We start from the raw sequence: 144,179 nt of genomic DNA, 5'->3' as shown, positions 1-144,179 counted from the left end.
ACCAAAAAGAGATTGTGTCCGGAACCTTATGCGATATCAGAGTGTGATAGCCAGACTTTGGGGTGTATACTCTGTTCTTCGAATGATACCATACTAGCTCGTCCTGCCCTTGTTTGATCCTTATATGCGATTCTGATAATGCATTGATATATGCCAACCATCTTGATGCCAGAGTGGTGGTATATAGATCTGATTTGCATTTTTCCAGTGCTGTTCAAAAATGGAAGTGTTTTGAGGATCAACAATGTCAGCCAGAACTTTAATCCCCTGTGAGTGAAGATGCCAGATGAGTGCTTCAGGAAGAATGTGCCTACCGCCGCTACCATTCCAAGGATCCAGACCAATACGGACCTGTGTTCCATCATTGCTTTTCCATACCAGATTATCCCTGATAAGAGTCATAGAGTTAAGAAGCGCTTTGCAAACTGGTGATATACCAGATTTTGGCCAGGTAGGGAGGCGAATCCAATCCAAGATATTGATGGACTAGATATATTTGTAATATGAAATATATGTCCAGAGGTTGTTTCCAGTGAGTAAGGTCCACCCCATTTTAGCCGCAAGGGCTTGAGCGAAAGTAGGGAGATCTTTAAGACCCCATCCACCCCATTTCTTTGGAGTGGCGATCTTCTTCCATCCAACCCAAGCAAATATGCGCTTTTCCTGATTCCCATTCCACAGGTATCTATTGCAAGTTTGTTGTAGCCTGGCCAAGATGCTGCGCGGGATCCAGGCTAATGCCATCCAAAAGACCAGGGTAGCTTCCAGGACAGCCTTTACCAGAACGAGTCTGCTTTCTCTTGAGAGGTGTCGATGGCTCCAGATATTGAGGCGCTTCTCCAATTTTGCGATTAGCCAGACCCAGTCCGCAATCTTTGAGCTGAGAGGCTTGATCCTGAACCCCATATATTTGAGGCCGAGGTCTAAGGGATGGATGCTATAAGGAAACAGCTGCAGGGCCAGATGGGATTCATGGATAGAAGCTCTGGAGAGAATAATGGAGGATTTTGAATGGTTGGCAAGCATCCCAGTGGCGGATGAGAAAAGAGTGATAATGTTCGAGAAAGAATAGGAGTCTCGAATGCTGCCATCAAGGAAGATCATTACGTCATCCACAAAGAGAAGGTGGGTGAGGAAGCAGTTGTCAGTTATCTTGAGTCCACTAAAATCCCCATTTCTCTTAGCATAGTCTATAAGGCGGCTCAGGCCATCCATGACAATAAGAAAAAGAAGGGGAGACAGAGGACAGCCCTGTCTGAGACCACGTTCAGAATGAAAAAAATGGGATGCAGATCCATTAATCAGAACACTGAAGGTGGGAGTGGTAATGCAAGCCATAATCCAGGTGATGAAATTATGAGGGAACTCCAAGTGGATGAGAAGCATCTTGAGATAGAGCCAACTAACCCGGTAAAATGCCTTGGCTAAATCAATCTTTAAGATAATGGCTTTGTGATACTTGGTCCAGATAGTATGAAAGGCTTCTTGTCCAGCACCAATGGCTTCATGAATCTGACGATGTTCCAGGAAAGAAAATTGCTGAGGAGGGATATGTCGAGATAGAGTAGGATGGATGCGATTTGCAATGATTTTGGAAATGATCTTGTAGAGCACGTTGCAGAGGGAAATGGGGCGATAATCATCAAAGGAGGAAGGAGTATCAGATTTGGGGATCAGAGCTATGAAAGTTGAATTGATGGCATTATACAGGGACCCAGACACCCGACATTCCTCTACAACCCTAAGAAGATCATTGCTGATCAGCTCATAGAAGGCAATGTAAAATTCGATGGTCCATCCGTCCGGCCCCGGGCTACGGTCCTTCTTGAACCACTTTATGGTGTTTTCAAGTTCCTCAGGAGTCACTGGATCAAAAAGGTTCTCCGCTTCTTCTTCATTTACAAACCTGGGGAAATGTCCTGCTATGTTGATGATATCTGCAATAGTGGAGCCCAGGGGTTGCTTGTAGAGGTTCCTGAAGTGGGATGATCCTAGCTGTGAGAGCTTGGAGAAAGTGTCTACCACACCACCGTCTGGCAGAGGGAGGTTCCATATAGTAACTTTAACCTTCCTGCCTTTAGCGTAATTGTGAAAGAAGTGAGTGTTGTCATCTCCGGCCTTTAGCCATGTAGCTCTGTTGTGAAGTCGAATAGATTCTTCTCGCTCCCTCAATATCTTTTGCTTCTGGTTTTCAAGTTCCACCAAGTGGGCTTTATCTTCAGCCGTGGTAAAGCCCAGGCCTCTTTCATCTGAAAGAGTGGATAGTTCAGATTCTATGAGCATAAGAGCTGAGTTCTCCTTTTGGTGTTTCTCTCTGGCCCATTCGATAGAGAGATGTTTGAGCTGCGATAGGTTCATGCAGAAGCCTTTTGCCAGAGTTTCTGTTCTATCAATCGGATTGTGGATCCAAAAGTCTTTAACTAGCTTGATGTAGGAGGGATCCTGTAACTAGCCATGATTGAACTTGAAGGGGGCTTTTGGTTTTTTGTATGGCCCCGAAATCTCCAGATAGATAGGATTGTGATCTGATATACCCTCGGTACCAACCCATTGTTTGTAGTGATGAAGCTGTTGTAACAGAGTGCCTTTCATAATGAATCTATCGATTATGCGCACCAGGGCAGCTTCACCTATTCTTCTGTTCCTCCAGGTTGGGAGAGGATTATTCATGGGAACATCGATCAGGTCATGACGTTCCAGGAGGTCGGTCATAAACCCGGTGATCAATTCAATTTGTGTCGTGGATCCCCAAGATTCGCTATACCCCAGGGAGAAATTTAGGTCGCCCCCAAGGATGGTATTCTCAGCTGAGAGGATAGATTGGCTCAGAAGGTTATTCCAGAAGGATTCTCTTTGATGGCAGGGTCCATATATATTGATAACCCTAAGATTGATACCCAGACCAGCCGAGAAAAGGTCAAGTCCTAAGAATCCAGATCCCCCCCAAGTGCCATGAGCCCTTATAGAAGCAGGGTTATAACCAATCGCAAGGCCCCCCGATCTACCCGAGGAGTCCATCGTTGTGAAGATCCATCCGGAGGTGATGGAGGATAGGGAGGCAGATATGGAGTCCGCAAGGCCAAGGGTCTCCTGGAGGAGAATAATATCAACAGGAGATGATTCAATCAGTCTTTTCAGGGCTAGTTTCTTGGATGCACTAGCCAAGCCTTTGCAGTTGAAAGAGAGGCACTTCATGGAGGAAGATTGCATGGGGTTTTCTTCGCTCTAAGTACCCCAACAATGGTGGATTTTCGCCTAGAAGCTACCTCAGCTTCCGCTCTCCTGATAACTTTTGTAAGATCAGATTTTCTCCCTTGAGCAGACAAGGGAGTCAACCCGGATGATGTGATACCCAGACCGACGATTTTCAGATGAGTTCCCAGGGTGTGAGTACGAGGACGCAGATTATAGGAGTGTTTAGAACCCCGGGATGATGAGGGAGAAGATGATGGCGATGGGAGCTTTTGAGATGATGGAGCGGAAGGAGCAATAATCGGGGAGGAGGGCATAGTGCAGAATGCAATAGACAATGAGGGAGAGAGTGTAGATGTAGTAGATGTGAAAATAGAAAAAGGAGGGAAAAGTGAATTACTCAGAGTGGATGTAGATGCTAAGGCTGCCCGAGATTTGGTGACCGGAGTAGATGCATGGCAATCAACAGTGCCCGGTGCCTGAAGTGGAGTGCTGAGGGGAGCGCCCGAGACCGGAAAGCACTGAGAGGTCGGTGATATAGTCTTCGATGGAATGGTAGAATGCACAGGTGCTTCATCTGTTCTCTTGTTGAGAGGGCAATCCTTGAATATATGACCCACCCTATGACAGTGGCGGCATCTGAAAGGTACCCCTTCGTAGTCTAGGATTTGTACCCGAGTGAATCTGCCCCAGTGTAGAGTGTTCTTTTCCTCCAAGACTTCACGAGTGTCTAGGTGTACAAGGATGCGAGAAAACATTCTGTTCCTGGATTCCACGAAAGTACGATCATGGTCGAGGTATGTTCCCAGGGCATTCTCGATGCGAATGAAGACTTCTTCACTCCAGTATTAGAGGGGAAGCCCAAGTAGACGAACCCACAAAGGCCCAGCCCCAATCTGTTCTCGTTCAGGGTCGAAGAGAGGGCTCCATCTTTTTAACAGCACCGACGCCATCTCGATATGCCAGAATCTAGCTAATACCAGGTCCGTGTAATTTTCCTTAGCAAAGTGAAGGGTGAACCAGCCTCGGTGAAGAACTTGTACTTCAGGGAGTTCTTTCAAAACCCCTCCCCAAATCTCCTTCACCCAAAGGGTAAGCCTGGTCGTTGAATAAGCACGCCCGCAAACCTGTCCAACAAGAATGGTATTTGCCATTTTGGCTGCCTCCCCAATAGTCGATGTCTCTCCAAATTGAATAGAAATGTCCCTGGATGTAGCTTTGACACACTTAGTTCGCTTCTTACCTATGCGCGGAGCTGAAGGGTGATCCACCAAGGGATCTGCGGAGCGTTCCAGGGGAGTTGCCTTCGAAGAACTGACTCTCACTGCAGTGGTCTCAAAGAAACCCGAGGGTGAGAGGAGGAGAGCAGAGGGCCCGACCATCGACGATAGAGACAGTCCAGCAGATGCTGTAGCAGGGTACGAAAAATTCGGAGGGTGCGAATCAAAGGGGGGCGACGGTGGGATGACAGTCGATAGGAAACGAAGGGTCCTCGGAGACAGAGGAGGGAGGTCCAAGCCAGGGGGCTCGAGTGGGGGGGTACCTTCAGGCAGGAAAGAGGGGGGGGTGTCGGGATAGTAACCACCGGAGAGGGATGCGGCACTGAAAGCGGAGAATGGCTAGGGCCAGCAGACGACGAAATGAAAGAAGGGCGATCAAAAATTACCTGTGTAGAAAGCGGGTCTTCTAAGTAGTCAACCTCCTCCTCCGTTTCCATTACATCATCGACAGAATCTGGGGCCATGTTGAAAATGATAGATGGGTCCTGAAAAGTCGGGCCAGCTAACAGGCCGATCAGGTGCGCGGTTAGTCTTTAGTTGGTAGAGGGAGGGTTTTCAGAAAACCCTAACCGAAGCCCTCGCGGGCAGCTGTAGAGCCACACATTTTGCTGAACCTATCCACAACAACATATAAATAGTCATGACCTTTCCTAGATTTAGGCAGTCCTCCAACAAATTCCATGGAAAAACTTTCCCAAGGATGAGAAGGAACTGGTAGTGGAGTGTACAAGCCTAGTTTTCTATTACTGGGCTTGCTTTTAGTACACATGGTACACCCTCTTACATATCTAGAAACAGTCTCATTCATTTTTGGCCAATAACAAAATCTATGCAGCTGTGGAACTATTTTACATACCCCAAAGTGACTTGATATTAGAGAAGTGTGTGCTTCTCGAATTATCTTTACTCTTTTAGTTTGTGGAATGCATAGCTTCCCACAATGATACAAGAGTTGGTCCTTAGTATGATAATCCAATTCTTCTACTTGTTTGCCTTGACTTAAAGTTGCATATACATATTTAAAATCTATATCTTGAGCATATTGTTTAATGTAGCTCTCATGCAATACTGAATTATGCTTAAGTATAGTAGATGCATTTATAATTGGTCTAGATAACATATATGCAACTTTATTGTGTATGCCCTTTTTATATCTGATGACTAAATGAAACTGTTGTAGAAAACCCATCCATTTATAGTGTCTTGATTGCTGCAACTTAGTTTGGGAGTGTAGATATTGAATTGGTTGATGATCAATATGTATAACTGTCTCTTTTCCCATTAAGTAATGTTTCCACTTTTTCACACTCTATACTAATTCATACAATTCTTTATCATATGTGGGATAGTTAACTACTGAAAAATTAAATGTCTCAGAATGATAACATATGGGTTTACCATGCTGCATCAACAATGCTCCCATGGCATAGTCATTGGCATCTATTTCAATCTCAAATGGTATTTGAAGATCAGGTAGTGCTAGTACTCGTGTTGTACTAATCTTTTCTTTCAAGGTGTTGAAGGCTTTCTGCTATTTTCCTTCCCACTGAAACACCTCGTTGAATCCTACTAAAGCATGTAAGCGAGAAGCAATTAAGGAAAAGTTAGAAATAAACTTTCTTCAATATTGTGCTGCTCCTAAGAAGCTTCTAACTTCTGTAGAATATTTGGGTTTAGGATAGTTTACAATGACTGCAACCTTAGATGGATCTATATTCAATTCACCACCCCCTACTATATGTCCCAAATAGTTCAAAGATGTTTTGCCAAATTCACATTTTGATAGTTTAACATAAAGATTTTCTCTTTTCAAAACATCTAGTGCTTGCTTAACATGATTTAAATGTTCTTCCCACGTTTTGCTAAATATAAGAATGTCATCCAGATATATGATAAAAAAATCATCAAGAAAAGGTTTGAGTACATCATTCATTACTCTCATGAAAGTAGCAGGAGCATTAGTTAAGGCAAAAGGCATAACCAACCACTCATATAATCCCTTCTTTGTCTTTCTCTCTTTCCTTTTTTGTTTTCTTTTCTCCTTATTTTTGCTTGGAGTGGGTTGGGATGATCCCCCAACTTGTGGGTTCCCATTCTTACCTCTAGGTTCTAGATGCATAGCCTAAACGAATACCTCATCTATGCTAGTGGGATTAAACATGAGGATAGTGTACCTCATGTAGCTGTGTAGACCACCTATATACTTCAACAGAGTCCTAGGTGAGTCTAAAGAAATTCCTAGAATCAAAGCTCTTTTCTTAAATTATTGGGTGTAACCTTCTACGCTTTACCCTTTTAGTTATCGAAGAGTTTGCCAGCTCATCATGGCTTGCTGCATGTAGGCTAGTCGATAGAATTTCTTTTTAAATGTAGAAACAAATTCACTCCAGACAGAAAGAATATTACCATGTTTCTTCATGTCAGCTTGTGTCCTTCCTTCCCACCATACCAAGGCAGTGCCTCCAAGGCGTAGGCTGGCCTACTAAATATTACTCTTCTCTGAGTCAATTCTCTGCAATGTGCAATAAATGTCAATCTATCTTATCCAATTATCCAGCTTCTCTACATTCAACTCTCCATCATATATTGGTAAATCAAATTTAACATCTAATTTAATCAAATATGTCTTATTTTTATTTTCAAGGCTATTAGGAGGCGTGATAATTTTTTCTTCTTTCCCTTTGCCTTTAGAGTGGTCATGGAGGAGAGATTCTTCTACTCCTTTGTCTTGTTTCGAGCTTGATGAATCTTCATCTCTATGTTTATTAAAGTCCCTATGCATTTCCTCCACCATGGATCTCAGGGCCATAAAACTATCCATGAACTGGGGGTCTAATTCCAAGGGATTCTCTTCTGACATTTTCCTCTTAGAATCGACTCTTCAAATTTCCTGGTTAGTTTCAGCCAATTCCCGTTCTCCTAATTTAAGATTTGACCTAGTTAGCATTCAACAACAAAATCCAGCACAAGCTTGTCTAACCTTAGTAACCCTAATGCTCTGATACCACTTGATCTAGAATTTATCCAGGACAAAGAATGAAAGGTATTACAGACTCATATGCATGGATGTGCTTATGTTACTTATGAAATGGATCGATAAGATTGCTAGAATACATAGAAACTGAGGCAATTAGAGAAAACATAACAGTTAAACATGTAAACAAAACAATTTTAATAAGGAGTTCACCGAATGCTCCTGGGCTATGTCTCCTGGTCTAGCCTTTCAGTGGTGGCGTCTCTATTATGTTTTCAAGCAGAGTTTTTACAATAATGAGCTCGATTCGAGACTCACTAAACAAAATGAAGTCAGTAGGAATGGAGTGCATGGACTCTCCTTACTGAAAGTCAACCTCTGAGGGTCACAGTGGTATGACAGGCGTATGCTGAGGAGTTTTCTTGAACCTCTCAAGCCTTCAGGTCAGCTTGGCTTCTACTCTCTATTCTCTGCTATTAGCCTTCTTCGTCTCTTCGTTGTCTACCTCTGTGTTTTCTTTTCCTCTGCTTCTATCAGTTCATGGCTTTAAAGCCAGTCTGTTCTTTGACTACTCGTTTCCGCTTCCTGGCCTTCTAGTTTCCTTTCCTCTGTCTGTTCGAATTCCTCTGCTCTGCATCATCATCACTGGGTAATGCCTTACAGCGACGTGGCCACTTTTTTGCTAACGAACTGGGTGTTAGATTCCCTAAATCATATTCAAATGGTTGTTAAATCTGTTTGCTTCAAGATCGCCCAAAGACACGAATAGTTTGAAAACTCATCATCCACGTTGGACTTCAAATCCCCTATCATCTTGCTTTTTGACTTGTCAAATCTAGTCAGTCATCAGGATGTATTTCTGCCATCGATCTGGACCCCCCAGATCCTACGGTCATCCTTCATATCGGGCGGACAAGTCGCACGACATTTACCTGTCTGATGCGGGCAGTTTTGTTTCTCTTCTGCCAAACGTGTGTCGCTCGATGTGTGGCATTGGGCATGACTTAGTCAAAATTTCTTACCACCTCAAAGCCTTCTGATATCCTACCGGTGTTGGGGAATCCCTCACTACGGAACCGAAACCATTACTTTTCCAAATTTTATAGCGATTTTAGGTTCAAGTGCTTCGGGGCTTTCCTTTACTGAGGGGGATGCCCTGCGATACGCGATTAGAGCTTATCAGAATCCACCTCTGTTTCCCGAATTAGCCTCTGGTTTTGCCAGTTTTGTGCCATTGTGCTTTACCATGGGCCAACAGTTTGTGTGCTCAAACAAGGGTCCTCGTTGCTCTGCTCTGGCCACAACTGCAATTGTTATGAGGATTCTTTCTGATAGCTTCGATATTTTCTAAGATTTCAATCTTTTAGCATAATTTGAAACAGTCATGAAAAATTAGAGAGTTTTTAGGATCCAATTTGAATCAATAAAGGAATTATATCGAGCCTTATCAAATTTCAAAATAATCATAGCTCCCTCTAAACATGAAAGTGATCTTTGTTGTTACATAAACATCAAATTATCTTCTGACACTGCTACCTTTGAATTCCAAGATGAGGATGTTCACTTCATAATATTTAAATATTTCCAACCATTCACTCAATCCATGTGTTCTTTGAATCGACTTCAGAACCCACAGTTGAACTTGCCTCAAGTTCCATCATGTTATCCTAGAATATATTTCTAGGTATCAAAAGAATATGTTAACTATATAGCCAAATAAAAATATTAATAGTATAGTTACCTTATCATGATGGCCTTCTCATAAAATCATCATCTTTCTCGAGTTCTTTGATATCAACATCCTTTTGCATGTTCTATCTCCATATAAATATTTCTCCATGCATTCATTTTAATCAGAGTGCCCATGGATTGAACTTTCTCACTAGGCTTAATATCTTCCTTGGAGTTGTCATTATTAATGCCCTTTCTTTCTTCTCGAGACTATACTTGATGTTGATCAACATTGTCATATTCCATGAAATTTTGTTGGAGTGCATTGATCTCCATTCATTCTAAAGAATGTCAAATTTCTTCATTCGAGCATCCTGCAGCCATATGGAAGAATTACCAAGCACATTCATAACTAATTCTCCCTATGTGATTCCTGTAGATGTTAACCATGATGCAAGGAAGAATAAATTTGAGTATGCATACCTTTTCTCTCATATAATCATATAGTCATCCTTTGATAGAGCTTACTTCGTATACCTATCAAATATAGGTTTCCTTTACAAAGAAGAAAAAAGCTTTCGATATTCCTTTCATATTTTAACTTGACCATTAGCATTCCTACATCCTTTAGAGATATTAATTCCATACCATATGAAATATATACTAGTCATAATGTTTCCTTAAAGAGTCTTCAATAATGATGATTCTTATAGGATATTGATCCTTCTTTGAAAAATGACTACCTATAACATGATATTAGAAAAAGTCTTGGATGAGCTATAATATGCAACATGGTTCCAAACATCTCATTCTCTATAAACTATATGATAATTCCAAAAGAAAGTTAAAATAGGAGATTCTAATCTTTCTACTGTCACGTACTTCTATCTATGATGTCATGTATTTCACAAAACCACAACTCTTCTAGAGTAATAATGCATTGTTGTGCTACTTTCTACTTAATAAAAGAAAGAAAAATATTCATAAATAACGGATAGAGATGTGTCTCCCTTCAATAATAGAGATTCTTGGGATCTTCTCCTTTCGACTTCTTCTTAAATTCTCCCCTTTCCTCAGTTATGTGAGATTCACTTCTTTCCTTCCTTTTGTTTTTCACTTTAATTTTTGGACAATCCCTTTTATTGTTTACATACTCATTGCATCAAAAGCAATGAATCTTGGACATGTTTGTCTTCTTCTTGGACTTTCCAAACATCCCTTTCCACAACTTCTTGGACCTTGCAATGAAGGCTTGAGATATTTCATTTGACTTAATATCATCCTTTTCCTTGATCCTAGATTCTTCCAAGATACGTTGAGCCAACAATTCATCAAAATGTGTGGTATCTTTCTTTGAGTAGATTTTAGTTGCAAAACTACTCTAATGAGGCAGAAAAGTATTCAGTGCACATATAGTCATCTCAAAATATATAACAATCTCTCAAAGCCCTTGTAACCGATCTCTTATTTGTGAGATATTCATTAGATATGTTTACATATTTTTTATTTCCTTATTCTATATAGTTGATTCCTTAAGGAAATATTTTGAACTTGTGTACTTATAGAGTACAACTTTACCAACTTACCATATATAGCCTTTGATGTCTTCAAGTCAACAACAAAGGGAACAAGATGATCTTTAATGGGTTCAATAATGATCCTTTATGCTCTTAATTCTGCCTTCTTTTACATTCCTAAATGTTGACTCTTCTCTTTTCCTAGTACGACTACTTCTCCATGGACATACATCATGACTTCATTCTCTGTGAGTGCCCAGTCAATCCTCTTATTCCATGTTAGGAAGTTTTCCTATCCAATGATCTTATTACTTTCCTTACAAAATGTATCCATTTTGTGTATAGATTGAGACATAGAAGTTAATATACTACTTACTTTCCATCCATGAGTCCTCCTTCTTGATGATGCCTTCAACTATCTTGATGCTTTCAAGATATCTAAGGGGACTTCAAATATGTCCTAGAAAGATGTTTTATAGGATGACTTCAACAATGATGTCTTCAAACAACTTAAAATAGTAAATGATGATATCAATATCCCTTCATTCTTCCTCTACTTCGAGATGATGTACTACAGAATATTCAATAAGACCTTCTCCTTCCTTCCTTTAATGAGACCTTGATGATGAGGTCTTCTTTAACAAAATCTTGATGTGGAAACCCTCCTTCTAGATAAACATGTCTTCTTCTTCTTTCCTTGTGTCGTTCTGCAAATGATTTCCAATAATCCATCCTCTTATTGTAGAATCTACTTCAAATGAGAAAACGAGGACCCAAACCATAGACCAAGTCCTCCCCCAAGCACCAGGATGGACCTCCAATAAGACCTCCCAGGTCGAGGTCAGTCCAACCAAATAAGAATCAGTTATGTCTTAACCAACGTCATGCTTCAACTTCGACCTGTAGCTTTGACCTAGAACTTCGAATTACAACTTCATGTTTGTAGTAACTATAGAAATCCTAATTATGTCACATTTCAGCCTTTTAAGAAGACTTCCATCAACCAAGTCTAGGTCTCCAAAGTCAAACGAGATCAAAATAGAGTATTCGGCTCTCATACAACTTGGGTTTCGAATTCGACCTCCTAGAACTTGTTGATAGGAGAGATAAAATTGGTGATAAAGTGATTCCTATGCTTCTTTTATTTATACACATATGAGGGGTTTAAATTTGTTCTTTTAGTCCAACTTGTCATTTCCTAGGCCGACTTGTGCTTGGAGGCTTCCATGACTTTGTAGGCTCAAAATAACTATCTTTTACATCTTACAACTTGCCCGAAAGGGTCTTATATAAATGATAAAGATTTTTTTTACTCAAGAAAAATATTCTTTTGACGTGAAAAACCATACAAGCCTGAAGAACATGCATTACCTAGATAATCGTCAAAATGTGGCATGATATCGTTCTAGAAATCATATTTGTCTTTCTTATTTTCTTTGTAAAATAAACTATACATAATTATTTGAATACATTGACAATTATGAAGACTGAAACTAGTTACATTTTCCAACAAAATGTCCTAGCTCCAGTGAGACGTGTTCCTTGGAAGGCATCACTTTTAATTTTGTTTGTAGTCTCTGGTCCTATATTTTGGTTTATGAGATGTGATTTCGTGTTTGGTTTTACATTTGTTGGGCTATCCATTGTTGGTGATAAGGCCATGGATAATGATAATTTTGGTGCTTATATGTATAGTGCCTCTCTGCAGACCTGCAGGATTGGTATACAAGCCAATCTATGTAGTTTGGTTAGATTGATGTGGTTTGGGAAAGGACCTAGGGTATTTATGAAAACTTTTGTAAAGCCACATAAATCTTTTTTGACCAATATAAATGCCTTAATTCACAATTTAAAAAAATAAAAATTTAAATAAAAAATCATAACTTATTATTTTATTAAATAACATTAATAATAGTATGATGATTTAAGTATTGGGGGTTTTCGGAGTGCATTATATTATATATCAATTTTGGTGATTCAACTACGTTAAGTAAGTCATTCATATATGACCATTTCCATGAGAGATTATATATCATTTTTTGGGATTCAACTGCATTAAGTCAATCTTCTTCTATGACCATTTCCATGAGAAGTAGTCGTAACTGACTAATTTGTCATGATTTTTTAATTGTCCACTTAGCACAAATCGGGTGATGCCCATAGGGATGAAGAAGTGGGATTGAAACTAGTGAAATGAATCACATAGCATTAATGATCACATCTCGGGCTTGCACTCGGTAACTAGGACTTCCCGGGAGGTCATCCATCCGAGATCGACTCTGGCTCAAGCGCGATTAACTATGGAGTTTCCTCACAGTCAAGCCCACTTAGCTTGCTACCCCATTTGCAAAACCTTAGCAAGTATTGTCCCTCATGAACCATTCAAGTAAAGTTCCATTCACTCTTTTGAATTAAGTATTGGGGGTTTTTGCAATGGATTATATTAGATATACTAGATATTGATATTTTGAAGCTCTCTTAATATTTTTCCAATAAAATTTTATCTTTTTAAGATTTCATACACTATTCCCACTTAATAAATATAAGTCAGGATCACTATATAAAAGAAAATATTACCAAAAAAAACCCTAAATAATAAACCACTATATTGTATATTTTATATTCATAATAAAAAACCAAAACCATTACAAATATATATTGATTATAAATTTAATAGAAGTCTATATCCTTAAATAATAACAACATTGTTCTAAAAATACATTTAATTAACGTAAAAAATAAACATATATATATAAATAATTTTAATGCATTTTAAAATTATATAGCAAATAAAATTGACATTAAATTTGATTTTATTTAAGTAAATTATGTTAATTTATTAAACGCCAATTATGTTATGACGTAAGTGGTACCTAGAAATCATCATATTATATAGCTTGAATTTAATTCTTTATTAAAATATATGCAGTAGGTTTAAATTTAAATGGGAAGCATCATTTAACCATTCGAAGTGGTGGTCAAGGTTTTGTAGATCTAGATCACGAATATAATATAATAATTAAATTATTTAGATATTGTTACAAATTAAACCGTGGGATGATTATAAGAACTGTATCAAAGGGTTCTGACTGACAACCGTTGGAGGATAAATAACTTTTATTTGGACAGATTATAACTATCTCCCAACCTGACGAGGCTCCATCGTTCTAGCGGAAATTATATGGGGACAGATGCCACACATATATAGTTGGAGTTTGAAAATCACAATATGTGACTTTATGACCTATTGAGTAGAAGAAATTGGTCGAAGAATGAAGTGGAAATTGGTCGAAGAATGAAGTGGAAAGGCTTTAGGTTTTCCCTTACACCAAAATTTGTAAGTGTGGGAAGTTCTAAACTCATAACTAGGATTTTAAAGTGGAAATTACGGATTTCATAGAGGTGCGGTGATTCTTCCTTCTTCCAATATCCCTTCAAACACAATTTGGGGGAATCGAACCTGGGTCCAAGATGAAGAGGGTGATTCTTCCTTCTTCGAATACCCCCTTCAAACACAATTTGGGGGAATCGAACCTGGGTCCAAGATGAAGAGGCTTTCCGTTACACCAAAATCCGCAGGTGTTAGTAAACGTTACAAACCAGTAACTAGGATCCCCAGGGTGAAAATTAGGGATTCCATAAAGGTGCAGTAATTCTTCCAACACTATGTTGTGTGTTGTCTCTCTTCATACAAGTGTATTTTATGGTTGAATCTGTTATATCCGTGAAAGAGGGTAGAAGAGACTGGTTAGTGTATTTTATGTTTGGCCATTTGCATGTCCTCTTGACTGCGCAAACTGGTTAGTTTTGGTTCAGTTAAAGAATGCTGTTCAAAACTAGCTACGAGCCGGCCTGTATTTGTCAGCTATTCACCATCAACGATATTTGTCTAGCATTTTCTTAAAATTAGGTTTATGATGAGAAATAGAATAGTTCAGATTTTGGTTTCCTTTAGATATATGATAAAAAAAATTATGCCAGGTTTTTGTGCTTTATAGAAAATTTAAAAGCAGGTAGGTTTTCCTTCCTTTTTGCTTAAATTCTTGAAATAATTTTCTGCCTTTAACTCTTTCTTTTATAACGAGAAGAGACTAGAGAGTGCAGATTTTCCTCCTCTTTAATTTAATTTTTTTAATATTGATAAGAATTTAATATTTTAATAGCTGCGTTTAGAGGTTTATTGAATTTAATAGCGTTGTATTGGTTTAATGATAAATGCGCAATCTCAACAGCTCTCGTGAACAAGAAGATGCCTGATTTATAAATGTGTTCTATTACATCAGGCAGGGCTTGAAATAAGTACGTATATAATCACTTTTTAATGTGAATATCGGTTAAATTAGTTCTCCAGATGCTATCTAAAGGGTTTCATAAGATAGAAATCTAAATATCACCCTTGTTCTTCATTTCTGAAACACAGACTCTGCTTCTGCTTTGAATATTAGCATGCAATTATCTACAAACTGGTCATAAAAAAGACATAGAGTGCGCTTCTGCTCTTAATCTACAAACTGGTCATAAAAAAGCACGCTGCATTGTAGTCCTTGATTCCTTGCAACGCTGGTTATGGTGGTTTTCAAATAAGCAGATTGGTTTTGAGGGTTTCATTGTCTTCCGTCCCTGGCAGGTATCTTATTACAATTACCATGAATTTTTAATGGAGGTCTCATGTCCATTTTAACTTGAATTCTTGAAAATGATCATACCTGCTTTTTCAAAAGAGCAGCCTAAACTTGTATATTACGCGGCTAAGCTTATGCGCCTTCTATCTCATCCTGAATTTCTCTACTCTACGCAACAGGTGGCCTCTTCCGCAGACCATTGCGGCGGCGCGATGCTCAATAATTACATGAAGAAGAGGGGAGCCGCAATTCTGCCGTCGCCGGAGTTGGACGGAAACTTGCCATTACAGAAGAAGCCGTTATCTCCCGAGTCATGCGAATTATAACGCCGGTTATCAATAGATACGCGAATTTTCATTCGATGTGCGAGTTATCACCATTTTAAAAACGATTTGTCAAATGATACGCGAGGTATCAACAATTGCGATGTATTTTGTCAGCCGATACGCTGATTATCACTGAAGGATAAGCGCGCGGTTACGCTGATATGCCATCGTTTCCATATGATATGCGAGCGTTTACGCGAGGTCTCTGCCGTTTATCCGAGCGATGTCATATGAATATGCGAGTAACAACCGTCGAATATGCACTATCCCACCCGTTATGCGAGCTATAACGGCCATTATGCGAATTATCATAAGGGTTACGCCACATATCACTGAATACGCGAGTTATCAGGAGATACACGAATTGTGAGCTGATAGTCTAATTATCACCACCTGATATACGAATTATTACTAAATACGCGAGATATCACGGACGATATGCAGATCATTATCGTCATAGCCAGAGTTTTCTCGGATTTTACAGAAATTAATTTATATATATATTTAAATTGAGAACGTTACGACTTACCCAAGTTCGATTCTCATCGCGTTCTGGTTCGGGTGCCGTAAAATCATTTTCGGAAATTGCTGAACCGCCACATACCAGGAGATCTGCCCATTCCCGGCGTTAAAAAACAATGGTGAGTGTTTGTTTGACTCGTAGCTAAATAACAACAACATCCTTCACAGTTACTGTGACTGCGAGCCTGATAGTCTCTCTCGGGATTTCGAGATCACTGAAGGACCGTTTAGAGGAAAAAGTATGAATGGAGCCATGGGGTTTGAGCTTTTAGGCCAGCAATTTTGGTCTCCGAGGAAAAAGAATTTTGGTCTCTGATGAAAAAGATTTTTCCTCTGTCATGGCGAAATTTATGATCCCAATTATAATTCCTCCGTGAGGAAGAGGAATTTACATCAATACTTTTTTTATGACTATGGAGTGGGAGCAAGTTGCCAAGTCGTCTGTGATCACTGGTATAGTCCAAAATATTATGGCAAACTATACCAAAATATTATGGCACAGCCAAATTTTTCCTTTTTAAGGAAATTGATGAGCACAGCCAATTTTTGCGATCAAGGGATTTGAAACTCCGGCCGAGGTGGGCAGTTGGCTGGCTCTAATGTCTGTGGCAGCAGTTAATGTTCATTGGATTATAGGATGGGTATAAATTTTTCATTACTGTTAATCTTAATTAATTTTTGCGATAAGGATGTATTTCATTTCGAAAAATAATTAGTTAATTGATTGATTATGATTGATTACAAAGATTTGAATTTATATAATGTTCTCATAGTTTTATTATGCCTTTTAAAAGGGTCTTTAAATTATGTTTTCATGACTCAGATTTAAGATCTTCTATGAAAATAAGCTAAGGATACTTTTCATGAGCTATCATTCTGCAATGAAAAAGAACCTAAACGGAGACACCGCCATAATTATACAATAAATTTCCCACTACAAGATTTTCACGAAGACTCAATCACCAGATTTTCGCAGAGAAACAGCGTGTGATGTGTTCCTACTGTCGTTCCAACTGGGCACCATAGGCGTGCTGGGCAATAGCATGAAGGCCGTAGCCGTAGTTGGAGAATCAGGTGGACGGAAACTTGCGGTCACGGATGAAGCATATGTGTGATTATCTCCCGAGTTCATAGCATATGTGGGCTATAACGCAGGATTTGCGTACTTTTCGGCCGGCTATGCAGATTACCACTGCGGGATACGCGATTTTTCACAGTCGACATTACCGAAATTATTTTACATATATTATTTTTAAACTGGGAACGCTCCGATTGTTCGAAAAACTTCGATTCTCATCCCGTTCTGGGGCACCGTGAAATCATTTTCGGAAATTGCTGAAGCGCCACATAGCAGGAGATCGGCCCATTCCAGGGTTTGAAAAGACAATGGGGTGTCTCAGCAAATATAGCTTTGCCCACACTCTATGTTGTGAATGCCGCGAAATGTTTTATTGCTTGGAATGGGCTGCCACCTCTTAATCACCACCCAACTCATCTCATGGAAGATGCATGAAAATCCATGGAATCAAATTACCTATTATTCACAAACAAATTACAGAAGCCGAAAGTTTTGATGTGGCCTCAATAGCTTACTTAAACAAATCACCCCTTCCTATACGTATTATAGCTTGTTATTTTCCTAGTTTAGAAATACTATATTTCCATTTATAACAAATTTATTTAAATTGGTGGGGTTATTTTCATAGTCTAGAAATAGTTTATTTGGGTCTTTTAATATTTATTCTATATTAAAAAAAAATTGTAATAATATGTTATATTTTTGATATACTTAATTTTGTGTTTAAATTTTTTTATATCTAAAAGATTTATTTTAGTTAATTCTTCACTATTAATGATTTTTATAGTTATATCATTTTTTTTAAGGATTAAACGTTTAACGGGTGGTTTAGTTTGGAATGTTTTGGTTTAGTATTAATTTTTTTAGTGGTTTTCACTTTAATTATTTCTCATATGTATCATTACAATTATAGCTTTACATATAGTGTTATGGGTTGAATTTCTTTTAACAATGTAATATATGTTTCAATATTCAAGTTAAGAATCTATATTAAAGGTGTTTTGTGGAGACTGAATCTGATTTCACATGACTAACAGTAAAATAATAGACCTTCATTTTTAACTTAAAATCAAACACTTTTTAAAAAAGTCATAAAATATTATTCCTAATTTTGAAATGCAATTTACTAATTTAGTATCTTTAATATTTTAACATAATAATAAAATTACATTTTGGGAGAACATATTAAGCAAATACAAATATCCAATTATGTGTATTCTTAAAATGGTTGAATATGCCCCCGTTGCCCTACACACACACACATATACATATTAAAATGGTTGTGGAGACTGAATCTGATTTCACATGACCAACAATCAAATAATAAACCTTCATTTTTAACTTAAAATCAAACGTTTTTTTAATAAAATCACAAAATATTATTCTTCTTTTTGAAATGAAATTTACTAATTTAGTCTCTTTAGTATCTTTAGTATTTTAACATAATAATAAAAGTACATTTTGGGAGAACATACTAAGAAAATACAAATATCCAATTATGTGTATTCTTAAAATGGTTGAATATGGCCCCCCTTCCCACCCACATCCCCCTACACACACATATATACATATTAAACATTCAAAGTATCTTTATCAAATAATACACCAAATTTTAATTAACACTAATTTGAATGACATCATTATTAATATTATATTAAATATTATTAATTGTTATGCATTTAATATTATAACTAAAATCACATTGGTCCCACATGTTTTTTTTGTTTATCATTCTCTCTCATGAGGCTTTTATAAGATAAGCTACTATTAATGAACACTTTATTTTTATTCGCTAGAGCATACAAATAATTGAAGTTAATATATTTTGGAAGGAAATGAACAGAAATAAAAATAATAGTCCCAAATGAGTGTGAAATCCTTACACTGTGCACCATAGTGGAACTACACCCTAACATTGCTCCCCTTGAGTAGTGCCTCATAAAACTCAAACACATTGATTAAAATGGATGAACCTCTCGCCATCATAATGAAGTTACCAAGAAATTATACAAAGCCTCGAACTGCACTATAGCCCCCACTCATTCCATAAGAGAGATATAGTATTATGTTATGATGTCTCTAATGAAGCTTAGGGTTAAGGAATCTTGAAACGTTATGGAAGGGACGCTATATATTCCAGAATTGTCTCCTCAAAGGAGTATACAACTTGAGTGATCTTGATGGAAAATGTCTCAAAGACCTTGTTAATCAGCTCTATCTCAAAAAATTTTGCTCATAATGAATCACCCTATATCTCCCTACATTACCGTGTTGTACATATTTTACACTATTTGTATGTTGATAACCTCTTTATCATGTATTCTAATCTCTGCTCATTTAATTGTATGACAGATGGACTAATCACTAACTTACTTCATTGAATTTTTTGGTGGCACTTCTCGGTGGTTGCAAAACATAACTTTGGTAGCGTAGGGCATTTACATCCTCGATTAAACCCCTCTCCATAGAAATAGAGTTTTTTTCTAGTCATATATCAGTAACCAAGATGAATACAATGCTAACATTGGGCTCTTGGCTGATGCCACTCACCTTTGCATTTCCCACACACATTCATTCATTGATTCCCAGCATGTCATTGCACAACTACATAAGACATTCCAAATTGGTGATCCTCACTCATTTTGTAAGTACCATCATGTTAAATTGTTAGTATGGATATTTAATCATTTTACTTTCTCACACATGCCAAGACATAAGAACCATGACATCAATAAAATAGAAAATCACATTCCAAACTAGCAAGCATAACATTAACCATATAAGCCTCATTTAGAAGCATGTTAAACATACATAGTATAATAAATATCCATCACATCACACATATCATCACATAAATAAGACACATTATGAGAGGTCAAAATATCATATGTGTGCGTGTGTGTGTCAAATATATAATTTACATACATTAAGGTGCTCTTAGCACTTAAAAATAGGCCATAGTGAAAAAGTGGGGAAAATCCTCATAATGGGTGTTGCCCCTAGTACATATGCCAATATGACATCTAGGGAGGAGCTAGTGTTGGAGAAAAACCCCATTTCCCTCTACCACCAACAAGAGACTCATGTGACTCCTCACAGTTAGAAACTAGTATCAGTCAAGTTGTCACTTTTGCCACTACTACCCTTTCCAATATTGACTACTAATCATTATGCATGTCACCTATGTCCTCATATAGCATGGCCCATCCAACCTCTAGGATCCCCATAAAAATCATCGCCATCCATTGATGCACATCAATGTCCCTCACCTCAAGGAAAAATACTTCATCCTTCATATCACATTTCTCCTCACGAAGCCATGCTTAGGCCCCCTTTTCCTGAGGGTGGGAACAAACCCTACATGAAATTCATCATGTTGTTGTGGTATCTGGTGCCACTTTATTTCCCCCTTAGCAATTCGAACCTACCCAATATGCAATGTTGCCCGTGTATGATCATCACCATGAGGGTGATCTCATATAGTTAATATTTCTCAACCGCGAGGTCCCATATCTACAAACACTAAGAAAACTACTATCAGTTTCATCACATAAAAATATAATGAAAAAGGTACCAAAGAACATAAATAACATAACAAATTAAACAAAATACATACGTAAGGGACCCCATCTACCACCTAAGGGATGACCCGTGTCTCGGTCATCATGAAAATCCATGCCGACAGAGAGGAAATATACTATGCTTTGTGGCATCAATAACAACCATGACCAAGCCATCTTCATCAAGTATCTCAAAACCTCTCCCCTCCCTCTCAAATCATGAGCTACCCCCATCTTAGGATCTGAGGTAAACTAGGAGTCATTAGTGCCATGTTGATGGGTTGGATTAGAATGACTCAGTCAAAAAAGGAATATAGAGGAGAGTAGGAAATTTGAACTATTGGTGTTGACCACCCACCACCCCCATAAACTATGCTAATAGGATATATCTTGCATCAAATGAGCCAAATTGTAGAAGCTTCCCCTATCGACTCGGTCTAATAATTTGATATGTTATTCGATAATATGGTGTGTGGTTACCTCTCTAAAAATATGAAAATTTATGGTGGTGGTAAAATAGAGTGCCACATCCTTGATCAATGTGATGTGTATAGTCCCATCCTCAATATCTGAAACACTACACCACCACTCAACCCATTCCTCCAAAGTTATCATTAACTGTGAAGGATCGGTGAGCACCTCCTTCCACTGTAGGTGTAGCCCTCCCAAGAAGTAAATATACACCTCATTAAATATGGAAACTTCATTCCTTCACACATTGAAAACCTCATGGTGTGGCTACCATAAACCTATCGAAAAATACAAGATCTCTTCCTACGAACAAATTAACAGGAAGTCAAAGTACTAGAGTATAACCCACCTCACTAGGTTAGTTGAAGCCTGTGGGTTGTCAGCCACAACATCACTAATGTTTTTGTATGTTAAATATCACTAATGAACCACCATTTTCATCTAAGGAGGGTCATGTAAAAAACACATCTAACTTATTGGATCATTGTGACTATTTCTTGTGCAAATGTGGAAATTTTCACATTTATGCCAATTACAATTGTGTGGGTGACAACATAGTTATTCCTCAAACAATTTTCTAATTACAATAGTTGTTCAATACCCTAGGAGGGGGATATCATCCCAGTTATTCAAGCCACAGTTGCGACAATTTCCACAAATTTTCACCATTTAGGTGCACCACACTATGAACAAAAATCACTCATAGTTGCACGCATCTATGCAATCATGCATCCATTTCTTGTGTGGTTTATTCACTACACATTTCATAGTAATGAACATTTCCATGACTATTACTTCCTTACTGTGAGGGTCTTGCGACTCACACTAAGACACCTATGTGGATGTGGGTCCCAGACACTAATGTAGGTTAAACAACAACATACTATATGGCCCACCACCCCTAACTTAAATCATGACAATTGTCAAACAGTTGGCACTCACTTAGCTCCAATTGCAACTAAAATAGCTACTCCAATGAATTTGAAATAATTATAGAAATTTGTATCAGCTCACTCACTCACCACCTCACTAGATTACAAATGAGGTGGCCTTATGGGCCTCACCACCTTGTATGTGCCCCACCTTAACATATTCCAGTCACTTGTACTTGAACCCATGAACTTTATTTTCAAAACAATTTGCATGATTGGCATATATCACAACATACTTTGCTATTGAATCTTCAATTGAATGTACCATCTTTTTTTTTTGGCCCTTACCATGCCTGAAATCATTGTTATTTCACTGATTCAAATATTCGTATTTTTTTTTATCGATTATATATATGTCTTATATTCATGTGGGGTACTTGTGTAATGACCATAGGATATTTCCTCCACTTGACATAACAACTAGACATTTGGTTTGAAAATTAAGGTACAATTTCTCACTACCATGATAGATTCCCCCCCATAAAAATTGCATAGCACAATACAAACCCCTAAGTTAAACATTGGGCCCTCATCTCTTACCACATTTACCATCACCTTGTACTTACACATGATAAATTCTTACCAAAGTCATTAAGTTTTTATTGCCATGGATCGACCAACATAATAGTCCCCATTACATTACAAAAATCCATTACCATCACCTTCCACCCAGGAACCATTCATTTGAATTACTAGAAAGATGTCCACAATTCTTCTTCTCACTTAATTAGTGACCACCCTTCCTAGGCACTCATTTGATTGATCACAAGAAATGCACCAATACATTTTCACTTGGCCTCTCACACCACCGCATTCTAGTAAAACATTTGCACAGTCAATCCGTTTCATTTTCCTCACATCAATACTAACCAAATGTGCCCTCGTCCCTTGTATTAACTCCCTTAGACCATCACATAGGTCACCACACATTTGGCACACCTGTCTCTATGTCTGTACATTCCAAACCACTATTACATTATTTTTGCAAGTGTACAAAGATTCCTTTTGGCAACAAGAACATGACCCAATTTTATATTTGTTACCCTTCAAAATTCCTTTGTCACCCTTCATTGCAGAACAAATTTCATATAGCCTCTAGTCAATATTGATTTCATGTCTCCCACTAGGCCTTGGATTAACGACGAATGGGTGCATTGTTAAGGAATTCCATGCAAAAAGGTCATCAGTTCAAATTCCCATGGGTGCTTATCCCAAACACACACACACACACATATATTCATTTCATGTGATCTACTTCAAGATATGGCAAATATGCTCTTCGACATCTTTTGACAAGACTTGTCTTGTGTATTCGTAATCATGTTAGTTAAAGTTATTGTTTGCATCCACTTTTGTCATATTTTTTAATAGATTAATCATTAGACATTTTCTTGTATTTTTGCTAAAAATGCACCATAAACCTCCATTATCTACTGCGATTCATTGTTATACATTCTTCGTGGTTAATGAATAAATTTTCCATATCTTTAGTGTTTAAAACGACAAATATATGATGTTTTATAATTTATTTGGACTCTAGTTGGCATTCACATGAATGTAAATAAACATATTTTAAAAATAAGAGAATTCATTTTGGCACCAACTATATATTTTTGTACCTACCTTTGGTGGTTGACATACCTCCATGAATCCGTTACTAGTACTGCCACGTTGGTTTTGAAGAGGATAGGTTCAAGATTGTTGATATCTATAAACAATTTTGGATCACAATCTATAGTTAGTTTCTCTATTGTGATCATGCGATTTACAAAGTATACACTATTCGACTACTAGATCAATCCAAATTGGCGTGAGGATCCTCTATTGGTTGTAGTGCTTCTTTGTTTACATATATGATCCAAGGAAATAGGGCATGATTCATTTATATCATCCATGAGAACAAGGTTTCAAAGAACTCAAGAAATTTGATGATGTTTGAGGTGTTGTAGAATTTTTTGATTTTGATAAGATAGAATAAAATAGTCAAAAAATAAAAAATATTTTGAAAAAATGTTAGGTTAGGATATGGACATAACAATAGTGAATGAATATGTTAGTGAAATGAATCTTGATGATGATGTACATATCAAAGAAAATGTTAGGTTAGATGTCCTAAAAAATAAAGAAAAAGAGAAAATGTCAGGTTAGAAAGAAACGAAAATAAATAAACTCTGAAAGTGAGCAAGTCTAAATGCCACTACTATTTTTCTACAAAATAATGCTTGTGTGCAGCTTGTTTCAAATGCCACAACTCATGACAATCAAACTATTTAATCTTGACTGCTTCATGCTTTAAATTTGATGTTACAGATAGAGAATAAATATCTGGCCAAACTGTTTAATCTTGGCAGATCAGTAGTTAGGTAGAGAATAATAAGGTGCTCATCAGTTTAATTTGAGCACTTGGAGGTTATAAGGGTAGATTTAGATAGTTTGCTTTTGTAAAAATAAAAAGAAAGGAAAATGGTTTGCTAACCTAAATGCACCCATTAAGTGAAGAAACAATGATAGGATAAGCAAAGGGTAAGTGGAAAAAGGTTGCAAAAGTTTGATTATTCATTGGACTAAATATACATTTATCATGTTTCACCATATGTTTCTATGTCCATGATGCAATTACACAAAGAAAATGAAGGTCTACTAGATCAATTTATTAACTTTCCATTCATCCTCTTTCATCCCTATATTCACTAATTTCCCCTCCCTACCTTCATACATTCATATTCATTCATTTTCCACAAAAAAAACCCCTTTTCTTAAGGTCAAAATCTTTTTTGCCTAGGAAAAGTGAAAAACCCATGCAAAATCCCTTTTTTACCATGTAAAATCTATTTTACCTGAAAAACCCACAAAAGGTGTTTTAGCCTAAGTATTGATATATATATATATATGAAAAAGCATAATACTTAGTGAATTTCCCTTTTCCACCTATATTTCCCTTTTCTGCCTATAATTCCCCTTTTGGCACATATTTATCCTTTTCTGCTCATATTTTCATATTAACATTAACTATAGTATTAAACCCCTAAAATTAATTTTCCCATATATTATTAACTCTTTTAATAAAATATCCTGAAAAACTTAGTGTTATAATAAAACTATGTATTTTCATATCACATTGCAATATTAGCAGACTGCAAACCTTTCAACATGCATCCACTTTCCCCGATTGTGAAATGCGATCAACGATGGGCCCGGACCTGATGCTATATATTATTACTTATTTCCATATCACATCCGCCTTTACCACAAGCCTTGGCTAAAGCACATACCCTTTGCCATGGCGATCTCCGATTGCGATTGGAACCCGGACTTTATCATATATCATATATGGTTTATTTCCACATCGATTCTGGCGCCTATCGCATTCCTTGCGATGGCACATCCTTTTCTAAACTTTGATTACGAAATGCGATATTAGCCTGGACCTGATATAATTATCTACCCGAGTTAATAAAATTTAAAGTCTGCCATGGATGTTTGTTTTGCGAAGGTTTTCTTTGTTAAATCATTTTTACGATTTAAATGAAGAATTAACCTTAAACCTCCATTTCACCGATAATCTGGGTTTTAAGCCATAATAAAGCCATTACTATTATATTTGATTGTTCATACCCTTCGTACTATTCCTTCACTCCACCACCGTCCGATCCAATGCATTCATGTCCAACAACCCTAGGCGATTTTGGGTTAGCTCTCTCTATGAGTGTTACCCACCCGAAAAGTGGTATTCCACTATCCTCCATTGTTATGTGTCAAGCTCAAGTTATTTCAGGTGACCCCCTCCTAAAACCACCCACACCTTATAAGCGGTGCGATGAAAACCGCCTTCCGCAAAATGAAAAAATGGTTACTATTCACTATTGTGCCGTATTTCAAAAGAAAACTATTTTTCCCATTGAAATGCCAAAATGACCATTTTGCTCTATTTTTCCTGTTTTACATAGCGAAGCCTCCATAATGCCTCTGTGACCAATTAAACCATTGTTTCACCTTTTGATACACTATGGAATCCTTCCAATGTCCTTCCAAGCTCTATAAAGCCATTGAATACCTTTTGTCACCCTTGTTTTTCTTAATAGTTTTTGTGTTTTGCAAGTAAAGACTCAATGTTCCAGGCTTACAGAGAAAAAGCATGCGTACAGTTGGAAGACAAATATGAAGATCATATCAATTTAATTTACCTGTAACATAAAATCTTAAGTTATTTACTATGGAAAAACACAGTAAAAACCTGGATTGCACAGTAAAGGTAAAAAGAAACAGTAAAGGTTACTCAACAGGGTTAAAGGAGATTCATAGAGTTTCAAGAGTATCATATAAAAGATCAAAATGAAGGAATCAACTAGAGCAAAGGATTCAAACAATTTAGCAACTTAAAGGGAGAAATATCAGACAAACAAAGCTAGCACAACCTAAATAAAAGGGACAACAAGAAGTAGTTAAATTGTTGCCCATGTCTTCTTGCATGAAGATCTTTTCCTTTCCTAGAATAAATCTTAATCAGTTTTAGGATACTTCTTAGTTTTATTATTGTATAAAAAACTCTCTTCTCCAGATGTTATAGGTTTGAGGTTCAAGCTTCATTGTTCATTGCTTGTTAAGTCTTGACTGTTAATTCTACTTTGAACCTGGAAGAAACCTTTGAAGGAAGATTTTCTAGACACTTGATGTACTCAGTATTTCTGGAACCTTAATATAAAGAAGAGGATTTTGAATTTGGTTTTGAAAAATTTGTGTTATCCTGTAAATTTTTCCAATTATCAATCATTATGTTTTTCTTCATATGCTGATGACTTATAGAGATATCTAGGTAGGAAGGATTGGGTCTCAATTTATTCCTATAAGCTCTTCAAGTGATCATCTATTAAGAGAATGGACTAATGAACTGTCTGTTTAGCTAATCCCCTCTAATCAATAAATCATCAACACCTTATGTAAGCTTAAGTATACTACCTTGAACCTTTGGGATGTAGTTTAGAAGGTTTTCCAACTTATGATTGTTCTGTTTTATATTCTGGAAACTGTGATAATCATATTATTTGTTGTCTTCTTCTCATCACTATTTTGACCTATATCACTACCTAAAGATTTATAGTAGCCCTGTGCTGAGATATTAATATAACCGAAAGGATTAATTACTTCAATTCTACATATGTCTTCATTCATTGGTTTTCCGAAAACTAAAACCAAAAACGCCGAAACAATTATTTTAGAAGCTCTAGCATTGGTAGCTGACCTTCTACTATCTCAGAGGTACAACATGAGGCACGATTTTTCCATGTATAAATGGAATTATATAAATGGAATTATTGTAAGAGCATATCATCATCATGTAGATATAAATTCTACTATTATATTGTTGAAGAGCTAAAGTTTTAGTTTTAAATGAAAAATTCATTGTTGCTACAATTTTGTCTATAACTCTATGTGTTCACTACTATGAACTGAATTAATCTCTCTATGAGTTTCATCTAGGTTAGAAAGGGCAATGTCACATACCCCCTAGGCATAATACTACAATTTCCTTCTATGCTCTATTGGATCCACAATGTGGAATTTTAGATTTAATTAATAGACTTACATTCCAGATCAACCCTTAACTATAAATTACAACTTCGAGAACATAATAAATCATGGAATTCAATCAATATCGAAGTATCCATACATCATTTCTATGAGGATTCAAAAAAAGCATTAATGGAATGTTATCATGAATATACCGTAATTAGCATTACCATAATCATGATCATATCCCTACTAGCATAGTCAAAAGTATTACTTATGCAATATGAATAATTATATAAATGAGCCTCGATGGATCCAATTCACATATGAAGCCTAATTCATATCATAAACAACCTGAACCCCAGACTATATAGTTTAACACCTTAAACACAGAATTACTCGTCGTACGTAGTTGTCTCATGCATAATTATTCACCATTATCCCATCATCTCAAGAACCAAGATTATTCATGCATCATACACTCACAAATTTGATAACATCAAGAGTAATGAATCATAAGATGGCACATCCAATTGTACTCATAAGTTTAAATATGAGACAAGAAGAAGAGTAAGGGGTCACATACAGTACATCCCAAGAAATCAAAGTAAACTAGCTTAGCTGAAGAGAGTCACTTGGCAAGCCGAGCACTGCCACCAAACCTAGAACTGACTTTCTCTAGGTCACCCCCAAGTCAAGAGTTATTTCCATGGATCAACTAACTCCTATTGATTTCTTCAATGGGTATTTAATACCCTCTTTCATGATATGATTTCCATTAGCGACATCCCTCTTTTATGGATCTTTTATATCCATTTTCCTAGGCTTTTCCCATAAAAGCTCGTCTTTCTCTCCCACGAGGTTTTTCATCATAAAAGCTTGCCTTTCTCTCCCACAAGGCTTTTATGTTTTTCTTAACTTAGCATATTTCTCCAGCTAAGTATCTTAATGGATATTTATCTCCAATCCATTAAGCTTATCTAGAATTGGATCTAGAAGTCTTATCATGAAAGAATTATCCCTTCGCATTCAGCAATGGGATTTGGCAAGAATATCATCTCTTGGTGTCTTGCTTTTCCAAGTGATTAAATTATTTTATTTATTTAATAATCAAGTATTTACTTTTCTTGTTACACATCAGACCTAGTTTTTCTTAGCTTACGTTAGCCACGTTTTACATACAACGGAGGTGTGTTACATGCTCCCCCTCTTAAATTTACACTTTCCTCAGTGTATTACTTCTTCTTGCACTATTATCTCCTCATTCACATGTAGTTTTTTTTATGAATTTATAGGCTCCCACGACCTTACTTTCTGATTTAGATCTTCTGATATATATCGGTTACAAAGGAGTTCTACCATCACATATCCTTCCATAGATACCTGTAACATTTTGTTTCAAATAATTTTGTGGGAGATTTTAGATGTAGAAACTCATCTTTGTCTATCACAGTTAATACCATATATTGATATAAAATACTATTATTTGAGTAACTATGGGTAATGTTTCATGTCATGAAATAAATGCATGTTCTTCCAATGCCTTTGTTTTCTTACTAAACATTTGCTTCCTGTAGTTTCCCTGCATTAGTTAGAACACATTAAACTAGCACATCTGGCTAATTAACATGTATACAATATCATGTCAGGTTAGCTCAACATAACCATCATAAAGAATAAACATATGTATGCTAAGATTGAATAAAAATATGGATACTTGTCCTTAGTTTCCAACACCAACTCTTAGTTTCCACTTTTGTCTTACCTCAGTATGCACTCTGGATCGGTTGCCTCTACAGGAAATCACCCACTGCCTTTTCTTCTACCATGTGCACCTGCACATAGTGTGCATTACACACACACACACATCTTTACATGTCACATATTATCATGCAATACATACATCCATACCAGTACCATATGTATTGTTTGTATATATTACCAGTTGTACGTGTGTACCCCATATTAATGTCCATAACATCACATGCATGACATATAGTTCATCCACATGATTCCAACCATGTTAGTATTATGCCAAAAATTACTTTATTTGTTTATATTACCTTTAGGGAAGTTTGATCCAACCATTCTCAGTTTACTGATTGGAGAATAAGGAATTTTTTGGACCTGTTCAACTTCCGCAACATGTGAATAATTTGATGTCAAAGTATTCAAGTGCTTTTTTTTAGAAAAATATTTTCATGTGTCTTGTGGTTGTAGTATAATGTCAGCAAAATAGTACCATAGAGGTAATGATGCATACTACAACTTTATCATACTCATAACTTTTAGTTTTGGAGGTTAATCGGTCACTAGACTGGGTCTTAAGAGAATATGACCTCTGCTTAATCATAATGCAGACTATTGACTATGATAGTTAGTCTAGAATGGACTTCAATGTTATATTAGAAGTCTAATAACAACCTTAACATTGTGTTTAACCAAGAATAATTGTTTGGTACTCAAAATTCCTCCACACTTAAACAAATCATGTCATATGATTTAGTGTTTCTCCTACCAATTTGAACGATCACTATACAAATACATACATCCCTCATGCATGCATTATAATTCAAAGTTACCTTATTATCCATTTAACACCTATTAAGGTTGTAGGCACTATGTATACCAAGGTTTGAACCTAGGTCATTAGTATGTTAATACCCCACTTATAGTTCATAAATTGTTCATGTAATTGTTATGTTGCCATATTCAAGACCAGACAATACTATAAATGGAATCTGGCATGTAGACTTATCTAAGATTATTTGATAGATAATAGTGGTACCAAGTATGCATCTCAGATTGTACCATTATCAATTGATTTGGAAAGATTGATAGCTATCATTTTATTTAAAGTAATTATCTGTGTACGCAACAATCTCACTTACCAGTACCACTTAACCATTCAATATGGTTAAAGAATCATATCGATTCAACAACAAGCTATTGTTTGGCTTATTATTCTCTCTTTTAGATCCTTTTATATGTCACTCCTTTGGTGCATGTATGATTTTATTACTAGCATAAGATCCCTAGATTCTCCTAAGATGTTTTAATGCGTTACCTTTTGGTTTTATTAATAATTTGTTAATAAATTCAGACAAGTTATGCTCTGAATCTAGTGTACTTGTTACTAGCCATTAGGCTACATTTGAATATCTCTACCACTATATCCAACATTTTTGTCTTTTATATTTTCCTAAATTTTATATATACACCAGATCATTTTAATATTATCACTTCCCATATGAAGTGCCTTTGCAAGATCTACAATCCTTCTACTAAAAGGATCTTTTTCTTGCTTTAGATTTGAAAGATTCATATTATTAAGATAGTACTAAATGCAAGTTCAAGGACACACTGTTAAGTTTACTCGAACTCCAATGTGTTAATGCAAAGCATGAAACTCAAACCTCACAACCTTAACATGCACATTCATCCAGGTATAGATTAATCACAAGCCTTATCAGCTTCTTTTATACGTCCATTATGTATTTTTACTTTTGAGTGCCAGTCCCATTGACCTATTTATGAAGGTCATAAAATTATTAATGTATGATGTCTTCATGCATATAGTAAGTTGTATTGCATGTGTGCATACTCTTCATAACTCTGACCCTAGCTCAGTATAGATTGAACATATAATTTATGCTTCTTATTTATTACAATTATCTAGACATTGTGTTCCTCAAAGACACATGTAGATCCAACATATGCATACTTAATTTGGTGTGCATGTTGCTACCTAATGTCTGAATAATGACTTGCTAAGGTTTAGTTTCCTTCAACAATGTACATTTGGAGCATTTTCCTTTAATGATTCAACTGATGGAAATACCACATCCAGAATGAACTGTATCATTCCATACAAATGTATTAATTAAAATATTAAATTGAAAGACAATTTTTAAAATACATAGTCTCCTACCACACACGGAGACATGTCTTTCATGAGTTTAATATTTTTTCATAGGAATTTCTTAAAGTGATACTCATTCAATTTTAGGTTATGATAGAATGTTATGAACTTGTTTCAAATTATTTATATGCATTCCATCTATCTTTTTTTGATAAGGGTTCAACATTTCTACCCTTCATATTTCAAGATCTCACCTATGCATAAACTTTATCTCATTAAGTTATGCCCTTGACTGGACTATCTCTAGTGGCATTAGTTTGTATTTTATCAACCTATGTTCTTTATTAGAAATCAAACCATTCATAATTTGACTTTACTATGAGTAGAATAATATGATAACCATATCAAAATTTTAATCCAATAACCATACTTTAAAATCACTTATTCAACTTTGATAAAATATCAATTATTCTTCCCACTCTATTATGAACATCTAATTCTATGTCAATTTTAACTCATGGTTTCAATTAGTTGTGCCCTCACAAGAGCATTCAACCATAGCTTAGATTATGGGGAAACTTTTTCATATAACATAGAAATTTAATCTCCACATGCACAATAAGTAGGAACAATAAAAAATAACCAATTGATGGTTGCCCATTTCTTCTTATAAAAAATAATCAACATGTTAGTTGTTTGTTGTTCCTTTGCATTATTCTTTATTCCACCACAATTCAACATTGCAAAATTATTTGTTCCAGTGTATTCTTCTCATAATGCTACTATTGTTATCCAAGACTTGAGAAATTCAATACAAGTGCAAGGGTTCAATTCAACCTTGTTCATTTATATAGATACTCAGAAATTTAATTAATGACTTATAATATAAATATAGTTTAATGTTTGATTTTTATTGTATCTATCAAGAATCAAATACACCACATATTTTGACTCTCTAAATATATTGTAAATCTCCACTTTGTTTACTCCTCAAGCTCGATTATGAATATCTAACATCTTAAATAAGTTTTTAACTCATGTTAATTTGTGAGAACTTTGATCCATCCACACATGTAAGCATATTAATGCATCTCATTGTAACCACGAAAATGAGCCCTACATGCAAGCCATACATATATGTAAGCATAGGCATGCAATCACATCATCGATATCCCCTTCAAACAATATGTAAATTTGCAACTCAAGTATTCATATTCTTCTGTTTTATGCATAAAACAAACTATTCATATAAACTATACAAACTCTTTTGTGTAGTTCATTTATACCCAAAGTGCCCCCAAGTATTACAATCTTGTTTGTAGTGTTTAAATAAGTATGTAGACTACTCTGACAATAGTATCATTGTCTTCAAGGAAATCATGGCATATCTATCAACATTTGTTTGATTTTTTTCACACATTAAGGTGTACCAAATAAAATATACTATACCTACTGCCATGTTTTTTTTAACTCCATTATTTAGTCTACATAAAAGTCATTTACTTAGAAAAATTTCAACTCATGCAAATCTGTAATCTTAACTTCATACTAATAATTTCAAAGCTATTTTTAATGAAAATATTTCCTGATATTTTTTCATACAATCTTCCTCTCCTTGATTGCCTTCACTTGTGATAAAAGCAAGCGATGCCATTTAAATTAAATTTGGAACTAGGGCATGAACATATAAATATTTACTCTAAAAGAAAACATGATTAGTATTCTTACCCAATATTTGGTCCTTGAGTACAAGGCCACTTGATTCCAAGGATAACATAGGGAAAAAGGTTGTCGAAATAGCTCCAAGGCTTTCAATTTCACGTGAACTAAAATCGTTTAGAAAATTCCATTTCTCCTCTTCCCTGAGAAACCTTCCCATAATTTAAATTTCCCCTTCTCGAAGCCAGAGAGTACAATGGTCACAGTATGGGCGTACTTTTCTCCTTTAATAAGGAAATCGAGCCACACCTATATATTTACATTCGAGTCCGCCTAGTCTAATAAATTTGCCATATTCTTTTACAATTGGTTGTGGGCATTCTTATGTTAATTATAGTTTTGAGGATTATTAAAAAAGGAAATGTGAAAACTGAACAACGTACGAAAAAAAAAAGAGACTTGACACCTCTTTTCTGAACTTGTTTCCCACAGAAAACGAAGGGGTCCTCCATGGCCAACCCCGACATCTCCATTGAAATATTTGATCTGATGTGAATAAGGAAACCTATGTTTTTGAGCAGAGGATCCTGTTTGTCTTTCAATCTTGTCAAATTGAAATTAGTTAACATGTTATTCTTACAGTTGTCGACCTCCTGTTACCGGCGTTGGGGTCTTGGTAGATGATCACATGATCTCGCCCTCCTGACAGATTCTCATGGGGTCTCACCTTTGATACCTCCTGTAGGCTACCTCTCCTGCCATCGTACTAGTTCCACAAGCTGCCAACTCCAAGGGAAGAGCCTACGAGGGTTGTTACAAAAATATCTTGATATTACAATGTTATTGATACCGTGTCAACTAATTGAATCATATTGGCATCCCAATCTATTTAATGAAAATTCCTGTGGAGGTACTATACTCGAGCAACCCACATAGAGTTGATTGATGCCTTTTCTCCCACTTGTCTTCATTGAACGACGAAGAGGAGATAATTTCTTCATTATCAGAACCCTCACACTGATCTCCTCTATGTGCCCTTGGTCATTATGCGAAGGGAGGAGATGACGTTGAAGGGATTTTACTATTTGTCCTCATGCAATTTAGAATAATCCTTATCTGATATTATGATGATTGTAGAAAAAAAAGCGTGATACATCTGTGGAATGGAAATAAGGATAGCGCTTATCCACTAACTTCTTTTAAGTTGTGTCACGCATTATCCTCTAAATGTTTTTGTGGCAATTCAGTCCGCCAGCGAACACCTTCAGTTCTGTGGATAAAGCAACTGGGAATGATGAAATTACCATTTGGGAAGGGAAATAGATGATTTGAAATTGACAAGTAATTTTGTGCTTTAAATCCAACATCTAACACTTTTTGCATTTATATCTCATGTTCTTTAGAAACCAACAAATCGGACTAGAACCATAACCATGCATACTCTAATCTCATTCTACTATCTCATAATTCTAATGCATCCAACACATCATATCTAATATTAGGCTCATTATGTATGTCAGAAAGCATTTTCATGTTGTCCACCTGATGACCAACTTTGTCGGTTGCAATTCGCCATTGAGAGAAGAGATGAGTAGCAAAGTGAGCCGATTGTTTTAGTGATCGGTCTGCACAGAGAGGGGAGCTCAACAATTCTCTGGCCACGTTAGAATTCAATGTAATCAAGGCTACTATTGAGCCCAACCTCATTTTTTACCAACAATCATGCACATCAAGCATCGCAGTTAATTCCACTAAGTATCACAAGACACAATCAAGCACAAGGGCTCAGACTTGCATGCACCATGCGTCATGGCACCAATAAGCAATATCAATAGTGGTAGTACCAACAGGGATCATCTCTGGTATTATCTAGCCTGGTTTAATTTTCTAACGGAACCAAGAATACCAAATCCATCGAATATGTTCCACATCAACCTAGATGGGATTGCATGGTATCACAAAATTTCTACAATGTTGTCACATGAAGTAGGATTCTAACATTTCTTAATGAAGGGGAAGAGTTATAACAATAAAATATCAACTATTGCAATAAACACTTTATGATGTGGTCGTGGCCCTGCCCAAAATCCTTTCCTGCAATAATTTACTTTAGAGTGATGGTTTAACCTTGCCTACATTAATAAAGGGGATCTTCATGTTTGGTTGATGACGAGATTTGAAAACCTTCTCATTCGGAGTTTCTCGTTGGCTTGCCTAGCTGGGTTGATCAATTTAGAAGGTTGGCCACATGGAATAATTAATTTATAGGTTTTCTTTCGATTGAAATATAGATATGAAAGGAGGGAATTTCAGTAAGCACTGTATAAGTTGTTTAGCTTATTGTTTCACAGTTACGTATATAAACAATTACATTATTGTTACTACCCCTTTTTGGTCTTTCCATGCCTTTGTATGATCACAACATATCATTGTATCCCCTACATTGAAATGTTTTAATTTATATTATTTCATAAATCATGGTACAACCTTTGTGATCATATATTCATTACTTTACTTCTACATACTTTACTAACTGCAAAATCATTATAAGAATGAAGTTTTCATCAGAATATTGTTTGAAAACTCATTTCAGGCAGACAAATTATACCCTTCTTCCTTCACTATATAATGATTAATAGGCTAATTATGTTTTCAAGTGATCCTTTAAGAATTTAGAAAACACAACTAGTTATATGATTGTCCAGTAACATGGGATACTTCACTCTCTATTCAATATCCACTATTTCAAACAACCTTAGTTAGAATTACCTTTGGTTTCAAGTAATCAATATAATATTATTATATATGTTCTTGTTACAAAATTCTCCTTCCTTAAATCCTTTTACAATTTAATTTCAACCTTGATGGATTCTGCAATATTTTTCTTATAGCAATTTATAACTGATCCCTTCATTGGGACGTACAAATCCTTCATATTTTGAAGGTGTGGGGTGACATTTAGGCCGCAATATTTGAACTGAGTGCTCTAATACCATTTGTTACATACCCCTTGAGCACAATACTACAATTTCCTTGTATGCTCTACGAGATCCACGATGTGGACATTTAGATTCAATTAATAGACTTACATTCCACAACCATGCTTAAGTATAAATGACAACTTAGAGAACAAAATAAATCATGGCATTCAATCAATAAGATTTGAGTATCCAAACTTCATTTCTATGAGGATTCAACACAAGCATTAATGGAATGTTATCATGAATATACCGTAACTATCATTACCATAATCATGATCATAGCCCTACTATCATAGTCAAAAGTATTACTTATGTAATATGAATAATTAGTTAAACTAGCCTTAGTGGATGCAATTCACCTCATGAAGCGTAATGCATAGCATAAACAACCCGAATGCTAGACTATACAGTGTCACACCTCAAACACATAATTACTCCTCCTACATAGTAGTCTCATGAATAATTATTCACCATTATTCTATCATCTCAAGAAAAGAGATTATTCATGCATCATACAATCACAAAGATGAAAAGATAAAGAGTAATGAATCATAAGATGGCACATGCAATTGTACTCATATGTTTAAAGATTAGACAACAAAAAGAGTAACATCCCAAGCAATTGAAGTAAACTAGCTTAGTTGAAGAGATTCACTTGGAAAACGGACCACTGCAACCCCACCTAGAACTGACTTCCTCCAGTTCACTCCTGAGCTGAGAGTTCTCGCCATGGATCAACTACCTCCTGTTGATTTCTTCAACAGGTATTTAATACCCTCTTTCATGATATGATTTCCATTAGCAGCTTCCCACTTTTATGGATCTTTTTATCCATTTGCCTACGCTTTTCTGAGAAAAGATTGCCTTTCTCTCCCACGAGGCTTTTCCTCATAAAATCTTACCTTTATCTCCTACAAGGCTTTTATGTTTTTCTTAACTTGGCATCTTTTTCCAGCGAAGTAGCTTAATGGATATTTATCTCTAGTCCATTAAACTTATCTAGAATTGGATCTAGAAGTCTTATTATGAAAGAATTATCCCTTCCCATTTACCATTGAAATTTAGCAAGAATCTCATCTCTTGGGATCTTGCTTTTCCAAGTGATTAAATTATTTTATTTATTTAAAAATCAAGTATTTACTTTTCTTGTTACACATCTGATCTAGCTTTTCTTAACTTAAGTTAACCTAATTTTACATTCAATAAAAAAATATTACCAATAACACAATCCAAATTTTTTCATTTACATCCTATTTAATTCCAATTTAGCAATATTTTAATTTATTAATTTCACTATATCCAATTTCGCAATATTTTAATTTATTAATTTCATTATAAATTAATAAAATCAATCTTCGAGTTAAAAAAGGCCTACAATCTCTATATCATTTTCCTCGCTAGACACTTTTCTCTCTGTCTCCAATGCCTTTATCATAACACTGTAACGAGTCATATCTCTGTACGTGTCGTAATATAGATGCACATAGATTTTCAGGTTTAGTGTTATATCGGTTGCTATGTGTGATAAGGATATAAGCGATTTTTATTTTGTTGTTATGGATCATCCGTTGCTATTGTGTGCTGTTATTATATAAATTTTTATTACATTATCATTTTACATTTTCACGTTAATTGTTACATAGTTTTTATTCATTGTCTTCTCTACGTTGTTTATTTAATGGGTATAATGTTTGGTTTATTTGTTGGTTGTGGATTGTTTAGTTAATTATTATCATGTTTTGTTAGTATATGTATGTATATATAATAATGTTATATATATATATATAGATAAACATGTTTATTATTTTGTTATCATGTATATTGATTATTTTATTGTTAAAATGTTTTGTTGATTTTTTTGAATGTAGTGTATATACGTTGGGTTGTCATTTATTTTTAAATTTTATTGTTATATGAGTATATAACATGTTATTATGTTATATGTAGTATTGTTAAATGTATGTGTGTATATATGGTTATATTATGTAGTGAGATGATTTATTATGTAGGGGATATAAATAGTATAGGATAAAACTAATCTTGTACTAATATTTATTTTACTCATTACAAGTTTTTGAAGTGTGTATCATTTGAAGTATTTACATTGTATTATTTTATTTTGTTTTCATGCATTAAATGTGTGTGTTTGAGATTTTTTTTCCGCCATTTACTTCTTTTTCAAGTAACTTTTTGGTAGCATGCTTAATGATTTTTTCTTACATCACTACAAGATTGAAATTGCTAAACTCTCAAGACCTAATATATAAGTAAAACAACATGAACATTATATGTCGGTAATGAAAGATCGTGGTTTAAAAATCAATAAGCATTAAAGTCACATTGTCCATTGAGAAGTTATAAGCCTCAGTGTTAGCTCCTTCTAGCATTGGTTGTTAGTATAGACTAGAATAGGCTTTGATCCAACCCCTAGATAGATGATTAAATGTTGGAAATATAATACATATATTTTAACCAACACCCATGTTCACGAAGATGGAAAATGTCATGTTGAATTTTTGTACATATCTTCTATAAACATTGGGTTCTATGGTCTCTTTTAAAATATATCATGAACTCTTTCATCTCTTCTAAGAAGCTAGTAGGACTCATCATCAAACAATAAAAAATGATGTATCGGCTATACATTTTCTTCTCACCTCATATGCCAGGGGTGATCTATTATCAAAGAAGAATAGTACACCCAATCGCAAATGTCAAGGCATGCTCAACATAAAAAAGACAACATATACAAGTGTGTTAGTGAAATTGGAAAGCATCATGAACCAACGAAAATGAAAGAGTCCTAATGTTCTATTTAAAAAGTCAAATTATGCAAGGGCACTAGAGTAGTTTTTAGATGGATCACCATGGTTGTTTGTTGGATAGCTTCACTAGTCTATGAAAGTGACAACTTAATATCCCATTCACCACTCCACATTGAATGTGTTGTCTTCTACTGAAAGAGTCTTAATAGCTCAAACTTGATCCATTTCACTCTTGAAATTGAATACATGAGCCCTCAAATTACTCCTCTTGTCTCCCACTAGGAAAAATATCCGTAATGAGATAGAGGGAGCACATGATTAAACTTGTGCATATATCTACGAGTAGAACTGGAACTATTGAGACTTTTCTTGTAGCTTCTTTGAGGAGATTTTTTCATGCATACCATAGCAAAGAGTGACTTTCCTTTAAGGGAGTTGTAGAGACGAATTGTTCAACATACTCCCTTTAGTGTCCCTAGGATTATTTTGTTGTATCTCTATATACCAATAAACAAAGAAGATTTTTCTTCACATGTTCTTGAGTTCATTTATTCTATGTTTTTCATATTATGTTGCTTTGTATCTCATATTCTTTCATAGAAATAATGACATTGCATATTATTTTTACCACTCTAATCATATGGTTGTTACTATCTTGCATGTAAACCTTGCATCAAATCTCTAACAACAAAAAATAAAAAGCGGGGATATACAAATTAAACTGAGATAAGAAGAGCTTTAAAAAATTATATTATTAATTTTAAATAAATATAATTAATAAACATAATTAAAATTATAAATAAATTTAAACCTTATAATATTAATAAATTTATTTAATTATAATAAGTATTAATTATTATTTTAATAGCGATATAAAATTTTATAATAGTTTAATATAATTAGAAAAATATAATATTAATATAAAAATAAATTTAATAATAAGGAAAAAGTAAATTAACATTTCCATAATCAATGTCTTTAATAATACCAAACATTATGACAATAAATATATCTTTAATAATACTAAACATAATGACAGTAATAATAGTAAAAATAATGACACTAACCATATTTACTATCACATGTTTTATTAATTTTGATTATATTATTATACACTTGCTCATAAAATTTGGAATTTTTTGAAGATAAGGAAATAAGGAATTGGTTTTGGTTTTTTTAGAAAATATTAATAAATATAAAAAATGTAGGAGTGATTTCTTTTTTTTACTATAACTATATAAAATCCATACTAATACTAAAATTTAAAATTATATTATAAAAGATGTTAAATTAATAATAAAAAGTTATTTACATAAATTACTTTTTTTTTCAAGTAAAAAAATATTATAATTATAAGTTTAAAATTTAATGTGTTAGTTTAGTTAATAAAAGTAGATGATTTTTTAATGTTTTTAAAAGATTTTATACCATATTTGAATTTGAGTTTCCTTGAATATTATCATTAGTAAATATAAAAAGAAAAAGGAAATACTAAATACAGGGTAGTTGGATGAGTGGTTTCCTTAATTGAGAGGAGTTAAGTATCCATAGGTTTCGGGTTCAAGACCTGTTACACGAAGAAACAATAGCAACATGTCTAATACCTAACGGATTGATGTATTAAAATAAGATTTTGTGAAACCTCACAGATTTCAGTTAAAGAGTTTGTGCGCTACGCGGTACAATAGCAACATTAACCTGCTTCGGAGTTTGTGCGCGGTAACATTAATAATCGTTTCAACTCCGAAGAGATTTTCACAAACATATCATTTCAACTCCTAAAGATTTTCATAACCGTGTTGCAATTATCGTGTGAATAATATATTTCAACTCTTATAACAGTTTCATAAACGTGCAGCAATTATCGCCAGACAAGTTCACAAATTAATTTATTGGGCGCTAATTAATTTCTCCGAATTTGTTTGTTTGAGGCGCCCACTGTTACAGGATTAGAGGTCCCGCTCTCTTAGATCTTCTCTGACAATTTGGATAAACGGTCATCAACCTTTTGCAAATGCTCAGTGATCTGAATTAGTCATAATATTTTCATACGCAGCCCTCAAAAAAGACAATTTTCTACATCCTTTTAATCTGATATTGCCACTTACCCACGGACTTATACAGCAGATTCTTTATTTCCCAATTTCATTAATGTCTGTGGACATATGATTGGCCATTATAATGATAACTCTCATATATGCTGCAGTATTATATCTTAAAAAACACCATCTGAATTAATTTTATGAGCACATTATTTCCCGTACGCTTGAGCTATGTGCCAATGGGTTAAAAAATGGAGAACTAGCCAAAAGCTAATGTGAAACCTACACTTATATTATAATGGTATAACGGCCGCGATATTTCTTTTTAGAGATGTATTGAGGGTCAAGGAAAGCATTTTTTAGATCGAGTGGGTAGAGTTAGAGTTTTATTATTTTCAAAAGTCTTTTTCATAAATGTTGCGATGTAATATTTAACTAAATGTTGTGATGTAATATTTAACTTGTGTTTTTTAGGTTAGTAGAGTAGAAATGTTATAATGTAATATTTAACATTTCAATTAAATTAAATTATATAACAATTAAATAAAAATTAAAAAAATATTAATATAATGTAATGTGAATATTTTAGACTTATGAAAATAAAATAAAATTATACAAATAAAATAAGAATAAAAATATAAATGGTTCATTATATTCATGTGAAATGTAATTTATTTAAATAAGGAAATTAAACCAGTTTAGATCCATTTTAATTTCAAATTTTTTAATTAAAATAAATCTAAATTGATAATAAAACAATAAACCATATTATATATATAGCATATATTATGTTAGCACCTACTACATAACAACCACATTTATTAATAGCATTATGTTAGTCTACTTTGATAACATACATGGTGTTAGTTTACTTTGATAAGATTATGTCGTAGTTTTAATTTAATTATTTATTAAAAAATATATTTGTGAATTTAAATTTAAATGGAAATAACCCTGGACAACTCTAAACCGTGGTCAGTGAAAATTTTCTGAATCATAATTAGATTGTAATTAAACGGAATCTAGAAGATGATTATAAGAATTTGTAATTAAACAGACTCTGGCGGATGATTATAAGAATGAGCAGTTTGATTACAAGATCCATATCTAGGCTTTCTGACATCTAACCGTTAGAGGATCAAAAGCGTATTTCCCCACAGATTAAAAGCCTCTCAATCCCACACGGTGTCTTTGCAGGCAGATTAAGAATCTAAGACAATCTCAATCGGACGGCGCTCCAACGTTCTGACCGAAATTGTATGGTACAGTTGTCAGAGGGATATATTTGTCAAATTTGAAATTACCACTACATTTAATGGAGGACCACACGTTCTACATTTACTACGTTTGCCTGGATTCCAGCCCAAAATAGTCGTTGGGGCAATTCCTCCACCTCTAGAAATTTGTTTTTTAAGAAATTTGAAAATCACCACGTTCTACATTTACCACACATATACCACGCATTGAATGGAGGACGCCTTCACCCGTGTAGCTCCATCGCTTTTCGAACTATGAGAAATGCAGGGCACAGAACGAGTGAGATCGGTATTTTAGTGGCATTCATCTGTGACCTGACCATGGCCATGGATTCAAGTTCCAATAATAGGAACACTACAGTGCAAGTCCAGTTCACCATGTTTTATTTTGTTAGAAATAATTTAAAGCTCTGTGAGTTATAATTAACATTGATTTCAATTTCCCTGTTTTGTTGAATATTTGACGTTACAGTATTGTTTCTCAGCAATCATCGATCACGAATTTGTCGTTGCACTTGGCCATGGTTCTTTTACATTTGTTGTTGCACTTGGCCATGGTTCTCTTACATTTGTTGCTGCACTTGGCCATGTTCCTGAAGGCAGTTTCTGAATGCCCAGGTTAGTCTTGTTCCTGGAAGCCGCGCCTGTTATTGTTTCTCCCCATGTTATTGTTCTTTTACAGTATAGGTTAACTTTTTTCTAACATAGTTTTAGCATTTAGGTTAAGTGCGACAAAATTTATCATATTTTTCCTTTTATAATTTAAAGTTTGAACACAGAAATATTTTCTTAGTTTCAAGCGAACTCCTGAAAATTTATCTGGATTATTCTTAAAAACTAAATTTAAAATGAAATAGTTTAAATTTACGTTTTCTTGCTTTAATGCCCATGTCTCCTATAGGAAACTTTAAAGCAGATAGGTTTTCCTTCATTTTGCTTTGAATTCCAGAAAAATCCTTAAATATTGATTCAATGGTGAGAGGACAGAGAGTCCAGATTTCCCTCACTTTTAATTAATTCTTGAAAATTGATGAGAAATTAATCTTTTAAAACCTACTTTTAGGCTGAAACGGTTACATTAACGTGCTTTATTGAATTTGATAGCATTGTTGTGGTAGAGGAGGATCTTGATTTAATGATCATTGCACAATCTCAATGGCGGTTGTGAACAATATGATGCCCAATTTAACAAAGTTGTCTATTGCATTACACAGAGTTTGAAATCCAGATGTATATGGTTATTTTTTATCCAAGTATCTGTTAAATCGCTTCTCCAGCTTATTCTTTAAATTCATATAAGATTTTCACATAATAGAAATTTAAATACCACCTTTGTTATTATCTCTTAAATTAGTTCTCCAACTTATTCTTTAAATTCATATAAGACTTTCATACGATAAAATATAAGTACCACCTTTGTTAGTCAATTCTGTAGATATAAATTATTTATATCAGATTATTTACAGACTCGTCACAACAAAGCTCATTGTTCCCTGATTCCTTATAGGTTAAGGTGGTCTCAAATAAGCAGATTAGTCGGCATCTTACCACAATTACCATGAATATTTAATGGAGGTCTGATGTTCTTGAATTCTTGAGAATCTTCAGACGTGATTTTCAAAATAGTCAACTCAACTTGTATATTACCTGGCTAAGCCTACTCCCCTTCTATCTTATCTTCAACTTCTCTACCTCACTTCTCTGCATATACATCTTTGCTCGCCATCTCATGTTGTGATTCTGATGAATTTTTCTATTGTTTGAAGTCGGCTGCTACCTTTTTAATCGCCAGCCATCTCATCTTATGGAATCTGCATGAAAAGACATCGAATCAAATTTCTCCTTTTTCACAATGAAAACCAGAAACCCAAAATTTTGATATGCACTAAACATTTTACATCAAATTTGTCGTTGAATCCATTGAAAAGGGAAAATTTCTATCAAATTGCATCTGAGATGGATTGTATACCTGTATTTGGGAAAGGCGAACGCTGCCATATATCGAGATCTTTTAATTTTTAGATGGAGTCAATTACATCACGTGCAAATATGTGAACGGATTTAAGATGGGACGTTGCTATGGATGATGATCATGCATACACTGGTAAAGATTACGGATCTCTTCATTTCCCAGCAGCCATAGAGTGCTGACCATGAACGTTCATAAGCTTCCACCCCCAAACTGAAGAAACCGAATACAATTGAAGTTAAAAGTGCATAATTCATTCCTTGTTATCCGGAGTTCAAAATTTTTGGGAAAATTTGTAGAATTTCGTTGTCCACGATCTAGTCTGCTTTTTGCATATTTTTTCTTTCATAATTGATAAATATTTAAGAATCCTGTTACAGCGGAATACGGCTCTGCATCCCTTAAAGAGTATTCCGATTGTGAGTGTGTTTCTGGTTATCTCAATATAAATTCTGTACTTGACAAGCTTATATGGACTTTGCCAATGGTGTAATTTGTGGAAATTGTGTCGAGTGGAATTTAAATCTAAACCTCTTTAGTATGTATTTAAAATAAAGGTATATTTTACGAAACATTTTTGGGAATATTCTAATAGTGTGCTTTCCTAGTTATCTCATTATAATTTCTGTATTTTGAAAATATTTTATCGACGTTGCCCATGGTGTCATTTGTGTAAACTTTTTTAGCCTTTGCAATTTAAATTTAAATCTAAACTTTTTATGAATTTAAAAGTAAATGTATTTTAAGCCACATTTTTCGAATCTAAATCTAAAAATGGCCAAAGCCGGACGCTTTAGAAATATTAGCTCAGAGAATCACCCAGCAAAACCTAGGAGGAGGGATGATTTGGGAATAAATTAAATGATTTTTATCCAACCAAAACCTTTTTTATGAATTTAAAAATAAATGTATTTTAAGCAACATTTTTCAAGTCTAAATCTAAAAAGGGCCAAAGCCGGACGCTTTAGAAATATTAGCTCAGAGAATCACTAAGGAAAACCTACGAGGAGGGATTATTTGGAAATAAATTAAATGATTTTTATCCAACTAATGAGATATGATTATTTTTTGAAAAATGCATTTATTATATGTAAATATTAAATTATAAAAAAATGTATGAGATCAGAAAGTTGTATCTATATGACATGGTGTGCTTTATCAATTTTTTTTTTTAATTATAGTTTTAATTTTTATTATATTATTTTTAATAATTTCATTTTCTTCATAAATGTAAGGTAATCAAATTCACATTTAATTTTCATTTTTCAAAATTGTATGAATATATCTTAGTTATGAATATTTTTACAATATTTTGAGATGTAATTTAATATTATTTTTCATAACATTTGTAGAGTCAATTTCCATTATGTTTTACATCATTTTTATTTTCAACTATATGTATATTAGTTTCCTATTTCATTATTGCAATTAATAAAATTTTATTATTTTTCTTTCCAATATCACAAAAATAAATGAGATATAATCTTTCAAATTCTTAATAGAATTTGGAAGCTATTAAATCTTTTTGGAATTGGTAATTTCACATCTCAATGCTGGTAGGATTTCATGCTTGCAATTAAAAATGTTACAGTCATAAATCCCAAATTTCTTAATTCTTAGGTATTTTGCAATTAATAACACTATAGTCATAAATCCAAAACTCCTTCTTGTTATTTTATAGTTACATTTCCTTGTACGTTAACATTTTCATATTGGCAATTCTCAATGTAATAAACATTTACAGTGTTTAAGGGCTTGAGAATAACCAATAGAATAAGATGATGTTAATGTAATTACTAAGTTCGTTGTATGTGCGAGGGGTCTCTTATTTGACTAGATTGCCTAGCTAAGGTTCAATTTCATAGAGTAATTCAACCAAAGATGTTGCCAATGAAGTAGTTTAGTTGGTCAATTGATTGTTTAGTTCAACCAACCAGAAGTTACAAGTCACAACTACCTTTATTTATGTAACACATAAATAGACATAGATATAAAATGTAAGAGATTTTTTTTATTGTTGACTATATATTAATAGTGTAAGCTAATTAATAGATAAAATGACCCTTTTTCTAATCATTGTTTCCCTTTAATTTTGTCAAAATCTAGTAGATATTTCTAAGAAACATATATTTAAGCTATTTGATTGGGTAATTGAATATTTAAGTTGTTTGATTGACATTGTGGTTTTTTGAGGGTTCTGAATCCATTTATGCATTCAAAAACACATTCAAACAAGATATGAATATGTGGTTTCTTAGGGTGTTGAATCCATTTATGTATTAAAAAACACATTTTAAATACAAACAAATTAGAATCTCACCTAAAATTGTATTTCTAGTCACTGGAACAGGTCATTTTGTATATTAGTTAGACTATGCCTATATTAATAAAGAATACTTGTTATCGGTTGGATAATTACTCTCTATTTTCTTTTCTTCCATATTTCTATGCATGTATATTCTATATTTTATCTTGTGGTTCAATTGTTGCATTATTTGTAGCAACTTTTACTATATAATTGCTTAAATTACCACTGCATATTTTAATTTGTTTAGTTAATCTCCATGGAGATAACTAATCATTTTGAATTGCATTATCACTTAGATTAATGTAACTAATTAACATTTCTAAAATTAATGTAATTTACTAATTATCATTGTCTTCAAATGTTCAATAAATGATGACACTAGGATATATTGTAAATGGCTTAGGGCTTGTATTTAATCCATGGTTATATTATTACTGGAATCAATATTCGTGGTCCAATGATTTTAAGTTAAATTATTGTCAAAATGAATTAAACATAATATATTTGTCATATATTACCATTAGAATCAATGCAACTTATTCTTCCCCCATATCATTATGAAACCAATACAACAAAAGAATATCCAATTTTCAAATGCTTATTTATTGATCAAATATGTAAGATATCACTTGATGCAATTTTAGAGTAATTTTGATAGTTCTCAATTTTTTTCATTTTAAGGATTTAATCATAAGATTTATTTTAGATTCTACAATCCCTTTAAGTTGTTTTCTCAAATACACCCATATTGATGAATACAAGTTTACCCAAAATTTCCATACAAGATGTTATATTGTTTAATTTATATAATACGGTAGTCATGGTTGACAAATAATAGATATTCAATGGTTTTCCAAAAGTACAAATTCACTTATTTGTTATTATAAAAAAAGTTATACCATGTAAATGAGTTATTATGTTTAGGGAGGAGACTAGTGACAAACTCAGTTCTTTGTTATTACAATAAAAAAATATACTAAGTAGACGAGTTATTATGTTTAGGGAGGAGACTAAGGGTAACAGGATCAGTCTTTTACAATATGACTAAATTTTAGTTTTATTTTTAATAGTTATTAATTGGTTGATTTGATTCATTATTTTGTAATATATTTACTAGTTTAATGAATAGTTAATTGCCACCAATTTGTAGTGCATTTTCCAGTTTAATGAGTCATTAATCTCTTTCAACTTGTAGCATATTTACTAATTTAATGAGTTGTTAATTATTATGAATATGTAGTATATTTACTAGTTCATATTTGTCTTTTTTTAATGGTTTCAAATTCATTTTATTTTTATTAATAATTATTTTTTTAATATTAATTTATATGATGTGAATAACTTATTAAATGCCATGAATTTGTGTAATTTTGTATAATATTGAGATTAATTCGATTTCAATGAAACAACTTTCTAAAATTATATTTTTAAATATTAAATAAAAATTTCATATATGTGAAATGGATGGTATTAAATATATGCAGTGTAAACATGCATTAAACAATAGTATACCCAAGTACAAACACGTGATATATGTGTGTATGTCTCGCTAGGAAAATGGATCATATTTTTCTTATTAGATGAGAAACTCATCCCTAAGAGTTACAAGTTTCACAAGTTTTAAATTTTTTAATTCTTGTGGCATAAATTTCCTAATTAGAATATGGTTGGTGGATAATTTAGATTTATTTTAATTAGGGCCTTGAAATGGGAGGCTCAACTTCAAAATCCAAGTGATCTCCATGATGAAATTTGAAGTCGGTGTTGAGATCCTATTCTTTATGGAGATAGGACGAACTGCTTTATGGAAAAATGTATTTGTTACATAAGAGTAGGACAAATCCAAAATATTCTTCATTAGAGAAAAACCAGAATGAGCACAAACATTATGGGTAGAGAAATTTTCAACCTTCAAATAGGGTGTCAACAAGGAAAGAGGATACCAAATTCAGATCGAACAAGAATCAATGGCCAATAGAAATATCTCAATTGTAAGTGAATCAACACTTTAATATTTGAAATTTGTATGGATATCCAATTCATCATTTTTTTTATTATGGTTCTAAGGGATGGTAATGGTTAGGTTTTGTAGTCAAGTATGCCAAGAGTGTAGCACCCCTCTCCACACTTACCCAAGCTTATCAGTCCACTGGGGTAAATATGTGACGAAGAGTTATTATGATATGATTCAACCTCCTAGATCACCTTAGGAAGTGAAATTGACAAACGAAAATGAAACTGACCTTCCAAAAGTGCTACAGACCCTAACGATATCCACAATTAACATAGATATTCAAATAGTTTATTTAAACCTTGTGTTTAAATATTTTTGAAAAGTATGAGGTTTAAACAGTTACTCACACTTGGGTTTGGCTGCTTTGCCAAACTCGGCTAATGCCAAAAGGTTTTCCAACCTACTGAGCTCTATAAGTCTTGATTTTTAGGATCTACAACTTTGACTGTCTATATTTCACGATCCAAGAGGCCATTTTTAGACTTCCACATACCAATGGAAATCTTGTCGAGAGCTCTATCCATCAAGGTGGGTTTCATCTATATCTAAGATGAACTGCTACTCTAGAAATATCTCTAAAGTCTTTGAACATTTTCTAATTGCTCCACAAAGATTTTGCTCCTCTTTCAATCACCTTATGTCCTTCTTTGTTAATTGTTGACAACATTGTCATCAATGCATTGTTGTTGGCCATACTTTACCTTTACCTTTTCCATCAATGACAACATATTTACAACATACCCACTCTACATACTTTTAAGTAGATCCACATTGAGAAAATTTCAAAATACATGAAAAAAAACATGTTTCAAACATGTTTTTTTTCACATATTTTGACTTTTTTCTTGGAGTTGATCTACGCAAAAGTACTTTGAGTGGGTACTTATTGGATATAGAATATAATTTTACATCCAACGATTGTACATATATGAAATTTGAGTAAAAAACCAAGGAGTTAAGTTGAAAATATGATAATAAAAAAATGTATTTTATTATGTATACTATTATTTTATTATACTCCTTAGGGGACTATTTAAAACCTCAAAATTTCCCTAATGCAAGGTCCTTGTGGTAAAAACATTAGACTTTGGTTCAGTATGCTTTCAGAGATATGCCTTATGGAAGTGAGACTTTCTGAATGGTATTGAAATCAATTTCAAATATGTTAACTTGGTATTCTTCTTATTAACTTATTTTCTGGGACTTTTCGGGCAATGGAATTTTTAGTAATATAATGAGACATACATAATTACCTCAAGTAAAAACTTTAGATTCATATTTGTAGAATAAGATAGGCAGAACATTTTACAAGTTCATTCTTGTGAATAGGCTTAAAAAAAGAAGTTTTGGTAGAGTTCCATAAATTTCATTTGGAGATTCAAATTTTGGTTAGACCCAGTGAAGGTAAAAGTAGCACATAGAACTAGTGAAGGTAAAAGTAGCAAGTAGGCTTGGTGAAGGTGGAAGTAGTGAGAAAACTTTGTGAAGGTGGAATTAGTGAGCAAGTATTTCTTGAATTCTTTTCATGCGCTCTTCCTCTCCTTGATTGTTTTCACTTGTGACAAAAGAAATCTATGCCATTTAAATTAAATTTGGAAACTATGGCATGAGCTTATAAATATTTACTCTTATTAGAAAAACCATGCTTAGTCTTCTTACCCAAATATCTAGTCCTTGGGATGCAGAGTTGCCATTGATATTGTAGTGTAGAAGTATAATCATGTCCTACATTCTCTATGGTGGAATAAATAGATTGGTTAATCAAACAATTTATTACCATTGGATGATGTTTCATTCTAGCTACCGATTGTAAGATGCCTACCCAAAAATTGCACCACATATCTTTTACATTTAATTTTCCACGACACATAAATTTGCTAGAAAGGACACGTGGATTTTAGAGGAGTGGTTCGTTTATAGTGGAATCCTTCCATGGCATGCGACTTACATTGAGGGTAAGGAATCATACATGAAATATGTTGGGATTCGCCAGCCCATGTTCCAATCGTGTTGTTGATGGTAATGACATTTAGTGAAGGGGGATGGATGAAAGGATTGATTCAATTATTGATCGGTCGTCATCTTCCCATGAGATCTCAGGTGGATTTAACATCAATAAAGTAGGGCTTGTCAATCCCCCATTGTCCTTGGTGCGCTCAACTCATCCAAAAATTTGATGCATTGGGTTTTCCTACCCTGTAGACAAAAATGAACACTTGCATGATGTCAGCACTGTAATACGGAACACTAGTGAGCACACCATCCTTTAGTGCATGCCTACACAAATGATACATCACAAACATATAATATTATTTAAGAAATTTTCCTTCTCTTTCTTTAAACTGTCATGCCCATGGTCATTATGTGAAGGGAGGGGATGACATTGAAGGGATTTTATCCTTCTGGAGGATTATACCTATTATAGAAATGAATCTAGATTTATGAGTAAAATAAGTGTGATCTGTGGGATGGAAATCCACTGAACATTTTTCCTTTTTTTTAAGGCATGTCACCGAATGAGCCTTATCTTTTGAACACTTTTGTGGGAATGAAATTTGTTACCGAACATGTTTAGTTCAACAGATGAGGCAAACAGAGAGCGTAATGTTACCGATTGGAAAGGGATATAGATGAATTTCCTCAATTAATCAATTTGAAAAGTAATTTTGTGCTTTAAATCGTTTATTTTGTGCTTTCATGTGTCATAGTAGATATTTCTAAGGGCTTAATGGGTGTATAAATTATTTTATTAGGAGGAATTTTAGAACCCAATATTGATATCTATGCTTCAATATTCCCTTGGAATCACTTCAAACCGATTTTTCAAACAAAATTTATACAATTAGAGAATAAATACACACCATTTTCTTACTTTTAGGACTTCAATCTTGAAATGGTTATAACTCCATAATTTCAGATCTCCAAATTCTAACATTTCTTCCTATGATATCTTTTGGATTCCTCTTTCTAACCCCACAAGTGTGATGAAGATTACATTCATAGAGAAAGAGTGATGCCAAATATCCCATGATGGCATGTCTATGGATTGGTTCAGTATATCGAAGTTGTACACAGTGCCACGTGTCATTGTTTAGACTTTCATCCATGAAATGGATACACGAAAAACTAAAGTTTGTGCACTTTCACTCACTTTTTACATAATGCAAAGTTGATGAATGAAACGAATGTTATGATTAATTTCCCTAGGTCACCTGTTTGTGATTGAATTCTGGAGCCTACAAAAACCCTAACTTCATTAGATCATATCTTAGAAAATATAGTGAACCAAGCACTAAAATTTTTATACTCATTTCACCAATATTTTGGCTCCACATGGTAAATATTTTAACTTCTGAACCCTCGTAGTAAAAACAATATAGTTAAAATTTGAAGATGACCTATTTAAAGAGGAGAACCCCTAGAATTCAAAGCTACCATACGAAATGTTATGCAACCAACTCAAAGAAAAGATAGATAAATGACTTAAAAATTATCCTCTTTGAGGGGGAAACTTCCTTTACATTACATAAACAAACAATTATTGGACGATACATATGACAAAGACTCCTTTGTATATATAGGAGTCTAAGGGGTCATAATATAATTAGAGCCTACATAACAATAATAATTTATGGGCACAACAATAATAATAGTGGGTTTCTATGGGGCACAAAAAAAAAATATGGTGGATACATGGGCATAACAATAATAATAAGAGTGATACTATAATATTATAGGTACCTAAAAGTGAGAGGGAGAGGGGGAGAGATAAATCCATAGGTAGACATAGAGAGAAGGAGATAGAGAGAGAGAGAGACAAAGGTACATAGAGAGGGACAATGAGAGGTGGGGATATAAAGATAGTAGTGAGACAAAGTTATTAGGGGATAAAGAGAGCCATGGGGAGCGATTATGAGAGTAAGAGATGACATAGAGAGTGAGGGGGTGAGTGAGAAAGAGGGGGAGAGAGAGATAGATGGAGAGAGTGTGAGAGACAAAGAGTGTGTGAGGGATGAGGAGAGAATTAGGGGAGAGAAAGAGATACATGGGGAGTGGAGAGGCATGGGAAGGTAGAGGGAGAGTGTGAAGGGGATAGAAAGATATAGAGAGTTTAAGAGGGGGCAGAGAGTGATAATGGAGTAGGGTGAGAGGAAGAAAGGGAGTGAGTGGGAGAGAGGAAGAGAGGGAACGAGTGGGAGAGAGATACGAGGAAAATATATAGGTGGAGAGAGGGGAATAAAGGGTGAGAGACTGAGAGAGAAGAAAATAAAGAGGGAGAGGGAGTTGGAGGGAGAGAGACAATGTGGAGAGGGAAAGAGTGAGAGAGTGGGAAAGGGAGATAGAGTTAGAGATGGGGGTTGAGAGAGAGAGGGAGAGGGAGACTGAGGGGAAAACAAAGGGAGGAAGAGGGGTAGAGATAGAAGAAAATAGAGGGAGGTAATAGAGTGTAAGAGGGATAGTAGGAGAGGGAGCAAGAGAGAGGGAATGTGAAAGAGATAGGGGGATAGTAGTGGGGAGAGAGAAAGTGGGGAGGGTGAGGGAGAGGAAGAGTATGTAGGGGAAAGTTAAAGAGGAGGGAGTGGGAGAGAGAGAAGGGGGAAGACACAGGGAGTGTGGTGGGGATACACCGAAGTTCAAATGGGCGATAGACAGAGATTAGGGAAATGAGATAAATATGGGAGAGAGTGTGTGTGTGTGTGTGTGTGTGTGTGTGTGTGAGAGAGAGAGAGAGAGAGAGAGAGAGAGAGAGAGAGAGAGAGAGAGAGAGAGAGAGAGAGAGAGAGAGAGAGAGAGAGAGAGAGTTTGAGAGAGGGAGAGTGATATGGGGTGAGGGAGAGAGAGAGAGGGTGAGAGATAGGGAAGGATCAAGTGAGACAGATAGAGATAGGGAGGGTGGGGATAGGGCGGAGGGAGATATGGGGAAAGGGGATGAGAGAGTAAATCAAGAACAAAGAGTGGGGATAGAGAGTTGGAGTGAGAGGGGTGAGGGAGAGAGAGAGTGTGAGAGGAAGAGGGGCATAAGGAGAGGAAAAGAGTTCAAGAGAGAAAGAGTATGTTAAAGAGAGAGAGGGGGAGTGGGGGAGATATAAAGGGAGCGAGAGTGAGGGAGAATAGTTGTAAGAGAGAGGGAAATGAGTGAGAGAGAGAGTTAAATAAAGGAAGAGAGGGGTAAAAGTGTGTGTGTGTGTGTGAGAGAGAGAGAGAGAGGAGGAGGAGGAGGAGGGGAGAGAGAGAGAGAGGAGGAGGAGGTAGAGTGAGATGGGGAGAGAGAGATTGAGAGAGAGAGAGAGTGAGATATATAGTGAGAGGGAGGGAGGGATCAAGTGATAAAGAGAGAGAGGAAGGGGAGGGGATAATATGGAGAGAGAGAGATGTGGAACTGGTGAGGGAGAGTAGGGGAAGAATATGGAGTGGGGAGAGGGTAGGAATGAATTGGGGGAGGGATAGAGAGTGTTCCAAAGGAAGAGGGATATGGAGAGAGACAAAGAGTGAAGGAGAGGGAGCGAGGAAGAGGGTGAGATAGAGAGAAATATAGTGAAAGGGGTGGGAGAGGGAGAGAGAGAATGGGTGAGAGAGAGAGAGAGAGAGAGAGAGAGAGAGAGATAGTGGGGTAAAGAGGGAATGGGTGGGTGAGGAGAGTGGGAAAGGGAGAGAGGTAGAGTGTGAGTTGGAGAAGGAGAGTGCAAGAGGGACAAGGGGAGAGAGAGAAAGATAGGGAGTGGGAAAGAGAGAGGGGGAGAGAGTGTGGGGTGAGAGCGATAGAGGGGTATATATATATATATATATATATATATATATATATGCAACGGGTTAGGGATATAATTGGGGAGAGAGAGATAGAGAAAAATATAGGTAGAGGAAGAGATACATGGTAGGGAGTATATATATATATGCAACGGGTTAGGGATATAATTGGGGAGAGAGAGATAGAGAAAAATATAGGTAGAGGAAGAGATACATGGTAGGGAGGGAGGAGGAAAGAAAGGGGTGAAAGAGAGACATAGAGAAGTATATAAAGAGGTAGGTAGAGGGAGGGAGAGGATATGGTGGGAGAGGGAGAGGGAGGGCTAGAGGGAGGGAGAGAGAGAGAGTTTAAGAGGGAGAGAGAGGGGGAGGGAAAGTAAGATGGAGGGAGAGATACATATAGGGACAAAGATATACATAGAGGGAGGGAGAGTACGAGAGAGAGAGAGAGAGAGAGAGAGAGAGAGAGAGAGAGAGAGAGAGAGAGAGAGAGAGTGAGAGAGAGAGAGAGAGGTGGAAGAGAGATCAAGTGAGAGATATATTAGAGAGAGAGAGAGAGAGAGAGAGAGAGAGAGAGAGAGAGAGAGAGAGATCAGGGGGGGAATAAAGAGAGAGATATAGGGGAGACATGGGAGGGAAGAATGAGATATCGATAGAGAGGGAAGGAGAGAGAAAGTGAGGGCAGAAAGGTACAAAAGGTAGAGGTATAAAAAGGGGAGAGTGAGAGAGAAATAAGGAGGGAAGTAGGGTGAAAGGTGAGAGTGAGAGATGGGATGTATGTATTTATGGGGAGAGAGAGAGAGAGAGAGAGAGAGAGAGAGAGAGAGAAAGAGAGAAGGGGAGTTTAGATAGAAGGAGAGGGAGAGAGAGAGACAATATGTGTTTTCGTATCTGTGTTTGAGTGAGATAGAGAGAGGGGAGGGTGCATTAAAATACTATGCATCATATCATATTATGGTCCAAAAGCCCTAAAATTGATGGACAAATGGATGGGGATTCTAATTTTGGTAAGCAATATTCTCTCATTTTTTTAGTATTCACGGTAAATTTCTTAAATATTCCGATAGAGTTGATGTGGTGATAGGTGTTGTGGGTAGTTATATGTAGCCCTCTTGATGAAATGTAGTAATAAGTGATAGTAGCATGAAATAAAACAATAATGGAATGCACTTCTAGACAAGATCATGGGGTGAGATGATTAGGGGGGTGCAAAGAGGATTATCTAATTAGGGCATCCCAAAAAATTCAAGGAATTAACATGAGAATAAGGAAAAGATATCCAAAACTCGGAAAAGAGAAAAATCAAGAAACAATTGTGAAAAAGAAGAAGATGCTAGAAGAGTCACATCATAATGAAAATGTAGGAGAAATCAACATGCAAGGTGCTACTGAAGCATGACTTGAAGGGGGACTAGAGGGCATGGACATGAATGAAATAGAACTATCAACACTCATAGAGGAATAGAAAGTGAAATACAGAGAATCAATCACTCATGAGAAAATGAAATTGTTCTGCCAAAAATACTTACAAAGTAGGAATCACGCTCAACAACAATGGTATCGGACTCCTACAATGAAAACACAGGTGTTCAAAACATAGGGTTTGATAGACCCTCACAAATAACGAAATAAGGATTCTAAAAGGTGATGGAAAAAATATATACTTTATTAACAAAGTTACAAACTTAATGAGAATTGTAGCCTCAAAACAAAAACTCTAGCCCAAAATATCCCTATTTTTGCACAGAAAACATGAAAAACAACCCTAGAGATAAGAAGTGTGGATGTTTCATGAAGGCTTTTTTTTTGCGCTCTTTTTTTTTAAATTTTTTTTTTTAATTCAAGCTAAATATTTAACACCTTTTAAGAAACGATAATTAAAACAAATTTTTTTTGCACACAAATCATGAAATAACACCCTGTGAATGAAAAGCGTTGATTTTGCATTAAAAAAATCAAGTTAACATTCCAACATTATTTAGGAGTGGTGTTAAAGATAAAATGTTATGACTCCAAAAAACCTTTATTTTCGAACATTTTTTAGCCATTTCCTTAATGATAAAATATCACATATTTGAAAAATATTAAAATTCCAACCATTTTTAGTGATGGCGATAAAGCTAAATTAGCATGACTCTGAAAAACCCTAAAATTATAACTATTTTCAAATATGAAATTAAAGATAAAATATCATGTCTCAAAGAAACCTTAAATTTTTACTCTTTTCAACCATTAGAATTAAATCCAAATACCATGACTAAGAAAAAAAACTTAAGTTCTCAACGTATTTCAACCATGGCATTATGAACTAAATATTATGACTAATTTTTTTTACAATGAACACCTAAATTAATGTTTCATTATGCGAAGAGTAATTTTTATTTTAATAGCTGAAAGTATAGTTCTTTTGGAATCTTACCCTAAAATCTACGATCAAATTTACTATATTTCCTTTTTAATGGGGCATTAAATTGAAACATTTTTTAACTATTGTCTACCAAATCAACAACAAATAATATCATGACAATAACACCATATAATTTAGAATTTACATTAATTCCTAATATTTTATTACTTTTAATCAAAATATGAATATTAGGTTGATTGACCTAAACATAAATTATTTCTCAAAGATATTGTTGCATTTTGGATATATGAAACAAATGAATTCTTCATAATTAAAACATATAATCCAAAAAACATAAAAAAAAATGAATCATAACTTCATCTAATGTCATATGCAAGTGAAAATGTGTATTTCAAGTTACCATGCAAACATAATTTTCATAAAATGTCTTGGACAATTATTCAAATTCACTGATAGTTTTGGCACGCCATCCTCATCTCTTGCATTGAAATCCTCCTTTGAATGAAAGCCTTCACTCTCATTGTCTATGCTTTTGAAATCCTCACTTGGAGGACATTCATCTTCTTTTTCTATGCATTTCAAATTCACACTTGGACAAATCCCATCATTGTCATTGGTGCTTTTGAAATCATTTCTTGGAGGAAAGTCAACATTGCCATTGGAATTTTTGAAATCCTATCTTAGTGAAAATTCATCACCATCAATGCTTTTGAAATTATCTCTTGGAGTAACTCCTTCACTATCCTCATATTCTCCCTTCAAATGATTGTTCTAAGTAAATATTTCACGATCCTCACCTATTCCTTTGAATTTTTCACTTGGAGGAAATTCATTATCGTTGTTTCCACTTTTGAGATCCTCACTCAGGGGAAATTTATCATCACCATCTATGGTTTTGAAGTCTTTACTTGGATGAATTCATATTTATCATGAGCTCCTGCGAAATCCTAACTCGGAGAAAATTAATTATCCTCATTTATGCCTCTAAAATTCTCGTTTGGAATAAATTCTTCATCCTCCCCTTTGGAAGTGGTGCCTTTACAAACCCTAGGATTAGGAATTTCTTGATTAATACGATAAATATCATTATGTCTACTTTCATAAAGCTTCTAAGTTAAACATTTTAATCTCTATTCATTATGAAATAATTCATGTTGTATTCATTAATAGAAATAAATTTATGGCATGAGCAAGATGTTGATGCTCTGGAAATATGATCTTCACTATCACACAAATCTATGGCATTGCATAGAATATTGGATTATACAAATTATCTTTCTCCCAATGACAATTTATAGCTTGAATAATGAAAATTTCTCTCAAATTTTCTCCCAAAAAATTATTCCCGAAATATTTCCTCTAAAAAATATTAGAAATACTTAAGAGGGTGGTGAATCAGTATTCCTTAGCAATGAGAAATTTTAAATATTTTGAGAGCATTCATTAATCTTCAATTATTATTAATGTTTATGCAGTAATAATAGTAAATAAAAGAACATAGTAGGCAGAAGAAGTTTAGGTGGAAAACCCCCTTTGGGCCGAAAAACACTGAATTTTTTTTAAGTAAATTCTTTAATCTTCAGCCCCAACTGAAATGAAAGCAACAACTTCCTAGAATTCTAGATAATCATTCCTCTCCAGCTCCCACTAGAAGGATGCCCAAACACCCTAGTTTCTTCAATAATCAACTGAGTGGATGCCCCAACACCCTAGCGAGCCACAAACGACCTAGCACCACCCTACAACCATGAAGTGTTCACAGGCCCCAGCCTATAGGCGACTTCATAAACCTACCTATCACCTCCCTGCTACCCTATAATGACTGAAATAAGAGAATGTTTTGGATTCCCAAACCAAGGACATGAATCCATGATAAAATAACATGTACAATAATTTTCGTGCACTTGACCAAATACCCAATCACTATATGACTTGCAACCCAACCATGACATCATCCCAATAGTGACTCCTATACCTCCCAATACTACCTCTTCGACTCTAGGAAGAATGACTCTTTCACAAACGAATCTTTTACAATCTTTACAATGACGAATCTTTTACAACTTTACAATGATAACACTTTTAGAAGTGACTCTTTTACAATGATGACTCTTTTATAAATGACTTTTTTACAACTTTACACTGATGACTCTTGGTCTTAACAATACTTCACAATATCTGGATGGCTGTCATGTCTTCAAGGATGTACCATTGTAATTTGTCCTTTGATTCGATACTTCTGCTCTTGAATTATTTCTTGATGTTATACTTGAAACTTCTTCTACCTGTATGTAAAATTTTCCCAGCAAAACTAATCCCAAAACAAAGCAAAATACCCTTCAAATTAACTTTGTCTGTAAAACACACGTAGGTGAATAATAATGAATAAATACAAATTAAAATTACAATTCCTTCTTTAAGTGTGATTGTTGTTTTTTTTGTTGACTTGTTGCAGCAGTAGGCAAAGATTCCCACTCTTGCTATATGCCTAGACTCTATGAAAGATTGTATCGAAAAATGACCTAAAGATATATACAATAAAAATTGATGACAGACCCTAGACTTGTGATGGACCAGGTTCTAAGTGTAATAATAGATATCATTCTATCAACTATGATAAGACAAGTAGCATGAACTTATAACATCATATATATTTATCAGACTTTGTGTAGCACAAGAATATGTAGCATCAAATGTGTAGTATCAAGAATAGGACACTCGGAATGTTGTATCAAAACTAACTGTGAGATATAGAGACATAGATATATAACCGAGACCCTATATACACTTCTATTTTCCTAAAAAAATGTATGTTACAGATCATATTGAATATTGGATTATTCAAGAAAGAGTTATGCTCAATCTCCCACAATGAGCTGATTATAGACTAGTTCATTAGAGAGAACATGTATGAAGTGCCACGTGTCAATGTTGAAACCTTAGGCCCTAAAAATGATACCAAACAAACTATAGTTTTTCCTCTTTCTGTAACTATTTCCAAAATTTGAATCCAATCCTCAAACAAGTACTCCCCCTGACAACACAAGTACTCGCCCTGGCAAACTGTCATCCTACAGACCTGTACCCACCTCCACTCCCCTTTTCTACTTAGTTAGATAAGAGAAATATTCTAATGAGAAATTCAGAGAATCCCAAGCTTTTGGTGAAGATACTCAAATGATTCATGAGATAATGCTTTGGTAAATATTGTAGCAATTTGTTCCTTTGTGCCAACATATTCAAGCTTGATATTCATTTTGGCGACCTGCTCTCTACCGAAATAATATTTGATTGAAATGTGCTTTATTTTGGGATGCATCATAGGATTTTTGGAGATACTAATGGCACTAGTGTTATTGCAAAAGACAGGAATAGGCTTATCAAACTTAACTTGAAGATCTTTTAAGGTTTTCTTCATCCAGAGAACTTGAGTACAATAAGTTGTTGTCGTGATCTATTTTTCTTTTGTTGTGGATAATGAGATTGAAGATTTCTTTTTACTTAACCATGGGACAAGGCAAAGACCTAGGTAGAACACTACTACATTGGTACTCTTACGATCATCAACACTTCCTTCCCAATATGCATCTGTATAATGTTAGATGACCAAATCATTTCCTTTGGGATACTAGAGACCATATTCCATTGTCCCCTTAAGATATCGAAGAACTATTTTGACAAAAATGATATGAGATTCATTTGGTGCTGCTTGGAATCATGCTACTTGTCCAACCAACCACATCACATCTGGCCAAGAGGCTGTAACATATAGGAGACTACCAATCATAGATATATACATCCTTTGGTCCACATCCTTTGATGAGTCTTCTAAGCTTAAATTTATACCTGTTACCATGGGGATAAGGATTGGCTTGCAATATTCCATCCAGAATTTCTTGAGAATTTATTTGATGTACTTGGTTTGATATATGAATATTCCTTTATCCTGATGAGATATCTTGATAATCGTTATATTGTTTTGATCCAAATTCACATAGAGATTTCTTGTTAGCACATCCTTTCTTGAATATGTAATACTTCAACTAATCTTCTCCCCCTGAACATGTAATGAAACTTCCATCTTGTTGAACCACCTCTCTATAAATCGTAGACTTGTGCCATATACTGTTGCATAGACTCTTCATCTTCAAATTTCTAGGAGTCAATATGTTGAATTGTTTAGAATAGTGTGTCATTCAATGGACCATCTTGACTTGAGTCATTAAGCAAAGCAATTGTTGGTTCCTCATAATTTGTTACGAATCATGAAAGCATAATTATTCAGACCTTATTTCCTTCTTTCTTTTCTTTCTCATCTTGTACTTGTTCATCTTGTACTTATTTTCCTTTCCAAACCTTCTTATTCTCGTCATTAAGATTTTCATTCATGATTAATTCCATTTACAGCTATGAGCTATGTTTCGACAGTTATGACATTTGCAACATTCATTCTTATTCATAGAATATTTTGTTTAGTGTCTATCTCATGATCCTGCAAATTTTATTGTAGGGTTTTGCCGATAATAGTTGTACCTATTCGAAACTTCGCAATCCCTAGCCATATGTCCAAAATTGTTACATTTGTAACATTCAACATAATCTCTCAAATGATCAAATTTTTTGATATTATGTTGAGTTCTAGAATATGCATTTCTTAAGGATCTCTTGGAATTATATTCATTCTAACCATACATGCAACATTTTGCAATTCTATGTCCAAACCTTCCACATGAATAATAATGACCATAAAAGATAGGTTGGTATCTGAGAGGGGATCTCTTCAAGAAATTGTATTCCAAGGTTCTTCATGTGAGTCTTGATCTCTTGATTTAGCTGAGAGATATATTTGGTTGGTAGATTTTACATACCCATCTTCTTTAATTTCCATAGAAGGACTCGAATTATTTTCAAATTTTTCTTTTTAACCAAGACCAGTCTTTTTGATGTATGATCATTTGTTGTTGATGAGTTCATCCAAAGTATTTGAACTGATGACGTAGTTTTGAATTGTTTTTCAAATTTTTATTCCTTTTGTAGTGCAACTATTTCAGATTCCAATGCTTCTCTTTCCTTGTTGTTTTCCTTTAATTCTTTCCTGAGAGATTCTTCAATTCGCTTATATTCTTCAACCTTTATTTTAAGGTTGAGGACCTATTCTCTTTCTATCTTCAATTTGTCTTCAAGAGTGTTGACATGCTTATTCTTGGCATTGAGCTCTTTGATAAATCTGATCAATTCATTTTGAAATTCAACCTCAATCATTTCTTCTTCTTCATCTCCTTCTTCCTAAGGAGCCTCTTCCTTATTGTGCTTGGCCATAAAAAATAATCTTTTGTTGAATTCATCTTCGTTATCATTGACTTATTTGGATGAGGAATTGTCTCTTTGGTGAAGAATCTTTTCTTAAACCATTTATTCTCGCCTTGCTTGCTAAACTTCCTAGGACCTTTCTTTCCATTCGTAACAACCTCATTTTTGGGAGGACATTTAGCTGCAAAATACCCAACCTCGCCACAGTAAAAACATATTAATGGATGTTTACGTTGTAATTTTCCTTACCTATTCTCATTTTTCACGTGGAGTTGATGAATTCTTTATTTGAGAGTTCTTCTTCCTCTTCTTCATCCTTACAACTGCAAGATTTTTCTTTCTGAGTCTACTTTTCCTTGCCATTTTTCTTGGATGTGGAAAATGGTGTTTCCAAGTAAGATGTGACATACTCTTCTTCAATCCTCATTTCATATGTTGTAAGAATCCATGCAATTCATCTATGCCAAGATTGGTCAGATTCGATCTATTTTCCAAGACAAATACCTTAGGGTTAAATCTTACTTGCAAGGTTCTGAGGATCTTTCGGACAACAATTTTTGCTTCAACATATTCTCCCAAACCTTCCAATGTATTTTTTGTTTCATAAACATACTGAAAGTACGCAAAAATATCTTCATCTTTCCTCATTTTGAGTTGCTCAAATTTTTCCTTCAAAATTTGAAGCTTTGCTTCTTTCAACTTTGAGTCACCTTCATATATATTTTCAACCTTGCCCCATACATCTTTAGCCATTTTTCAACTTAATACCTTAATATAAACATATTCTATAAGCCCATTGATAATAACATCTTTAGCCTCTCAATCATATATAATATTTTTATTACCTTGTTCATCATGGGTTGGTGTGAAGCCTTTGTCAATGATTTCCCATACTTCTTATCCTCGCGCCATCAAATGAACCTGCATTCTTCCACTCTAAAGTGCATAGTTATTTCCATTGAACAAAGGAACTCTATTCTTAGTATACTCCATGATCTCCTTCCAGTTATTAGACTATTATTGAAGGAACCAAGCTTTGATACCAATTGCTGGAAATACTGAGAGGGGGTTGAATACATATTCCTTAGCAATTAGCAATTTTAAATCTTTTAAGAGAATTAGTTAATATTAAATTGTTATTAAAGATAAAAATCAAAATTTGAATTAAATGAAGGAGTTGTAGCTCACAGGTGTGTACAACACCTGGAGACTACACTCAAACAAAGAGGAGACTCTCTCTCTTGTTCACTCTCCATTACATCAAATGAATATTACAATATTAAATACATGACTGAAAATTAGGTAGTTGTGAACAACCTCCTAAACTCTAGGAACAAATCCTAAACTAAGGAGATGCATTACAACCATTTAACCATTTCTCTGTTATTTTTAACTCCCCCCCTTAATGGAGAAAGGGTTATTCTGCACTCCTAACATCCCTCTAAATAACTCAAACTTTACTCGCCCTAGAGGCTTAGTAAAAATATCAGCTAAATTATCACAAGTGTTACAATACTCCACACATATTTCTTTTGACTGTATCTTTTCTCAAACAAAATGAAACTGAGTGTCAATATTTAGTATTTTTATGGAAAACTGGATTGTATGCAAGCTTTATTGTGCTCTAGTTGTCAGTTTTGATGCTGGTTGCTTCTTTATGTCCTTCACCTGCATCGCTGAGCAATCTCCTCAACCAGATAGCTTCACATGCAACTGCACACAATGCTTGGTACTCAGCTACACATGATGATAATGTTACAGTACTTTGCTTTCTGCTACTCCACGAAATAACCCCGGATCCAATACTAAATGTGTAACCTGTGATGGATCTTCAATCATCCAGGTTACCTGCCCAATCAGAATCTGGATAACCTGCTAAAGTAACATCAGAAATGTCAGCGTATAAAATATCGTAATTACAAGTACCACTAAGGTACCTCAACACACATTTTGCTGCAACCCAGTGACTTTCAAGTGGTTTGGACATAAACTGGCTCAGCACACTAACAGAATATGCCAAATCAGGTCTAGTTGTCGTGAGATATATCAAACTTCCCACTAGTTGTCTATAAAAAGTGGCATCCACCTATTTTGTGCCATTGTCACTACTTAACTTGAGATTCTGCTACAATGGTGTTGCTGTTGTTTTGCACTGTTCCATTCTGAATCTTTCCAACAAGGTTCTGGCATACTTTCCTTGAGTTATAAAAGTTTGACCAGATTCTTTCCACACCTCCAATCCTAGGCAATAATGAAGATCTCCAAGGTCTTTCATTTCAAATACCTGTGACATTTTCTGCTTGATTTCTTTGATCAAATTATTTGCATTTCTTGTTATGATCATGTCATCCACATACAAAGAAATCAAAAATGATTTGCCTCTTTTTATTTATCTTGGTATATAGGTTTGGATCGTTGAGGCTCCTATGAAAACCATGTTGTATAAAAAATGAATCAATTTTCTCATACCATGACCTGAGTGCTTGTTTCAGACCATAAAGTTCCTTATGCAATTTACACACTAAATGCTCCTGCCCCTTTTTCACAAAACCAGGAGGTTGTACTAAATAAATTTCTTCCTTTAATTCTCCATTCAGAAATGAAGACTTAACATCTAGCTGGTGTAGCTTCCATTTATGTTTTTTTGCTAACGAAATTAGCATTCTAATTGTATTTAGTTTAGCTACAGGGGCAAAGGTGCCATCGAAATCTATTCCTTCTTGCTCTGAGTAATCCTTTGCTACCAGTCTAGCTTTGAATATTTCTATACTCCCATCTGCATTTATCTTTGGTTTATACAGCTCCACTTACATCCTATGGGGGTTTTTCCTTCAGGAAACTCAACTAAATCCAAAGTATGGCTTCTGTATATTGATTCAATTTCCTCATGCATTACAACCCTCCATTCATCTGATTTACTTGCTTCTTCATAATTTGCAGGTTCTACAATGTTCAATATTTTAGACATTAAAGCATAGTCTCTCAATTTCGCAGGTAGTCTAGTCTTCCTACCTGATCTCCTAGGTAGAGGACTTACCTCAACTCTATCTGTTTCAGTGCTTTCTGGGCTTGCATCATCACTTATTATACTATCTTCTTCACTGTTTACTTCTATTAACAGTGGAATGTGGCTATCATTGTTAGAATCTTCCTTTCCATCTTCAGCTTGTTCATGAAAAATAACATCTCTGCTTGCAAAAACATTATGAGTCACAGGATTATATAACTTATATGTCTTATACTCAGTGCCATATCCAACAAATATACATTTCAGAGCTTTGGGGTCTAACTTCTTCCTATCTGCTTTCGGTATATGAGCACAAGCTTTTGATCCAAATATTCTTAAATGACTAAGTGCTGGTTTGAGTCCAAACAATGCTTCAAAGGGGGTTTTGAAGCCTAGACATTTAGTAGGACTCCTATTCTTTAAATAAATAGTAGTATTAATGGCTTCTACCCAAAGACCATTTGATAGACCCTTACCTTGAAGCATACTTCTGGCGCACTCCACAAGGGTTCTGTTCTTCCGTTCTGATACTTCATTCTATTGTGGAGTGTGTGGCACTGTGAATTGCTACATAATCCCATGCTGCTTGCAAAAGTTCATGAACTCTCCCAACCTATATTCTCCCCCTTGGTTCGAGTGGAGAATCTTTATCCTTTTTCTTGTTTGGTTCTATATCATAAATTTAAACTCTTTAAAGTACCGAAGGGCTTCACTCTTTTTACTTAGAAAGTACACCCATGAAAACCTAGTGCAATCATCTGTAAACAACAGAAAGTAATATGTTCCTCCTAAAGACCTAGTTTGCATAGGTCCACAAATATCCGTATGCACTAGCTCTAGAATGTCTCTTTCCTTTCTGTTGACATGCAAAGGGAACTCTTCTCTATGCATTTTCCATAATGCACATCCATCACATTCCATCTTGGTATTATGAAAAACAGGGAGTCCATCGACCATACCATTCTTCTAAAGTAAGATGAGGTCTTGCAAATTGAGATGGCTGAATCTTTGATGCTAGAGATTTTGGACTGTTGATCCAGCTACAACCATTTCTTGTCGTGGCATACTCTTTGCGTCCAATCTGTACAAATTCCCCACGCGTATTCCTGTTGCAACTGTTTCCATCTGGCTATCCTTAATGACACAACCATTCTTAAAGAATTGCACCTGCATGTCCTCGTCTGTAATCATTGAGAGAGAGATCAAGTTTTTCTTAATTCCTGGAACATATAATACATTCTTAAGATGTTTAATGTCGCCACTAGGTAGCTTCACAGGAATATCTCCATATCCTTTGATCTCATACCCACTGTCATCTCCTAGATAAATTTTTGATCGACATGCAGATTCTTCAAGAAATTCAAAACAGTCCTTCTTACCGATCATATGTGAGGATGCGCCAGAGTCGACATACCATATGTCATCATCATCTCCCTTTGATGCTGAAAGAGCACAATCGACTGTGAATAGTCGAAGATCATGGCTTTGGTCCTCCTCTTCTCCAGAAAAACAACCATGGTGTTTCCTATGTTTGCTTCTTCTTTCATCCGCCTGCCTCTTATAGAGTTCTTTAATCTGATGACCAGGTTTTCCACAATAAAAACATTTCTTAACATAATTATCAGTCATAACTCTGAATGATCTCTTTTGAAAAGAGTTGGCTCCTTTCTACTGCTGCTACTGCGGTTGCTGGTATTGGTGCTGATGTTGGTGCTGGTTCTGGTTCCCTCTCTACCGTCAGCTTTTTGCCATCAAAGCCAGGTCATTACTCTTAGTTTTTAAATTTTGTCGCCACTCCTCCTCCTAGAGCAAAATCGCTGTTAACTCATTAAATGAAGGGGCTTTCTCCCTTGCTGAAAACCCTGTGATGAACGTCTGGTATTCATCAGTCATTATGTTCAATGTGAGCATGAATAGATCAGAGTCAGATACCTTTTCTGCAATAGTTCTCAGTTTGTCACTCAGATCCTTGACTCTGGCCATGAATCCAACAACGGACTCATTCTCGTCCATCTTCAATGCAAACAATTATCCCTTGAGTGCCAGAACACGATTTGTATTCTGAGTCTCATACAAGTTCTTGATCGTTGTCCATATATCAGCAGCCGACTTAGAATCTCTTATATGTGGGATAATATTGTCCTTAACAGACATCTTCAGTATAACTTTTGCTTTCGTTTCTCTTTTATCCCAATCTTGTTCTTGGGTCACTGTTCCAGATCTCTGCTCATTTCCCTCAACGATCGACCATGCATTTACGCTCTCCAGCAAAGTTTGCATTTTCAATTTCCAGTTGGAGAAATTCGATCCATCGAGTTTGCCACACTCGTGGAGATATGATTCTATACTGTTATTCATTTCTATCCAACTCAACACTCCAATCAACCACTGCTGGGCAAGTCTGATCTACTACCACCGAACAGATCAGGAACTTCACTATGCCACCACCGGGCAAGTCCGATCTGTTGCCACCGTACAGGTTAGGGACTTCACTGTGCCACCACCGAGCAAAATCGATCTGCTACCACTGAATAGATCAACAAACAAGCTCCAACATGCCACCACTAGGAAAGGATGATCTGCTTCCACCAAATAGATCATGGGGCTTCACTGCGCCACCACCGGGAAAATCTGGTCTGTTGCCACCTAGCAGATCTCAGAGCTCTAATTCGCCACCATCGGGCAGGTCCGATCTGCTACCACCGAGCGGATCACGGAACCCCAATTCGCCACCACCGGGCAAATCAAATCTGCTGCCACCGAGCAGAAATATCCACATGCCACCACCGCGCAGGTCCCATCTGCTACCTCCGAGTGGATCAATGAACCTCAATTCGCCACCACCGGGCAAATCAAATCTGCTGCCATCGAGCAGAAATCTCCACGTGCCACCACCGGGCAACTCCGATCTGCAACGAAAAATTGCAGATTTTCAGAGAGAAAGAGGTTGGCTCTTTTGCGCTCTGAACAACCACGAATCCGTGCTAATTGTAGAAAAGAAAAATTTATGAACTGCATGAAAATTGGCGCGAATAACAGCCACGGATCTGCGCCAATTTAGTTAATTTTTACCTGGCCCGCTTACAAGCCTCAATCCTGCGCCAATGGGTGCGTCTGTTCACTAAAAAAATCGCGCCAATCACTTGTTCTATTCTGTATTGGCGCGACTATCTACAAAAAATCCTCTCCAACTGCTACTTCTTCTGAGAAAAAAAATTGTGCTCCAACCCTTTCTTCAGCTCAGAGATGATCAGTCATCTGAGACCCTTCGCTCCAGGTGTTACTGCAGTTCCACCTGATCACACAGATACATTTACATGCTCTCCTACCACTACAGATATGTAGCTAATGATACATCCCTAAAAAAAATTTGAGGCTATCTCTACCCTAAGCTCTGATACCAAGATAAAAATCAAAATTTGAATTAAATGAGGGAGTTACAGCTCACAGGTGTGTACAGCACCTGGAGACTGCACTCAAACAAAGAGGACACACTCTCTCTCTCATTCACTCTCCATTACATCAAATGAATATTATAATATTAAATACATGACTGAAAATTAGGTAGTTGTGAACAACCTCCTAAACTCTAGGAACAAATCCTAAACTAAGGAGATGTGTTACAACCATATAACCATTTCTCCATTACTTTTAACTATTAATGTTTATATAGTAATAACAGTAAATAAAAGAACACAATAGGAACAAGAATTTTAGGTGGAAAACCCCCTTGTAGTAAAAAACCACTGAACATTTTTCTAATAAATTATTTAATCTTTAACCCCAACCAAAATGAAAGCAACAACTTCCTATAATTATAGAAAATCATTCTTCTCGAGCACTCACTAGAAGGATGCCCCAACTCCCTTGTTTCTTTAGTAATCAACTGAATGGATGCCATAACACCCTAGATTGCCAAAACTCACCCTAGGACCACCCTACCACCATGAATTGTTCACATGCCCTAACCTTTAGGTGACTTCACCTACCTAGCACCTCCCTGCCACCCTATAATGACTTAAATAAGACAAGACAGTGGATTCCCAAACCAAGGACAATAATCCACGGTACAATAAGTTGTACAATGATTTTCGTGTACTTGACCAAATACACAATCACTCTATGACTTGCAACCCAATCATGACATCATCCCAACAATGACTCCTATACCTCCCAACACTGCCTCTTCGACTCTAGGTAGAATGACACTTTCACAAATGACTCTTCTACAATATTTACAATGATGACCCTTTTACAACTTTACAATGATGACACTTTTACAACTTTACAATGATGACTCTTTTACAATAATAAATATTTTATAAATGACTTGTTTACAACTTTACAATGATGAATCTTGCCCTTAACAACAGTTTGCAATATTGGGATGGCTTTCATGTCTTCAAGGATGTTCCACTACAATGCTTCCTTTGATTTGATACTTCTACTCTTGAATTATTACTTGATGTTGTACTTCAATATTCTTCTACCTTCATGCAAAATTTTCCAGGTGAAATCAATCCCAAAAAAAAATACTCTTTAACTTACCTCTGCTACAAAACACATGTAAGTGAATAATAAAGAATAAATGCAAATTAAAATTACAATGTGTACCTAACATGTGCTTGTCACTTTTGTTGTTGAGTTGTTGCAGCAGTAGACAAAGATTACCAATGTTGCTATAGGGCTGGATTCTATGCTCTATATCCAAACTTGACCTAAATATCTATACAATTAAAACTGATGAGAGACCCTGGACATGTGATGGACCAAGTTCTAAGGATAACCACAAAGACCATTCTATCAACTATGACAAAACAAGCAACATGAACTTGCAACATCATATAGATTTAGTAGACTTTATGTACAACAAGAATATGTAGCATCGAATTTGTAGTATCAAGAATAGGACATCTAAAATTTGGTATCAAAAATAACTGTGACATATAGAGACATAGAGATGATACACAAAATTCAAATGTAAACGCTAATCATACAGACCTTGTTGTAGGAGACTTACCCTTGACTATTGATGTGTGGTCCTTATTGCAATGATCCTTGAATGCATGCTTTTTCTTGCCTTCTAGGAGCTCGATATTGCATCTATGTAATTACGAATCTCCAAGGTCTGAAATTTTGTTTTATGGTAGCCCTATGAGTCCTATTTCCAATCCCATATGTATAATCAAGATTGGATTATTGAAGAAAGCGTTATGCACAATCTCCCACGATCACCTGATTATAGACTCGTCTAGTAGAGCGAACGTGTACGAAGAGCCACGTGTCACTTTTGTGACCCTTGGCCCTAAAAACAAAACTCGAAAAACTATAGTCCATCCTAGTTCTGTAACCACTTACGAAATTGGAATCCAATGTTCAAAGAAAAAGTTATGACAAGTTTCCCAAAGTCACTTGTTTGACATGGAATTTAGAAGCCTACAAAAGCCCTCACTTCCTTAGATCATATCTCTGACAATATAGTGAAGTAAGATTTGGAATTCAGTCACATGGTTCATCAATATTTCAGTTCAGATGGGTTTTAAGTTCCACCTCTGAAGCTTCACATACAAAAAGTTATAGCAACAATTCCACGTGACATTTTTTAAGCCACAAAATCCCCATTAAAGGAGGATATGAGGGTCACTATTTATATGAATGTCTTGAGTTGAGAGGGTCCTCAACAAGTGAACGTTCGAGGGATTTTAGTAGAAAAAAAACATTAATAGTTATTGACTATTAATGAACACAACCAATTAGGAGTGCCATGCCACAACCCCATAGGGTTTCAGTGCACTAACTGGAGTTACTAACGTCAAACACGAATATATCTCAAACCGTGAAGAATTACGTGGCATGCCATATATCAATGGAAACATCTTGAAGAGTAGAATCCATATAGAATATCCTTGACTTAGAATATAGTAAGCTGTCAAGTAACAATGTCCATGCAAGATCTAGGTAGCCCCTGGTGCTACTTGGGTTGACATCAATGACAACCACTGATCCACAAAAAATTCATCTAAAAATTTATCCTCTAAAATTTATTCTGCTAATTTTTTTCTTCAAAATTTCAGCCCTACTTTCGACTTGAATTTTCCACACAAATTTTCCTTTAATACTTTCCTTCATAAATGAAATCAAACTTTTATTTTAATTATTTAACTTTAGCTAAGTTATATATTTAATATTTATAATTTGTATTGTATTTTGTAACCCCATTTAAAAAAATTTAATCCAAAACGATAACCTTAACTATATATTAATTTTCTTTAATTTTAATTTCAATCTCAAATGCAATAAAATGTAAAGTAATTCGACAAACATAACTATATATATTAGGTTTAATCATTTCTATTCCCAATCACAACAAATCTTGTTTAGAATTTGTTAAAAATTGTAGAAGGATTTATGGAGGAACTACAAATTCATTGATAATACATTCAATAGGAGACATTTGCACTTAAAAGGTTAGCTTCCTTTTTAGTTTTATCATTTCAAAATGAATTTGTGTAAACATGTTTTATTGTATTTTTTTTGAAAAAAATAAATATTTTTTAACTATTTTTTTTCCATTTTGTTTCTTAAATATCATATTTTAGGAGTAAAACCACAAAAATATATCACATTTATAATATTTTAAAAAAAAACGCCCAGAAAAAACCATACTCGTAGTATTTTTAGGATTAAAAAATACATCATATTTTTATGACTTTGAAATGGAAAAATCAATTTTTATTTTTATTTTTTGTTAAATTAATTTTTTGAAACCTTACTTTTGGGAAAATAAAATTAAACTAAAAATGAAAAAAAAAATATTAAATTTTATAACAAAGTTTAAAAAGTAAATTAACCAAAAAAATAGTAAATAATAATTAAAAAAAAAATAATTAAAAATCCAATAAAAGAAGAAACCAAATAAACCAAATGAAATAAAACAAATCCATCGCCAAAATCCAATAAAATGGAAGAAACAAAAAAAAATCCATGGCCAAAGGGTCACGACATGAAAAGAGCAATACTGAACCCCTTTCGCTCTCATTATGTCGTGGCGCTTCAGCCCCAACAGGATGACTTGTCTTCTAATTTATGCTTTTATATTTTCTATTTTGTTTTTTAATTTTTAATTTTTAAATTAAAATTAAAATTAAAATTGTTAATTATAGTTTTTTAATTTAAATACTTTTTTATTTGTTATAACTTTAATTTTAATTATTCCATTTTAATTTCAATTTTAAATTTTTATTTTATTTTCTAATGTTATTCTTTTTATCTTTTTATTTTTTTTTATTTTGTTTCAAAATTATATGATTAAAATTTTTAAATTTTTAATTTTTTTTACTATTAATTATTTATTATTATTATGTTGTTGTTGTTTTGAACTTCTATTATTTTATTTAATTTATTTAAGTTAACATTGTTTATTTTATTTTCTATTAAAACTTTTGTTGTTTTATTATTATTATTGTTGTTATTATTATTATTATTGGTATATTATATTCTATATTTTATTCATGTTTTTTTAGATGTTATATTTTTATTTTGCTAATTTTTTTTATTACTAAAATATTTGATTTTGTTTAAATTCCTATTGTTGTTTTTTCTTAATCCAATTTTTTTGTGTTTGAGAAGAACCCAATATCTTGCCTCACATGCAATTACTAGTAAATTTTTTGGGGTCTACAACCTGTCCTCCTCTCTGTAAACTGAGTCACAACTCAAGGCTTTTGAACCTTGGATCTCTCAATTTTCACACATTCTACATTATTTCCATCACCAATTGAGGTGGCATCCTCAAACTTTTTTTAGTATAATATGAGTATAATTCCTTATAATAATAAACAAACTATATATATATATATATATATATATATATATATATATATATATATATCTATATATATATATATATATATATATAACGAAGTCACAGCTCAAGGCATTTGAACATTGGATCTCTCAATTTTCACACATTCTACATTATTTCCATCACCAATTGAGGTGGCATCCTAAGACCTTTTTTAATATAATATGAGTATAATTCCTTATAATAATAAACAAACTTATATATATATATATATATATATATATATATATATATATATATATATATATATATATATATATATAAGAAGAGAGAATCAAATATTGTATATGCAAAGTCTCTAGATCAATCACAATAATTGCAACACCTAAAGTTCCAATTGGACCATCTAGGAATGATACTCAACAAAACCAAACTAACCCTATGGTAAAAGTCAAACAACTAACCCCTCAAAATCATTGAAGAATGTTAGAGGATGGAAGATAGCACGAGATGAAAATAAAATGGAATTTTCATGTTATATTATATATAGACGAAGAAAATGCTTCTATATTGTGTTGAGCTTCAATATTGTGGAAATTATGAGGTAGATAACAAGGTATGAGCTGTATATTTGATGCGTGATACATATATTTTTATATTCTTATAAGAAATTTGTTAATTTTTACAATTGTGGTCAAATTTCACCCTGGAAACTCCAATGACCAATATGATGATTGCATTAGATTCCTCTTTTTGAGAGGACCAAAATTGACCTAAATATCACCCAATTTGGTCAAGCAGAAGTTGAGTTATGAATTATTTTATTCTTACATGTATTATGGAAATGGTCGGCCCTAACCGCATGGGTAACTAATTAAGTCGGCCTTAAGCACAAGTAGACCCTCATGGAAGCCTATAAATAGAAGATACCTCAAGCTCATTTGAACACATTCGATCAAGATATCTTCTTTTTTCTTTTTATCTTGGTTCGTAGAGGTTCGACGTAAAGATTTCACACAAGGGTTCAAAATTATAGGCGTAAGGTTTGCTTTGACTCAGGGGTTTCTGATCCCCGGATGTTGGAAGAAAATTGGGCATTTTAGTCCTTGGACACTGGAACATAGGCTTATGGGAGCGTCCAAGGAGCTTAGACGTTGGGATAGTCAGTTATGGGAGCATCAAGGGATTGGGGGTCAGATCATGTTGTATTAGTCCCTAGACGCTCACACAAAGTGGTCTTGAGAGGATCGTAGATTCAATACATGCTTGTACAATATCCTTATGAGAGTTTCTGGGGCTTGAAGCAAGTATGGATATGTTTGACCGCAGACCCCCTCATCCAGCTCACCTGAGAGTGTTTGTATATGTTCCAGACACAGTCGTCTAGTTATGTGGAGAGTGTTTTGGACTCATGGATGTCATTTCTATATTCTAAACATTTTTCTCAGTGACAATAGTATCCAATAGTTGATTACAACCATTGACAACATAGTTTAACCATCAGAATCAGGTTTTTGTCTTCAAGCATGATTAGATCTATTTCATGGGTATCACAGTTATTTTTTTCTTTGATAAAGTTATTCATCATTGTACTCTCTTTTGTTGAATCATTTGATGATGATCTAAGAAGAAGAAGATTTTCAAGGGTTTTCCCCATAGTGGGTTTTTCCCTGGTCTCAGACCAATCCGGGTGTCTCTATGTGTATGCATGTTTGTCTTGCATTGTTCATTTATGTTCTATTGCATTGATGATGATGATGATGTTCTTTCTATATAATTGCATATGATAATGGATAATGGTGTATATATGAATAATTTAATGATGGTATGGGGTGAAATTAATGTATTAAAGATGAAATTCAATTATCAAAGCAAAGAACAATGTAGCCCTGTGAATAATTAATATGGTTTTAGAGCTGGGCTAAAGAAAAGGCATGGAGATCACCCCAAGAATGACACCTTTGATGGATGAAAGAAGAGGATGGTGGAGACCTAAAATAATTTTAGGGTTTGAAGAAAACCCTAGGAAACTTGATTATTAGAGTTTTATGGATTCTATGAGGTTAGAGTTTGAGAGAAAACTTTGGTTTGTGAAAACTATATGAGATATACAACCTAGCTGGTCAATGTGAAGATGCTCAAGCACTTGTGGGAGATGCGATGAAGTCCTAGATGGGATAATCCCCAGTAGAACTGGTTGGATACTTGAAGGAAACATTGGTATATGCACCATGGGCATTTATGGCTCTTGAAGATTCATTCAAGAGGGAGAGGATCACTTCTCATTGAAGATAATTATTTCTAGACTTATGGTTCTTCTTACATGTTAGACATACAGATGTGATGATTATGTTTATTTCTTGTACTTCCTACATATGTATTTGAGTATATGGATGCTTATAACCTCTTTGAAGAGATGTAATGAGTATATCCTTCTTGGGGATGATTTTTAGATGCATATTTGGAAAGAGATAAAGAAGTACTTGATGAAAAGATGACAAAATGCTTCAAGCGACTTATGTCTAATGAGAAGGTGCACATGCATTTGAATACCAAAATATATGCATGGTATTATGTGTTTCAGATATTGGCTCGGTACACCCTAAGCTATGATTAGAATGTCTCTTTCTTTAATGGGTCATACATGCATATGAAAGTGACTTGAATCTATGTTTCCTATGATGAAAAGATGCACTTGTTGTTGAAAATTTTGATCTTCTTGAATTCTATGAGGCTATCTAATGTTGATACATTGGTACACTTGATGTTTGGCTAACATCTATTTTTTGGATGCCTTAATCCTGGAAATAAGGATATCACCTTGACTCTAGTAAATGGTACTCTTGATACTTGTCATGATCAATTTCATATAGAAGGATAGCTCATTGATTCCTATGCTTGAGTCTGCTAATAATGCTTCTGATAAGAATGATGAAAGCATATGGAAATAGAGGTTGACACTCTTATTGTTTTGGTAAAGTTTTATTGAATGACCTAACCTGATCTTATTGGTCATGAACATGATGGTAACCTTGATGCGAGAAGTATAAGTGTAAGATTAATAAGTACATTTTCCACTAACTATGGTCATGTCTTGACGTAATATGATTAAACTCAATGTCCTAACTTGATGAAGTAACTTGATATAAAGTGTTATTGTGTTCATAATCTTTGAGATATGATTTTTCTTCTTTGAGTTTAACCTTCGATGAAATATTGATGTCATGATGCTAATAGCCATGATAGATATACGTTCTAACATTTCTTGACTCTATTAGAGACAGGTTGATGAAATGAATAAAGATGAATGAAGTAGATTCCCATTCAATGGGAGAAACTCTTCTTAAGACTCTTACTCATATTAATATTTGCATTCTATGATGTTGAAGTAAGATTTATGTGCATATGACAATATTGATAAGCAGAATAATATAAGATATCAAGCTTGTACAAAATTAGGGTTTCTGTGTTGGACGCAGTCACAGATCTGGGAGATCTCATCCCTGGACACATGCATGCTAAGGCCCAATGAGAATCTAGGAAGCTAAAGAGACTCACACGCTAACCTGAAGGGGGTGACCAGAGGTTTGACTACAGTTGACCATCATCTAAATCTTTCTGAAGTCATCTGAACTCTGAATCAAGATGTTTTTATCATGTCCTACCATTGTAATCTAATTTCTAAAGTTGTTGGGTTAAACTTTCGATAACATAATGAAGTATTGTGCATGAAATCAGATGTTCACCTAGAAGATGTTAGTAGCACGGATGCATTGCAGATAACATAGAGATCTCAATGTAGTAAAAGGTTGAATGTTTTCCATAATATGAAGATGCAGACTGAACTTTTGTTTGGAGGTGATTAGGACATACATATAGATATGTCACTAATTTTGTGCTACAAGATGTTGGAAAGATTTTATTCATTAATATAGATGAAAAATGTTTTTTCATGATGATTGACAATAACTTTGAATTGATGATTGAGATATGCTTTGACTATATATCTCACTACGATGGTAAATTTGGACTTGAACTAGTGTCTAATGATCCGATTTGACGATTGTTGATTTTCCTTGATGTCTATGCTATGCAGGCATAATGACCTATGTGAATATTCCGAAAAATAGTTTTGTATTGGCATCCGTATACCTAGCACAATGGTTAAGGTAATGATAGTTGTGATTCAACATGAAAATGGAATGTGCATGACTCATCCTTGGTGTACGCATTTGCACCTAGTGACAGAAATGACTTGTAACATGATTATCAGAATGACTTGATCAATTTTGAATTGATAATGCATGGTTAATGACAACTTTTTTGCATGATGAAGTTATGATTTCATATGAGCTCCACCTATCTCCTAGTGGAAATTTTTGATACTGTGATAATAATGACTTTGATAATGGTTGTGAATGACTTATAAGCTTTGATGGGTTGACGTTGCTGATGTGATGGTACAACATTCATTTATGTAAGGTTGACTATGATGGCTTAACAAGAAATTATGCTTAGAGGATTGCACGAAGCAAGCTCCTGGATCTAGATATGTTTATATTTGATAGTTATCTGATGAATTTAGGATGATGAGTTCCAACGTATGGATTTTATATTGATTATGGTTTTGATATTGATGGTCTACAGTTGATAGTTGATGAGACTATGAGGTTCTAAATCAGAGGGAGATAGCTTATGAAGCTTGAAATGATATATCATGGCATGATGCAATTATTTCTGGAATTTGGAAAAGAAATTCCATATTGCAAAGCTAGTGGAAAATGTTTTTGTATAATGAAAATTCAAATCCTTGGATACTTCGATTTGATGTTCAAATGTGTTTCTGAACTTGACATGGCATCTGACAGTTGTTTGAAGCATTGATGTTATATTTTTAACATCCATATTTATGTGTATGATGTGCATAGAACCTGAATAAATCGAGCTGCTTTAGTACGAGATTTGCCATGATATCTTGGATGAGAGGTCCATAGCATGACCAAGGTTGAATATGATGTTGCTAGCATGGCTAGCTGTGAGGCAGGACCAAGAAGCTCCATAGAGATCTGTCTAAGCATGATCTAAATATGTCGAGGATACATTGTGGTCTTATTAGTAGAAAATCCCATATTTATAGTTGTGACCGAGATACTCCCATATATTGAGACAATGCAGTTGTTTGAAACAAGCTTAGGCTTTTGGTAGGAACCTCGTTTATAGGGAGAATTATTATGGTATCAATTTTTGATTTATATGATTATATATGATCTGACACAATATTTGATTTGATGTTCTATATGAAAATGAAACAACTTTTATTGAGACAAGCTTATATTAGAATTGAGTATGATGAGAGCAATGTTGATCGAGGACACTGAGACAACTCTTCCTTACTGTCTGAGCTCCTAGGGTGATGAATTGAGATGGAGGGATCTTGGGGTTGAGGAATCTCTAGACAATAGGGTAGCCCCCTATCTATCAGCCATAGGGTTGAGGGTGTGACTCCCTTTTCTGGTGTTTTTTGAGTATACCCCAGTTTCCATCATACCCACAAGTAGGGCTTGTTTGGAATATCACTCCTCATTTGGCCAACAAGTTGAGAGTGTACTTGGGGGTGTACAACCCAAGGCAATTATGATGCTTGTATTATACCACATGGGAACTGATAGATTTTGCTAGGAAGATCAGTAGGAAATAGAAATAGGTTGATAGTTACGCCCCTTTTGAGGTTCTAGGTTGAGTCTAAGCTCCCTGATGAGATTTTGAGTTGAGGGTAAGCTCCCTGATGAGATACCAGGGTCGAGGGTGTACTCTGTTATATGATGAGTTATCCTATTTCTCGGTATGGGTGAAAGATATTTCTCCCCGATGTGGTTCCAGGTTGAGATGTGATCCCTCATGATATGCTTTCCGATGATGATTGATGATGATATTCTAGGTAGTAGCTTGTTGGAAGCGATTCTAGGTATTAGGATGATGGATAGAGGGTCGTATATTGAGCTCCCCTATGGTAACAAATTATTCTTCTTCTATATGTGAGAATGTTAAACATACGAGCATGAACATGGAAGAGATAAGCAGGAATAAGCAAAAGATAGATTGAGATGTACAATGATGAGTTGTGATGATGAGATACAAGAGATGGAAATTGCATGATGACTACATGATAGAGATTATCCTTGATGATACGTGATGACACTTGAAGATTCCATAATGGCATATTGATCGATGGACAAATATTCGCAGGTGGAATTCTCCCTAGTTGAGAAGGAGTGTTAATTGTTGCAACATCGGTCAAATTCCACCTTGGACATATCAAATAATGAGATGATTATTTCATTAGCTTCCTCTTTTTGAGAGGACAAAAATCAACCTAAACATCACCCAATTTGGTCAAGCAGAAGTTGAGTTATGAATTATTTTATTCTTACATGTATTATGGAATGGGTTGGCCCTGACCACATGGGTAACTACTTAGGTATGCCTTAACCCCAAGTGGAACCTCATGAAAGCGTATAAATAGAAGCAACCTCAAGCTCATTTGAGAACAATTGGTCAATGTATCTTCTCTTCTCTTATTGTCCTGGTGCACACATCTTTGAATGAAATATTTCACAGAAGGGTTTGAAATCACAAGCGTAAGGTGTGCTCTAACATAAGGTTTTATGATCCCCAAATGTTAGCATAGAGCTGGGAATTTTAATCCCTACACACTAGTACACAAGCTTATGGCAGCGTCCATAGAGCCTTGAATGCCACCACAATGAATTATGGGAGCATCTATGGAGCCTTGGATGCCACCACAGTGAATTATGGGAGGGTCGAGGGTTTGAGGGTCAAATCAGGCTATATTAGTCCCCAAATGTTTGCATAGAGTGGTCCTGAGAGCATATGGGATTCCATAGACACTCTCACAATAGCCTTATGAGATTGTCCAAGGCTTGAATCAAGTCTAGGCATGTTTGACCACAAACACCCTCATCCATTTCATTTTAGATCATCTAGATTGTTTCGGATGCACTCATCCAGTTACGTAGAGAGCGTCCAGATATGCTATAGACACTATCATATATCCTTCTCCCTACGTCTGGGACTTATTGATGATATCTATGTATTCCAAAGATTCCACTCAGTGACAACAGTGTTCAGTAGTATCCAGCAATTGATTACAGTTAGTGACAACACTGTTCAACAATCAGAATCTGGGTTTTGTCTTCGAGCATGATTAGATCTGTTTCATGCATATCATTGTTTTTTTGTTGCTTAGATAAAGTTATGAATCATTGTAATCTCTTTTGTTGAATCATTTGATGATGATCTAAGAAGAATAATATTTGCAAGGGTTTTTCCCATAGTGGAATTTTCCCTGGTCTCAGACCAATCCTGGTGTCTCTATATCTATGCATGCTTTTCTTCCATTTTTCCTTTATGTTCCATTGCATTGATGGTGATAATGATGTTCTTTCTATATAAGTCCATATGGTAATGGATAATGTTGTAGATATGAATAATTTAATGATGATATGCGGTGAACTTAATGTATTAATGATGAAATGCAATTGTCAAAGAAAAGAACAATGTAAGCCTATAAAAAATTAACAACATCAATATTTTACTTTTTCTTTTTACGTGTTTATACTAATTTAATTAATTATTTAATTTATACTTTATGATAATTATTTATTTAATAAAGAATTAATCCTATTAAATTTCTTCCAGATGTAATGCAAGCTGGATTGAGGAAGAGGTATTTTAATGAATCACGTGTGGCAAAAAAGGAAAAGGAACCTCAACCATTGTTAGATGGAATGATTTGCAAGGGCTAATTTTGGAAATTTGTAGACATCAAAGGTCCAATAGGAGAGGAAAATGGCCAAACCGAACCACAAATTTCCATGGAAGAAGACAGTAATGAATCTCTAGAAGATGATGAACATGGATTATATGATATTGTTGATTAAATTTTTGCTATTCTTGAAAATTAAGGTCAATTTTCATAATTTTTTGTTAGTTATATTTGTAATGTACTTTGATATTTTGTGATAAGAATAAGTATTCAATTTCTTTTTTATATGTTTAATATTTCTTTAGCTAATTTTCACTGTAATTTTTATGTGAATCGTTATTTTTTGAAAAAACAAACTTTGAAAATTATTAGGTTTTTTCATAAATTATTAAAAATACTACTTTTTAAGTCTTTTTGTTCAAACTTTCCCATAAAATTCATTTATTTGACATGCCATTTTTAGCAAACAAAAGTCCCAAAATGTGTTTTTTTATTATATATAATATCTATATTCAAATTGTGTATTTTTTTTCAAATGTTTAAGATTATTTATTTTTTATTGATAATTATTTGATGTTAAAGAATACACAAATATTAAAATCCGAGATTTAAAATATCAACTTTTTTTTAACTTTGCAAGAAAAAAAATTAAAATTTCATTACAAAAAAATTGAAAAGAAAAATAAAAAACCATAAACCTGAAAAATACTTAAAAAATCAACATCTGAACGAAGAATAAGAAGAATACTTCAAAAATTGTTACATAACCAACATTTGAAAAAATAATTTTCCATGCTAAAAACATAAGAAATATTAAAGTGTCAAAAATAAACCCCTCCAAAAAAGGGGTCATCAATACTTTTCAAAGTTTGCTTGAAAATCATTAATATTTAAAAGAAAAATGTGCACAGTTAATATATAATAAAATATAAAGTGACAAAATTATGTTAAAAAACTAGTTGTTATTGTAATCAACACTTTCAAAATTAGATGATTTTTTGCAACCTCTAAAAAAAGGAAACTTCATACAGTTGTCGTTAAGTTCATAACGTTGTTTGTTAAAATGGTGCAAGAATAATTAGTCAAATTTTGTAATGAAAATTTTATGGAATGTATAGGGCGTAAATTACCATAGAAAGTGAATTCTTCTCAAACATTAAATTAGTATGGATATCCCTAGAATGGCCATGTCGGAAGAAACAAAATGTTCAGGTAAAATGATACAATCAATAGCCTTTTACTATTGAAATGGTTATAAAACTATAGTATTATATTCGATAGGACAAGCTACAGGGTCAGTGATTCTATGTAATACAAATGAGGTAGAGATTATAGATTAGATGGTGGCTCCTATAATAATATCAGGGAAATTTCTCTATGTATGATCCATTGAAAAGGGATGTACTATGAATATCAACACTTGAAATATGGTAGCGACAAATGGGATATTCCTACATAATTTAGGCGATATCAAAGCACTGTGGTAAGATGAACTATTTATAGTAGGAAGTGACATTAATATGGTCGAATAACTGAATGAAGAAAATGGAGGCATTTAGTGTATAGAATTGGATTCTCATTAGTTCACGAATCTAATTAGATAGTTTGACATTGCATAAACAATGATTTTCAATGGAGTCTACACCTAGAACAAAAGGTAAGGTTGTAAGCATAAAATAACTTCTCGTTTAGAAATGATTCTAATATCATAACTCCTTCTAGAGAAGGATTTTTTTTTGGAGGCTTTGTTCCTCCCTCTTAAATGTTTTCATTGTTAACTACTCTTTCTAAACAAGGATATCAATTTCAAACCTAGAAATAGGCCTTTGAGGTTTGAAACTCTATGGATTAGAGATCCATCCTTCCTTGGTAAAGAAAAATATTGGTGGGAAGTAACAAAAGTATAATGACTATCATGCATGGATAAATTTCAATAGAAACTCAAGATAGTAGAGTCTTCAAGAGTTTGGAAATATCTTAAACCCAAATAAATTGAATAAAGGCAACAACAAATAAGCATAGAAGGTGTAATAAAGGAGCATGATGTACAAAAGGGGTATCACCTCACTTAGATAGAAGAATTTAGGAAACAAGAGGAAATCCTATGGAAGTAAAAGTTTAGAATTAACTAGCTAAAGAAAAGGGAAAAACCAAAAAATCATTCCAGAAAACCATGATGAAGCATAGGCACCACAAGAAAATATTCTCTCTCAATGACGAAATAAGGAGAAAATCTCATAAATCACAAGGATCTATAGGACGAATTCATGTGCTTCTAGAAGTTAGTTTTGAAAGAACTAACTCTAATATATTGAAAGCAATCCAAGATATCACAGAAAATATCAGCTCTTTAGTGAAATAGTACCACAATACGAGACTAATTATGGAGATACCCTTTATTCCTCAAAAAGAGGCCACTAAACCTAATGGATTTATTACTTATTTATTTTAGGCTTGTTGCTATTTTTTAGGAAATGAAATTTATGCTCTAGTGGAGGAATTTAAAAGTACCAAACCTCTATTCCCTATGTTCAACGCCATTCTTCTTACATCATCTCCCAAATTCGATATAGCTCATGATATAGATGGGTTTAGGTTGATTTAATTATGTAATGTAAGCTATAAAGTCATCTCTAAGGTAACTACAAATTAGTTAAAGCCCCCATTTCTAGAAATCATCTTAACAAAGAAAATTGGATATGTCATAGATCAAAGACATTTGTAATGGAATTGTTGTAACTCTAAAATGTTCTTAATCTTTAAACAAAATTATGAAATCTGGCATGCTCATTAAGGTGGATATCTCAAAATATTTCCACAATATAATATGGTCATACCTGTAACACGTACTCAAATTTTTTGGCTACTCCAGTGAATCATGACTACCTGAGTCAACTCCTTAGTCACCACTTGATTATTTTCTATCCTTCTCAAAGGAACTCACTACTCCACTTTCAATTATTTTATGGGAATAAGGCAAGCATATCCCATTTTTCCATTCCTTTTTATCCTGATACTTGAGGGTCTTGGGGGAAACTTTAAGGTATCTAATTCACAAAGAAATATGGAATGCATGTGTTTATATGGAGGAGGCTTTATATCTCTCTCAAACAATTTTTTGATGACACAATTTTGATTGGAGTCCCAAAATATAGGGAAGAAATAACCTTAAAGTTTTCACTAGAAGATTGGATGGAATATTTAGGTGTGTATATTGATTCAGATAAGTCACAAATGTATTTTTTTTAAAACTAAGTTTGTGATACAAGGGAACCTAACAAGAATTTTGTGCTTTAGTGAAATAAATATATACATGTTTGAGAATATTAGTTACCTAATTTATAATTATTATAATTTATTTTGTTAATATGATATTCATAAAATTATATATATATATATATATATATATATATATATATATATATATATATATATATACATATACATATATATATATACATATACATATACATAGAATTTTTTAAATTGTAAATACATTTTCCCTTATACCTAGAGGAATTAGAAACTAGGTTGGGCTTGTACTTGTGTAACAAAGTGTAAATTTTGATTTGCATGAAAGGGAGAGAGAGAGAGAGGGAGAGAGGTAGGGATGGATGGAAGTTGTGTGGAGAAGAGAGTGATGTAGAGGAAGAGGAAAGAAGAGAGAGAGGCAGAGAGAGAGTGGAGGGGTATGGGTAGAGAGAGAGAGAGAGAGAGAGAGAGAGAGAGAGTGATGGAGAAAGGGAGAAAGGGTGCATGAGAAAGACAAAGAGAGAGAGAGAGAGAGAGAGAGAGAGAGAGAGAGAGAGAGAGAGAGAGAGAGAGAGAGAGAGGGTAGATCAAGAGAGGGGTATATAGAGAGAGAGATAAAGTGTAAGTCAGGAACAAAGGAGGAAAGAGATAAACAACAAAGAAATATGGGGAGAAAGAGAAGTTTAACAAGTATGTGAGATAGTGTGGTGATAGAGAAAGAGAGAATGATTGATTAATTTAGAGGGAGAGAGGGAGGTGCGAGAGTGATGAAGGGAGAAATAGGGATAGAGTGAGTGAGGGAAAGATTGAGAGAATTTGAGTGTGAGGAGAAAAGAGACTAGAAATTTAGAGAGACGGGGGGGAGAGAGAAATGGGTAGAGAGAGAGTATGGGATGGAAAGAGGAAGAGGGAGAGGGATAGAGAAATAGAGGGAGAGGGAGAGAGGCATAGAGAGAGGATAGTGGAGAAATAATGGGTGAGTGGTAGTGGGACATATAGAGAGAGGGAGGGAGAGGGAGCCAAAGATAGGAGAGTGATAGAAGGTTGTGGTGAATAGTGGATGGGACATAATAGGGAAAGAAGTGTGAGGGATCAGAAGAGATTTTTTTGGGAATTTTTCATAAAGAGGGAGCTACTGAGAGATATTTGGGGGGAGGGAGAGAAATAGAGATAGAATGATGGGGGGAGAGAGAGGGAGAGTTTAGGAATGAGATATAGAGAGTAAGTGAGTGAGAGACAGAGGGAATGATACAAAGAGATAGAGTGAGATGAGAGAGGTAGGTTAGAAGTGAAAGAGAGGATCAAATAGGGGAAGGGAGAGAGAGAATTTGGGACTAAGAGATAGAGAAGGAGTGAGATGAGAAGGGAAAGAGATAGACACAAATGAAATTTTGGACTAAGAGATGGATAGTGAGTGAGATTATAGGTGGAAGAAAGAGAGAGGCGGGGGCATGATGGAGATGGAATGATTTGAGTGAGGAGGTTGTGGGGAAATGAGAGAGCGAGAGACATAGGGCATGTAGGAGAAAATGAAGGAGGTTTTGATTGGGAGCAAAGAGAGAGACAACGAGGTGGAAGAGAGAGAGGAAATAATGTAAATAACCTAAAATATAGTGAAAACCCTAGGAACAAGAAATAAAATAGAGATAAATCATTACGAGGATGCTGATAGAGAGAGAAATTTCAGAGGGGAATAATGCGAGAGGGGCGGAGGGGGAAATATGGAGACATAATCCTATAAATCAGATAAAATATAATGAAAAACTTGAGGAAACAAGTAAAAATGGACAGAGATAGATGATAATAAAACTAAGTTGGAGAGATATATGGAGGGAGGGTGGGTTAGGGAGGGACAAGGAAGTCTAAGAAGGAAGAGAGGGAGGGAGAGAGTAGTGAAGTTGGAGAGAGAGGGACAAGGAGGGAGTGAGAAATGGATAAAGAGAGTGGATGCAATGGTGCATTGTGTGATCTACAAGTTACCATGGATATTCAGCTCGATATTTATTTGCAACATATTTGATAAAAAATAGATCCAAATCTATGTTCTGGGGTTAGTTTCTTTTGGTTCTAGATTTATTATTTTAGTATAATGACTCATATTATCTTATAATGTTCTTTATTATTGTGATTTTATTCTTATTTGATAATTGTTTAAAATCATACGTAAATGAATCATCATATATGATATAATAAAGTTTTAATGTATTTTTAATAATATAAAAATGTAATTTACAAATTAAATTGAGGTAAAAAGTGTTTTTAATAAATATAAAAAATTATCTACTTATTTTTAAATGAACATGATTAATAAATATAATTAAAATTATAAGCCAACATAAACTTTTAATCCAAATATCTATATCTTTATTTTATCCTTTGAAAGAAATTATTTTTTCTATAATAATTCAATATACTTAAAAAATTAATATTAATATAAAATAAATTTAATAATAATAAAAAAAATTATATTCTGTGGGACAATACCTTTAGCAATATTAAATATATAACATATGCGTTGGCTCAAAATTCATAAACTTTGAATAAATTATTAAGCATACTAGAGTTTGGTTTTTTATATTGTGAAGATTTTTGAAAATACTAAATTGGTTTTTGTTTAAAGGTACTAGTAAATGTAAGAATCCTAATAATGGTAGGAGTGATAACACTTTTTTTATTTAAAATAAATATGTTTATTTTATTTAGATTAAAAATATGATGTTAATAAATTTTATTATATATATAATATAAAAGATATGGTCAAATAAGATTTTTCTAGATAAGAAATATTATACTTATGATATTATATTTTAATATTTTTGGTTAAATTTTTTTATCTTCTTAATGTTTTATATATTATTTGAGTTTTAATGGAGGTTAGCCATCATTACTAGGAAAAAGAAAAAGAAGCACCAAAGAACTAAATAACAATACCATATATAACCCTCCAGAACTTTAATAAGGTATCTAGAGTGGAAATGAACAAAGGCAATATGTCTATGGATTGGTGACACAATTTCATTGTTGGTTTTTTTGATGGAGCTATTAATATAAATTGATTGTTTTTCCTTGCCTGAAAAATAATGTATAATTATGTTCACATTAAGATTTAGAAATATTTTAAATATATTTATTTATTATGAATTTAACATATCCCATGTAGAAATAATAATACTTCTCTTAATTATTTAAAATATCTTAATTGTCATAAAATATATTAAATAACAAAAATGTTAAAATAAATTAAATAAATAAATGTACTAAAATCAATTGTAAAATTATCTATTAAATAAAATTAAAGATAAATTTTATTTCTACACTCAAATATGATGTGGGAACTTAAAAATCAATTAAATAAATTTAAATATTTATTCAAAATTATATAGTGAGTTTAAATTTAAATGGGAAATATCATTTAACAACTTCAACCTGTTGCCCGACAAGCCCGACGAAGTTTTCAAAATCATAGTTATATTGTAATTAAACTGACATTGGAGGATGATTATAAGAATAACACACTTGACACATGATTACATGAACGACATCAAGGCTTTGGACAAATAACCGTTTTCAAAATCGTAATTAAATTGTAATTAAACCGACATTAGAGGATGATTATAAGAATAACACACTTGATTTCAAGAACGACATCAAGGGTTCTGACAGATATCCGTTGGAGGATGAAGAACTTTTATCTCGGCAGATTATAACTCTCTCAATCCGACTAGGCTCCAACGTTCAGAGACATGTAGGTGAAGTTTGAAAATCGCAACGTGTCATTTTCCCGCGTTTCGAATTATGAATATAATAATGGCACCCTTTGATTACGAGAACTGCATGCAAGGGTTCTGATAGATAACCGTTGGAGGATAAATAGGTTGTAATTATAAATATCTCCAATTAGAAGGCGCTCCAACCGAAATCGTATGGGTATGGGAAAGATCATATATAAATGGAGCTTGAACATCACAACTTTCCATATTTACAACCAATTGAATGGAAGAGCCTTTCACCCATTTTTAATTATGATTATGAGAACGACACCTTGATTAGAACAAGGGCATCCAAGGGTTCTGACAGATAGCCGTTGGACGATAAAGAACTTTATCCCCACAGTTTATAACCACCTGGCCAGCACAAGACGCTCCAGTTTTCTAGTCAAAATGGTATGGGTACTGGTTTACTTCATCCCTTCTTCAGCGTTCTGAATTATGAGAAGGGCAACGCACGGAACGGGCTAGATCGGTATTTTCTAGCAGTGTTCCTCTGATCTGACCATGGCAAAGCTCTATGCGGTGATGGACTACTTCGGCCCCCATGTTGTCTCTGGTACTTTACTTTTCTACTTTCCTTTTTCTTATCTATTTCCTTAATTGGTTTATAGGAAAATTGACTTCTATAGGCTTGAATGTGAAAAATTACAACATCTATTCAATTAGAGGGAAAACTGGACTACTTTGTCATCTTGATTCTTCTGGTTAGTTCTTTCTTTCACAGACACTGTAATGCAGAGTTGTGTTGTGGAGGGTTGTCTGTCTGTACTGTGTTGTTTCTGTACTGTGTATGTCAATTGTTTCCATGTGTTGTTCTTCCTCTTGTGTATGTGTTGTTTCCGTGTGTTATCCGTCCTCGTGTATGTGTATTCATGTTGTGGATTCTATGTTTGAGTCTGCAATATCTCTGACACGGGAGAGGAGACTGGGCAAGGGGACACGCTTGATTTGCAGAGGAAGATATGAGATGCTATTGGCAGCTTCTTGGCCATTTGCTTGTCCTCTTGACAACGCGAGCAGGTTAGTTTTGGTCCAGCGAAAAACTGCTGCGACAAGCAGGGCCTGCATCTGTCAGCTAATCAATATCAACACCTTCAACACCGCTCGACTTGCACAGGCACACCTAGACTCTTGTGTAAATGGTTATTTGACATCTACGGCTGCATATGTTGTTGTGTTAATATTTACACATATTCCTGTCTGCAGTTGGCCATGTTCCTGAGAGCCTAGGTTAGTTTTAGGTAAGTGCTTTAAATTTTAGCTGTTTTTTTCTTTTTAAAACCTGAGGTTTACACTCCCAATATTTCTCTTTGTTTCAAGCGAATTCTAAAATTTTTATCAAGCGTCTTAGGAATAACGAAGTTCATGATCAGAAGTGAAATAGTTTACATTTTGTTTTCCTCTAATAAAATTCACGCTTTTGTTTTAAAGTCCATGTCTCTAAAAGTTAAAATCATGTAGATTTTCCTTCTTTTTAGTTTAAATTCCGGAAAAAAAATAAAACCCTTAAATCATGTTCAGAAGACCTGAGAGTGTAGATTCTCCTCCGATAATTAATTGTAATTTTTGAATATTGATAATCAATTGTAATTTTTGAATATTGATGAGATATTAATCTTTTAAAACCTGCGTTTGGGCTGAAATGGATTCATTGACGAGTTCTATTGAATTTGATAGCGTTGTTGTGGTAAAGATGATCTCGATTTAAAGAATGCACAATCTCAACGGCTCTTTTGAACAATATGATCCCTGATTTAAGGCGATCTATTGCATCACACAGGGTTTTAAATTACGTATATGGTTATCTTTTATCGTACTCTTTAAATTGATAAACGGTATTCATACAATAGAAAACATGCTGCATTGTATTCCTTGATTCCTTACGAAGCTTGTTAAGGTGGTCTGAAAAAAATTATGTTGGTTTTGAGGGATTGATTGTCTTTTGTCCCTCGTGGGCATCTTATCACAATTGCCATGAATCTTCAATGGAGCTCTAATGCCCATTTTAACTTGAATTCTTGAAAATGATCAAACACCCTTTTCAAAATAGCAATCTAAACTTGTATATTATCTGGCTAAACCTACCCTATCTTGTCTTCCACTTATCTACCCTGTATAGCAGCTCACTTCTATGCATATATAGCTTTACCAGCACCTTTCATGCTGCTGTGAATCTCCCGAGATTTTGTATTGTTTGATTTTTTCTATCATTAGTCCCTGCCTTCGAAAGCGCAAGGACTATAGTGATCGCTAAGCATTGACTGAGTATTAAATCGTTTTGACTAATTAAGCATAACCAATGTTTTAAGAGAAATATCCCAGCAAATAATTTTTTATGCAAATTTGAATTTCCACCTCTTATATCCGGAAAACGATATGATTTTTCATGTTTAGTTAAAACTTAGGATAACCAGTTTTGAATTTTAATTCGATGCGGTTTAATGCTAGTTTGCCGTTAACATTAATTCTAAAACATTTAATGGTTTCAGAATACTTTCCATTAAATCATAACCAAAACTTTGTGTGTAGTGTTGTGAATAATAAATCATGACCAAAACATTCTGTGTCATGTTGTGTAATTTAATGTTTTTGAATATTAAATCATGACCAAAACTTTCTGTGTCGTGTTGTGTAAGTGGTTGTTGGCACGTTAACCATCTGTTAGGCTTGCCACAGTTGCCGAAACAACACCCACAGCTGGCAAAACAACACAAGCATCTGTCATGATGTCATGCTTCCCACAACTTCTAGAATAACACAAGCTCCCTCGTGCTCTTGTCGCTTATTGTTTGCTTTGTAGACTCCTGATTATTCTCCTGAGCGCACTAGAATCACTGAAAGATACTCCAAAAAATACTCCTTTAGTCTCATGGCCCTTCAGCGCACTAGAATAGTAGAAAGATATGTCATATCCCTCTAGTTTTAGCCCTTCAGCTTGCACCAGAATAGCACATGAAAATAACAGAAAGATATGCCATATCCCTTTAGTTAGCAGATTGCAGAGGTTGAGTTAGCAGATTGCACCCGAATAGCACATGAAAATAACAGAAAGATATGCCATATCCCTTCAGTTAGCAGATTGCAGAGGTTGAGTTACCAAATTGCAGAGGTGCAGAAAAATTTGTTTTGTGCCTCTTTAAAAAAACTCCAAACCAATTATGGAACAGAAAGAACAATAAAACATAAACAATTAAATTGCAGCAACAAGCCCTTCAGTTAGCAACAACTAGTCCTACAAATGATATGGTATGTTTTACAATGTCTAGAAAGTTTCAATAAATTTTGTAACCCTTGATTTAGCAGACAATGACTCATACAAATGATATGGTATGTTTTACTATGTCATGAAAGTTTCCGTAAATTTTCAAAATTTCACTCGGTAAACAAATATATTTACAGTTTTTAACTCTGCAAATTTTCATATTAAAAATTAAAATGAATCTATATAGCTAGTAATAGTATCTAGTCTTGTTTCTACCTCTCTCTTTTGGTTCCTTTCATTTTCTGAAATCTATGCATTCATGGCCCTTTTATTTGTTCCCTTTTTTCGGCCATTAATGTCTCTGACCTCCATGTGTTTCGAATTTAGTTGAGCATTCGAATTTAGTTATATTGTATAATAAATGAAAACATTTTCTTTAATTAAAAATTATAAAGAAAACAAAAATTATGTTTATATGATGATGAATTTAATTCCTCGGAAATTCAAATACTTAGTCAGTTTTTTTTATCCTTAGGCTTTTCTATACTTACATAATGAGCGAGAGTGAGAGAGTTGGAGGGAGCAAGTAGTAGAGAGAGTGAGGAAGCAAAGGGGATGGAGAGGGAAGGGAATGAGGGAGAGATATTCATAGAGGGAAGGGATAGAAGGAGGGAGGAAGAGAAAGATAGGAGTGAGAGAGAGGAGGGAGATAGAGAAAGGGAAGGAAGGGGGGAGAGAATGAGAGGGAGGGAGATAGAGAGAGTGAGGGGTTCGGGGGTGGAAACATAGGGATAGAGGGAGATAGAGGTGGTGGAGAGATGGGGAGTGTTGAGAAAGTGAGGGTGAGAGAAGACAAAGAGAGAGAGAGAGTGGGAGAGAGTGCAACGGGGAGTGAGGGAGAGCTAAAGAGTGTGAAAGGGAGAAAGAAAGGGGGGAGGGAGAGACATGGGTAGAGGGGAGAGAGAGGGGAGGGAATTGGAGACAAAGAGAGCAGGGAGGAAGAGTGTAAGCAAGGTGGGGAGAGAGGTACAGAGAGATAGGGAAGCGGAAGGAGAGAGAGAGAGACAAAGTAGGGTGAGGGAGAGGGTGGTTGAGAGAGGGGGAGTGGGAGAGAGTGAGGGGGAGGGGAACTGAAAGCGGGGTGGAAAGGGATAGGGAGAGTGAGATTTGGGAGGGGGAGGAGGGGAGAGAGCATGTGGAGGGTGGGACGGAAGATTGTCGAGGAAAGAGAGGAGGGAGAGAGAGGTAGGGAGAGAGAGGGGAAGGGAGAGGTGGAGAGGGAGAGACAAAAACAAAGAGGGAGGAGAGAGAGAGAGAGAGAGTATGATAGCGGTAGAGGGAGAGGGAGAATGTGAAAGGGAGAAAGAGGAGGAGGGGAGAGAGAAGGGTAGATGGAGAGGTAACGGGAGATATTGGGTGTGCTTGTGTGTGAGAGAGAGACAGGGAGATCAGGAAATGGGGACAGAGAGGGAAAGGAGGGAGAGAGAGACAAAGTAGGGTGAGGGAGGGAGAGGGTGGTTGAGAGAGGGGGAGTGGGAGAGAGCTAGGGGGGAAAAATGAAAGTGGGGTGGAGAGGGATATGTAGAGTGAGATTTGGGAGGTGGAGGAGGGGAGAGAGCATGTGGGGGGTGGGACAAAAGATTTTCAGGGAAAAAGAGGAGGGAGAGAGAGGGAAAGGGAGAGGGGGAGAGGGAGAGACAAAAACAAAGAAGGGGAGAGAGAGAGAGAGAGAGAGAGAGAGAGGGAGGGAGAGAGTGAAAGGTAGAAAGAGGAGGAGGGGAGAGAGAAGGGTAGATGGAGAGATAATGGGTGATATTGGGTGTGGTTGTGTGTGTGAAAGAGAGAGATAGTGAGATCAGGAAATGGGGACAAATAGGGGGAGAGATTGCAAATAATGGGGGGATAGAGGGAGAGAGTTAGGGAAGGAAAATGAGAGAGAGACACACACACACAAACCAGGGCGAGGGAGAGAGCACAAGTTGGGGGTAGTGAGAGATTTGAGAGGGGGGATTGTAATGGAAAGAGAGGATAGTTAGAGAGATAGGGAGAGGAAGGTGGGAGATAGGGGAAAGAGAGAGTCGGCGAGGGAGAGAAAAATACAGAGAGGGATAGAGAAATATGAAGGAAGAGAGATGGTGGGACTGAGAGAGTGAGGGGGAGTGAGAGAAAGTGGGAAGAGGGAGAGATAAAGAGAGGCGGAGATGGAGACAGATTGGGAGAGGGGGAGGGACACAGAGAGAGTGATGGAAGGAGGGAGAGAGGAGGGAAGAGAGAGAGGGGTGATGGGAAGGGATGTAGGTATGGATGGAGGATAAAGGGAAAGTGAGGGAGAGAGGGGAGAGGGAGGTAGAGATAGATAAATAAAGCGTGTGAAAGATAGGTGAGTTGGGAGTGAGTGAGAGAGAAAGAGAGAAGAAGAGAGGGTGAGAGGGAGGGACAAAGATAAGGTGGGGAGAGGGAGAGAAAGAAAGTTGGGAGTTTCATGGAAGGAGAGGACAACGAGAAAGGTAGGGAGAGGAAGGCGGGAGATAGGGGAAAGATAGAGAACTGGAGAGAGAGGGGGGGGAAGAGAGATAGGGGTGATGGGAAGGGATGCAGGGATGGATGGAGGGTAGAGGGAATATGATGGAGAGAGGGAGGTAGAGATAGATAAAGAGAGGGAGTACAAAAGAGAGGTGGGGAGGGAGTGAGAGAGAGAGAGAAAGATAGCAGAAGAGAGAGAGAGGGGGGGGGGGGGAAAGTGAAAGCTGAGAGAGAGAGAGAGAGAGAGAGAGAGAGAGAGAGAGAGAGAGAGAGAGAAATGTATGTGAAGAGGGGGAAGTGGGGAGAGAGAGAGGGAGGAAGCGGGAGAAGGGGAGAGAGAGAGTTAGAGGGGGAGAGAGAGAAATATGGGGGGAAAGGGAGATCGAGGGATATAAAGGGGCGAGGGAGAGTGAGAAAGAGGTATATAGAGTGGGAGAGGAGGAGAGGTAGAGAGAGTGCCACATGTATATAGAGAGGGAGAATTAGGGAATGTGGCACAAAGAGAGTAGTGGGAGTGAGATATCACGAGATAAAGAGGGGAGGGAGAGAGGAGGAGTGCAAGAGGTAGAGGGAGAGGGAGTTGGATTAAAATAGTAAGAGGTGAGAGAGGGAGTGAGTCAAAGGTGGAGAGAGAGATATAGGGAGAGAGAGGGATATAGGGGTGGAAGGAGAGAGTTAGGGGGGAGAGAGAGAGGTAGGGGAAGGGTGGCAGAGAAGTAGATTGTTTGTCATTGGTCATTGATCACAAATGTTAACAAGGACAACACCATGTCAATGTCTATTCTATGACTCGCAGGGTATATTGTTAAGCCACTTCATGTTGTGAATATCAACAATTCAAAACTGCATGAAAATAAATCCATGTTAAATACTCACACAACTTAGCAAACAAAAATAAAAATGATTAAAATTATAGATAAATTTAAATTTATAATATGATATTCATAACTTTATTTAATTATAGTAAGTATTAAATGCTATTTTGATAGCAATTATAATATTTTATAATAGTTCAATATAATCGGGAAGAAAATAATATAAAATAAAGAAAGTTAACTTCTCCCCAGACAATATTTGTAATATTATCAAATATACTGACATATTTGTTGGCACAAAAAAGGGAATTGGTTTTTGTTTAAACATACTAGAAAATGTAAGAAGTGTAGGAGTGATAGTATTTTTTAATTTAATTATTTTAGATAAATATGAATATTTAAAATTATATTATTAAATGTATTTAATTAAAAAAAAATATTTGATTTAAATTAAATAAATGTAAATAATTAATATAAAATAAATTTAATAAAGTAAGAAAGAAAATTAACCTTCCTACTACAATATTTGTAATAATATCAAATATAATGACAGATTTGTTTGCATAAAATTCATTAACTTTCATTAAAGTATTAGATATGTTAAATTCTGGTAGTTTCATTAAATTATTAGATATGTTAAATCTTAGTAGTTTAAGTTTTGAAAATAGAGAATTTGTTTTTATTTAAAGAATTGCAGGAGACATAATATTTTTTAAATAAGTATTACGTTGTCAAAATTATGGTGAGTTTGGGAGGCTTCTCTCCAAGCTTTTTGAGGAATAAAATCTTAAATCAAACTAAATAATTTGTTTCTTTAGGTCCAATAAACCAAAGTTTGGTCTCAATAGACGTTAACCACTATCATCATCATCATTAAAACAAAAAAATATTTTTATTTAAGATAATTTGATTTGAATTAAAAAATTATAAATAATATATATATATATATATATATATATATATATAATTTGAAGAAATTTTATATATAACATATTATAATAATTATTTTATAAAATACCATTTTTCTATTTATTTGTTAAAAGTATGGTGATTCTAGCGTTCTTTCAAAATTGTTTTTATTAATTTTCTATTATTTCATAGTTTTAATGGAAGCTACCGAGTATTATTATAAAAGGGGAAAAAATATCATAAAACTACACAACAAACAACTGTATTATATATTTTATATTGAGAATAAAACTTAAAAATTTATATTCACAAAGAACTTCAAATTTATATTATTATAAATTTAACAAAAAAAAAATAATAACATTTTACTTAACCTTTTTTTCCATAAAAAATATTGAATTAGAAATATATTCAAAATAAAACTTAAAAAAAACACATTCATAAAACATTCCAAATCTGTATTTATTATGAGTTTAACATATGAAATAAAATAAAAAATAACATTTTACTTAATTATTACAAATTTATTTATTAACATAAAAAATATTAAACTAGAAATATATTAAACTAAATTATTAAATTGGCAATTATATATAAGTAACAATATATGTTATTTTATTTAAATAAACATTTTAATTCACCTAGATATCATCTATGTCATGGCCAAAGTGGACCTAAAAATCATCATATTATATACATTGAATTTAAATTTTTATTTAGAAATATGTAGTAATTTTAATTTTAAATGGCAAGCATCATTTAACAATTCAAAATTGTGGTTTGTCATGGCTAAAGTGGACTTAAAAATCAGCATATTATATACTTCGAATTTAATTTTTTATTGAAAAATATGTAGTAATTTTAATTTTAAATGGGAAGCATCATTTGATAATTCGAAAGTGTGGTTTGTCATGGTTTTCTAAATAATAAATAAATTCTAATGAAGCTGAATATTGAGAGTGATTATAAGAACGACCCAGTTGATTACCATCATAGATCCATCTTAAATAAGAATCTAACATGATCTGATAGGGGTCAAACTTTTTCACGCGTAATTATTTTTTATGAACCAACATTATTTTAATATGTTTTACAGTTATTTAATTTTTTTTTTTTTTTTGGGTCTACGTGCTTAAAATTTCAGCTTTGATGGATAGACATGATTACACATCATTCTGGGCTATAGAATGAGCCTCTCAGCTGAACAGGAATGTCATTCAAGGGTTTTGACAGATAACTGTTGAGGATAAATAACTCTTTTATGCACTGATTATAAGTGTATCGAGGGCTCTCGAGCGAAAATGGTATAGGTATGCGGACAAATGTCAAAAAAATATAGGTGGAACTTCAAAAAGGCAAAGATAGTGACTCTAGTCTCAATATAATTTTGTAAAGTTGGTGTGAAGCCATTGTTATCTTGGGAATGTTTGAAATTCATAATAAAAGACTTTCGGGTGCATTTCATGGTGTCTTTGACTCATTGAACAATGGTACATGTTGGGTATGTGCTTTCCTATATTGTTCTTCAAATATTATATAAATTGTTATTTCATTTGTAAATGATAGGAACATTCTATTGGCAAGTTTTTCACTTATCTTAGGTGATTCAATTCATTGTATGATTTAACAATCTTTTCTTAATAAATATATATATTTTGAAGGTTCACAGGCCCTTAGGATCCAAGTTCACAAATTGTGGGCATAGGCTGACCTTGTTTGCACTTCAGGCATTTTATGTTATTTTCCTACTTTTCTATGGTTGTGGTTAACATATATCTTTCGAAATACATCAAGCTATTGTCATTATCATAAAAAATATTCTTCAAAATTATTTTGAAGCATTGTATATTTGTATATAATTTATAAATTTCTTTTTATAGAATAAATTTTATAAATATTTTTTCTTAACCCTTGCTTTGTAGCTAGTTGGGATTTGGGATTTTATTTTCAATTTCTGTATATATTGGGTTTTTGGGAACATTTTATTTTTTTCATTTGTGCAGGAGTTTCAAGAAAAGTTCCTGTGTTGGAGCTAGGTCTAGACCCTTGAGGGTAAGACCTAGTCTCTAGTATTGTTCTAGGGCCAACAATAAGAAATTTTTGAGTAATTTGCACAAATTATAAAGATCTAAATAAAATTTTAATTTAGGCAAGGGTTTGTAACATTTTATGGATTCCTAGGACAAATGTAATCCCTATATAGCATATTTGTGTCCCCTTTCTCTTTTGTGTCAACGTCTAGACCCCTTCTCCCCCTTGTTTTTAGCCTTCTAGGGCTGCATATCCCTAATTGAAGGCTTGTTTAAGGTCTTGGTCTCCTCCATTGTCCTTATTCCTTTCTCATCCTTCCTTTATTACTTTGAAAATGGGTCTATACACACTTTTCCTTGTCTGTCGTGGTGTTCTAGCACCTCCTCTTGCGTGTCATAGCTTTTCTCCCTTATCTGTGAGACTATTTAGCCCTTGGAAGCCCTCTCGTCATCCTCTTCCTCCTTTGCTGGCTCCTCCCTTCCTCCATCTTCTCATGACAACCCCTTTTGTAACCTATGCACCTGCTATTGTGGCCTTTCTACCTCATCTTATGATTTCCTTTGGTACTGCAAGCCTTTAAGGCCTTGCTTAAGCCTAACACAAGCTTATCGTGAACTCATTCCCTTACCTATTCGTCCCTCTCTTAGCCTCTTATTTCATCTCTCTCTGATTTGAGTCCATAATTTTTTTGAGCTGAAGAATTGGTGGTTGCATTAGTCTTTAGGTGAACTCTTTGGGACAACATTTATGAATTTAGATGGTCTAACCACTGAAGTAGTTGTGGAGAGGCAAGCTTTGGCATTAGAAAGTCCCAAACATCATCTTGGTTTGAAGTATCAAACCCTTTCATTTGTTACTATTTCACCTATATTTGATTTATAGTGGTAATAAATTTATGAAAGTAACCTAAAAATACCTATCAAACCATCTAGGAAAATCAACAATTCATTGCATCAATACAACACTCATTTTCTATGGAAGTTTGATGACTATCATAATCTTTCTGAAGGCATATTGAAGTCTGGTCTTTTCTTAACAATGGAAAATTGTTTTCATTAAATTAACACAATGTTAATAAATAAGTTCCCTAACATATTAACTAATAAATTAGATAACTTTGGAAATCATAATTTGGCATGAAATTATGAGTTTATATGACTACCATTTGATTCTAACAATGGCATTAGTGTTCTAAAAAGGCCAAGTACATTGAAGATATTTGTGGGATTCCATTACCAATACCTTGAATTTTAGAGGTATTGAGGAAATAATTAAATTTGGTTTGTTTGATATACTTTTGATTGAATAATTCATTGATTTGTTTGTTGTTTTCATAAAAAAATAGATTACTATTCATTTGGACAAAGTTGGAACATAAGTAGCATAAGTGCTTTCATTGGTTCATAGTATTTGAAGGCATTATTTACATTGTCTTTCCTAAAGTTGTTTAACATTTGGATAATTTATTCACATGCTAAGAGTACTAACACATGTGGTTTATTGTGAGTTTTAAAGCTTATAATTTTGTACTTAAACAAATTCACTCACACTAGCACTTAATAAATAATTGAATATGAGTGAGTGTCTCTTAAGAAATTTGTGAATTTGGCTAATTAAAAATCAAATAATCATTGTGTGTTCTTTGCTTCAAGATTGGTAAATATAATTTCACATCTCTTAATAATCATTTTTATTACTATCGAATAATAGTGGCCATAAACACTTTCAATCTCATTGTCTCTTTGGATAATTGTTATTGGCCTCTCATATTGAACCATCGATCAAGAATTATAAGTGGAAAATTGTTCTAATTATCATTTATAGTCCATGTTATAAGTGCATATTTATTTTGAACTCTCTATATTGGTGAATTATTTTGAATATCATCTTTCTTATTCATAAGAAATTGCATCTTGTTAGTGTCTATTGTATCTTGTTGGTGCTTATTAATTTGGCACATACTCTTGTGATTAATATTATCTCTTACTTTCCATTAATGAGTACTTATTTCCATTATTAAATTCTAATCACAACTAAAGTACATAAGATAAAAAATCTTAACTCAAGACTCACTCATAACCTTCCACCTTATCCTAAGCTAGTCTTACAACAAATAATTTACCTCCAAGCATAACCTTGGCAGATGGACATTTAGGGCTACCCTTTATCATGTAGCTGAAGGAGCCTAGCACCTCTTTAGTGGTTAATACGATGACCTTGCAGTCATCATGGCCACAATATTCGTAGCATTGGAGGCACCGGGAGATTAACACATAAGGGGAGGTATCATTAATAAAGCCTTTTCTTTCTTCCCCTTTCCTCTTTCTCAAAACCTACTCTTGAGGCCAACTTCAAAAATGTTAGGAGGGAGGAATAATCTAGAATATGAATATAACTAGAAGTAACTAAGACTCTTACATTTCACATAAGTCTTAGGATTTTCATAACATATAGGTTAGTTACTCATGCCCTTAGAAGGATCTATTATGACACATGTATTTTTGTTGAACTACCTCTAGTTGTTACTCATGCCTCTATTTTCCTTCAAAAGGGTTGTGAAGCTATTCTTGAATCCATTTTTAATTTTTTGCCCTGAGGATATTGAGCTTCTGTTGGAACTTGTACATTATCAAACTTCCTAGAGCTTGAAAGCTTTGCAGTGAATCCTTATATTTTTCTGGAAAATGAAGGATCTATGAGTCATAAACATTCAAATCCGAAGGGTTAATTTCTTAGATTAAATTCGAGATAAAATTCCAACATAATAGGTGGTGGGTTCCAGTATTGTAGAAATAATGCTGCAACTCCTCGGACTCCCTTCTTTACTTTTATCAACCCAGTAGTTCGTAACAAACTTGGAAGCAACGGTGCTGTATGCACAAGTACTAGCTCTTGTCGCCGCTGTCACTTGGTCAGCTGGCACAAGTCCGCTAGGGGCTTAAGCCAACTTCTATGAGCTCGTAGAAGAAGCTTTTTAACTAATGGATGAAAGCTAACTCAAAGGAAGCTAATCTAATTGCGGAAAGAAACTGAAAGCCAAAAAGTAATGCAAACCTTAGCAAACCCTAATTATACCAGCTAGTCCTTCTGATGCAAAGGAGAGAATGCAAACTACTGGAAGGGATGCCATTACTTCTATGAAGGTAAAATACATGTGTCTAGAATACCTCTACCTGAAGAAAACATCTTTTTGTATTTTTGAATAAGTTATTAGAATCATCATGCATGTGCTTTTAACTTTTTGTGACTGTGCAGAGATGGATTGGCAAGAGGAAATGCTTGGAAGAGGTCGGGGAGGTTCAGAGAGGGCCTAAGGGATCCCTAACACCCTTCCAGAGAGTTTCACAAAGTTTGGATATCAAGAAACCTCATTCGTGAGCTTCCACAGGAAGTCTGCATGGGTTCTACAGGATGTTTCAGGATTTTCTACAGGATGTTTTAAAAAGTCGATTTTAGAGGATGGGTGAGTGAGGGAAGATGCATGAATGGATAGGGAGGTAGGATAGTGTCCTGGAGTGACCCAGGGACTGGTGGATGGAGTGGTGAGAGGGTGTAGACGGCTAACTTGGCTTAAAGAAGGCTAAGACAATGATGGAGCAAGAAGGTAGGGTTACGTGGGCAAAAGGATAGGTGTGAGATGAGAAACCTAAGTAGGAGATGGAAAGTCTGGCTCTGATGAAGCTTAGGCGGATGAGAGAGTGGTAGAGATGCCCTCCACGGTGTACATTTAACCGAATCAACAAAGTGTTGCAAATAATCAAAGTCCTAGCTAATCTAATCTAATTGTCAATAAAACAAATGAACAACAGCTTTATTTGGAAAGAAAACCATGTACATCAATCATGTAATGAACCATTTCAGAGATCTGAACACAACCAACTTCTGCAAATGAAAACAGTCACTAAGGATTGCAAGGTAAAGCAAACTAGTGTTTTTGTTTGGGACAGCACAGTTACTTCAATTCCAGCCCCTGATCCAATAAGGATGAGGTGAAACTGAGAGTGTTGCTGACCCTTTTCTTGGAGCTTTTTTCCTGTTATTATCCTACCAATCTATTCTAAACATAAGAAGCTAATTTAACCATCAAAAGCAATCTAAATAACAAAGCAAGATTTAAATCTAAATAGCAGATTTTATTCTAAGAATGCAGCAAAAACACATAAAGACAAACAAAGGACGTACTGGGTGCTTGAGATGGGCCCAACCCCAAGAGCTACAGCCTCCTAAGAGAGATTTAGAGCTGGTGCAAAGCTGGATTCATCTTTATTGAGCAAGAAAATGTTACATTCCAAAAACTGTCCACAAGGAGAACTTGAAAATGTGCTAAAAGCAAAGCTAATCTACTGCCTAAAAATCAAACTACAAAATGACTACCAAATGAATAAAAAATGACTATAAAGTGACTAACTACTCGATAACCAAAATGAGGCCCTAATCCTTCTTATTTATACAAATTGAGGATCCCAACAGTCCTCCTAAACTTTAGGGACTCGGCTGCCCAAAACTTGTAGTTAACAGTAGCCCTACTTGACTTGCTTGGCTACCCTTGTGCTAATTGATTTGGTGGCCCTTGAACTCTGAGATGATGGTGGAGAATTCGAGGTAAGGGCCCATAAATGAAGGGGACACCTTCCTACAAATCCTTTCCCTTGTTCTCCCACGAATTTGGCTGCCAAGTGCTCATTAAAACCTTCAATTTTGTCTCCAAATTGACCAAAAAGGATTTGGCATAATGACTAACCCAATTCACTCTATTAGCGTAAATATAATAAAAAACATGCAATAAAATAATGAGAATGGTGGATTAAGTCGAATTAGGAGGTGGAATGAGCCCAAATAATTATCCATTTTTGGGGCTCATCATAACCCCCCTACTGAAAGTGTTGCTCATCCTCTGAGCAACCAATCTATCTCCTCATATTTGATGGCCTTGGTGGCCTCCCTATCATGCCAAGCTTCTGAAGTGATTTCCTCTTCTCGGTCATGAAACCATGCTTTTCCCTCTGCTTCTTCCCACTGCCTGCTCCATTTCCTAAAGAATTCTCAGCTTTGGTATGATTGTGCAAGAATATTCAATTAGATGGTGGCGATGGTGGTGAAAGGACATGAAACCAGTGGATGATGGAAGAAAAGAGTGGTTGCATGCCTCCTCAATAGACTTCAAGCTTCAAATCCCTCTCCATAAGCGATTTTGGCCTGCCCAAAGGCTCTACAGGATGTTTCTGGTAGAAATACAGAACTTCCTGTAGAAAGTCCTGTAGCTTCCTGTAGAAGGTTGAACCATGACTAGATTGTGCCCAAACCCTGAAAAAAATGATTGTTCATGGAGGGGATGGATGTGAGGATGCCTGGGAACTTGGTAGGGACCCTTTTGCTTGTGTTGGGAGTCCCCCTTTCCGCATTGTGTTCCTGTAACCTGCAACAATTTCTTAAACTTGTTTTTTTCTCTCCGTTTCTTCCTTCTTCTTCTTTCTTGCTTTTCCTCTTGCTTTTCCTGTGTCTTCCCCTATGATGGTTTGCCCTAGGTTTTCTCTCCCTTAGCTTCCTTACCCTTAGTTTTCTTCTCTACCTCAATATCTTGCTTCCTCATGCTCTGTTTTGGCTTTCTTCTCATCTTGCTTAGTTTTTTCCTTCTCTGCTTTAGTCTTTTTCTTCTCTGTTCTGGATCTTCCTTCTCACCTTCTGTTTTGGTTTACTGCTTGGTTTCAAGTCCTTCTTTCTCCATTATGGTCTTTTCCTCTTTTTCTATTTCCTCATCATCTTCCCCTGCCATATTTCTAAAAATCTCCCTGTCATGATGTGTGGTGACTGCTAGAAATGTTCAAGTGAGGAGGGAGGAAAAAAACTTTCAAAACCGGAAATAGAGAAATGGTTGAGGTTTGTCTTTCTGAAGTCAGGAATTTCTCATGTTCTTCTTTTTCACAACATCAATTTGCAATTTTTCCTCGAACTGTTTCCAACTTGAATTTGCTTCTCGTTTTTTTTTTTTTTTTTGAGAAAAATTAATACCTTTGACAAAACAGAGAATATTTATAACACAAGGTTTTGCTTCAGAGAGTGGACAATCTTGAAAATTTTGTTTCTCATAGGTTGGCTTATATCATTGCATCCTTTCTTCAAAAGAATGTGAGAAAGGAAAAGGCATATTTCGGATGCAGAGGAGGAAAATGGAGAGACTATGTATAACCCAAAGGAGGGAAAAAACACAGGCAGCATTTTAAGCTTCACTTCCCTTTCTTTCAACCCAATATTGTGTTTTTAATCCTCCACCTTATATAAATATCATATGCAGAGAAGTTTCCTGAGCCTACCTTGTCTTGAGCTTGAATTTTCCGAAAATCCCACATTTTCTTTTTGCATGGTTGTTTTCTGTGTTTCCTGTAGACGACTTCCTGTAGAAATCCCTGTGGAGCGCCCCTTCACTTCTGAGCGAGCCTAATACGTAGCAGAATCTCGAAGACAAGTAGAAAAAAACAGTGGAGGACTATAGGTTAACCGATTGTGCACACTTCAGTTGAGGATGTGGAAAGTGCACATGAACAACAGTTCATGAGTTTCAGCTGAGCCGTCTTTAATTGTTGCGTGATTTGTGGTGAGATGGCAAAAGCATGTTTGTTGGATTTTTCGAACTGCAGTGATGTTATGAACTGCATGTCTTCTTCTATTTGTTAATCATCTGACGTCCTGTGCGCTGGAGTTCAACACATCCACCACTGCTTGTGTTTTTCAACTTCTACGTGAATGACTATACATGCATACTGCGTGATTTTTGCTTGGATGAGTGGAATCGAATATGGCTAGCTTCCTGGCTGAATACCCACATCTCATTCGTTCATGCAGTTCTTATATTAGATTCATGCAACAGAGGAACAAGTTTTAGTCACGTACCTGAAGTCAAATGGTTGTTGTGAGGTGTTTTTTGTTGCTGCATGCATCTGTTTCGGTGGTTGCATGATGGATCCTTTGTGCTATAAGCTCTTTGTTGTCTGATGTGTGGTTATTTTTGTTGTGCAGGTATCCTCTAGCCGGATCTAAGCTGCAAGAGTTCGTTTCCATGTTCAGATCTGCACCCTCAAGCTGCTACTGCTGAATTTTCACGAGACCAAAACTTGTTTTCGCCATTTCTGTCGAACGATAGATCGAATCGATCTGAAACTTTATAATCATGTTACTATCATCATGATGCACATCCTATAGCAAAATTGAGATCAATGGATGCACAGATTTCGAGAAAAATGGAAAATGGCTGAAGATTTCAAAGATCAATTTCTCGAAAACTGTGCATCAGAATTGGTTGAAACTGCTTGGGTAGGTTACTATCACCCATATGCATCTCCCCATGAAACAAGTTTTGAAACGGATGCACGGATATGGAGAAAATGCAAAAATGGATGAAGGAGATGGAGGTTGATTTCTTGGAAACCGTGCTGTGGAATTGGCTGAAACTACTCAGGCATGTTGCCATCACCCCTGTATAATTCCCCATAAAACGGTTTTTCAAATGGATGCATGTTTTTCAAGTTATGGAAAAAACAAATTCTGTTCTATGTATGTTTTCTTCAAACCATTCTGCAAGTTTTTACATGGTGAAAAAGAATGAGCTTGGGCTGTGATGCAGGCATGGAGATGATGGAGGAGGAGTTTGAAAATTACAGGAGAACTTCTGAACCCTGGAGGAAGCTACCATGTTCGCCAAACTACTTTTTTCAATCCATTTTTAACTTCTTGTAATTTTTGCAGGAACTTCCTATAGAAAACACAGTTTTGAGGAAAGAAGCACAATGACATGGAAAAAATGATGGAAAAGGGTGAGGGATGGAAACATGGATGCTTGCAGGCCTCATGGACATATTCCCAGCCTTCGGGTCCTCTTCGGAGATCAATTTGGATTTTTTGTAAGCTTCCTGTAGAAGACATAGAACTTCCTATAGAAGGCACAAAAATTCCTTTTTCTTTGTTTTGAGTGATCTCCTGACCTGCAGTGTCCTTCTTGCAACTTGCAATTATCTAATGGAAATTAGGTTTATTTTTATTTCTCTTTTTCTCCTTTTCTTTTGAAAAGCAACTAGGGCGCCTCATGGATGTTTTCACCCTAATTTCCTGCCCTGGGCACCTCCAAGGGAGGTTTTCACCCAGAGATCTTATTCTCTTTTCTCTTTTTCCCAACCCATTGACCGCCTCGTGGAGGTTTTCAATCAATGAGCCAATCTAAGGCGCCTCCGAGGAGGTTTTCACCTTAGATTTTTATTTTTCTTCTTATTTTCATTTTTTTTTTCTTTTTTTCCTTTTTTCTACCCCACCCTACCCTACTTGAAAAACAAAATCATTTTCAAGTATAAGAACACTTCCAATGGAGCCATGTGCACATCGAGATTAGAGACAAGATGATGTGAAGGCTTGAAATGCATGCTTTGACAGCTATCCAGATTTCAGAGACAAAATGATCTGACTTTGAAGGGATCAAACATAGCTAAGGAAGATAGTACCGCTGCAACTTAGTGACCGTCTGAAACCATATCTCAATATAGCTCTAATATCCTTGGTCCTTTTGCTAAACTGGATCATTCTTCATGTCACCTTCTATCATGACTTTCTCATCTCCCTCTGTTTGATGATCTTTCTCTTGAATATGTGGAAGATTTGATGGTAACCATGAGGGAGCTTTCTTGATCTCTGCTTCTGATGTCTTCTCTTCATCAAGTGCAGCCCAGGGTTCTTTGATCTCTTCTTTTGAATCTTCTTTTTCCTTTGCTCCTTCAATGTTGTCAACGTAATCTCTGCTTTGCAACACTCTTCCTGAGCTATGGTGAAGATCATTGACCTCAAGAGGAGTCATTTGGACATGTTGTGTCCTAGCATTGCAATTGTGTTGAGCTACTCCAATGGACAGGTTTGGAAATGGTGGTATGGGTAGCTGAGTGGGGGCGTAGATTTGAGATGGATGTGGATGGGGTTGTGGTTAGGTAGGCATTTGGGGTTTCCTTGGTGGAGCATGAGGCGATGGTTGTGGATGAGCAGGTGGTGGAGGAAAAGAAGCGGGAGGAGTGTTGTATTGGGGCCTCCACCCCTGATGAGGTGCATTCCACTGAGGCTGTGGCTGAGCATAAGAGTGAAACAAATGAGCAGCTGGTTGGGAATAATATGGATCTATGAAGGAACAAGTAGGAGGTGTGGACCAGGAAGGATGAGTAGGGGGACCCCAAGAAGGCATGAAAGTGGCTTGATAGGGGTCATAATAGGTCTCGGATGTCCCTTGCAGTTCCTGCTCGTAAGATCTAGGTCCATGCGACCTCCTTTGGTTCATATAATACAGTGATTCAGTGGCTCCTTTGGCTCTCTGATATGCAGCTTTGATTCTGGGTAAGGAAGGACACTAATCTGTAGGATGGTATTCTTCATAGACAAAACACACTTCTATGGAGTACAATGGACATTCGTTCGTAGGATGCTTTCTAGTGCACCTAGGACAAAAAATGGCTAAATCCCTCTTGGCTTCTTCTTGCTTCTTTTGGATCCGCAGGGTATCCAATTGCATGGCAAGAAACTGCCTCATATCACTCTTGAAATCTTCCATCTGATCTTCAAATTCGTCTTTGGACAAGGTGCTGCTCCCAACATTTCTACTTGTAGCCATTTGCTCTAGAGGAATGGTTTCTTCCTCTTCTTCCCTTGAAGTTCTTCAAATATGTCTTGTTGTCCACCTAAGGGTTCTTTAATCACAGCCATCGAAGAAGAGAGAATGTTAGCTGTGTGAAGCAGTGGGGGTGTTGTGCAATCATTTTTCTAACTTATCTCTACTCCTACAAGGCATGAAATGAAATCTTTTTGGTTGATTTTTGATTTTTTCTAATTCTACGTGCAAAATTGAAATAGATTGAACTGCAACTAACTATCATGCTAAAATGAAAATGCGGAATTGAAATGAAAGAAGGAAAGGAATAATCTATTTTGCTCAAATGAAATTGCAGGAATGAAATGCTAGTCTATGCTTACGGAATTGAAATGCTAATCTAAGCTTGCAGAAATGAAATTGCGGAATTGAAATGCTAATCTATGAAAGCGGGAAATTCTAATATACTTTTGCATAAACGAAACCGCATAATGGAAATGAAATAAACTACTTAGCAGAAGATTGTAGTGGAAAATAGAAGAAAAGCGGCAATCACCAATACTCTGACGCTTCCCCGGCAACGGTGCCAAAAAGATGGTGGGCTCCAGTATTGTAGCAATAATGGTGCAACTCTTGGGACTCCCTTATTTACTTTATCAACCCGGTAGTTCGTAACAAACTTGGAAGCGACGGTGTGTATGCACAAGTACTAGCTCTTGCCACACCTGTCACTTGGTCAGCTGGGACATGTCCGCTAGGGGCTTAAGCCAACTTCTATGAGCTCTTAGAAGAAGATTTTTAACTAATGGATGAAAGCTAACTCAAAGGAAGCTAATCTACTTGCGGAAAGAAACTAAAAGCCAAAAAGTAACGCAAACCCTAGCAAACCCTAACTATACCAGCTAGTCCTACTGATCCAAAGGACATAATGCAAACTACTGGAAGGGATGCCATTACTTCTTTGAAGGTAAAATACATGTGTCTAGACTACCTCTACCTAAAGAAAACATCTTTTTGTAGTTTTGAATAAGTTATTAGAATTATCATGCATGTGCTTTTAACTATTTGTGACTGTGTAGAGGTGGATTAGCAAGAGGAAATGCTTGGAAGAGGTCAGGAAGGTTAAGAGAGGGCCTAAGGGGTCCCTAACACCCTTCTAGAGAGTTTCACAATGTTTGGCTATCAAGAAACCTCATTCGTGACCTTCTACAGAAAGTCTGCAGGGGTTCTACAAGATGTTTCAGGAATTTCTACAGGATGTTCAGAAATTTCTACATGATGTTTTAAAAAGTGGATTTTAGAGGATGGGTGAGTGAGGGAAGATGCATGAATGGATAGGGAGGTAGGATAGGGTCTTGGAGTGACCCAGGGACTGGTGGATGGAGTGGTGAGAGGGTGTAGACGGCTGACTTGGCTTAAATAAGGCTAAGACAATGATGGAGCAAGAAGGTAGGGTTACGTGGGCAAAAGGACATGTGTGAGACGAGGAACCTAGCTAGGAGATGGAACAACTGGCTCTGATGAAGCTTAGGTGGATGAGAGAGTGGTAGAGATGCCCTGCATGATGTACATTTAACCGAATCAACAAAGTCTTGCAAATAATCAAAGTCCTAGCTAATCTAATCTAACTGTCAATAAAACGAATGAACAACAACTTTATTTGGAAAGAAAACCATGTACATCAATCATGCAATGAACCATTTCGTAGATCTGAACACATAACCAACTTCTGCAAATGAAAACAGTCACTAAGGATTGCATGGTAAAGCAAACTAGTGTTCTTATTTGGGACAACACGGTTACTTCAATTCCAGCCCCTAATCCAATAAGGATGATGTGAAACTGAGAGTGTTGTTGACCCTTTTCTTGGAGATTTTTACCTGTTATTATCCTACCAATCTATTCTAAACATAAGAAGTTACTTTAACCATCAAAAGCAATCTAAATAACAAAGCAAGATTTAAATCTAAATAGCAGATTTTATTCTAAGAATGTATCAAAAACACATAAAGACAAACAAAGGAGGTACTGGGCGCTTGATATGGGCCCAACCCCAAGAGCTACAGCCTCCTAAGAGAGATTTAGAGCTGGTGAAAAGATGGATTCATATTTATTGAGCAAGAAAATGTTACATTCCAAAAACTGTCCACAAGGAGAACTTGAAAATGTGTTGAAAGCAAAGCTAATCTACTGCCTAAAAATCAAACTACAAAATGACTACCAAATGAATACAAAATGACTATAAAGTGACTAACTACTGGCTAACCAAAATGAGGCCCTAAGCCTTCTTATTTATACAAATTGAGGACCCCAACAGTCCTCCTAAACTTTAGGGACTCGGCTGCCCAAAACTTGTAGTTAACAATAGTCCTACTTGACTTGCTTGGCTGCCCTTGTGCTAATTGATTTGGTGGCCCTTGAACTCCGAGCTGATGGGGGAGAATTTGAGGTCAGGTCCCATAAATGAAGGGGACACCTTCCTACAAATCCTCTCCCTTTATCTCCCATGAATTTGGCTGCCAAGTGCTCATTAAAACCTTCAATTTTGTCTCCAAATTTACCAAAAAGGCTACACAAAGCACACATTAGACTTGTTGGCATAATGACTAACCCAATTCACTGTATTAGCGTAAATATAATCAGAAACATGCAGTAAAATAATGAGAATGGTGGATTAAGTCGAATTAGGAGGTGGAATGAGCCCAAATAATTATCCATTTTTTGGGCTCATCAATAGGCTAATGGTGTGACCTACCATAAGGAAATATTAAATAATCCATTAAACATTCTGTTTTTAGTAGATCTAGTGAGATAAAAATTTGATCATGTCTACTAGTTTTTTGGTGCCTTCCACCTCCATTGTTATTGTAAGTGTGCATACCAGTGGTAGTTGGAAATTTGTTGCTTGCATGACTTTTATTGTGTGTATAAAGAGGGTGGAATCCATGTACAATCTTCAAATTCCACCCATTCTCTCAGCTAGAGACAATTATTTTAAATTATCCTCTAATGATGCAATGCTCGAGTTGGTGTAGTCTACAAAGCAAAGAAAAGGCCTTTATTAGTAGATTGATGTGGCATGTAGATACCCATAAAGGTATAGGATTCCCTTGATCCAATGTGTTGCATTTTTCCTGCAAGGATAGAGGGAAAGGTGATTGAATACTATATGTCTACTTCTTCTAGGTTCCATATTGCAGAAGGGCCCATCGCTATTTGAGTTGCATTTAATAATTTAACTTGGCTCCCTTTACAAATGTCTTGATAAAGGGAATTTGATTTTATCTTGTATATTATTTCTCTTGCAAAAAAGAAAATCTAGGCTTCTCCTTTCTAATGAAATACTTAAGGAGACATTTCTTATATTTACTATTCAGGTCCCTTATACTCAAGGAAAAAAATTCATGTAGAAAGAGGAGGGGATGGAGAAAAATGATATAGTAGCTAATTTACCTTCATTGAGTTATCTAAGAGGCTTATATATTGTTCAATTAGCTCTTGTATCGTCTTTCTATCTATTCTTTTCTCTTTATGGCAGCCTTGAGAGCTAACTTGGATCTTGATAACTAAGGTTTAGGAGATATCCTTGATGATGCTAGGAATTTTTGAGTGATAATCAAGTTGCTTGGACTTTGAGTAGGGTCTGTCTAAGATGGACCATTTTGGGCTTTGGGACCACTCAAGGATCTTCATTTTGTAGTTCATATAACATTTTCAATAATATTTTCTAATTAATTTCCATATATGTTGTATACTCAATATTAGTTTGTGTGTTGTTGACACTAATATCCTTTGGGATTATTTGTTTAGTGACAAGAGCTCCAATCTCCATATTTTTTGGAACCAATGGGACTGAAGTGTTGTCAGCTAACTCCTTGGAGTTTTTCTTTTTTTCAAGGAGATCCTAAGTTGTTCTTCCATTAAGGCCCTCACTTTCCAGATGTGGCTCTACATATTTCAGATAGTCAGGCTCCATATGCATGCATGTTTCATATTAGTTGTTGTGATGAGAGTTTTCCTTGAAATTGGGAATTGGATTTATTTGGTTCCGTCGATGATTATTTTGGGGCTTAAATCCATGTGAATTTTTTGCCATTCATTTCATAAGGACAAGAGGGTGATTTAGGAGAGACAAATATTATAAGAGGTGGCCATTTTCATGGAAACAATGCCACAAGAAAGGGACATTATCATAATTGATGGGTTGGATAGTAACATCATCATTGAGAGATATTTCAGTAGGTTTTGAGAGAGGCCAAGAAATATTTATTTAGACAAAAAATTTGACATGTCTTGTTTATCTCTTTCTTTGGGTCATATATTAACTTTTGATATAGGATTTGAATACATTTCCTATACCCTCCACGATTTCCTCTTTCCACTATTCAATTGGCAAGGCATACAGATGGGTCGACATAGGAGTGCCCAATAACTTCTCATTATTGGTGTTATATGTAGGAGTCCATATATGATGAAAGAGTCTTCATTATTTATAAAATATGCCCCCCCCCCCCCCCCCCCCCCCCCTCAAAAACCCTATTGCAATCCTGAAGTTTGGTAAAAACCATCATTAAGAGTCCCTTTGCACCTATTGACAACTCATCATGTCACTTGGGCTACCATGACCTTTTAATCCACATGGACTAGTTTCTCTTAGTAGGAGAGCCTCAAAAAAATATACAAATGAGAGCATGATCCTATGTGTGTTAAATATATCTTAGGATGGAGTCAAATTTTAGCTTGTAGTGACAATTTTGGGTATCTTTAGTGAGACATTTATTCTTCCTCTTTTTTCCAAGCTATGCCTAGGACAATGACATTCACCCGAATTCCTTAGGCTACTGATCTAAAGTGCTTAGTCCAAAAATTATAAATAGAGCCAAGGTAACCCGTTGAAGAATCATTGTTTATTGCATTGTGGTATGATGGGTTTGATGCCCCTCCCCTTGAGGAGGAAGCCATAACCTGTATTTATATTATAGAAATTTTATTCTTATTTTAGAAGAGGTACATGTCAAATTGACGTTGAACATATAAGGAATTACACCTCCCTCATATTGGGTTGTAGAATGCTTCTCGCTGTGAAATAAGATATTATGTTAGTATTTATAAATTAACATAATTAATAAAACCGATTAAAAATATACATAAAATTAAACTTATAATATAAATATTCATAACTTTATTCTATTATAATAAATATTTAATATTTAATAACAAAAGAGAAAAAAATATTGTTCCCCAATATAGTATTTTTAATATCAAATATGGTCACATATTTGTTGGTACAAGATTCACTAAATTTTGATGAAATTATTAGACATGTTGAAAATGGGTTGATTGATTTATGAAGACTTCAGATTTGTTTGAAGGTACTAGTAAATGTAGATACTAGTAAATGCATGAATTGTGGGAGACATAATTAATTTTTTAATTATGAAATATTGTAGTATTTAAAATAAATATTAAAATGTAATTTATATATATATATATATATTGATGCATGTCATTATTGAGATGTTATTTGATAAACTCGAGTAGTAACATGAGCATAAAGTTTCTGATTGTTGATACTCTTTTCTACTTCAGAGTCTGACAACTAGAAAAATAAATAAAGTATTGCATTGAAAACCATAAATAGAATAGGTAACATAAAAAAACTTTTAAAAATTAAAAAGTTGTTGCACAAAATTTCATTGTTGATCTTCATTTTTCAAGGGCTTCTTTTGGGCCAAATGACTATGGATCTCCAAGTTTCGATATTTGTGAATATTCAAGTCACAGTCCATGAGGTAGGTTGTTGTGATGCTTTAGATATTCTCATCTCATATAGCTGCTAGATTTTTACTTCTCCATTCTTTAGTTCGGGTTTGTAGATTGATGTGTTACACCTCCTTTTTCCATAGATCTTGGTGAGAGGGTTCCAATGTATCTTCTCCTATTTCTTCATTTTCTTGGTTGATCTTGTTGGTTATTATTTCCTTTGTGTGTTCCATTAGTAAGGGCTTTATTTGAGTTCCTTCCTCATCTTATGTCATTTTTGGCCTGTTATACCCACTTGTTATTTTTTCTTTTGTCAGTTGTTAAAAGAATTTCTACCTATATGTTTTATTGTTAACTATCAAGGTGGATTCCCCATATCACGTTTTGGCTGTTTTTCATTCTATTAGTTATTAAGTTAAATCCATGCCCATCTAGAGTTGATTTTCATTAATCACTTGTTGAAATGGCATTTGAAACATTTTAATGATATTTTCTCATAACCTATTAGATGCTCCTAGGTTTCATCTTCACTAGTAAGTTAGATGTTGGTTGGAAGGGGTTTGGACATATCTAGGTAAGAATATAGGCATGCATAATAAGTGTAAGTTCTCTCCTTAGTGGTATCCAAGATCACGACAAAATGTTGCACACTATTCCCAATACTTTCTAGGATTTTCCCAAGAATTCCTGTCTAAGGTAGTAAAGGTGAATCCACATATGAGTTGAAGAGAAATTCTCTTTATATGGATTGAATCTTTGAACCTGTTGAATGCTGGAACTTGACTCCCTCAACATAGAGGTACAACACCTGGTCAGGAGCTTAAAGAAACTTTGCTTCCGTTGAAATTGGTGGGTCTGATTGGCTATAAAGGGATTTGTTTCTCATTTTAAAGAGATTTAATATAGTAATGGAATGAAAACTAATGAAATGCTTTTATAGCTAATTATAAACTTACTAAATAAACTTATTCTACTTATTCCTCAAGATAGTACATCTTTGTATGTGATTCAAAGAACGATTTCACAAAGTATATAACAATATAGATCATTCAATACTTTGATGAAAAGAAAGCATAAATGATAAAATAAATTAATAAATAGTTAATTAATTTAGTTAGTTAAAACTCGATCACATAAAACATCTCAATATATCATATGTAATCATAAATAGTGATAATGACTTATTGTTTTCAAAGAATTTATATAAAAATATAATGCATAAGAGATTCACTATCTAATTTAGTAATACATAAGGATAACGTAAAGATAATAGTACTCGATGCATTAGCACTCTTGAAAAATATATCTTTCAAGCTCAACTTCCCAATTACATAACTTTGTATCAAACAACAGTGCAAGTTCAAAGTTGTCTTCTCTTTCTAAATGCATGAAAGGGGTTTAAATAACCTATTAATATTACAAAAATAGTAAAATTAAAATAAAAATCTTCAAAAAAGCTTCAACAAACTAAGCTAAGATAAAGGACAACTAAATTATTGACCTGTTGTAACAAGAGCTCATGACTTTCATTTCGATTTATTCTTCACATGCTCTATAAGATTATATATTTCCATGAGTGGCTTTAGCTCGAGGTGATATACCAGTTGCGTGCGCATTTGTCCCATAAACACTGCATCACTAAGTGCTGGAAGAAACTATATTGTTGCATTTGAGAGACACCTCAGCACGAACCTGACTATGAGGCTTCACTAGAAAATGCCAATAGCTTTCAAGGTTCGCTTGTGATAAACTCTGAATGTCTTGCACCTTCTTTTTAGACGTTTTTTTCCAAGATTGTTTTAAATATTTTACACCTAGCAAGGTGTCCTTTGGTCATTCCTGAATTAGATTGGCTTTCAATAAGGTATCTATAATGTATTTGGTGAAATTTGAGGAAATATTTTTGGCTATGATAATAGCCATTTCTACCCATTTCATTTTGATGTCCTTGTCACTGAAAATGGTATCCTTCTATGATTCTTCAATTCAAGGAAGATTAGATGATCTTCCTTGAGAGCTATCTTCCCAATCTATATAATCAGAAATTTCCTTGTCAATATCTTCATAAAACGTGCTCAAATTGGACAACTGGTTTACTAAATAATCGTTTGTTTTTGAAAAGTCATAAATCAAAGCCAATTTGTGACAGAAACTTCTTTGTTAGGAGTATGCCCAGTTTTGGTGGCTCGCAGACTACATTTATCTCTGGATTTTCCCTCTGATGGTTTATCATTTGTTGCAATTGCAATATCTGTTGATCCTTGTCTTTTACTTCATATTCAAATTTTATCTTTAAATCATTAAAAAATTTATGTAACTCAGTAAGATTTACTTGCCATTGTTGCTCAATTTCTTTCTTTTCATTCTCAAAAGCTTGTTCTCATTCAACAATCCTTTGATCTTTTTCTTTCATTAGCAGTTGTATTTTTTCAGCTTTATCAAAGATAGCACTAGCGTAAGCTCCTGCAAACTGAGATAATATGTTCAATTCATTGTTAGGGGCTGTTTGGGATCCTTTCCAAATAACTTGAAAAGGAGTCTCATTTGAAACAAGTTCTTGCGAGTTCTCTAACTTTCCTTTCTTCTTTGACCCGCTCATTATTGCTTTATGCTTTGGACTATAAAATATGTCCAAATAACCAATTTATTCAACCTTGAGGAATATCTCGGAAATAGCGAATGCAAGAATTATTTCCATATCATTGGAAGCAATTGATTGATTGAAAATCTCAACATTAATGTTATTCTCAGGAGTTTTAGGAATAACATTCCCTTGGGAAGCCTCAACAGTAAACAAGGTTGTCCTTTTAGTTTTTGGAACTTGTTCTATCTCTCTACTGACTCTAACCTATTCTTCTTGTATATTGGCTGAGATACATATAACCTAAGTTTCTTCTATTGTCAAAACATAGTTTAACCCCTCCCATACTTCATCCAATTTGTTCTCCTCTTTAAATTTCCTTATTTTCTCAACAACTATAGTAGGTGTTTCAGAGACTTGGGAAATAATTGGAGCTTTTGAAGAGAGAGATGATGCATCTAAAACTTCTGAGTTCTTTCTAAATTCTTTCAACAAAGATAATGGAAAATGGGCTATTCTTCACTGACAATATTGATTTAATCTGGTCAATTGGTCAAGAATTAGACGATCTGCTGCTAATTTTTCTACCAATAATATTATGGAAACATTTCAAACAAATGATTGAAGTTGTCGGGCTCGCTTGAAAATGGTTTGGGCTTATCCTATGTTGTAACATATTTTGCTACGCCATTAGGGTCATATGGTCTATTTAGTATGGTTGGAAAGCTAAAGGTTTTTAATTTTTCAATTTCAACTAAGGAATTCTTGAAATTTTCTAATGCATAAGTACCACAGGATAGGAAAACATGACCAAGTGGATTTCTTGGGATATTTAAGTAAATTAGTTAAGCCCTTACCAACTGCTTGATAAGAGACTTCCTTGCCAACAATTTATCTGGGACAAGAAAGGGAAAAACATGAGGATGTGAAAGGCTACTAGAAACCCAAATGTAAGTAAATGATTCTTCCGCAAACCACTTTCCTATAGGCATCAAGTCTTTATTGGCTTCTATAGTAAGTCTAGGGGCTTTTCAAAGACCTCTTAATAGATACGGAGCATGACCTCATGATAGATTTTGTAGAAGTGAGCATGGTATTTGGTTTCCCAAAAGATATTGAGATAAACAGATATAGGACTAGGAAATTGGTTTGTCCATTTCCATCCAAGAGATGAAAAATCATAAGAAAAACAAATTGTATCCATGACATAGGCACTCATAAAGAAAGGTGGAGCCTTTATTTCAAGAACATCGTGACTGTGTCTGTAATTATGGATTTGAGTGGTCAAATTTTTGGATAATATAGTCACCCAATCCATGGTATAGCCATCATGATAGGATTCTAGCAATGGTAGCCATTCTCCACTGAATTTATGTGTATTTGGATAACCATAGAGGTGACATAACATATAAGATATATGAGGGAAATAGATAATAATAGAGGCTAATGAATACATACCCCTGTCCTCTCATTTGTGTTTGTTTGGGTCCCTTCTCCATTCTCTGATCAACCTCGCAGGTTCACATTCTCTTGCATGAATTTTTGAACGAATTCTGTATCATATTTATTCCAAGGCTGAGGTAGACGATAAATTTTCCTTAAATCCTCACCTTTAAAAGTCCTAATAACTGTCTTCTTCAGAATTAAAAATGTTATGTCTGTAATGTCAAGATGGTCAACAACCCATCTCATCATATCTGTATATGGTATAATTTTGCGGCGAGCAACAATTCTGTGGAGAAATGAATTGGACACATGATTCCATGCATGGTTGTAACTTGGAGGAGAATCATCAATAGTAGCAGCTTGTTTCATAATTATTCTTGGATTTTCATCCTTGAATAGTTTGTATATTGTCTCCCAAGAGGAGAAACCTACATCTGGAGTGCATGTAGTATTTGTAAACAATGGAGACATCTCAAACACTTCTTTAGGGGGAAAGGCTGGTTCTTGGTATATTACAGAATTCCTTCTCACCTTGATTATTCTTGACATGTCCTTTAACTGCTCTTTATTAGGATTTACTTGCAGAGAAACAATCCAAGATAAGAAACAAGAGCCTCAAAAGATACAAAGGGTCATATCAATTCAATGCAATTTTTATGGAAAATCCTTTCACATTAACTCAAAATTATTACAAGTCATCAAAAACCTCGAAATCAAAACTACGTAGATAGGTAACTTAATTTCCAAACATTTGTTCACGTGACATTGACACTTGTCATTATATGGGAAAATATTTTATCGGTGTTTGGTATCGAGTGATATTAACATAAGTTAGCGATCTGTGATTTCCGAAAATCATTTAGAAGTGGGATTTATATTAGCGAAATAATGGAGCTTTAACAAAATGAAATATTAGAATCCATCAATTGATGGAATGTGATATCAACTTTTAACGGATTGTGATATTGGTTTTCGGCATTTCGCATTTCATCTTTTTGACATTTTGCATTTCATCTTTTCGCTATTTCACATTTTGACTTTTCGCTATTTCTCTTATTGGTTTTTTGCAATTGACTTTTCATTGTTTTGCTATTCTTTGAAGCCATCAATACAATGCGTAGGTCTTAATAAGATCAATCTTTATATGATATTGTTTATTCATTTTTTATGATTCCGGGATTCATAAGACTTGAAGTTTATCTCGTAAAACTAAAAAAGGATTCCTAAAAGGTTTTATGCCCTTTTCAAAAACTTTTTTGTTTTAGTCAAAAATAAAAGACTAAATATAAAACTTACCCTATTTTATCTAAACAATGAAGGATTCTATCCTAAAAATTGTAGAGGCTCCCCATTATTATTTGTCCTAAGTCTAAAGATAATGGGGGGTTGCTGAGTACCACAACAATTGGCGAAACAATGGATGAAACAGTTAATCTCTGCTAGATGTCAATCTTTATCAAGAAATTTCTTTAGAAAGTTTAAACATGGTTGAAATCTAGATCGATATAGATAACTTTGAAATGAAAAAATTTGTTTTATTATAAATTTTCTCAAGGTTTGTGATACATGAATTTTTTTGTGTAAATAAGTTGCTAATAGGTTGAAAAGATAAAGTAAAAACTATTAGAAGCTTAGTTTATTGAATAAACTTATTATTCATTGGTAGAGCCACTACTACCAGCAGGCATTCATAGCCTCGACAGGGTTACCATTTAAAAAAAAGAACCAGTATCTCATCCTTTATTTTATTTTATTTTTTTAAGCCATTATCCTAGTTTGATAGCCAGAAAATGATAATGGGTGATAATGTAAATTTATTAGTTTCCTAAGGCTCGTGATGCAACCTCTTACCTTTTAAGATTATTATATGTTCTAATTGCACAATGAATTTTTTTTTAAATAAATGGATGGGGAGGTTTCATTTACTCTTTAAGTGTCTCCGATTGCCTTTTTAAGTAAAAGATTCTAAAGACTTCATAATAATTTCTTCTTTTATAAAGATTACTTTTGAAAACCAATTCACAATAACTAAATTTTTTAAAGAGTTTCAAACCAAAATATTTCACAACTAAATGATTATATTATTTCAAATCTTTAAAATAAATTCAATACTTAGATTCCAATTTAAATTTTTTCTTTCTGAATTGTTCCTTAAATAAGTTTAGCAATTCAATATTAAAGAGAAACTTCCAATGTGCTTTTCAAAAGCGTAGTACTTCTGGTAACAAAAGAAAATGATATATAAAGATATTTACATATTGTACGAGAGAACTCATGTTCATTCAAGAAAAATAATTTTTGAGTATAAATCCATTAACATGAATAATTTCCTTCTTCCCTTGAAAATCCCGCAAGATGAAAGTTGATGGACCTATCTTCTCAAAAATCTAAAAGGGACCAAGCCAATTTTTTTGAAATTTTGTATGTTTTCCTTTGTCCTAATTCATTGTATCCCATTTCAAAACTAAGTCTCCAATTTCAAAATTTATATCTTTGACTAAATTGAGATCAAACGAAGCTTTGACCAATTTTTGATGATGATCATGGACTAGCTTAGCTTTGCTTCTTTCTTTTTCTAGCTTTAGGATTTGAGACATTCGTAATTGTAAAGAAAAAGAAGGTTGTTATTCAATAAACTAGACTAGGACCGATGAGGGGAGAGATAGATTTAGAGGTAAGATAACTTCTTTCCCGTATACTAAATGAAAAGGAGAAGTACCTATTGAGGATTTCTTAGTTATTCTATCAGCCCATAAAGAAATTATTAAAGCATTGTGCTAGTTCTTTTGATTTTGGTTGATAGTTTGTTTCATGATCCTTATAAGATTTTTATTAGTGGATTCTGCTAAGCCATTTCCCTGAGGGTAATAATTTGTAGAATACTTAAGTTTAAATCCTCTCTTTAAAGTAAATTTAGTCATTGCATTTCCAGAAAAATAAGAAGCATTGTTAAAAGTAAGAGCATGAGGGATACCAAACATGGTAACAATAAATTGATCAATGAATTCAATGATGTTCTCAGAATTGGCTAGTTGCAAAGGTATTTCCTCTACCCATTTTGTAAAATAATCTATTGCAATCAAAAATGTACCTATGTTGTTTGGAAGAATGAGGAAAGCTCTCACTTATTATGTCCAGTCCCCATTGCTCAAAAGGTTGTTCGATGTTGACTGGTTACAAGGGCATGGAAACTTTCCTCTATCTTACTGAATCAGTTTGACAAATATTTCATCTTCTTACATACATGTGGGTATCTTTGAATAATTTTTTCCAGTAATATCCAAGATGAAAAATTTTGTGAGCCATTGTATCTCCACTATAATGTCCACCTGCCAGTCCATCATGCAATTCCCGTAAGACCTTTTCTTCTTCAGCTTTCTTAGACATCTTAAAAATACCGAATCATAATTTTTCCTAAATAAAAGCATCATTGGTAAGTTGATATTGATTTGTTTTCAATCTCAAGGCTCTCTTTTTCTTAACATCTGGTTCAAGCGGAGCATAAGAATTTTTCAAATAAAAGATTAAGTCATCATACTGAGACTGAGTATTAACAGGGAGTACCTTTGAGAGTTGTTCAATATTACCAGTTACTTCATTTATTGATGTATCAATCATTCTTGTGACTAACCTATAAAAACCTTGATCTTTTACAATTTTAGCGGGTTTGATTTCTAGATCATATTCTTGTAATGCAAAAACCTAATTAGCTCTTTTATTTCCTAACTCCTTTTGAATAATAAATTTCTTGACTGTTCAAAAAGGTACAATAACTTTAACATGAGTTTTTAAAATAAAAGCTCTAAAATATTTGATAATTTTGTAAATTGCCAAGGATTTCTTTTCTATTCCAGAATAATTTGAGTCATCTCCTTGGAAATTTGAGCTAAAAAAGCAATATGACTTTCTGTTCATTTGGTTGTGTTAAGATTGTTGCACATGATAATTTAGAGGCAAAATTATATCAAATAAATTTATTAGAACAATTGGGAGTTGTTAAAGAAGGGACATCAATTACATCTCGTTTTATTTCCTTAAATGCTTCTCTTTCATGATCACCCCATTTAAAAAGTGAATATTTTTTATCATTGCTTGTAATGGTAGGACACCTTGATAAAATTCAGGGACAAATCTCTTAACAAGAATGATTTGGCCAAGAAAACATTACATTGATTTTCTTTTATGTGATAATGGAATTTCTAAAATTATTTTAATTCTTTCTGGATTAATAAAAATTCCATGTTTGGATACAAAATAATCAAGGATTTTACCTTCACTAAGAGCAAAAAATGATTTCTTGGGGTTTATAGAAATTCCATACCTTCTGCACCTTTCAAAGATCTTCTTTAAATCATGCAAATGATTGTTTCTATTCTTTGAATATATGCCAATATCATCAAGATATGTTGCAACAATTTTATTAATCAACCCTTTCAAAGAAACGTCCATCTCTCTTTGGAATGTAGCTCTTGCATTCATTAATCCAAGAGGAATTTTTTCATATGCATATGTTGCCCACTTTTTTCTGAATGTAGTTTTAAATTAGTCTTACGGATGAACACGGATCTGATTGTATCTTGAAACTCCATGTAAAAATGATATTAATTCAGAACTGACAATGGATTGCAGAACTTGTTCCATTGATGGGTGGGGAAAATTGCCTTTTTGACATGCCTTATTTAAATTCCTAAAATTAATACAAATGTGAATATCACCATTCTTCTTTCTAACCAGTACAATATTGGAAACCCATTTGTAATGTCTTACCGGAAAGATGATTTTGGATTTTAAAAGTTTATTCAACTCACTTTCAATCTCAGTTTCCAAATTCGGAAGTATCTTTCTAAGTATTTGCTGAATGGGTTTAACATCTTGTACCACTGGGATAATGTGTTGAATGATGGAGGCATCATAAGTTTTTAGATCTTAATTATTCCGACCAAAGATGCCTTTATATTTCTTTAGCAGATGAATAAACACATTTCTTTCTTTGGATGAGAGACTAAGGCCTTAGCTAATATTTTGGTTTTTTATATTAGATCCTAGGTTAACTAATTGAAATATCAAATTTGAACTTTGAATTTTGTAGTTGTTGACCTTTTTAAATATGTCTTTAAGATCATAAAGATCCTAAAGATTAACTACAGGTTTTGGCAGTGAAATTTTTTCCTTTGATTTATTCAATTAAGAATCATGTTCATCGTCATCAATTACTTGGTCAGGATAGGATTCTACAGATGATAGTCTAGGATATACCTATCATCATTTAATACTTGCCAATTGGTAACATCATCGAGAATGGATGGGTGAAAAATCAACTCTATAAAAACTCTGTCTAGACTAAAATCTTCAGATGGGATTAATTTAGATGCAACGTTGGCCAAAGTATCAACATTGATGTTCTATATTCTTGGTATTGGAGAAATATTGAATGCTACAAAATGTGAAGTGAGATTTTGAATCAAGGATTGATAATGCCTAAGGTGATTTGAAACATAATGGATATTGTTTCTGACTTGTTTTATAATGATTTCAGAATCACCAAAGATTTGAAGATATTCAACACAAAGATTTATCGCTTTATGCAATCCCTGTAATAAATCTTCATATTCTGCAATATTATTAGTACATTCTGTCAGGCCAGGGTAACTCCACGATGAGCGGGAGAAAAGAACTGATGATAATATTCATTAACTAACTCATGTTTATATACAAAAACAAAACGGATCAGTTCATCTTCTAGATGACTGTCCAGTTCACCCATCCGTTTCGGATTAGGTGTCAACATTCCCCCTTAATCTGAAGGGATGTTGGTGAGTCCAAGCATCGTTCTGAATCTTTCAAGCTTTTCTCTTCCAAGCGCTTTGGTGAAGATGTTTGCAATTTGCTCGTTTGTGGAACAATGACGGAGATGGATTGTTTTGGCCTCAACATGATGTCGGATCAGATGATATTTAGTATTGATGTGCTTAGTACGATCATGGAACTTTGGGTTCTTGGCCAATTTTATTGCAGATGTGTTATCAATCATGAGTGGAGTTGATTGTATTTGTTTTACTTGCAAATATTCAAGAATTTTCCTGAGCCACACAATTTCTTTCGTTGCTTCAGCTGCTGCCACATATTCTGCTTCTGTTGTGGAATCTGCTGTTACTAATTGTTTGCGTGATCTCCAGGAGACAGCTCCCGATCCAAGACTCATAGCATATCCTGAAGTAGATACCCCAGTTTCTTTGTCTCCATCGAAGTCTGAATCAGAGTATCCAATCAAGTTGAAGTCGTCCACCTGTGTATACTTGATTCCAAGGTCTTGAGTTCCCTTCAAGTACCTTAGAACTCTTTTTGCAGCAGACCAATGTCCCTCACAAGGCTTTTGCATAAACCTGGAGAGGATTCCAACAGCAAATGAAATGTCTGGTCTGGTAGTAGTGAGGTAGATGAGACTTCCTATAAGCTATCTATACTTTGTTGCATCCTCAAATTCCTTTCCTTCAATAGATGTGAGCTTCAAGTTTTGTTCCATTGGAGTAGAAAGGGGATTGCACTCTGTCATGTCAAATCTGTTTAACAAATCTCCAATGTATTTCTTTTGAGAAAGAAATATGGACTTTGGATGTTGGGTTACTTCAATGCCAAGATAGTAATGAACATAGCCCAAATCAGTCATTTCAAAAAATTTTCCTAATTCTTTCTTTATGGATGCAATATCGCTTTCATTGTTCCCTGTCATTAAAAGATCATCTACATATACCACAAGATATACAACTGTTTTTCCAACTTTCTTGACAAATAAAGTTGCATCATCAAGATCAAAATGATTGAAGTTGAGTTTCATAAGATGCTCAGTTAGTTTTTCATACCAGGCTCGTGGTGCTTGTTTGAGGCCATAAAAGGACTTCACAAGTTTGCATACTTTGTTTTCATGTCCTTTCACAGCAAATCCTTCAGGCTGGGACATAAAAATATTCTCTTTTAGATCTCCATTCAAGAATGCAGTTTTTACATCCATTTGATGGACTTTCCAACCGTTCTGAGCAGCTAGTGCAAAGAGTGTCCGGATGGTGGCCCATTTTGTTGTGGGAGCAAAAGTTTCCTCATAATCGACCCCTTCCTTCTGTGCAAAACCTTTCGCCACAAGCCTAGCTTTGTGCTTGTCAAGTGAGCCATCAGCTTTGTACTTGTTCTTGTAGACCCACTTGCAGCCAATTGGTTTGGTTCCAAATGGAGGATCAAACAGCTTCCAAGTGTCATTCTTTATGAGGGCATCATACTCCTTCTGCATCGCTTCTTTCCATTCATCATGAGAAGCAGCTTCTTTGAAGGAAGTTGGTTCAAAATCTGTAGACAAGTTCAATTCAAAATCATAAGTAACATCCATATCAACAGGTGAATTAGAGTTATCTACATCACCTCCATCTTGTCGGTTTGTATTTCTGGTTCTTGTTTTTCCAATTTCATCAGGATGAACACTTTCAAGTGTCTTTGTCAGCCACTTTGGGGGACCTTTCTGAGATGGTCCAGGCTGTTCTGTTGATTGAGTTGGTACTGAATCAAGATTAAGTCTCCCAATTCTATCAATTACATCACTTAAAGCATCATGCAGGGGAGATTGTTCTTTAGAAGGAGATTCCACATGTTGATCTAGTATAGGAATCCCCCCTTCAAGATGTGGATTCTGATTATCAAACTCTTGGAATGATTTCGGTTTTGTGAATCTATCCAAGCGATCAAGTTGCCGCTCAACAACACTGTCAGATTTGGATGATTCAAGAAAAATGACATCTCTAGATAAAACAAACTTTTTATTTACTTCATCATAGAGGCGGTATGCTTTAGATGTGTTTGAATACCCCAGGAAGATACACTTACGACTTCTAGCACCAAGTTTGTTTCTATGTACCTTTAGTATTAAAGCATAACAGGTGGAACCAAAAATCCTGAGATGTTTTACCGAAGGAACATGTCCATACCACAATTCATAAGGAGTCTTGTTTCTTATAGCACTAGATGGAGATCTATTCTTTATATATGCAGCACATAGAACAGCATCAACCCAAAACATTTTCTTTACATTTTTGAAGAAAAGCATGGATCGTACCATATTCAAAATTGTTCTATTCATTCTTTCAGCTACACCATTCTGTTGAGGATTATAAGGCACAGTTGTTTGATGTTTAATCCCATGTTGGCGAAGATAGTGTTCAAATTCATTTGATGTATATTCTTTTCCATTATCAGTGCGAATAGACCCAATATGAGATTGTGCATCATTTTCAATCCATTTATGAAAATTCTTGAATGTTTGAAAAGCATAAGATTTGTTCTTCAAAAAATAAACCCAACACATTCTGGTGTAATCATCAATAAATGTCATGATATATTTATTTCCATTTGCAGAAGGAACAGGAATTTGACCACATAAATCTGAATGAATAAGTTCAAGCTTCCTACGTGCTCTTGAATGTGAATCATGAAAAGACTATTTGCTATGCTTTCCTAGAATGAAAGCATCACATTGCTTACGTTTTCTAGGAATTGTAGGCAAACCAGCAACACCATTTTTCTTCAACAAGCGGAGACTATCATAGTTTAAATGTCCAAATCTAGCATGCCATAGTAAACTTGATGGAAGTGTACCTTCTTCATGATGAGAAATATATGAAAAATGTTGTGCATGAGCAGAGGTTCCTTGCAGTTTAAGAAGTCTTTCTTCTTCTATACCCCTCATGAAAAGTGAATGGTCAGATGCCTTTCTTACCTCAAGCTTTCCATCAAACATATGAATGGAGTGACCTTGCTGGCGGATGTGGACCAGGGACAACAAGTTTCTCTTGAGCTGTGGGAGATATAGAACATGATCCAGAAGAAAGTCTGGAAGACCACGCAGTTTAAGCCTGATTGTGCCAAGCCCTGATGGCTTGATTTTTGACTGATCTGCAAAGTATACTGCTCCATCAACATTGTCAGTGAAATCTTCAAAGAATCTTTCCTATGAGTCATATGACAGGTTGCTCCTGAATCAAGCAACCAGTCATTTTTCGAAGAAGCAAGTGAAGCATTAAATAAGTCTTCATTTACTCCAATGTTACATTGTGCCTCAAAATAGTGAGCGGATTCAGGTGCTTTACCTTTGTCTGTGTCATCAATTTTACCTCTCTGCTGATTTCTTCTCTGCTCAACTTTGTCCCATGGTAGCTGTTGGATAGGTAAATCCCCTCTGCGGACAGAGGCGATCCCACTAGCCTAAAACAGAACTAGCCACAATCAAACCACGTTGCTACGCAAGTTCCTAGTTATGCATCAAAGGTGAATCAAGAAGACTAACCTGGAATCCAACGCTATGATTGAAGTAGAGTTGATATTCCCACTCCCTCGCTCCAGCAGATCATAAACGAACACCTGCACATGCAAAGGAAGAGACAGATACCAACATAAAATCTACCAAGGCACAACTATATTTTAGTCAGAAAGGAAATAAATCAACACATCACCATAATAGACAATGAGATTGGAACTATAATAGCAGTCGCTCATTAATTAATAATAAACAGGAAAAGTTACAACCATGGTTATGACATCGAACCTCTCCTGGCTGGGCGAGTAACTATATGTGTCTTGCAATGCATCTCCTCTCCGGCAGCATAACCTTTCTAGAATTCACTAGCATTCCTCCAAGAACTCAAGAACTCAACATCTAGCACTCCATGACTAACGACTATCACTAGCTTGTCAAATGCATAAGGACAAGCTTATATAGATGAAGAAGGGAGGAGGATATGATGAACCGGGACACCTATTGTGGATTAACATTATCCCCAAAAGCCATTAAAGATGGAGATAGGATAGAGCTCGACATAAGACTGATTTTTTATCCTCAAAAAAGCTCCATGTAATGAAAGAAACAACAGTCGGACGTGCGCTAAAGCAAAAAGCATGACCAAACTTGGTCGGCGCGACTGCTGCTCTAAGACAGAGCGCCAATGGTCGCGCCCTCTTTTGAGGATCTCCATGATTGGCGCAGGTAAGATACTGTGGACTTGCGCCAATGGAAAAAGAGCACTTTTCAGGGATAATCTGTAGGAGGTGTCTTCAGGGAACATGAAGTACATACTCAGGGGAACATAATGCAAGTGTTTTTAGACTTTGTCACTTCTTATAACTCCCGAGATGAGTCCTCCAAGGTACGACAAGAGGAGTAATAGGGATGGTGACAAATTACTGTGTAACAGATGCCCCCTAAAGCATGAAGTCCGAGAGGTGGAGAGGGGTGAAATGATTTATAAGAACACACATAAGAACACATATAGTTACTGCCGCCGAGGATCTGTATTAAGAGACATGACTGATAGTTCAATTACATGATGTACGTGGTATGGTCGCAGCCATCCATAAGAGAGTACATAAATAATCTAGATCCATAGTATGGACGCAGCCATCTGGTTAGGATCAATGAATTGACTCAGGTATGGTCGCAGCCATCCAGTGAATGAGTCAAGTATCAAGAATCATGCCTGGATTACAGCAGACACAATCCAGGGTCTTGCGCTCCATCTCGACCCGAACAAGAGTACAAGTTCAAGCATGTGAATGTATGAGCTGAAGTCAACATGCATGAACATCGTCTGATTACCAGTCAATAGTGGAAACTGTTAACAGACGCGAGAGGTACCACCAATAATGAAAATGGTCCTCAAGGTACTATAGGTACAATCTACGGCGCGTGAATTAATGATCTGAAGTTGAACGCCCGTAGAATCATTCGATCGGAGGCCAATGATGAAAACCTCATGTCGAACACGAAGAACCTGCCATTGAGGCATGCAGGCTCCAAGGCACCGGAAGGGAGTCTCTAGATCAACTTCCTGGATAATGAGTTGAAGTCGACAGGGAGTGACCTTGATCGAAGGTGGGTCATAATGTTTCCCACATCATCGACACGAGGCAGAGAGATAATGTTGTGAATCAAGATTGTGCGAACTATTAGAGGGAGGTTGTTTCTTTGCAGGGGTCAACTTCTCTTGAACATATCGGCAGCACATTAATGGAATTGGTAGTATTCGACATCAATGTATCAAAGGTCATGATGACGAGGCAATGAGTGGATGAGAGGTCAAATAAGGTAACCAAGTCCATGGAAGCAAGTGAAAGATATGAGATGATATATTCCCACCCTGGACACGAAAGCAGAAAAGTGCCATGTTCAAGAGCGACATACTGCCGTCACGGTAATAATTATGGTTCAAAAATTTTCTTTTCCCCCCGCCATTTCTGGCGAGTACCCCAGTTATTTTTAACAAGCTTGATGGGGATAGCATATGCTTGTGTTGTGACAAAATCCGATGTCATTAAGTTTTAACGAGTCTGACAAAGGAATAACTCAGCGTCTTTTCATGTTTAGAGAGTTTGAAAAGACAGCAGAAAAGGAGACTCCAGGGATGTCCTTTTTCGTAAAGTTGTGTCTCTCGGGCCCGAAAAAGTATAAAATAATACCTGGAAGAACCGCTCGATCATTATGATCAAGGAGTACTTTTCATAATTAGTGATTTCGACCTGAAAAAGTAAAAAAGCGGTCAAAACCACGTCGTTTCGTAACCATTAACGAGTTTGGAACGACAAAAACCCAGTAATCTTTTTATGTTTTAACGGTCGACAAAAAGAACTTAAAACGACCACCCCTTATTAACATTTAACGAGTCAAGAGGAGCGACTCAGCAATCTCTTCCTCTTTAAATGGTCAGAAAAGAGCTGAAAGCAGACCTCCATTTTTATTTTCTTTAACGAGTCAAAAAGGAAAAATACTCGGCAATCTTTTCATATTTTACGAGTCAGAAAAGAGCGTAAAGGCGACTCGTCCTGAAGGAACGAGTGGTATAAAGGATAGCAACTGGTTCCGGTAATGGTGGAACTTACTCGAAACATGTAAAGGTTAAGAGGCTGGCTAATAAAACCACTCATCGCTGCGGTTCCTTAGGAAAGGAGAAACAACCAAGTGAAAGCATATGATCGGCCAAAGAGATGGTGACGATGGAATGAAACAACCAAGGCTCATCTAGCAGAATTTAGCAGATAAAAGGCAATCACGGGATGTAAATCAGGTATGGGTTCATTTTTTTACACAAGCTTGAACCATGGAGAACTTTGCTTGTTAATTTTTTATTTTTTTTGTTGCATGCCCCCAACATGATAATACAAAATCGAGATACATGCCCCCCAAGCTTCATGGCATTCACGGAGTGGATGGAATGAAGGTTTACTTGGAAAGACTCGATTTTGAAGGAGGATGCATGCCTCCCGGGGGCCAGCTGCCGTCATCAGAATGACGGAGTGGATGCTAGGGCATTTCCTGTGGAAATAAGACCATTTAGGAATGGTAGATGACTATATGTGAAGTGTGAACCGGGGAATGAAAGTTGGTCTACGACTTTGATCGTCCTTCCTTCATGCGGAAAACACATCACTCTGAAGAGTGAGGACACAATAGCACGTATGCGATAAATATAGTCTCGTCCAAGGAGTAAATTGTAATCTAACGGACCTTGGACTACCATGACACCCATTTGAATAGTCTTCCCTTCTAACGTGATAGGTACATTGGGAAGAATTCCTAAAGGTCGAGTGATTTCTCGATGGAAACCTGTAAGGTTTCTCATCTCAGGCAGAAGCAGTGGGGAACCAAGTGCTTCCCAAGCTGTTGAAGAAAGGATACTCACAGGAGATCCCTCATCAATAATTGTACCAGCCATAACCATGCGGTAGACTTGGACTATAATTCGAAATGGTATGGAGGCTGGTAACCGAGGATTGACTAGTTGATCCCAATTGAAGGAAACAACTAGGTTGCTTGGAGGTGGGACTGGATAGACAGCCAGATATGATTCTGATGGACTTTCTTCCTGGTGCGAAGGAATGAGAGGGATGCTCACTTGATCATTAGAGTATATGTTGATGAATAGAATTTGGACGGTGGGATCTTCATTCTTGGCAGTGATAACATCATCTGAGGAGGTAACTTCTGAAGGCAAAACCGGGTCACTTGTAAGTCAGACCTTTTGACTTTTGTCTGGTTTGGATTCAGATGTAAGATCATCTAAGGTTGGAAGTTCTAAAGGCAAAATCGGGTCACTTGTAAGCTGGACCTTTTGACTTTTGTCTGGTTTAGATTCAGGTGTAGGATCATCTAAGGATGGAACTTCTGTAGGCAAAACCGGGTCACTTGTAAGCTGGACCTTTTGAAAGATCGGGTCAACTGTAATCTGGAACTGTGGACTTTCGTTTGGTTTGGACTCAGGTGGTTCATCTTTGATGATAGAGTGGTGTGTAGATGATGAATATAAATCAACACTCGTTCCGACCAGGGACTGGTCTAGAACAGGCGGAGCACAGGTAGGTTCAGGAAGAGAGAGCTGGACCAAAGAGGAATCATGTTTGATCACTTGGTTAGTGGAGAGATGATTTGCAGTTGCAAAAAGACGTTGATATCCAGCGGGTAGTTGGGGTAAGGGAGCCGACAGACTTGCCAAAAGATGGGAAGCTTCATCCATAAGTGGACAAAGGCGAAGGAGATGATTACCTTCACAAAGTCGACAAGGGAAATGAACCTTCCCTTTTCTCTTACCAACTACTAAGGTATCGTCGATCTGCGACGACAAGGGGCGAGTCGGGTCACGGGACCATATATCTAGGATCCTGGGAATACCAGGACAATCAGAAAGAAAATGGTCCTCATTGCATAATCGACAAGGAGACTTAGCCTTCCGCGGAGGAGCAGAAGGTGGTTCCACTTCAGATAGTCTCGTGGTAGATACGACCTTTCCCTTAGGAGATTTCTTCTTTTTGGTCTTCTTCTTCTTCTTCTTAGCCACCTGGTTACTGAAATCCAGGGTTTCACCAGGCGAGGTAGAAGATGAGGACGCAGCAATGGGTGAAGAAGGGAAGGGGTCCACCTTAGAATCAACATGGTGTTGTTCGGGTGGAGGAGGTGGTGGTGGAACAGGAGTCATCACACTCGAGACCACCGAGTTTGAAAACAACCATACGGGTAAACCAATGGTCAACCCAGGCAAAGACAATGTTGCGATATACTGAACACCGACATTTCCAACAGAAGGAAATGGACGAGGGTTCCCATCAGGAAGAACACCTTGGCCGGTCGGCGCCGGGAAGGCTGCCATTGAACGAGAAATAATCCTACTAAAGCTAACGCAAACAAAATCTAATTGGGTAAATGTTATCGTGGCCAATAAATTTTAAGACACTGAACTTAACCTTTTCATTTTTTAAGAGTCGAGAAAAGGATAAAAGATGACTCTAGTCTCCTTCGAATATTTAATGAGCACAAAGTGACAAGACGCTCACAGGCACCTTTTCATTTAGGGAGTCCGAAAAGGATCAAAAGTGACTGCTCTGGAATTCTAGGTAGAGGGTGTGCCAAAATTTTCGCAAAACCACAGAATACCTTTTAGGGTACGGGTGGTCGATCTTCGTGAATGCTGTGTTCACTGCATTGCGAATCATAGGGCGGCTGCCACGGCTTCCTATGGATAAAGGCTTTATTCCTATAGGGGTCTCCCAATATATACGCGACGGTACGTGGGAGCACAGTCCGTATTGGCACCTATCGTTTCACCATGGAGGAATCACCCAACCAGTCGACGATAAACTACCAGGTTTAAAGACGTCGGAACACGTCTCTAACCTAGACCTCTAGAGTATTTGCGTTATGTTCCAATGCGTTGTTATGTTCATTGAGTTCATTTTAAAGTTTATCTTCGATTATGTTTCAGTTTTTGGTCCTACCGTATGTGATATCTCAAAAACTTCTTAAATGCAAACTATATGCCAAAATTATATCATTTGATTCGATGAATTCTATCTACAGGAGGGTTGAGGTCTTTTCACAAACGAAATGATCACTCAACAAACAACAAAGATCCTAATGCAGCTAATAACAAGAAATGAATTTTTTTTTCTTTTTCTTTTTAATAGCAACAAATAACAATAAATGCTAACTAATATGATGCAAAAGATTTTTTGTTTTTCTTTCCTTTAATATGGCATTATGCATTCAAACAAACCTTAAGAGATATGCACAATCCAAGTTCAGTCAAAATAGAACCAATTCTGAAACACCAAAATGAACCATGCAAGCAAGGAAAAACACAAAGACTTTCACTGAACCATGTACTCTAAGTACGAATGAAGTCAAGTGAAATCCAAAGAGGCTAGAAGTGAATCACTCAGAGTATAGAAGATCAATCTTTAACAAATCACTGGATAGGTGCAGAACACAACCAACAAGCTGACTGGATAATCAAGAGACCGAAACTTCCCACAAAAGGCTAGACATGCAAAGTCACTAGATTTCCTAGGGCTGAGATGAAAATCAATTGAAATAAGAAAACAACTAAAGGATAAAGGCTAAGACCAGTCAAGCAGAGGTTCGACACACTTCTAGAGGCTGTAAGAGATATAAAAAGAGATTGAAAGAGCTTTCCACCCACACACAGGCAAAATTTACAGGGCTGGCGCGACTGTCAGCCTGCAACTTGCGCTACCACAGGATTGGCGCGAGTTGCTTTTGAGCAACATGCGCCAACTGGCGCGACTGTCAGAGTAATAACCGCGCCAATTAAGCTTGCCGGCTAGAAAAATAAATAATACGACCTCAGGTCTGGTTGACAATGCTCAGATGGGTCAAATAGTAAAGAATAAACTCAAAACTGACTCAGGAAGCTCATTCACTCAAGCAAGCAGAAGAAAATTAACATGCAAGACAAAAATCAAATAGCTTCTCCCCAGTGGAGTCGCCAAATTGTTGGATAGGTAAATCCCCTCTGCGGACAGAGGCGATCCCACTAGCCTAAAACAGAACTAGCCACAATCAAACCACGCTGCTACGCAAGTTCCTAGTTATGCATCAAAGGTGAATCAAGAAGACCAACCTGGAATCCAATGCTATGATTGAAGTAGAGTTGATATTCCCGCTCCCTCGCTCCAGCAGATCATAAACGAACACCTGCACATGCAAAGGAAGAGACAGATACCAACATAAAATCTACCAAGGCACAACTATATTTCAGTCAGAAAGGAAATAAATCAACACATCACCATAATAGACAATGAGATTGGAACTATAATAGCAGTCGCTCATTAATTAATAATAAACAGGAAAAGTTACAACCATGGTTCTGACGTCGAACCTCTCCTGGTTGGGCGAGTAACTATATGTGTCTTGCAATGCATCTCCTCTCCGGCAGCATAACCTCTCTAGCATTCACTAGCATTCCTCCAAGAACTCAAGAACGCAACATCTAGCACTCCATGACTAACGACTATCACTAGCTTGTCAAATGCATAAGGACAAGCTTATATAGATGAAGAAGGGAGGAGGATACGATGAACCGTGACACCTATTGTGGATTAACATTATCCCCAAAAGCCATTAAATATGGAGATAGGATAGAACTCGACATAAGAGTGATTTTTTATCCTCAAAAAAGCTCCATGTAATGAAAGAAACAACAGTCGCACGTGCGCTAAAGCAAAAAGCATGACCAAACTTGGTTGGCGCGACTACTGCTCTAAGACAGAGCGCCAATGGTCATGCCCTCTTTTGAGGATCTCCATGATTGGCGCGGGTAAGATACTGTGGACTTGCGCCAATGGAAAAAGAGCACTTTTCAGGGATAATCTGTAGGAGGTGTCTTCAGGGGACATGAAGTACATACTCAGGGGAACATAATGCAAGTGCTTTTAGACTTTGTCACTTCTTATAACTCCAGGGATGAGTCCTCCAAGGTACGACAAGAGGAGTAACAGGGATGGTGAAAAATTACTGTGTAACAGTAGCTTGCATGTAGAAGCATCATGTGATCCATTTCGTTTGTAGCGAATGCAATGTAGATCTGCCTTTTCTGCTTGAGGATGTCTACCCCCCCTGCCTCTGAAGTATCTTCCTATTCCTCTTCGTCCACCTCTTCCTCTTGTAGAATCTTGAGCAGGATTCTTTTCTTTATGAGCAAGGCAAACAGTCTCTTCAGAAGATTCAGGGACTGTTTTCTTTCCAAAGGATTTCTCTCTTTCAGCAAACTTTTTCACAAGAGTGTCAAAGGTTATATCTTTAAGATTTCCATTTGCTTATAAAGACTCAAGATAATTAGAGTAGGTAGGATAGAGTGCTTTGAGAAAGGCAATAAGAGAGATATCCAGCTCAACCTTAGTGGATTTAATATCATGCATTATAGACTTTATTTCAGATGCAAGAGCAAGAGGATCATTATTTTTCAGTTCAAGAGTGAAGAGTTTAATCATGAGCTGAACAACTTCAAGTGCAAAATGTGTATCATAGAGTTCTTTCAGCTTTTGTAGAGCTTCAAAGGCAGTGGAATATGATGAAATATGACGACTTACTTCTTCGTTTACAGATGCTGCGATCAATGCATAGGCTTTGTTGTTCTTGTTTTCCCAAATGGCGAGTTCTTTGTCTGATGTAGGCTGCACAGGGTCTTTGTCTTATTCTCCGACACACACTCCCTTCCACAACTCATTGTAGATGAGGGTGTGTTTTACCATCCGAGACCATTCTGAATAGTTCTCCTTGCCAGTGAGAACTATTCCGACCATAGAAATGATTGAATGCATTCTGTCAAAAAAAAATCTCTGCTGAAAAACTTCTGTTGATAAAAGACTTCTAGGTTAGTGGAGGTAAAACCAAAATGTACAGTTGTTGTTTGTCGGTGAAATGATATCGTGATATGAATCACAAACCAGAAATATTATCATTCTGCCTTATAAAATCTCAAGCAATCCTCTTTCTTGTCCCTAAATATCATAATGCTGACTTATGAAAAAAAAATCGAACTTCTTTTACTGTTGCAATAACATCACTTTGACTTCAAGAATTTCAAATAATAAAAATGTCGAACTTCATTCCCATTTGTTGTTGCAATAATATCACTTTGACTTACAAAAATCTCAAACCATAATCGGAAACCATAATTTGAGGCTCCTTATTACTACACCGGATAGAGGCGCAGCGGTTAGAGCGAGCAACAATAGGAGCACTGTTCTTACAATAAAACTGAGGGAATAATAAAACTGAGGCCTGTTCTTACAATAAAACTGAAGCCTGTTCTTACAATAAAACTGAGCGATACCACAGTTCTTACAATAAAAACACAGTCATTCTTCAATAAAACGCAGTCATTCTGATACCTCCATTCTTACAATAAAAACTCAGTTTCGATATCTAATACTCTTCTTCAAAACAATTCGTCAAGTTTTTCGAAAAGGAGTACAACACTGACAGTCCCGGTACTTGCAGGTGGTAGAAATGGGAGGCCTTACAAAAAAATTGTATCATCAGAAACAAAAGAATAAGAGGCAAATCGGAGGATTGATAACAATTAAAGCCAAAAAGGATGGGAAATCTAGTAACTGGGGAGACAAGACACCACCACCTTTCGCCAAAGGAAGTCTAGGGGTACTGATTGCCCGGTTCCATTTGACCAGCAACCTGTGAATGAATATCAAAGTCTCGCCAATTCCGACTTTTTCTCGTGGGCGAATGAATATATTTGGAAATACAGGTTGCGTCTTGGGGGAATCGATACAACATTTACAGTATTAATAGGGTGGCCAGTGGTGAGTGTGAGCCTGGATCCGGAACATGAGCTTCTGAAATGTGGGATTGGAGCTTTGAGTGGAGGATTGTTAGTTGTCACCCTCGCTGCTCTCTTACTGTATCTAGGATGGGTGAACGTTCATAAAAAAAAACAATGCACAGAATAAATGAGCGATTGTTGATGAGTATTCAGGCAAACGCAGAGAGGGGCAGCGCAGAGACAAAGAACGTTTCAGGCAGATGCGTTGGCATAAATGAATGCGCAGAGAGACAGAGGACAATTCAGGCAGATGCGTTGGCATATGGACAGATATGTCATATCAGAGGCACGGATGCGTAGAGAAATTGGATGCGCAGTCTCTCAGGACAGAGCACTGGTAGAGGCAGGAGTTACAGCTATTTTAGGAACTAGGACCTAAGCTCTGATACCATGTCAGGCCAGGGTAACTCCAGGATGAGCGGGAGAAAAGAACTGATGATAATATTCATTAACTAACTCATGTTTATATACAAAAATAAAACGGATCAGTTCATCTTCTAGATGACTGTCCAGTTCACCCATCAGTTTTGTATTAGGTGTCAACACATTCAAATTCTAGCCTGCATGCAAGCATAGTTTTTTCACTAGTAGGTCTTATTAATATACATCCAGCTCATGCACCTTCGCTGTATTTAGAAACATAAAAAATAAAGCATCCAAAACAAAGATTCAAGTCTATTTACCACAGTATGTACAACATTAATACACCTATTCAAATCTATTTGTGAATAATTTTTAGTTTGAGTAGAAATATAGTTTGCTAAAAAAGGAGATTCCTTAGTTGTAAAACTTCCAAAGAAAGATTTCGTGGAATAATTGACAAGGATGTTATTTGTAAAAACTACAGGCTCAGTCTCTTCATCCAAATTAGTAACCACGTCTTTCATATGGTTTTCTCTATCCACCTGAATCTGATTTGGTTTGTCATTGTAAGGAAACTAGATCTGTGACCAATCTATGGTGAAAAAACCATGTAATTTCTCAGAACAATCTCTGACTAAGATAAGACCATAAAATTCAGGAATATTACCAATTAATACATCAATAATTTGACAAAGCCTTGAATTTTACGATAATCTTATCAAAACCTAATTTAATTCTCCTAAGACCTTGACTTTGGTTCTATCGAATTGGACAATTTGTACAACAAAATTTTCAGGTTTTATGTTTACTTTGGGATAAATTGAATATGGAATTATATTTGAAGAATCAAATGAATCTATAAGGAAATTGTGAACATTTTTTTTGAAAATCTCGAAGGTGAATAAAAAAGGAGGGGTGTGAGAATTATACTGATCTCCAGTTAAAATTTCATTTGAGGCATCAATCTTGTTAGCAGTATCATTTGGAGGCTTTCCTTTTCCTAATGAGGACGTTCTTGTTGGAAAAGGAGATGTAAGGACAAAATTTAATTATCTGAGAAAAAAATTGATGTTGCTTAAGTTTACTTACCTCATACATGGAAATATTAGCTTTTACTTTCTTTGTATCTTCCACAATATTATACTGTATATCTTTATCATAAACAGAGTTTTTATGATGTAGAAGGAGAATTGGAACAATGATAAGATGGATTCAGTAGATTTGGGAGGAGATTTCTTTGTTGTGTTTTTATCCTTATTGACAGGAGTAATTGGTCTTTTTTTTTCACTTGAAGAAGGTGAATCAATGGATTTGTTACTCCTAGTCTCTATAGGTAAGGCTTCTTATTCTTGATTTTCCACTTTAATGAGTATGAAATCCCATAATACATGTGCTTCGAATAGATCTTCTTATTCTTGGAATACATAGGTAGATAATGTTGTTTCTTCCTCTTCCTCATCTTGATTAGATTCATCATTTTATACGACATTAGGAGGTTGATAGTTTGTTGTCTGGTGTCTAGTGTCTCCTAAAATATGGGAATGGTTTTTTAGAGAACTCAACAACAACTGGAAATGGATGCTAATACCCCAGACGCTGACGACCCAAAGGAGGAATTCGCCCAAAGAGGGGCTCACATATGATTAGTTAGTTTGTGAGGTAGTGTCTTACCAAGGTGATGATCAGTAGCTGGTGTGAGAGGATCACATAGATTTAAGAACCTTTTGTAATCCTTCAAGATCAAAAGGATTTTTAGGATTTTTCTTCTTTGGTTCCTCCTTCAAAGTCACTTTCTTAGATTTCCTCTCTTCTTGGGCAGTTTTTTTTTCCTGAGGCAATAATGCTTTTTTCTACAACTATTGAATCTTTAAATTATCTACTAAAGTGTCTCTATTAGCCTTTTCTACAAAATTTCTGATATTATAAGGAATCTAAAAAAGTATACCCCTTAATTTAAACATCAACTCTAGGTTTAGAGTTATCTGGAATTTTATTTAAAATTTTACTAAACCTAGAATTGAAATCTTTGATTTTCTCATTGGGGTTTTCTTTAAGATTGGATAGATCATAAATTAAAGTAGCAGTTCTACGATCATCACCAGACTTGGTCAAAAATTGTTCTTCAAATATATCCCAACTAGTGATAGATACCGGTGGTAATGAGAAGTTCCACGAACCTGCAGATCCTTCAAGGGTATATGGGAATAATCTCACTACATAGTCTTCTTCTACTACTACATTGAGATTAATGAAAAGCATAAAATTATGGGGTTGTTCTTGAGCAGGAATTCCATCATCAGGATTGAAATTTGGTAACCATCTTTCAGGATGCTTAGGTAGAGGATGCATAGGTGTTACCATTTAAACAGCTCCAGGACTAGTCCACTATCTAGTTCCTGGTGGGTTTTGTTGCCTACTTACCACTATGGGAATTTGAATAGAAGAATTTGTAGTAGTAGAAGAGGTTGACTATGGTAATAAGTAGCCCTTATGCTAGTACTACTTGAACTAGCACATTTTGGTTGGGAATTCATGATAGGGATGAATGGACTGGCTGGATGAGAAGAAGCTCATGAAACAGAATGAAATAAGCATGGTTTTGGTGGAGATGAAGACAAAATATCACTAGTGGATGATTGAACTTCAGACTTTTGGGTCTTTCTCTAGTGGGAAGGTAAGGGAAACTCAAATGGATTCATCTTGAATTTTTCACTTTGAGAACGAGTCAAAATATGTGAAGTGGGAAAAGATGATGATACACGACCTTCAGATAACTCAGAATGTTGATGCTTTTCTTGGGAAATAGATGTTCCTTGTAATTTCTCAATTAGAGTTTGAACTTAAGGTAACTCCTACAAAGGAGGTTGATCAGTTTTCTTAGGACATGTACCAGGATATTTGGTTACAACTTCAGGTCTAGGGGTAGTTGATTTTGAGTGAGATATGTAAGTCAGGGGAGATTTTGAGGGTGAATGACTCTTCAGATGACTTTCTGATTTGGGATTATACTTTATTTCCATTCATATTCAGGGGACCTCCTTCTAGGCCAAAAATGTTGAAGGCTAGAACTTGACTACCTCAATAGCGGGGAACACCACCTGGTCAGGAGCTTAAATCAACTCTGTTATGATGAAATTGGTTGGTCCGACTGGGTATAAAAATACCATTTTCCCCTTTTAAAGAGATTTAATATAGTAACGTAATTAAAAATGATGAGATGATTTTATAGCTAATGATAAAATTACTAAATAAACTTATTCTACTTATTTCCCAGGATAGTACATGTTTGTATGCAATTCAAGAAAGATTTCACAAAGTATATAACAATATAGATAATTCAATACTTTGATGAAAAGAAAGAATGTATGACAAACTAAATTAATTAAATAGTTAATTAATTTATTTAGTTAAAACTCAATCATATAAAATGTCTCATTATCTCATACATAATAAAAAAACATTCAAATCTGCACATCAATAGTGATAATCAATGATTGTTTTCAAAGCATTTATATAGTGAAATAATGCATAAAAGGTTCACTATCCAATTCAGTAATACATAACGATAACATAAATATAATAGTACCTGATGCATTAGTGCTCTGCTTATGAAAAAGATGTCTTTCAGGCTTAGATTCTCAATTAGATAACTTTGGATCAAACAATAGTGCAAGTTCAAAGTTGTCTTCTCAAAATTATGGACCCCTTTCTAAATGCATGAACGGGTTTTAAAAAGCCTATTAGTATCACAGAAATAGTAGACATAAAATAAAATTCTTAAAAAACGTTTTAATAGACTAAGCCAAGATAAAGGACAGCTAAATTAGTGATCTGTTGTAACAAGAACTCATGAATAAGCTTTATATTGATTCTTCATCTCTCTTTTAGATTATATATTTCCGTGGGTGGCTTCTACTTGGGTGGAGGTACGGTTGCATGCACCTTTATCCCGTAAATAATGGATCACTAAGCACTGGAAGAAATTGTATTGTTGCATTAGAGAGACACCCCAGCACGAGCCATTGACTAGGAGGCTTGACTAGAAAATTCCAATAACTTTCAAGGTTCACTTGTGATAAAATCTAAATGTCTTGAACCTTCTTTTAGATGTTTCCTACTTGTTTTAAATATTTGATATCTGGCAAGGCATCCTTTGGGCATTCTTGAATTATATTGGCTTGTAATAAGGTATTTGTAAAGTATTCGATGAAATTTGAGGCAAGATTTTTGGCTCTGGTAATAACCATTTCTACACATTTAATTTTGATGTCCCAGTCACCTAAAATGATATCCTTCTGTGATTCTTCAATTCGAGGAAGATCATATGATCTTACGTGATCAATGTCTTTCCAATCTATATACTCAGAAAAATTTTGTCAATATCTTCATAAAGTGTCCTCAAATCAGACAATTGTTTTACTAAAGAATCACTGGTCTTTAACAAGTCATGAATGAAAGCCAAATTGTGACAGAGGATAGTGTTAGGGTCCCACCCTAACCCCCTTATTTATGTCATGGGATCACGTCATAGTCAAGAGTCAATAAAGCCCATATTAATATTTGTAAGTGGTTAACCCGCAATTAATGACGGGACCACAGTTAGTTGCAAATGGGCGATAGTATTAGATAGATGGTAAATGGGCGGTAGTATTAGATAGATGGTATTAATAAAACCCACAATATTGGCCCGGGGTATTGCATGTATGAGTCATATATAAAGGATAGAGACTCCTTGCGAGGAGTATCGTGTCTTGTTTTGTAATCGAGCTCTGCTCTATTGGAGGTTGCCCCCTCGAAGAGGCCTGTGAACATTTCTCTCTGAATAATAAAATCATTTCTATTCTGTGCTCTGGGTATATTTCCTTCGCATATTCTGTGTTCTCGGTATCTTTTCTTCGCAAATTCCATGTTTGGGTATTACTTTGCAGGTTAAGAGCATAACAAGTGGTATCAGAGCACTTTCCAGGGCTCGGTGGGATCTCCAAATTTTAGCAAATTTTTTTTTGGCTAGAGACGTGTTCCAGCGTCTTTAAACCACGGGATATGTCGTTAAGCGCATAAACCTGCGGATTTGGGGAGGCATGCACGCAGGAAATACAAGAGGTGGTCACATCTGTTGGACTCCCTTGTAACCCGTGTGGGTACCCCTTCGAGTAGTAGCGCATTAGACAGAACCACGCACGGACTGTCTTCCACGTACCCTCTGGGTATATAGGAAGCCCCCTAGTTCCCTTGAAACCTCGTCATAGATAAACCTTCGGCCGTCTTGTGGCTACAGTACACCGAGAATAGCACTCGGAAAGATTACTCGCCCGTACGATAGGGTAGTCGGGTTGTACGGCTAAGCGTACGGTCGATCCTCCTTAGTTAGAGCCCTGAAACATTGGGCCGAGTACTACTGTCAGACCCTTATGTATATTGCGATCTGTAGCACCTGACACTCCTCAAGACCATAGTTCCCTTTCTATCGGGGGATCACACATCACCTATTCCAGATCAGCAAGTGCAGTAGCATCCGACATCAGTCCCGCAGCTCCATCAGATTAGCAGCAGCAGTTGTTCCACCATTCAGATCTCTCAGATCCACCAGATCGGAGTAGTTTTGAAGGGTTCCTGTCCCTGGATATAATTTTCGCAGGACTTTTGGTGGCATTAACATTCTGAGGATTTGGCGACTGCAGTATTGATCAGGGAGTAAAACTCCATTAGGATTTTTCCAAAGAAAAAAAAAAAAGTCTGAGATCTTCCGCGGTGCTTATTGGTGACCTAGCCCATCAGAATCAGGACGACGAGCTGAGCAAGATGGTACCACTCAATTTCTTAGTAAAAACTTTTTAGGCGGTCCCAATTTTTTCCTCAGGTTGGTGTATGGTAGAAACTCGCGCTCAAGTGATGGCCAATGAAAGGATCGACAAAATTGAAGACCATGTGCACTCCCTCCAAACTGCGGTGAAGAATATCGAACTTGAGCTTAAAGGAATAAGTAACCAGATACATGATGCACTCCCAAAGGGCAAGGAGCCAGCCCACGAGGAGGCGTATAATGGCCATGAATACCATGAGGGTGAGTCTAGCGACTCTTAGCACGTCTGGCACACCCATCCACCACCTAGTCAGCGACCTCCCAAGTTGGATATGCATAAATTTGACGGTTCTCACACGTCCGCATGGCTAGCACAAATGGAGCAGTATTTCCAATTGAATCATATCATATATGAGGGGACTAAGCTTATGGTGGGCACCATGTACTTGGACAATGAACGATGGCAATGGAAGGAATGGAATCAGCGTTGCAATGGACATTTTCAGAATTGGGCCCAATTTTCCAAAACTCTTCACAGTCGCTTTGAACAGGAAGACTCTTTTTTGGGGCGTCTCACTAAGCTCCTACAGACGGGTACAGTGGAGGAATATATTACTGCTTTTGAAGCCTTAGCCTTCCGCACTAGGGGTCTCACAGATGAGTTCTACATGGAATGCTTTATCAGTGGTCTTAAAGAAGCCATCAAAGCTCAGGTTCTACTCCACCACCCTCCCACATGGACAGAGGCTTGCCAGGTAGCCCGTAAGGTGGAACGTGCATTAACAGCCCAATCCAGCCGCCCCAACTTCCCCGCTAAAGGTCGTCCCTCACAGGCTCCCAATACGACTCAGACACTTAAGATTCAAAAGATGTCACCTGTGGAAATGGCCGAAAGAAGGAAGCAAGGACTATGTTACTACTGTGATGAAAAATATTCCCCGGGTCATAAATGCAAAGAGCACAAGTTTTTTCAAATAGATGCCACTCACTACAGCTCCACCAAGGAAGATCCACCACTTGAGGAACCGGAGGAGATCGAAGAAGATAACCAAAAGGAAATTGTATCTGATGAACCAACTATTTCGCTAAATGCATTGGCAGGAACTTCTTCCCCTCGAACTCTCAAAATCAGGGGTTTTCTTAAACATCGCCCAGTAGTAGTCTTGATTGATAGTGGAAGTACCCATAATTTCATCCATCAAAAGATCGCTGAAGCAACACATTGTTTCGTCCGGGAAGTTTCTAACTTCCAAGTCCAGATTGCAGATGGGGGCACAATGAAATGTGAAGGTCGCTGTGAAAATTTCAAAATTCAAATGGGGGATTATCAATTGAAAACCCACATGTTTGCAATACACATGGGGGGTTGCGACATTGTCCTAGGCGCGGAATGGCTACGCACTGTTGGGCCAATCACAATGGATTTCCAGGAGTTATATATGAGTTTTAAACAGAACAACTCCACACATACCCTCCGTGGACTAAAGGCGGGATCCCCCTCTATCATCAGCTCGCATAGGATGGAAAAATTGTTAAAAAAGGGCCATCATGGAGTGGTATCTCAATTCAATGCCATCCAGGTAGTAGACACCATGTCTCCGCCAATTCATCCTGAGATGCAACAGATTTTAAATAAACATCGGACGGTCTTTGACAAGCCTCATGAGCTTCCACCCTCGCGAGGGGAACATGATCATAGCATCACATTGGTTCTAGGGGCCCAACCCCTAAATGTGTGGCCATACAGATATCTGTTCACCCAAAAGAATGAAATAGAAAAAATCATCAAGGAATTGTTGGAAGCAGGTGTCATTCGTCCCAGCATTAGTCCTTATTCATCCCCAGTGGTCATGGTCCTCAAGAAAGATGGGGAGTGGCGGATGTGTCCCGACTTTAGGGCCCTCAATAAGTTAACAGTCAAAGATAAATTTCCCATCCCAGTGGTTGACGATTTGCTGGACGAACTCAAAGGGGGCTTAATTCTTCACTAAGTTGGATCTTCGCTCAGGCTACCACCAAATTTGCATGAAGGAAGTCGACATTCCCAAGACAACTTTCAGAACTCATGAAGGCCATTATGAGTTCCTGGTCATGCCATTTGGTCTCTGTAATTCCCCCTCTACTTTTCAGAGCCTTATGAATCACCTCCTTAAACCATATCTCAGAAAATTTGTCCTTCTCTTCTTCGATGACATCCTCATCTATAGTGGCACTTGGGTGGCACATCTTCAGCATGTAGATCTACTCTTGCAACTGCTTCACACGCATAAATTATTTGTCAAGATGTCTAAGTGTTCGTTTGGCATGGAAGAAGTTGAGTATTTGGGCCACATTGTGGGGCGTGAAGGTGTCAAGGTGGACCCCAAAAAGATCCAGGCAATGCAAGAATGGCCTCAACCCAAGACCTTGAAAAGCTTGAGAGGATTTTTGGGTCTCACAGGCTATTATCGTAAATTTGTCCGCAACTATGGCCGCATAGCGAAGCCCCTAACGCAACTCCTAAAGAAAAATTCCTTCTTCTGGAATGAGGAAGCACAACAGGCATTTACCGCTCTCAAAACCGCCATGTGTTCCACTCCTGTCTTAGCACTACCAGACTTCACCAAATCATTTTTCATTGAATGTGATGCTTCGGGAACAGGTATTGGAGCGGTCTTAATGCAGGAAGGGCGACCATTGGCCTTCACCAGCCAACAACTAAGTGGGAGGAATCTGGGCCAATCTACCTACGAGAAGGAAATGATGGCCATATTACATGCAGTCGAGACCTGGCGACCTTACTTGTTGGGGCGACGTTTCCAAATCCGCACAGATCATCACAGTCTTAAATATTTTTTGGAGCAACGCCTATCTTCCCCACAAAAAAATAAATGGTTAGCCAAAATGCCGGGATATGATTATGAGATCATTTACAAGAAAG

General features: G+C 35.6%; 1 pseudogene; it reads left to right on the top strand.

Annotated features, from left to right (window-relative positions):
• Positions 1-42,473: 42,473 nt before the first annotated feature.
• On the top strand, positions 42,474-135,393 carry LOC149240891 (uncharacterized; annotated as a pseudogene).
• Positions 135,394-144,179: the final 8,786 nt, after the last annotated feature.

Source organism: Pinus tabuliformis, chromosome 8 (assembly GCF_031772625.1).
Source record: "Pinus tabuliformis cultivar Carrire ecotype Pingquan chromosome 8, CPIR1, whole genome shotgun sequence".
NCBI classification, from domain to species: domain Eukaryota; kingdom Viridiplantae; phylum Streptophyta; class Pinopsida; order Pinales; family Pinaceae; genus Pinus; species Pinus tabuliformis.
The sequence above is the reverse complement of the archived record's forward strand: the minus strand, read 5'-3'. Positions and strand labels throughout refer to the sequence as shown.